A 144,179-nucleotide genomic window follows, 5' to 3' on the forward strand; every position below is an offset into this window, starting at 1 on the left:
TACTATAAACATTTGAAGATTTTCTTCCATAAGTGAGATGTTCCAACTTGTGAAAAATAGGTTGAAAAAGGTCAAATTATGTGTTCCAGTTGTATAACTAACAAGCTTGTGACCTTGAGCAATATTCAGAATCCTCCAGCAAAGAGGCTTACTCAGCTGTAAAATGAAATTGAGGTGATTACCAAGGTTCTTTCCATCTATAATAGGAAACTTTCATTAATGATCTGACCTGCAGATTTACTGTTTTCTGGAGCTTGTTATGCTCTTTACTCAATTGACACCATCCATACAAGAGAGAAAAAAATTAAAATAATTTAATTCATAGCCTAGCAGAAGTTCAAGTCATCTCCACCTAAAGATCCTATATTTTGTGCCTAAAATTTAATAAAATGATAAGAGTTTTACTAATTTTCTATGTCTAATATTTCCTCTGTCTAGAGGCAGTCCTGAGTTTGCATAGTTCCAATATGCACAGATTTCAGCTATCAGAATTTAGTTTTATAACATCCCCAATGACACAGTTCAAAGTTTAGTCACCAGGGTATATTATTTCTGAGTAAATCCGTAAGTACAAACTTCGCTGCCTGCTATTCAGTCCCAAGTCATGAGGTAAATGACTGGAATGCATCATGATCAGGGACTAAGCACATCACTTCTTTTAAAAGCTTTTGGTGTTTGGAAACCACATCTGCTATACAATCAACACACAAACATCAAGTGTATAGTTGTGCTGATTTCTTAACTCCATCCAGTGATAAACCCACATACCATTTTGCCAAAATGGATAGTCCAAAGAGAAAGTAGATCAACAAAGATGAATGTGCAGCAAAGAAAAAAGAAAGTGATAATGTTGGAAGTGCAATTCAAATAGAAAGTAAATGTAGTTTTAGAAGCAATAGCTGACTCTGCAAATGTTGGCACTGCTGCATCCTAGAGACTCTAGATATGCAACTAGCTTAGAGGAACATAGGGAAGGTGAACTTACTAACCTAAATGAGGAAAAGGATTGTGACTAAAAGAATCAAGATGTCCCGGAGGAATCGTGCTGTTAAAATACTTCACATTAGAGGAACTCTCTCAGAGATATTTCATGACATTGAAAGTGCAAAAGATAAAATTTTGGAAGCTGATTTAAACATAGAAAGGAATATGACAATCATGAAGACATAGCAAAGATGTTTCACTCTGTGTTAAGTTAAACAACGAAAAGTTAAGCTCTGTTCAAACTACTTTTGATGAATTTTTTTAGAGAAATGAAATACTTTAATCTTCAATGTTTCTGCAAATTACAGTCTACTAAATAAATATTAGCTTTATTGTTTTTAAAGTTTCTATGTTCTTCTGTAACTGAGAGTAAGAGAGTTTTTAAGGTTTTGATGAAAATTTTTAAAGGTCAGGGAACAAGCATAATTTTCCCATAGATTATAAAGATTTCTTTGTATAATTTCAGCCTGCACATTCATTTTTTGCTATCCTACAATACCATGCAAAGCATGGACAATGGCCACTATTTGTTTTCCTGGATGTCACTGAATATATACTGTAAGAATTTTCAACACTAATACTAGTACTATTTCATTATATATTATTTGGAAGGTAGAGATGGTTGATTTGACTCTTTTGCTGACTTTCAAATGATTTTAAACTTACCTATGATCTATTAACTGCACAAAGGACGAACTATATCCCTTCTAGAGGCCCACTAAGACTTAAAAGTAAAGGCGTGTATGAACACATTATAAAGGATTGAATTAGCTGGTTATCATTTGAATGGCAAAAATATTCTGAAGTTCAAAGTGCAAATGATTGGACCCTGGTATCTAAACCTCCATCTCACTTTCTCTAGCTTCTCTTAGAGACTGCCTTTTCTCAACCTCTCCCTTGCATTTATTATTGTTTCTTGCTTTTTCTTACTTTATTCCTTCCCTTGACTTTTTTCCATCTGTCTGGTCTTAGAATACAAGTCTTTCTTTCTTTATCATTATTTTATTTAACACGCATTGTGACCATCCAACCTCCAGTTATAATTTTAAAATCAGCCCAATTTAGTCATTTCTTTTACCTCCCTGCCCTCCCCACCAGACACAAAAGACTCAACGAAATAAATAATGCTGTCTCTGAATGAATGTTTTTACTTAGATATGACTTTCAGTTGATATTTCTCTTATGTTTTCATGGCACTGGAATTATGTGCATTAAATGAAACTCATTTCCCACATTAACTCTTTGATACTTAAACTACTCTCTTTACACATAGGTTAGAAAGATTTTAATTGCATGCATCGATCTAGGTCCAGTTCATCACAGCTTCCAAACCCGACAAATTTAATTGGCTTCTGGGAAAATGCACAATATTAACCCTCTAAAACAATTCATCGCTGCATTTTGGCAAGCAATTATGTTTCTAATTTGTTAATCATATGTAAAAAAAACATGAAAAAATACATATTGAAAGGCTAGTTATAAATTAAATTAAAAATATAATATATATTTATTCTAAAAAATATATATTCATTTGCTAGTGTGATTTTAAGGTGGGAATGGGGTACTCTGCATGATAGATTGGCAAAATACGTAGAATTGGCCCAGAATAATTTACATTTCATGGTCTGATACTCATGACTGTGAGCCTGATTTTGTCTGAGAAATGAAGGGACTGGATTTCATAGCATCTAAAATCCCTTCAATTTCTAAATATGTATGGTTCTCTGAACAACTTCTTTATTTAATCATGAAAATAACTTCCATTACCCAGGACTCCCACATATCACTCAAAGTAATGATGATACTGTTATTAGACCTCAAATCAAACCTAAACCAAAATTATAAAATGAAATGCTTCTACTTTATTTCCCTCCTTTAAAGAGGTCTTGTGAAAGAAAAGGCTTTTAATCTAGCAGTCTTCATTAGGCTGTGTTCTATTAGAGGAAATTGGGCCAAAATTGATCTGGGTAGTGAAATTTATCATTACACACAGAGAATGGACAATAAAATGTGATTAGCCTACATGTGCCCATCATTGCCTTTTTCAAGAGCGAGCCTTGAGCAGAAAAGCCTGGATTCAATGAATCAATAATAGTAAAAGCAAAATTGGAGAGCTGTCAAATCAACTTAATTCCTCTCTTCTGATCAAGTGGAGTCCAATCACCTTAAAGCACAATGCTAATAATCAAATTAGATTGCTTTTGACTCCTTTTATACAGAGTCAAAACACACATCTGAGTATAACATTTTATATACTCAACTTTGAAAAGCAACCTACATACCTATATATACTAGAATTAAATGCTTGTTGCATTCCCAGGATGAAGGAGATGATAAAATTACTTTTGATTATGCTCTTCAACTAAATGCAACAATTAAAATAATAAGTTTAATTCATCCATTCAACAAATATCTCATACCTAAAGATCTTTGCAAGCATCAGCATATTAATACAGTTTAACTCTTTCAATTGTATTTCTGATGCAAAAAAGCAGACAGCTTTGCTGTCTTTGCTGCCACAGAGGGCTTAAATATAGCATTTATTCAATCGTATCACATGTTTTACCACCTGGATTCTAGATATTTTCCTTATTTATGAGCTCCCTTAGAAATTTATAACATAGCATCTAGTATGCTGTATAATAATTTCCTGTGGAAAATAATTGAGGGGAATCAGAGCTCATTATTCTTTCAAATGTAAGTGTCCCACACAGTAATATTTAGTGAGTGAACAAGCGAATGAATGACTATGAAGTGATAATGCTATGTATATAGCAGTCTTAAAATTGTGAGATTGACTGGGTACAGATAAGATTGGCCTTTATGAAGAAAAGAAAGCTATTCTGAAAGGTTTCTTTAAGGAGAGACATTTCTCTTCTGGAGTATTATAAGGCATGTATACCAAGACTAGGGACTTCACTATGTCTCAATATTCACGGTGTTTTAGTTTGCTAAGCTGTTGAAAGCAAACACCATGAAATGGTTGGGCTTCACAATGGGAATTTGTCAGGTTATACTTTGGAGACGGAGGAAAATGTCCCAGTCAAGCCATCATCAAGGCAAAGACTGGCTGCCAGCGTTCCTTAACTCGTCTCCCACACGCAAGGTGTATGGCCACATCTGCTGGTCTCGCCCTTCTCTTCCAGGTTTCATTGCTTTCAGCTTCTTGCCTTTTCTTCTGGGTTCCCTGGCTTTCTCTCTTTACCTCAATTTCTTTCTCTTACATAGGAATGAAATTCCTTTAGGAAATTCATTTATAAGGATTAAGAAATTCCTTTATAAGGATTAAGACCACAATTTAACTGAAGTAGCCTCATCAAAAGGTCCTATTTATAATACGTTTACACCCACAGGAGTGGATTAGCTTTTAGGAACTTTTGATTTTCTGGGGTCCATAAAATTCCAAATCACCACATATGGCAACATTTCATTGAAGGAGATGGTCAAGAAAGCCCTCAATGGAAGCAGTTTCCAATGTGGATACTAGTAAGAGTTGGGTATCTGAGCCGGATATCACACTGTTATTTCTTCATATTGATGAAATGAGCTTACCAAGATGGTTAGAGGCCAGACTGCCTTCAGAGAGTTTCCCCCGAATTATGAGAAAAAAAGCTGATGTTACACAGTTAAAAGTATTCTTTCTCAAAAAAATATAGTTATTATTGTAGATCACTGGGCAATTTTCAGATTGGGATTTTCAATGAAGTTTGGACAAAGAACAAAGGAAATCAGTAGTTAAAGATTCAAAGTGAAGGATGAGAGGAGAAAACGAAGAGCTAAACAATAAATCTCTGGGAAGACAACATTGGATGATATACAATGAGACGATAAGAAATCAACAGTGACAGAGTATAAATGTAAGTTAAAGCCAATAAAACAATGCTAAAGAATATAAGTAGAAGGAGAGAATTCAAAAAGGGCACAAGTTAAATGACAGAACGAACAGGGAAGAAAGGGCTTTGAGAAAGTAATAAGAGAGTGATGCTGGGAGGGCACTGACAACTGTGGCATTACTTTCCCAGTAATAGCTTCTTTGTTGAAACCATCTAAAGAATAGCATTGGAATCAGATAGTACCAGAGGTCCGTGCTCCTTTTGCTTTTCCTCTTTCCCTTTTTTTTCCCTCCAAAATATGATTCACCTGAAAGGATACGAATCTGAAAGCAGTTTACCAAGCTCTTTCCCTTGATAGGTAGCATCTGTTTGGCAGCATTATTCTTAGTGTTGATTGTCCAATTGGCCAGCAGTCTTGGACCTTTCCAAGAAGCCCACGGTACAGCTAAGCTCATCTTTAAGTGTAAAGTTAGGCATAAAACAGAAAACAGAGGGAGGAAGGTGGGTTTTAGCTACAGAGTAACAGAAAATGAACAGCTGCTTTGGGTAATAATCACAACCTTGCAAAGTCTTGTCTTTAAAATGAATCAATGGTTCAGGGCTATAAAATATTGTGCAGAGTGTCAATGATATGTGCTTTTAAAGGAAACCTGGAAATATCCCTAAACAATTGCAGATGGAGCAGATGGAACTAAAAAGCAGACTGTATTATTCAGATTTATTCTGTCTGTAAATCTGGGCACTGATCTGAAACAAAGGAATGGGTTAGAAGGAGATGTAATAGCAGTATGCTCTCTTTTGTCCAGACACACACATCTATGCTGATAGGGACCAAAAGGAACCCGGCTATCAGACAGACAGTCCAAATAAAGTGAAAAATCTTGGCATGGTGAAGGCCTAGAGAAAACAGATATAATGGGGAGTGCTCCCTTCTCATAAACTAAAACACTATTAAACGATAACTGAAGTATATATAGTACTTTTCTCATTTGGAGAAAACCCTTCATGTAAATTTTGTTTATCCAACAAAACCTGGATAAACAACAGCTCTGATTAGAACTGGGTAAAGGAAGTATCACTACTGCTGCTAAGAGGTTTGAAAGGTTGCGAGACAGTAGCTAAGATTAAGTTGGCATCTGATAATGGAGCTGCCAAGGTCCGTATACTTTCAGTGTGCTTCAGACTGGCAGTCTAAAATATAAATGCTCAGGGAATTTATAGTACAATTACGTTAGTATTTAAAATTCTGTATATGCCTTTTGGGTAAAGAAAGGACCCAGAAATACATCCCTAGGGACCTTATTTCTTTAATTTTCAGTTATAAGAAAAAGTTATATAGTTTTGATATAAATTGATAATTACTCTCGAAAATGTAGGAAAACATTGGAAATAAAGAACAATATGGGTCTATAATAACATTTATTTTTATTACAATTATAAAATATAAACAATTTTAAAAAATGCATCAATCCCTAACCAAAAAAAAAGTTTTTGTGTGTGTGGGGGAGGATAGGGGTGGGGTGTGGGCTTGGAGGTGGGGTGGGGTGGGTCTAGGGAGGTAAAATCTGTAACATACTGAAAAGAAAATAAATGGTTTTCCACCATGGTTAAAAATAATTTGGGGTTGGTCCCCACCCAAGTACTCTAGATAAATCTTGGATAAATCAAATCTGACATTTAAATCACATCAGTATACCTGAAAACACTTTCAACCAGAATTCAAAATTGCTGCTTTATTTCAAGGAAAAATATCTACCCACTGCTAGTGTCATACTGGAACGAGCTTGGCTTGACCTACGAGAACCCACTGCATATCTCTTCTGTGCATCAGCTGCTTGAAACTGATCTTGGAAATAGGCAAAAAATACAATTCAGGACTTTTTTTTTTCTTTTCCCTGAGAGCCATTTATTAAACATTTCCCAGCACACCACTGTCACCACCCTCTTGGCTTTTTTATCATCCATCTTAACAGTGCCTCAGGAAGACATTAACACTTTGCCAGGGAACCTGTCAATAAAACACTGTGTCAGTGGTGAATGTTTATTTTCATTTTCAGCCTGTAGCCCCATGGTGCTTCAGGGCTTTTGTGCCTCCATTCTCACGGGCATGTTCATAGAACTGACTCTAGGTTGAAATACCAAAGCATAGGCTGATGTGGTACAGTAGAAAAAGCCCACTAAAGGAATAAAATAGCTTATCTTTCACAGACATTCTTTTACAGTTTTGACCAGGCTTTTCAAATTCCACCTCCTCTATGTAAACTTTCACAATGCCTTCAATTAATTGCTCCTTCAAGTTGGCTTGCATTTCTTTTGTGATGCTTATTTCATTCTGGCTCATAATATCAGGTTGAACCATGGAAAGTGTTATTTTGTAGGTCAAAAATGGTTGACTATCAGCAATTTCATGCAGTGCAATCTAAAAGAATTAACTGGTCAGTATTTTTTTCCTCAGCTATAATGTAAGTTTTTTGAGGGTGGTGACCATTTTTAACTCATCATTTTGTCTCCTACCTATGCAAATAACTCATATAATGATGCTCATTAGATATCAACTAAGTGAATGAGAGTCAGAAAAGACATGATTAAACAAAGAACAATTTTCAAGAACCCACTGTACTATTAATGATACTTTAATATTAATTACACTTTACTACTCTTCTATTGCCTTCTCATACATTAGAACACATTTGATATATTTGCTTATGATAATGCCAACAATGCAATTTATCAATGGCATTCATATGGTTGAATCTGGATTTACAGTGAACTCATCAGTTCTAGATTCCATGATATCCTAGGTATGATTCAGAGTCTAAATCAAAATATTTAAATGAGAAATTTTAAAAATATAATTTAATTTATGTTCTTAAGATCAGCATATCATAGAGATTAATTTATTCCAATATTTTGAGATGAATAAGCATTACTATTCTACAAATTAGCAAAACTTTACATATTACTGGTCATTTTGCTTATTACTATCAATACTACCAATATGCTTATTTTATCAAATAAAGAAAAAGCAGAATAAGATTCCTAGAAGCAAAGAGGGAAAATGATTTAACAGAACAAAATACAAAATGAATAGCAGCCTGGTGGAAGAACACGAAACAGGAAGGAGGCATAATGAATTGTGCTTGCTATCTTATAACTATTAAAAATGTGGTTTAAAGTAGATATTGACAACTTATGCTCTTGAATTAGCTGTTTACATATCAATAGGTGTAAATTGCAACAGGCCCTGTTGACTTTAATCAGAAGATCCCTATCATAGCTCTGATTGTAGCCTTGAGATGCACAAACAGGAAGGCAATTTATTCTGTCATTTCATATCATACTAGTGATACAGGGCAAGGAGTTCAACCAAGATAAGTAGAATATAAAGCATTACTTTATCTAAGACCTCTATGAAGGTGGCGAGGTCCACTGACCTGGTTAAGGGAAGGTGATAATGATTTCTAATGGTTCATTAAAGATAGAGATACATTTAAAATTGCTTTTCATTTGACAGATGATGAGTGGGAGTAACTGGAATGAACAAAGGGAGAAGCAAGAAACAAGGAAATATTGCCTCTTCTTGATTAGTAGTTATAAACCTAATCAGGGGATATTTAGATAAAATGCCTCCACTATAGTTTGGAGAACACCAGACTGGTGATTTTTCTATCCAAGTCAGTAATATCTGGTCATACAGCAAAGTCAAGCACTGGATCATAATTGAAGATGTGAGAAATGAGAAGGGAGCAATTCAATGAGATATCATAAGAAAGGAAAGAATACAAAAACTCCACTTCTTATAAGTGAAGTACGTAACTATGGTTCACAAATGCTGTGGACCACCTACTCAGTGTGGAGTTGTGAGTATGTGGAAAGCATTAAGTTATTGAAAATGTATCAGTAAATCAATTGTGTGCACTATTGCCTTGATGTCAACCTTTCATGTAGAGAGGGTATGGAGCACAATGATTAGGAAATTGGACTAAAGCCACACTGTCTGGGTTCAAATCCCTCTTCCTTGCTATGTGATTTAACCAAGATACTTAATTTCTCTGAGCCTCATTTCCTCTATCTGTAAAATAGGGGCATGAGTAATATCTCCCGCAGAATTGTTATGAGGACCAAAAACACCTAAAGCTTTATAGCACTCGGCCTATGACAAACAGTACACAAAGGTCTGCTATTATTATATTTGCATGACTAATAGCAACACTATTTCAAAAGCATTAATGTATTAGTAGTCTTTTCTCATTATGTATCTTCTTCATCAGCAGGTACAAACAGTACCATCGCTCTCATATGGGAGATACAATATTTTTCCAAACTAAAACATAATGAATCTGAGAATCTAAAAGATAGGCAATAACTGATTTTGAAGATGGTCCATTAAAAAAAAAATTACACTTTCCAGATAGGCATATAGAAAATAGTTCTGGGTCTTGCTGGTTTGAAAGGATGTATGTACTCTAGAAAAGCCATATTTTAATTCTAATCTCATTTTGTAAAGGCAGCCGTTTCTTCTAATCCCTATTCAGTATTGTATGTTTGAAACTGTAATTAGATCATCTCCCTGGAGATGTGATTTGATCAAGAGTGGCTGTTAAACTGGATTAGTTGGAGGCATGTTTCCACCCATTTAGATGGGTCTTGATTACTTTACTGTAATCCTATAAAAAAGGAAACATTTTGGAGAAAGCTGGAGATTCGGAGACAGTAGAACAACATAGCCACGAGAAGCAGAGAGTCCACCAGCCAGGAACCTTTGGAAATGAAGAGGGAAAATGCCTCCTGGGGAACTTTATGAAGGGAAGCCAGGAAAGAAAGCTAGCTGATGATGCCGTGTTTGCTGCATGCCTTTCCAGATGAGAGAGAAACCCTGACACTGTTCGCCATGTGCCTTCTTGCTTGAGAAAGAAACCCTGAACTTCATCAGCCTTCTTGAACAAAGGTATATTTCCCTGGATGCCTTTGATTGGATATTTCTATAGACTTGCTTTAATTGGGTCATTTTCTCAGCCTTAGAACTGTAAACTAGCAACTTATTAAATTCCCATTTTTAAAAGCCATTCAGTTTCTGTTATTGCATTCTGGCAGTTAGCAAACCCAAGCTCCAGGTGGGGTATCACTTAGACCCTCTGTTCCAACCCAGCTCTTGGAGCACTTGGGTCAGGACAGCCCAAAGACCAAAGGATATGTCAGGCACTGAGCTAGACATGAGTTTTATTGGGACTTATGAACCCTAAGAATATTCTTCCCGATAGTGACTGATTGGGAAATGGGTCAGAGCTGGGCAAAGGAGGCAGGGAGTGCAAGGGCTTATAAGGGTTAGGACTAGGGTATGGGAACAAAGTTTCAGCAGGGTCTTGTGGCACAGGGGTTTGGAGGTTTGTTATCAACAGTGATTCAGGGAGGGGGGTTTCAATGCCTTGTTTACAATACCATTGTGCATTCTTTCCTCCCTGAGGAGGTCTGATGATCTTTAATATCTGTCCTGGGAAGGTAGGAGGCTACGTGCAATGACCTGCTCTCAGTATGGAGGTGAATCTCAGGCCCTGGGTTCCCATACCCCATAGACCTACCATCTCCTTACTTGGTGCCTGAACACTAGACCTACAAAGAGATGGATAGTTTATCCTTGCAGAGGTTTGGTGGATGTATAACTTGTGCCAGAATAAAAACTCAAGATCTAGGGTTGTCATATGATTTTCAACTTGTCCAAATTTTAAAAATAAATATTACTAAAACAGGATAAAATGAAAGAAACCCCATACTAATTACGAAAGGCTATTATGAATATTATTGTGTTCAATCAAATCATAACTCATAAATTACCTTGTGTCATAAAAGGGTTATTTTTCCCAACACTGTGTGCCTTGTATATATGAGAAGTTCATTTATGTTTACTGAGTTGAGTTTAAAGTGAATTTTAAAATGGAAAAGCTGACAAATACTTTTTTCTTTATCGAGTTGTAACACTTGACCTATGACATTCTGAAACAAGCAAATGGCAAAAATTTATTTCAAAAACACTGAAGAAGTCTACACGAAATTAGGAGGTTGGGTTTAATTTTTGAGAGAATTTGTGCTGCTTTCTTATTGGCAAGAAAAGTAATAAAGCTACACTTGAGTCTTAAGAGAATGACCTCTTTTGGCTTATTTGAGCTCTTAATATAAGAGTCATTGAACTAGCTAATTAGTTTGGCACAATTTCAAGCTATTGGATCGTAAGAAGTGATAGAGTACAACAGAAGGCATCTCTTGGCAAGAATAACTATAACTCATCCTTTACTGGGAGGCATTCTAGTGGAAAGGACTTTTAGCAGCTTTCTGATCTCTGGCACTGATTTGAGTTAAAAAAAATGCCCATTTAATTCATCATGGAAACATTTAGCAATGTACAAGCAAAGTAAGGAGGTTGCAATGCATCATCAGAGTAAGTGAGGCAGTAGGGAAAGCTACTGTATGCTATTATCCAGCCAGTAAACATTTATGCTCAGAAAGTTTTATATCTAGACAAGTGGTATTAGCATATGGAAATGTAAGCAACTTTAGAGCCCTCCCATAAGCCTCCTCTATGAGAAAGAAAGCATATAAAAATACAAAATAGCAAAATAAGTGACTCAAATTATAACTTGCAGAACATCCTGCTCATTTTCATTCAGAATTTTGAGCTTCCTTCTGAAAGCATCATTTCCCAAATACCCTAACTATAGGAAGAGAAGGCAATTGTCAAATTCACACATATAGCCAATCTGCCTGACAGCTGTATCTATAACTGAAAAGTAATACATTGATCATCTTGGAAGGCCTGAAAATGTTTTAAAATTTATTGTGTTAAACTGTATTGCTTCACGTGCTAGAAAAGACAAATATTCATGGTGAACAGAAAATGGGTATTTTTAAAACCTGAGTTGGTCTATGGTCTATCCTTGGTGCCTATAGACCATGCCTTCATAGGTCAGAGCTTCTGTTTGCCAGGCTCAGAATAAATATATGAGGCCTCTGACCAGCACTGGGGAATTTTGCGCCTGAGTATTAAAATCTAGAATTAACCCAACCAATCTAAATTTAACTCCTTCCTAAGGGATCAAAGTCACCTCAAGTACCAGTCCTAGGAATGTTCTTGGAAGTGACTCTATCCAGGCCAAATAGTCTTCTAGGAGCCTAATGCCCCGGCTGCCTCTCCCCACCAGCCCCATAATTTCATGGTCGTTGCAGTTAATCCCATACTTCACATCCCTGTTATTTTTGGTCAATGACAAAAATCATCTAGCGTCTCCTTTGTTCTTATCTTTATCTCTGTTTGTGCAATTTCTACTTCTTCCTTCTCTCCCAAACTTTTTAAAATGATTTCTTCCAGAGCAAGGCTTAACAAACTCTCCTACAGTCTCAGCTACTTCTCTGAACTTCCCCATCATCTTCCTGTCTTAAATGTAACTTGGCTCTTCTCGAAAAAAGATCACTTCTTTAGTTCTTGCCACTGGTAGATACTTGATTATTAAAATCTATACACTTTAGGTTTGGGAGACGGTTAGCCTCCTTGTTTTTCCACACTATCCTGCTACGTGCCCTCTAGTCTCACACCACTTTTACGTAAGGAAATTTATACAGGCTACCTTTTAGTTCCCTCATCAGTTTCATGTAAGGATTGCTTCAGTCCATGATTTACAGCCTTCACCACCCCAGATCCTGACGTCAACGTGAATGTCTTCAACAGACATATGGACAGATAAATCAAAACCATGTGCTCTCTGCTCATTGATCTCATTATCTCCAAAGACATTCACTGTGCTCCTTTTTAGCCATCCATTCCCATGGCCATGCTCTGGATTTTGTTAACATCTTCCAGAATTGCTCCACATTTTTTATACTACCATCGTCTCAGTAAAGTCTCTTTTTCCCTCTAGCTCTATTACTCCTCCATTCCCAGTATTCCTGTCCTCTAAATTCATTAATATCTTCAACTGCTTTACTTTTCCCTCTCAGGCTCCAACTATTCTTGGTCAGATTTTGATTTAAATTCCAATGTTTATTTCATCTATTGTCTCACAATACACTCAACTCCCTTATCCCACTCTCACATCTACCTAGGAAATCTCAGTACTTTTCTTCACAGCTATTTCGGTATTGGAGGGAGAAAGGTATTGGAGAAAGAACGTATGAAGATCATGGGCATGTGCCACAATATAGTCAAAATATCGATTTACTTTTTGCATCATGTTTTTTAAAGTGTGAGAGGAAGAAAGAAGTTGGGGAAAGAGAGAACATGAAATTAGTTATAATTCCAAATTGGGTAAAAAGCATGTGAAGTTGTTAAAGAAATATGGGAAAAAAAAGATGATTACAAGGAGTCACAATATTCTTAGGAAAATCATGACATTTATTTTCATAAACACCTCCTTTAATACATAAATCCAAAGGACTAGGACTTGGCTTCTTGCACACATACAGAGACTCATACAACCCCCAATAAAGCATGCCCTCCAGCCTACAATAAGAGTCTATTGCCTTTTCCTACCTTCCATTTTTTCATTGAAGCCTATTAGTAGTTAGTTATTTTAGATAAATATTCATTAAATATTTTCAATGCTTAACTTGATTTTTTTCTGGCCATCAACGATAACCAACCTTGCTTCCTTGTTTAAACAGTCGATTAACTCCTCACCACATCCTGATTCAGGTTAACCTTCTTTGCATGGCTTGTATGACTTATCAAACTCTTACTCAAAAAACTGCATCAGCTATAATTCATTCTTCCCAACAATTCAGTCACAATGAACTTTTCACCATTTCCTGAGGCATGACTTACCTGTTCTTAATGGGTGCTGTGATAGACTCTTGTTTTCCAAGTCAATATAATATGCATAAATGTTATGCAATATGTTCCCTTAACATGATGAACACTTCAGTAGGGCTATGTGATTTTCAGAGTCATTGATAAAGATCTACGATGACCTTCTTCATGAAATATTTAAAAGCTAATATAGAGAAAAAGGAATTATAATCTTAACATTTTAACTCCTATCTATTTCATATTTTTAGCAGAGATTAAAGAAATATCCTTACACATGGTGGCATAAATCCAGTTCATTAAGACCATAGTTAAGGACAACCTTTTCAAAACTGGTGTTTAAGGAAATTTAGAATATCCCATTTTAAAAACGCACTACTTTCCTATGTCCCTTAATATTGACAATAAGAATAAAGGGGCCCTTAATCAATCTAGCATTGATTTGACATTTTTGGTTACATGATCTTTTTTCTCACAATACTAAAACTTTTTTAATACTTACTAATTTGAAGTATTTAATGGTAATGTTGCCAAAAATTGTCTTATGTTTCAATGTCTTGCTTTTTAAAACTGACAATAAAAGTCAACATTTTCTTAGTGACTCAATCTTATTATGAACATCAATTATTTTTCTGCTGTACTATAAAATGAGATGAAAAATGTTATTGAGCCTATAGTGCTATTTCTTAAGTTTTTTAAAATGTCCATTTTGGTAATTTGTTAATCTTTCCTTTTGATATGTGACTGCCATTCTTTGAGGTCCTGAGTATGTTTAGATTTATATCTTGCTGAAGCTGAGGCAGCCAAATCATAACAATGATACATATTTATCAAAAGTGAACTATTTATAAGATATCTCTTGACTCTTTACATGTATTAACTCAAATAATTCTCACTTGAGGTTATTTCCATTTTACATACGAGGAAATGGAGGCACAGAGGAGTTAATTTTTTTTTTTTACTTAATACCACATAGCTAGTAAGAATTTGAACCCAGGTAGACTGGATTCATAGCCTATAGTGTTAATTCTGTACTATAATGCCTCAGTAAATATGTATTGAAAACTTTATCATATGAGCAAGTATGTAAGAAATAATAGTTATATTAAAATTTTAGAAGATCAAAGATTTTCAAAAAAAAAGAAAAGAAGAGAAAACCAATATTCATCCAATTAACATATATTTATAGAGTGCCTACTATGTAGTAGGAACTGTATAGAATCTTTCAGTACAGCAGGCACTGTACATTGTTCCCACTTGCATGGAAATTATAGTGGAGTTGGTTTGAGTCAGCTATTAAAATAAGTTGAGTGTTAAAGCACAGGAACTAAAGAGAACCAAAGAACATATACCATATCCTGTTCTAAGGTCAATAGTAACACTGTTAACCTTTTGGCTTATAAAGTTAAAAATTTATCTATATCTTCATAAAATAAATATTTTACATATTCTTGACAAAGATGCTTTTATTTTAAGACCAACTTTCATGTAAGATTACTAATTAATTGTAAATGTCACAAACTTATTTCAGTTACTTTTTAGTTATATCTTCCAAGAAGTAGAATTTAAAATTCAACATATTTTATGACTTTTAGATTAACCCAAACATCTAAAAGTTAACAGGCTAACCCATGTGACTTTACCTGTGGGAACAGGACTGTTATGCCGAGCCATGGATTCTTAAGGTCACCCAGGTGAAAGCACACAGAAGTCCAAAACGAACTGAAAATTTACTACTCTAATTTCTATGTTTTCATTTATTTACTAATTATACTGTTCTGCTAAACAATCACCTGGGGGATTTTATCTGATTCCTGAGAATGTCTTGCTGGTAAGATAAAGATGTAGCTTTTAAATTATAGTTTCTGTTGTAAAAAATGTTTTATATGGGAATTTCTTTTTTCTCTCATGATTGGTATTCAAATATTAATATGATTTTAGTATGAATGGGTGCTTTGCAAGTCTCCTCATAGACTTTATGTAATTTATGAAGATGCTGAAATTGCAAGCCAAATTTTAGTATATTTGCCTTCATGAAGATGAGGATCTATGCTTGCACATAATTCTCAGTGGAAAAAATGATCAGGAAAATATTAGCAACATCTCTCTATGGGGCTTTAGTTCTTGTTTCATTTCACTGTTTCATGGACTCTTTTATTAGGTAAAATATTACCTGATGAAACTTGTCTGGTTACTTTATTTCAGGGATAGAACAGACTAAAAAATAATTGAAGATAAACCCCAAACCTTGGTTTTTTAAAATGATACAGTGAAACTATTTTATTGGAAAAATATACTACAGTATGAATGGGTTTTAAATTCATTGCAGGAATCTACCTATTTTGTTAACTATTTTTCCCCTTTAAGCTTACTAAATTCATGCAGAAAACTATTAGGAAACCTTCAGATTGTACTAAATAGGCTAAATCGACATCTTCTCACTAACCTCAAGATCAAAGGGATGATCCTTTCTAACCACCCCACCCGCACCCCCACCCTGGATCACTAGCACAAGCTTTTAAAGATAAGGAAGTGAAAACCTAGACTTATTGGGGTGATAGGGACAGGTTCATTGTAGTTCTAGTTTTCCATTAACCTGCTGCTTATTCTTTCAAAGTCTTTGTTCTCTCTTGTTCAAAGTTTATCAAGGTACAAAATAATTGATATTTCGTGTTAAAACTCCCAAGTGATGAAAGGTAAATCTTAATTTATAAATTTGTCTATCTAAATAATTTAATTAAAGTACTTTGTAATCCAATTAATAACCTAAGAGCTTGACAAAAGCAGTAAAAAACCCAAGAATTTTAAATGAAGTTTTACTTAGGAAAAATTTCAAAATATTTGCTAAAATCAAAATGTTTAGATCAATAAAAGGTGAAGAATGCAGAAATGAGAGTAAGTTTACATTTATAAAATAGTTCATTTGGAATAGTAATTTAAAGTATGCTTAATTCACTTTATAAGGATTGAATGAGGTTTTTTTCTTATTTCCGCAAAATTGCATATAATTAAATATTAAATTATTAAACATTTCTCATGTAGCAGAATTTTTAGAGTATGTTTCCTTTATTATTCATTATTAATATGCATTGAAGCTAATTTAACTTTTCCTAGGATATATTGTAAAGGAAATATTCAGGGTTGAGTCATAAGTTCAAACTCAATATGAACATTCTGTTTTGAGGGTAAAGTTGAGTGACTATCTTCTATTAAAAAAAATGACTAGTTTCATTTATCCAAATTTTGTTGCCAAATAGATCTCAAAACTTTAATTTAAAAGTATTAAAGTGCAGGGTGAAAACAAAAAAGGAAATTCATTTTAAAAAATCTGTAAAAGGAGAAAATAGAATTAAATGATCAGAAGTCAGCAATGTATGTATGTCTGCACATACGAAACCACAAAGAATGAATCATTAGCATAATTTGTTCTTACTTTGTATGTTAGACTCTTTCTCTGACTTTATCAAGAGAAATCTTCCAATATTTTAAGCTTTTGTGCCTTACTAAAAATATTTTTACCTTTGAAATATGAAGTTATAAAAACTTGAAGCACACTGTCAACATCAAAGAACTAATCATAGCACAGCATTTCTTTTTTCTACATTATCCATTATGCTTCAAAACCTTTTGGGAACTGTCTTCCTTTGTCTCAGCTATGTTTTGGTCCTCACTAAGCTAAAATTACTGGGACATGAATAGTTAGTTCTGTGCCTGGGCAAAGGGCTGGGTGGTCTATGATTTCAAGAATTAGTTATGGTTTTACCAATTAACTCTTGTGATTGTTCTATACAAATTTTATTGAAAAAACGTTCTATGTGGAAATTTTTCCTTCTGGGAGTGTGGGAACATTTTTTTTCTTTCCATATGCGGGTAAGGAGAATTTGCATTTATAGTACAAATGGTATAATTTATAAAAAAAAAAAATCTATACAAAATTTTGCTTGGGTTTTTTAATTCTCTTGTAATCATGTGATATTTAAAATAACTACACATACAAGTAATTTTCTTTACCTGAAAACATAGCAAAGATTTAAAAAAGGCAAGCTTGTGAGAAACTGATTGAAAGTAACAGAGTTTTAAAAAGATAAAAATCCTTTTAAATTGATGCCATCAGTTTTGTCAGTGTAAGGGCATAGATTTAAGGAAACCTGCTTTTCTTTTATTTATTTATGGATAGTAGTGTAATAGAATATATCAGTGTTTGCGAAGAATGGCAGCCCTGGAACTAGAATGAAGTTCTCCTATTCTTTGTTTCATAGCAAAATCTTTATATACTGTTAATGCAAATCCTTGCTATAATGTAAAATTAATACACAATTAAAGTCACAGTCAAGGAAAATAAAGAACTAGGTAATGGACAACCCCCCAATACTTCCCAATTATCAAACTCAGTTTATTATTAGCCTCTTTCTCCTCTCAATATTTTCTACCCTCTCCCTGCAGGCTTTAAGGACTCTATATATCTACCTTAATTATGCTCTCCTACAGATTACTCATAATCTTGGAAAGTAAAACTGTTTTCTCATCAAAAGCCTTATAGGCTTTCTAACAGGATTCCTTGAATCACTGATTCCATTTAGAATAGACCATATAGCTTCCAGACTAGGGAATGAAGAGAAACAGAGAAAGCAAGGGGAAAGAAAGGGAGAAATTAAATGGATCTCACACTGGGTTGAACTCCAATAGCATGACACTCCATGATGTATGTATTGTTTTAATCACTAGAGTAATTTCCATCCCCTCTCTATAACTCTCTTTCTGGAGCCCAACCTAATGATGCTGGAATATACTTCCTTTGTCAATCGCTTCAAGTAGGTGTCATGCTATAAGAAGTCTCTTGCAAAGGAATTCAGATTTGCCAGGTCTTTTTAGAATGTGTCTGCTTGAAAGAAGCCTAACCCAATAAGCTATATATTTAGAAGCAGAGAGAAATAAAAATAAACGTTTGTAAATGGGACCAAATTTGACTTTGGCATTGCCCAGATCTTTAATTTGGACTATTATAATTTCATTATTTAATGAAAATAGCAAAGGAAATAGATAAAATCCTGGGTTAATCTACAAAAGCATATCTCACATTCATTAGAAACTTAAGCCCAGATTGAATCTTTTTTGCCGCCTGTTTATTTCAGGTCTAAACAAATGTGTAAAGGCTTAAAACTATTCCAAAAATGTGTTTCAGAAATCCCAGTCACATGAAGTTATAGAATAGGTAACATAAATGAAAGATCTGTAATCAACTAGAGAACCACAAAGTAATGAATTTGAAGAAATAATTGTAACCTAATGTTTTATAGATTCCAGATGACGTGTGGTTTTTCCCCAATTTTTTGTTTACTTTTACAAAATAATTTTTATCATCCAAATCTATATTAAACTGAATCCTATTACACTAAAGCAAGTGGAATTTTAAACAGATTGCCATCTATCAAAAAAAAAATCAGCAAGCTATATAAACCAAAGAGTTATTTGTAATATTAAATTGAAATGTTTTCTGATCAAGTATGGATGGATTCCAATTTCTCAATATGTTTCTTAGGCTTTTTTTAAACTAATTAAATGATAGAAATATTATTTTACTCTAATTTCATTGTCGTTGGAAATCATGTTTTCTGGTTTGAAATACTTAAATATGCCTCAGGATGCCACAATGTCTGTTACTCATTTTCTTCTTAAAAGATTTAAGACCTAACCTAATTTTTGTGAACTATTTTAATTTATCTAATGATGTAGAGTTCCTTCAAGGCCTTCCTCTATGATTTTTCTACCTCGATAATCTCATAAAGTGCTATTTAAATGGCTCTTTACACTAATGATTCCTAAATTTAGATCCTAAGCCCAGATCTCACGTCTGAGCTCAGTCCAACTAAGTGATTGCTTACTTAACATGGTATCTCGACTATCCTGCAGACATCTCCAATTTAACCTGTCAAAGTTTACTGTTAAAACTCTTAGTCCCTCCAACTTTCTTCACCTCAGAGAATGGCATCAACAGTTTCTCAAGTTGAAATTTCATTGTCATTCTTCATTTATCTCTTTTCTTTTCCCCATCTCCATCTACAGCTCAGAGAGTTTCCACCTATGCAAATATTTCCTGAATTTGTTCTTTTTCACTGCCACTGCTTCACCTCAAATCTGGATTATAGTTGCAGCCTCCTAAATTGACTTCTTATCTTTACTGCCCCTTCCTGCCCACTGTACTGTCACCTACGTCCCCAAGAACTGTATTATTTGTCAGTGTGATCAGTCACTCAGGACAGGATAGTTTTTTTTTTTTTTTTTTATTGTACTTCAAACAAAATCCCATTTCTTTCCACTGACTACAGGGCCTTAAATAACCTACCACTTTAATCTCTTCTTGCACCATTCATTGAGCTTCTTTCTGTTACTCAAACCTCTAAACTCTTGCCTATTCCAGGGTCCTTGCACCAGTTGCTTTCTCTCCTGGAATGCTTTCGCACCCCTGTTCCCTCACATTTTGCCCTTTAGCGTTTAGTTTAAATGGTCACCCCAGAAAAACACCTCCCTTGATCACACGACCCAAAATAAAGTTATAAATCAAATTCAACCATTTGCTACCTAATCTTGGGCAAGTTCAAAAACTTCTCTGAGCATCAATTTCCCCATTTGTAAAGTGAGGTTTATCACAGTATATACTTCATTAGGTTCTTGAAAGCATTTAAGAGGTCCAAACCTGCAAAATGTTTAGAATACAGTAATTGCTATATAGTAAGCATTCAAAAAAAATGTTATTGCCTTGCTGCTTTTTCTCCTTCCTTATCTTTCATCAGTATATTCAGACACTTTTAAAAAAATGACCTTAAAAGTACGCAATGAAAAGGACTTGATATTTTACAGTTAAATCTCTGATCACCCTCCTCATTCCTACCCAACAACAAAACATCTTTGGTTAAGATTCTAGGTTAATAATCTTTTCAGATATCAGAGTTTATTACTTGGAAAGTTTTAGATAATAATAATAATAATCCAGTTCATCTAAAATGTAAAATCAATTGTATCAAATGGTAACTTGGTTTCCACCATAAACCTTTGTTTGCTATTGTTTTCTGTTTGTTTTAGAGAAGTTGTAGATTTAGAGAAATACATCCATGAAATACAGAGTTCTCATATATTACTCCATTATCAACAACTTGCGCTAGTCTGGTACATTTGTTACAACTGATGAAAGAACATACTTAGAATTATACCATTAGCTATCATCTATGATTTACTTTAGGTCTTACTGTGTGTGTCATATACTCATAGATTTTTAAAAAATCATATTTTAGCAAGATAAATACAAATTAAAATTTCTCCTAACAACCACATTCAAATATATGTTACAATAGTATTAATTATATTCCTAGTGTTATGCTCCCGTCACTACCAAGAGTTTCCATCATTTCAAATGGAAACTCTGTACAATCTAAGCATTAACCTCCTATTCATTCACTCCATGCCAGTCCTTGCTGAACTATATTCTAATTTCTGAATCTATGAGTTTATTTATTCTGATTATTTCGTATCAGTTAGATCATATATTTGTCCTTAGTACCTAGCACATTTCATTCAACATGGTGTTTCAGAACTTGATTACTTTCGTGGCTGAATGTGCAAACATTTATTTCAGTGTCTGCTTTCAATACTTTGGGGGTATATACCTAGCAGTGGGATTGCTGGGTCATATAATACTGTACTTAACTTTCTGAGGAACTGTCAAAGTATCTTCCACAGTGACTGCACCATTTTACATTCCCACCAGCGAAAAATGAGTGTTCCACTTTCTCCAGATCTTCTCCAACACTTGTAATTTAGTTTTTTTTTTTAATAGTAGTCATTCTAGTGGGTATGAAATGGAATCTCATTGTGGCTTTGATATGCATGCCCCAAATAGCTAAGGATACTGAACATCTTTTCATGTGCTTTTTTTTTTTTTTTTTTTGCCATTTGTATTCCTTCTTGGAGGAATGTCTCCTCAAGTCTTTTGTACAGTTTTTAATCGGGTTGCCTTTATATTGTTGAATTGTAGCACTGAGAGGCATAAATTGCCCTCTGAGAACTGCCTTTGCTGCACACCATAAGTTTTGGTATGCTGTTTTTCATTTTCATTTACCTCAATACATTTCCTAATTTCCCTTATGATTTCTTCTTTGACCCATTGGTTGCATAAGAATATGTTGTTCAATTTCTACATATCTGTGAACTTTCTATTTCTCCCTCCTATTGATTTCTAGCTTCATTCTTATGTGATTGGAGAAGATACATTGTATGATTTCAATATTTTAAAATTTATTAACACTTGTTTTGTGACCTAATATATGGTTTGCAAGCTGCTGGAATGCAATATACCAGAACTGGAACAGCGTTTAAAGAGGGGAATAAGTTATAAGTTTACAGTTCTAAAGAAGTGAGTGTCCAAATTAATGCACCAACAAAAAGGTTATCTTCATTCAAGAAAGGTCAATAGTTCTAGAACACCTCTGTCAGCTGGGAAGTCACGTGGCTGGCATCTGCTGGTTCCTGGCTCTTGGGATCCATTGCTTTCAGTCTCTGTTCACGTGGGGGTTTCTCACTTTGTTTCTTCAGGGCTGGCCTTCATCTCTTGGCTTCCCTTGGCTCTCTCTAGGTTCTGGCTTGCTTAACATAGCATGACCATGTCTGCGGGGCTCCAAGCATCTCCAAACGTCTGTGTCTCTTTTTCCAGTTGTCGGCATCTGTGTCAGCTCTGGGCTCTGCAGGCTCTGAGGCCTCAGTCATTTCTGTCTTTTTCTGACTCTCTCCAAAATGCTTCATCTTTTAAATGATTCCAGTAAACTAATCAAGACACACCTTGAATGGGTGGAGTCACATCTCCATCTAATCAAATGGTCACACCTACAATTGGGTATGTCACATCTCTGTGGAAATAATCTTATCAAAATTTTAAGCCTACAGTTTTGAATCAGGATTAAAAGAAATGGCTGCTCCCACAGGATTGATCAAGATTAAAACATGGCTTTTCTGGAGTACATAATACTTTCAAACCAGCGCACCTTCTTTGTCCCTCATGAAAGTTTTTGACTTAAAGTCTGATTTATCTGTTAGCTACCCCAGTTCTCTTTTGGTTACTGCTTTTATGGTGCATGTTTTTTCATCCTTTGACTTTCAAATCAAATTATGTCTTTGAATTTAAGGAGAGTCTCTTGTAAACAGCGTACAGTTATGTCGTGGGTTTTTACCCATTCTGACAATGTCTGCCTTTTATGGGAGAATTTAATCTATTTACATTTAAAGAAACTACTGAAAATTCAGGACCTCCTTCTGCCATTTTGCTATTTAGTCTTTGTTAAGTCTTATACTGTTTTTGACCCTCAGTTCTTCCATTAGGGCTCTACTATTATATTTATTCGATTATTTGTATGATTACATTTTGAGTCCCTTCTTATTTCTATGTGGGTTTTTTCTTTTTTTTTCGTTTATTTTCCTTGTGGTTACCATGGGGTTAAAATGTACAATCCTAAATATATAACAATCATGTTTGATTTGATACCCTTTATAAAATGCAATTTTATTGAGATGTATTCAAGTACCTTATAATCATCCAAAGTATACAATTGATGTTTCACGAATATCATCAAATAGTTTTGCATTCACATCACAATAGATTTTTTGAACATTTTCAGTATTCCATAGATAATAAAAATAAGAATAAAACTAAAGATAAAAGTAAAAAGGCACATCCAAAACATCCCATTATCCATACCACCCTACTCTTTAGTTTTTTGTCTTTTTTTTTCTTACTCATCTGTCTATACATTGGCTAAAGGAAGTTATCAGTCACAAGGTTTTTATAAACACATGGTCACACCATAAAAGCTATATAGTTATACAATCATCTTGAAAAATTCAGGCTAATGGATTACAGTTCAATGGATTCAGGCATTTCCCTTTAGCTACTCGAATATACCAAAAACTGAAAAGGGAAGTCTGTATGATGCATAAAAATAACCTCCAAATGACCTCTCAACCTTATTTGAAATCTCCTAGCCTCTGAAACATTCTTTTGTTTCATTTATCTTCCCCTTTTTGGTCAAGAAGTCTTTTTTAACCCCATGATGCTAGAGCCAGTTTTATCCCCATGTGTCATGTCCCACGTTGCAATACCATCTTGACTTTAATAGTACATACGTATACTGTTCCTATACCACTTCATTTGCCCCACTTTTTTTTGCTACATGTTACAAATTACATCTTTGTACTTTTTATGTCCCAAACCATAGATGTATCATTTTTTAAATACATTTGCATTTTAACACTTGTAAGAAGTAAGAAATGGAGTTACATACCTGGTAAATAAAGTACAGTAGTACTGGCATTTATAATTACCCATGTGGTTACGTTTTTAGAGGTCTTTATTTCTTCATGCTGCTGTGATCCATTGCCTAGAACTTTCTTTTCAGTCTGAAAAACTCCTTTCAGCATGGCTTGTAGGGGAAGTCCAGTGGTAATGAAGTCCTCTAGCTTTATTTATCCAGGAATATCTTGATCTCTCCCTCATTTTTGAAGGAAAGTCTCACCATATAAACAATTCTTAGTTAGCAGTTGCTTTCTCTCAGCACTTTAAGTATTTCATCCTATCGCCTTCTGTCACCAAGGTTTCTGATGAGATAACAGAATGTAATTTTATTTCTACCTCAGACATAACCCATTGCTTTTTTCTTGCAGCATTCAGAGCCCTCTCCATGTCCTTTGCATTTGACAATTTGACCATGTGTCTGGGCTAATTATACTGCAATTTTATCCTGTTTGTTTGGCTTCTTAGAAGTGCATATTCATGTCATTTGCCAAGCTTGAAAATTTTCTTTCATTATTTCTTTGAATGTTCCTTCTGTGCCTTCTCTCCCTGAGAGAACCCTATGCTACATGGTGGCCCACAGGGCTCTTCGGCTGTTTTTGCTTTTTAAAAATTCTTCTTTCTGCTCCTCAGCCTAATGCTTTTAAATTGTTTTGTTTTTGCGTTCATTGACTCTTCTACCAGCACCAATCTTCTTTCTGTTAAAGCCCTCCTGAGAAATTTTCATTTCAGTTATTGAGTCTTTAATTTTCCTTTATTTTCCTTTTTCTTTATTTTTCCTTCCTCTTCTTGAGTATATTGAAGATTACTTAAAAAAAAAATCTTTGTTCGTTATGTCCACATTCTGTTTTTCTTCATTCATGTTTTCTAGATTTTTATTTTCTTACTTTATATGGGCCATCATTTTCTGTTGTTTGCTTACCTTATAATCTTTTGTTACACACAGCATATTTTAATATTTTAAAATGCTAACTTTCAGTTTTAGTCCTTGAATTTGGACCCTGAAATTTAATCTCCAAACTGTTCCTTTCTTGAGTTTGCCTAGTTAATGTTAAGTTTTATTTTCTGATACCTGACAGTGATAGGATAGAGATTTTCCTGATCCCTAGGAGCTAACAAAACCATTTAAAAAAAATTGAAGAAACTCTTTCATGGCCTTTTCAAAGTGGCTTTCAATTGGCTGGTGCTCTCTATCAGAGTTCAGCCCTCCTATCAACAAGGTCAACCCAAAATGAATGAAAAGTACAGTGCCTTCCTTGTCTTTTCTGAACCCATGCCTTGTCCATGGGCTTTTGTTTGCTAATGGCCTGGCATTCCCCTGTTTACTGGGACCTGGATGTCCCACCTACTTCCTAGGCAGAACTTCTCCCTCTCCTGCTGCTCCCCTGCAAGACTTAAAGCAGGTGAGTCTTTGCCCCAGACCATTCAACCCACTTGTTTCTTAGATAATTTTATCTGTTTCCAAGTGGCTTTTGCCTGGAAGGCCAACTCTGGTAGGGTAGGCCAGCTGGAGATGAGCTTCCTAGATTAGTCTTTCCCATCCAGCAGGAGGTAAGGGAACTACTAGAGGAGTACCAGCTGGCTCCCAATGGTCCTGGGAAGGGGGAAAAGGAGCAGCCAGCAAGGGTACCAGGATGCTCTCCTGTGGCTGCTGGAAGTTGTGTATTTTTTATTTTGTTTTGTTTTTAATTCAGTACTTGCCCAGTAAGTACAGCCCTTTAACAGTTTTCCATAATTTTAAGGAAGGGTACTGTCCTTACAATTCCTGTGCTGCTTTTGCTCTGGTAGGTTGGAACAGTGGCTGCCCTCCGAGCCAGGCCCCCAGCAATGTGAAGAAGCTGTGCAAACACAGCGGTCAGCAATAAGACCCTACCTTCCTCCAGCCTCCAGAGCTCTGGGAATTAGGTCTTTCTATCCCACCCTGGCAAAAGCAAACTGCACCAGAGACCAGGGTCATGGACCTCACTGCTGCCTGCCACGAGGCTGGGAAACGGGCTTTGGAAGCCACTGACCACAGGGTACAATTCACAACTATTTACAGCAATTTGTTAGCCTCTTCCTCCTTCCCGCTCTATCCTGGATGTTGCACAGTGTTCTCACTGGACTTGAGAATTTCAAAATAGCTGATGCAGATAGTCCCTAGTATTTAATCATTGTTCTGGTGGAGGGGCTCATTCCTGGAGCTTCCCACTCTTTATCATAGTCTCATAATCCCCTCACTATCAGTTGTTTTAATTTTTTTTAAATTTTTTTTTGGGGTTGTTTTAAATTTTGATATTTGACTATCATATTTCTGATCTTTGCTTTTAGACTTTTTTTTTTTTTGAGGGAGCGGTGCATGGTCTGGGAATTGAACCCTGGTCTTGTGCATGGAACATGAGTATTCCACCACTGAGCCATGCGTGCACCCTTCTTTTAGATTTTAAATTTAAAATTCAAAACTAATGATGAAAGAATCAACAAAAAAATTCTATTTCACACCAAAGATTGAGAACATTTTACTTGAGGAGGTGGAAGGTACAAGTTAGTGACACTCCAAATTACCTGTTTATGATAAGTATTTTAGGTAGAATTGGCACTCAACTTGCCTTCCTGTACCTTTATCACTATCCCATTCCTAATAAAATGAGGATATCAGCAGTTTTTGGAGTCTTTAAAAAAGTAAATTTTAAGTTGAGAGTTTAAGGATGAAAGAAAGAAAAAAGGTAACAAGTAGGCAATTAAATCTGACTGAGTTTTAAAAAATATATCCATATCAAGAAATATCTAAGACTATTTCATAACTAAAGTGAAAATAAGGAAAATCAAACACGTTTCTAAATGACGTAAAATATAGAGAAACTGTCTGCTTTGTCAGAGCTAAGTATTGAACATTATATAGAATACAATGTTTTTCAGAATTTGATTGATATTGAAAGTATTACCAACAGTTTCCTATAAAATCTCTGGTCTAAAAGAATGTAAAGCTTTTGGTGTCAAAGCAAAGCTCAATTTATTTGTGAATTGAAGATTTCTAATCATCTTTGCCTGCACAATGTTTAGCTTTAATTACCTTCGAAAACACACCAACTGCACCAGCAATAATTTTATACTTATGTTGACAAGAGCTTAACTATCCTCAGAGCACCACAAAATCCATCATCTCTAATCCCAGTGGCTCTGGAAAAATAACACTAAAGAAACCTCAGCTTAATTTAAATCTGTAATAAGCCAAAGAAGGAATAATGATAACTATCCCCAGATTAGCACACATTCTGACAATTCTAAGAAAATAATTACCACAACCTTCTTATGTGGCAAGGTAATTTTTGCAAGACAGAGTTTAGGATAAAATAAAATGACAAAAAGAATTTCACTTCACAATTAATTATAATGTATCTAATGTAGCAAAATTTGTAACTGGATTTCAATGCCTCCTACCCCACCAAGTGGACTAATAGTGTTACTTTATAAAATACCTTTAAAAATAAAGTATCTCAATTACAGGCTGGCGAAGCAGAGCAAGTTTTTATAAGTAAAACACTGGTCCTTTCTAAATTTAGATATCTAGATTTTAGCCATGAACATACAGAATTCTTATATGCAATTTTAAATTTATATAACTACAGAAACCTATACAAGCAGTCAACTTTCTCTGCAGTTTATGGTTTTAGTAACAGTTGAGACTAGTTCAAATTAGACATTTCAAAAAGGAGAGCTGCTGACTACAAACAAGATATAGAAATTAATGCATGTATAAGATATTATAAAATAAGATAAAATACATACCCTATGACATTTAACAAGGTTTATCTGCCATAGATAATTTAAGACGAGTTTTTCTTTATTTCTTAGATAATTTAATTGATTAACATTTCCTAGAAACAAAAGAGAAATATTAATATAATTCAGAAATGGAAGGCCCTTTTAAGAGAAAAAAGTATAAAGTTCAAAATACCATGTAGAGGTAAAACCAAAGCTTTCAGAGTCAAAAATACCTTTGTCACATTTCTGAACCATTGACAACCCTGGTGACTGCTGACCATACTTTCCTATGTGCCAAATGCATTTAATTACGCTTAAGGAGCAGAGGTGGTATAATAAATGTTTTAAGACATGACTAGAGCGAGCCTGATTATAATAACAACAATAATCATAATTTTAATAAGAGTAAATAACAAACATCGAATACTTACTTTATGCCTGGTAATATTTTTAAGGGTTTTTATGAATTATTCCATTAAACACTCATATAAAGCATACCCTTTAATCCCTAATATTATCCCCATTTTAGAGATTGGAAACTGGTGCAGGGAGAAATTGAGCAACTTGCAGAATTCAACCAACATAAGTGGCCAAAGCAGGAACTCCAACCTAAATATCTGTCTCCAGAGCCCCCTGCTGATCAAGTTCAGTAATTCAGTAACTGTTAAATAAATATATACAACTATTTATCTATTCATCCATCCATCCATAAAAGATTTTTAGAGAAAGTGTTATCTTAAAACCACAAAAAACAGGGGTCCAGTAAATAAAAGTCTTTTAACTCAATGCGTTAGTGACTTTGAGATAACTAAGGATTTGCTTGTCTTATAGTACAATAAATTAATAAAGATTAAAAAAAATGATTGTCAGTGTTGTTACATTCTCTCTGATTGCCATGCTCCTACATCATAGGTAATAATCAAAGGTTATTATTCCATCAATCCTGAGTTCATTATATAGGAACACAGAAGAAAATAGACCAGCTTCCTGCCCACTCGTTGAGACTTTAAATGAAGAAAAAAATTCACAGTTTAAAAACATGCTATCTTCCTTTGCCAGAGAAAATACATTCAATAGGTTAGTCATGAAAGGTCATGAGCAAATGATGGTAATAGCCAGGTAAGCAGATGACAACCTTAGCAGTGTCTAGAAGTCAGTTGTCACATTTCATATCACTATTACTTCTAGATGTCTTCTACAGTAGCTTCTGATTGTACTATCACAAATCACTCCACAGAATTCAAGTGGAGTATATTTAAATAATTTAATTTAAATATTTTAAACTAATCTTATGTTTCTTTCTAATTACAAAGTTCTATATATCTAGGGCAAATAGTCTTAACTCTTGCTATTGCTTTCAAAAGGAGTGATTGATCTTCTGTGGTTTCCTACTCTCGGCTGTGAGCCTAGTAAAACTTTGCTCTTGCTGGGACTGCGGAGAAATCTGAGCAATCTGAGGATGTTTGGATATGCTTCCTACAAAATACATGGTCCTAAAAGCTTTAAAACCAGGAAGGTTGAAAAAAATCTGACTTCTGAGTATTAATTGTTCTCTGTATAGTTATAGTTGGAGATTCAAGTTCACTTTTCATGAATGAGACTACAGCTTGGAGTGGGGAGGTGGAGAAGTTCTGACCTATTCTTGAATGCACACTGTTGAGCTGGATTGCTATGCCAAACAATACAAGGTGTGGTTGTTTTCCTGGAACACAGTTGTTTCTCTGCAGATAGTTTTTTTTGAGGGAGATAGAACTTAGACCAATAGTTCTCAACCTTGGCTATACTTTAGAATCACCAGCAGAGTTTAAAGAAACACCTGTATTCAGAGTCCCAACCCAAGAAATTTTATTTATTTGGTCGAGTGGGTGAGGGAGTATTTTTAAAAGCTCACCAGGTGATTTCCTTATACAACTGGGTTAAGGGCCACTACCTTAAATTAAGTGGACTCTTAACCTCTTCCTTCTCCTCTTCCATTTTTACGCCTTCTTTTCCTTTACTTCCTCTTCTACCTCCTCTTTGTTCTTCCTATTCTGAAGCTACAAGATAAGGAATCTGGATTTCTCCTGCCTACACCACTGGGATGTGTGGTGAATTGAATTGTATATCTCAATTTGGACATGTTCTTGGTCTTGGTGTACTTTCTGGTGGGTGTGGACACACTGTACATAAGATCTTTTTGATATGTTGCTCCAGTTAACATGTGGCCCTAATAAACCAGGTTGGGCTTTAATATGGGTTACTGGATGCTACATAGGTAGAGTGAAAGTCAGATGAAGAAGGAAGCCAGGTGAGGCCGCCCTGTGCATTGCCATGCCACAGAAAACTAAGGGCCAAGCACTGCTGGTAGCTATCCCAGAGTGTCATGATCTCCTGGGAGAATGCATTATCTCCTGACACCTTGATTTTGTACTTCTCCTAGCCTCAAACCTGTGAGACAATTAGGTTCCATTATTCGAGCCAACCTATTGCAGAGTATTTGCTTTAGCAGACAAGAAACTACAGCAAGGTACATAGTCAAAAACACTTAGTTGAACTATATGCTATAAAACACTGGAGAGAAAACCTCTAGGGGAAAGTCTAATAACTCTAGGAATAGTTGTATGCAGTACCAGGTTTAAATTTTCATTTTGGCATGATAATTCCTTTCTGCTATTTCATGGCTTTAGAGTTTTGTTAAATGCTACAGAAAATTAAACTGTGTTGTAGTGAAATCAAGAAAGAAGTCTCTTGATCTGGTCTGAGATAGAGTGATACAGGGTGAAGGGCACCAGATTAAAGAAAAAAATCCAGATAACAGAAAAATAGCCCAAAGGAAGTTGAAGTAGCCTGAGTCAGAGGTTTGATGGTGGTGAAAAAAAAAAAAAAAAACATCAAAATGAATTTATAACATGTCAGCATTATTCAGACATTTTCAAAAACACTTGGCAAGCAGAACACTTGAATCATGGGATGATAGTTCAAGCTCTTGCTCTTGGGTGTAAAAAGAAGGATAATAACTAAGGTTGAAAGCTGGAGAATTTGGGATTATTTTATCTTGATTGTTTCAGTTAATTTTAGAATAGCAAACACAAATCAAAAAGAAAATAAAAAAAAAAAGAAAAATACGTCTTATCCCACCTCTCAAGGATAAACTTTGATCACACCTTGTTTTATTTTTATAAAAATTACAATTGCAATTACAATCTATGCTTTTGGTTTCTAAAGTTTCTTATTTTAAAGCTTTTTCATTTAAAATAAATTCCTTATTTAAAGCTTAACAATATAGTATACGTTCGAAACACATTAATGTATAAATAAGTTTACTATATGCTTTCAATGGCAAGCATACTTTTTAAACAATTAATTCTGAAACAAAAACAAATCTTACCATACTTTCAAGTCATAAATCAAAGGACTTATGACTTCTCCACCAGCCTCATGAAAAACTGCTTCTCGTAATTGCAGAAACTGCATTAATTTGTCTCCCCCAAAAGTTTTTATACTTTTGGAATATTAAGGAGTCCTTTTAAGGTGTTCCCTAGCTACTAAAATGATTACCTGACAGTGGGTTGGCTTAAACAATCAGAATTTATTGGCTTATTGTTCTGAGACTAGGAGAAGTCCTAAAGGCATTAGCAAGGTGATGCTTTTTCCCAGAAGATTGTGGCATTCTGGGTCTGGCTACCTGTGATCCTTGGTCCTTGGCTTTTCTGTCACATGACAATGCATATGGTGGTGGCCTTTTCTTTCCTTTCAGAATTCCACTGATTTCCAGTTTTTGGCCGTTCTACTTGGTTTCTGTCTTCATCCGACTTTTACTGTCCTTATAAAGGACTAAAATAATCCAGATTAAAGCCCAGACTGATTCATTGGGGCCACATATTAACTAAAGCAACATCTTGAAGATAATTTATTTAAAATGGTCCACATCCACCAGAATGCAGACCAAGACCAAGAGTATGTCCAAACTGGGGTACAGTTCAATCCACATCAGAGTCATAATAATGCTAAGAAATTAGGTGCTGTTTGCCTAAAATTCAGATTTAATTTGGCAACGTGAATTTTATTCATCAAATATGGTGCGGTGGCTTGAAGGTATATGTATCCCAGAAAGGCATGCTTTTACATGTAATCCATTCCTGCAGGTGTGTGGATCCGTTTTAAGTAAGATCTTTTAAGAAGGCTACTTCAATTAAAGTGTGAACCACCTCATTCAGGATGGGTCTTAAGCAAGAAGTTGAAATCAATTAAACCAAGAAGAAAAGAGAAAGACCAGCAGATGCCTCCATGAACCTTGCCATGTGGCTGAGGAACCATGGATTGCCTGCAGCCAATCTTTGGAAAGAAAGCATTGATTCCTTGATGACGCCTTGATTTGGATATTTTCTCAAACTCAACTGTAAATGAATAAATTCCCATTGTATAAGCTGAACCATTTCATGGCCTATCAATTTCAGCAGCCTAGGAAGATAAAACAGATTTTGGTACCAGGAGTGAGGTGCCGCTATTGCAGGTATCAAAAATGTGGAAACAGCTTTTGAATTGGGTAATGGGTGGAGGTTGATAGTTGTGAGATGCATAATAGAAAAGGCCTAGATTGCTTTGAAGAGACCGTTGGTAGAAATATGAATGCTAAAGTTACTTCCAATGAAATCTTGGACAAAAATGACGAATGTATCATTGCCAACTGGAAGGAAGGCAACCCTTGTGTTAAAGTGTCTGAGAACTTGGCAAAGTTGGGTTCTGATGGTAGATGGAAATGAAGATGATAAGCTCATGAGATTTCCAAACTAAATGTGAAAAGTGAAGCCTGGTTTTGCCTTGCAGGTTATAGTAAAAGGTGAGAAGAAAGGGATATGCTGAGAAATGAATTTCTGGGTACAAAGAAACAGAAATTGATGGTTTGGAAAATGCTGAATTTCTGGAAAATGAGCCCCTAGAGAATAGTGTTCCATGGGAGGGTTTGAGTGAACATGCCTCTGGTCAGCCATTGCAGTGTACGTCAGGACTGGAAATGCAGTTATGCTGGAAGGATATGGGCAAAGTTCTTTCAGTCTTATGGTTTGGACCCTTGTATACTATAGGCAAAACTGACAAACTTTTTTTGTGAGCTCTTTTAGGATCAGAACCACAGCCAGTCTGGACTAAAAGGGACAAAGAATGACTTCAAAGGCAGAACCATGGAAGCTGAGGTCTGGGCAAAAAAACATCTTGAAAGACATTTTCAAGGGCAGAGTAATTTTAAAATTACAGAAAGCAACTGCCAAGAATAAATGCTCAGAATTTTCAAATTTATGGTTTGAAATCACAGAGTGGATTTCCTGAGACATACTGTTAGAGGCATGCTGTTCAAATGACAATGTGAATTTTAAGACACATTCAAGTAAAGTGAATAGCTTTCCAAATCAGCGGTTATTGTGGCTAATGCTTCAATATAAAATATGAGGTAAGTTTTAGTTTCTGTTTTATATTCCACAGGGGAGAATGTGAACATTATTCTCTGAGTACCCATAAGCACCTGTTATTAGATGTCCTGAACAATGTGAGAGTTAAAAAAATAAGAAAGCTGTAAATGGATGCATGCCTAAAATACCATCTTCCATTATTTTTCAAGATAACTGTAGTGGAGTAATCTTTTGTAACTTTAAGTAATCTTATGTAAATTGTACCAAAATATCCACAATTAGATGGTTTCACTAATTATCTTTGTTTTACCTATTTTTAAAAGAAAGATATCAATTAATTATTTAATGCCTTATGGAATTTCTTTTAAAGTACTGCTACTTAAGTTTTCATTTATTTTTGCATAATTCTCCAACAAAAGTATGAAGTACTTGAGGACAAGAAAGATGTATTATATATTCTGTGAATTACTCATAGCATTTAGAGTAACATTGTTGATTAAAAAAAAGTTGATTCATCTCAAATAAATAATTTAATTTGTGGTTTTATAACTCAGGCATATAATATAACTTATTTTAAAACCAGTAACTACAAAATCCCTATGAGACAACAATTTTTAGAATGAAATTAATTTATCTATTAACAGCCATTTTTCAAAAAATTATAAATGCATGTCATCTTTACAGTGAAATATATTTATTCATTGCAACACAATGGAAGGCACAATTTTAGATCTGTGAGCAAGATAGAAATAGTCACCTCTTCACGTCCCTTACAGCATGTATCAGTACGTATAAGGGGAACCTGTCCCAATCAAGATGGTGGAATGAGAATCTTTAGGCCTCTGTCCACAGAAGCTTTGAATAACCAGCAAGAATTTCCAGATTTTCAAAGCTCCAGAAAACAGATGATTGTAGTGACAGGTGGAACACTTAAATAAGAAAGAGTCTACTTAAAATGTGATAGGGTTTCATGTCACCCTGTCTGGCCCCTTTACCATCTCTCATCATTGACTCACTGTAGAGGTACCAATGTTTCCAGTGTAAATCCCCATCCCCTGGTCCAGGGAAGACCAAAGACGCTTCAGGCAGATACCAGGAGCATGCTTGTCTATCCCAATCTCTCTGATAGCAGCCTGAGGGACATGCTGTACCAGAACTTGCCCTGCATGTAGAAGGTGGCTTACTGAGCTCTCCTACAGAATGCTGTGGGAGGGCAGTCAAATTTTGCTGCCTGGAACAAGAAATTGTTAGTTGTAGGACTTACAGTGCAGTACCCAGGCCATTTGGAAACTCTTTCCTAGGGAGAGGGAAAAGTGGTATCCATGCATATAAAGTAATTCCTAGGGCCAAATGTGCATATCCAAGACAAAATGGATACTCAGAATGGACCAGGGAGGCCTCTATCATTGGCCTGAAGCTAAACTCTTTGTATGGATAAGCTCTGAAGGAGAGAATTGACACAGATCAATTTTCAAAGACTGAGGTGTTTTCTTTTTATTTCCCCCCTTTTTTTGGCATTGAAGGAAAGCTCTACCTTAATAAAACCTTCTCATAACATTACTTGATAAAAACATAAGGAACAGATGCTTCAGATTCTATATTCCAAGATAACATGTTAAAATATCAAAATATCCAGATTCCACCAAAAGAATAAAAAACACAGAAAGAAACAGGCAGTGATGGTACAAACAAATAAAATTAAAGCATTAAAAATAATCTATTAGAGGATCAGGCCTGGAATATTCAGAGACTTTAAAAAATGGCCTTAATTACATTCAAAGAGGTAAAGAAAAGCATGGACAAAGAACTAAAAGAAGTCAGGAAAATGCTAGATGAATAGAAAGAAAATATCGACATAAATGGGGATTATGAAAAGGAAACAGAACTGAAGACCCAAATAACAGAAATTTAAAATTCTCTAGAGGGTTCACTCACAGTTTGTAGCTGGCAGAAGAAAGCATTGGTGAACTTGAGGATAAGACAATTGAATCATCCAGTCTGAGAGGCAGAAAGAAGAAAGAATGAAGAGAAGTAAATAGCATCTGAGGCACTTGTGGGACACCATCAAGTGTACCAATATATGCATTGTGGAGTCCCTGAAGGAGACGAAAGAGAGAAAGGAGCAGAGAATATTCAAAGAAATTGTGGGTACAAAGTCCCCAAATTTAATAAAAGACTTGACTATAACACCTACGATACTGAACATACTTCAAAGAGATAAACTTGAATTGGACCACACCATGCCATGTTATAGTTACATTATCAAATGCCAAAGATTAAAAGAATATACTGAAAGCAAGAGAGAAGCAATGTGGCACAACAAGGGAATGTCAATGAGACTTTGCCAATTTATTTTTGAAAAACTTGGAGGCAACAAGACAGATATCAAGTTCAAAGAGCAAAATATTGCCACCCAAGAATACTGTTATCCAGTAAAACTGTTTTTCAAAAATGAGGGGGGTATTAAGAAGATCCCAGATAAACAAAAGCTGAAGGAGTTTGTCACCACTAGACTAACCTACAAGAAATACTAAGCAGAGTTCTGAAGGTTGAAAGGAAAGGACATTAGACAATTGACTGAAGCTACATGAAGAAATGAAGATTTCTAATGAAGATCATGACAAGATAAATATAAATACCAGTACCATTTTACTTTTGATTTGTAACTATACTTGTAAAATCCTACAGGATTTAAATGGCAAATGTATAAAATGTAATAACAAATCAATGGTTTTGTACTCATAATGAATGCATATGTAATTTGTGACAAGAATTACATATAGCCAGGGGAATGCAGGGGTATAGGAACATAGTTTATATATGCCATTGAAGTTTAGTTTGCATCAAAGCAAACAAGATTGTTATGGATTTAGGATATTAACATTAGGATGTTAAATTTGAGCCCTATGGCAATCACAAAGAAAATATCAGAGAATATGCAAACACATAGAGTGAAAGCAGAGTAGGTTACTGGGGGTTGCAATCAGGGGTAATGGGGAGTGTTCTAGTTTGCTAGCTGCTGGAATGCAACACACCAGAGACGGATTGGCTTTTAATAAAAGGGGATTTATTTTGTTGGTTCTTCAGAGGAAAGGCAGCTAACTTTCCACTGAGGTTCTTTCTTACGTGGAAGGCACAAGATGGTCTCTGCTGGTCTTCTCTCCAGGCCCTTGGGTTCCAACAACTTTCCCCGGGGTGATTTTTTTCTCCATTGCCAAAGGCCTGGGCTGAGCTGCAAGTGCTGAGATGAGGAATGCGAAGCTGTTAGGCTGTGCTATGTTGTGTTCTCTCATTTAAGCACCAGCCAATTAAGTCAAACATCACTCATTGCAGCAGACACGCCTCCTAGCCGACTGCAGATGTAATTAGCAACAGATGAGGTTCACGTACCATTGGCTTGTGTCCGCAGCAACAGAACTAGGTATGCTCACCTGGCCAAGTTGACAGCAGAATCTAACTAACACAGGGAGTTACTGTAAAATGAGTGTAGAGTTTCTTTTGGGGGCAAAAGGAATGCCAGAGTAATGGATGGTGTGCTGGTTTGAAAATATTATGTTCCCCAGAAATGCCATGCTTTAATCCTGATTCAATCTTGTTTGAGGCAGCCATTTCTTTTAATCATAATTCAATACTGTAGGGCAGAAACTTTTGATTAGATTGTCTCCATGAAGAAGTGGCACGCCCAATGCAGATGTGACCTTTTGATTAGATGGAGATATGACTCCACCTATTCCAGGTGGGTCTTGATTAATTTACTGGGATCCTTTAAGAGAAGCAACATTTTGGAGAGAGCCAGAAATGACAGAGCCAGTAGGAACTTCAGAGCAGAGCTGACACAGATGTCAAGACTTGAAGAACAAAGCACAGATATTTGAAGATGTGTGGAGCCCAGCAGACATTGCCATGAGATATTAAGCAAGCCAGAACCTGGAGAGAGCCAAGGGAAACCAAGAGCTGAAAGCCAGCCCCAGGGGAGCAAATGGAGGAACACCCCCAGGAAGAAAGGCTGCAAGCAATGGAGCCCAGGAGCAAGGGGACAACAGATGACAGCCATGTGACTTCCCAGCTGAGGTGTTCCAGACCCATCTGCCTTTCTTGAGTGAAGGTAACCACTTGTTGGTGGCTTAATTTGGACACTTTCACTTCTCCAGAACTGTAAACTCATAACTTAATACATTCCCCTTTTTAAAAGATGCTTGGGAGAGGCTGGGATGGGAAGATTTATGTTGCATGTATGTTTCCACAATCAAAAGAAAGAAAGAAAAGGAAACAAAAGAGATAATGACAATTAAATGCCATAAGTTCATATTGGGTGGCTCTATGAAGGAAAAAAGACTCAAATTACATTATAGGGGTATAAGAAAAAAAATGGAATATAGAATGTAAGCTTTGTATCATTATTCAATTTCTTGAACTTGGTAATTGCATTTAGGGAGATTATTAGGAAGACATGTACATGGAAGTATTTTATGTTCAAGAAGTATAATGTATGCATTCTGCTCTCAAGTGTTCAGAAATTACATAGGTAGATAAATAGGGATACAGCAAAGGTGGCAAAATGTTAGAACTGGTGGATCTGGGTTTATGGGGGATGGGGGTTTCATTTTTGCAACTTCCTTGTAAGTTTGAAATTATTTCAAAATAAAAAGTTTAAAAAAATATAAACAGGATGCATGGGTAGTTCAGTGGTAGAATATGTGCCTTCCATGTGGGAGACCCGAGTTCAATTCCTGGATCATGCAACCAAAAATAAATAAATAAATTATATATATATATATATATATATATATATATATATATAAAATTAATATCAACATCTATATCTATGTGTTTCTATACATCTATTTCTCTATATATCTATAGCTATATATCTAAATCTATGCCTATATTTATATCTATCTCTCCTTCTATAAATATATATGAATTAAGGTTGCAGATGTGCCCAATGGGTAGAGAGCCCAGATGAATTTATGTTAAATCCCTGTCTTTACATTTGCTGACTCTTATACAGTTTATTATATGTAGGTGACTGGTTGATGCCTCATTTTACACAAATTCACAGCATGAAGGCCAAATAATTTTACCATTTTGTGGCAAAATTAGTTTGGAAACATAAGTGAAATAACATTAAAAATTTTTTTTTTAAAACTTGGAAATACACCGCTTATAAACCTGAGATACCTAGAACACTTTCATAAAGACATTAATTAAAGATAACTTGCATGCAAGTTTTATGAAGATCTTTCAAACTATTTCCTAGGTTTTATACATCTTTCTACACAATTTGTTTTGCATAAATGCAAAAAACTGACTGCTACTGAATGAGTAATATAAACGATAAAATATGTAGCTTCAGCATTTTTATTGCATACAGGATATCATATTTATTATATCCAACCTTAACTTATTAATAGAAATTAGGTATGCATTATCAAAGGAAAATATGATTGCAAGAAGCAAATGTTTAGAGATCATTAATACACACTGGGTAGGATCAGGAAGCTAGTAGCCTTTAATCAAATGCTCTATTTCAAATCAGGTTTCATAGCATGTAATAGTAAGAATGTATGTCGAGAAGAATTCTTGAGAGGGGAATGTATTAATAACCTTACAAATTTAATTGTATTAATAAATATTTGTAACAGCAATGGTAAGGATAGTTCAGCTCTTAACACTGACAAGTCCAACCCTTCAATAAGAACCGCACTGTTCATACAGGTATCCCAGAGAGAATTATGGTGCCTGCTGAGGAAAGTCCTTCCATTCACTGCAATCCAGGTATGTGCTGACATTTCACTTCCTTGTTGTTATATTGTTTCTCTTATAAAGGATTGAGGAGAAGAGCGCTGACAGAGCAGTGCAGCAGTGGGACAAACCTGGCCATATTTACCTCCAGCAGAACCTTTGAACTGATTTTTCTCCTAGCAGATTCCCTTTGTCTTCCCCCTTCAACCCACCCAGGATTCCCAGCTGGGTGATTGATTCTAGCTCTCTTTGTCAAAGTAAAAGATAATTTACAAAATTAAGGGGTGTGTGTGTTATGTGTTCTATTTTTGCCTTTTAACCAAAATATTCAGTCTTTAAAACAATTCCATTCTCTTCAGACACAGAAATGACAATAACATGGAATGAAAAGACAGTTTCTAGTTCCTTTGGGTCACATGTTTTAATGTCATGATCAGAAGTATCATATTTATGAGCACAACATCTTCCTGAGTGAGGTGTTTCCATTTTACACTTTTGGTTCATTCTGAGAGGAAGGCATCACCTCTCAGTTTTGCCTCCCAAAGTGCCTTACATTCTATTTGTCAAAGGAGCTTTTCTAGATCTCTTCTTCCTAGTGCCCCACTACACTCAGAGAAGAAAGAAACAATCCCTTCCCTTCTGTTTTCAAACTACACTTTAAAGTCCTCATAAATAAACAGTAGATGACAAAGTAAATCCTATGATGCCACCATACCAGTAATTGCTGCGTACAGACTTTCTCTCTGATTTTGAAAGAACCAAGCTAGTTAGAATTTAATTTGTTTCAAAAAACAAAACCCACCTTAATCATGGACATATACTAAATCCATACCTCTGTTTTCCAAGGAGATTTTATTTAGTAATTGAAATCAATCTCTTATCAAACTTTGGGTAGAAATTAAGAAGTTATTTGGGGCTAGACTGAAGCATAGTGTAGATGGGCTGGGTCACAAAATGGCAGCCCAAAGTGCTAATCAAGCCATATAAGGATACTGCTTGGTCCATATCTGGTTTTTGGAAATAGAAGGTATTTAGGTGGGGTCCATGTTCTCTAGATCTGTCCCTCAGACTGTCTGCTATAGGCACTCACATATATAAGGTCACAGCTTTTTCTCTGAAGTTATTTAAGTTTGGAATTCCAATTTTAATAATATAAGGTCCTTAGGAAAGAGGGAGGAGTATATTGACCCATTCTGGGAAGTTTTTTTCAGATTCATAAAGGCCAAAGAAGTAGAGCTAGTGAAAATTAGTTTTTTGTCTAGAAATGAAAATGCTCTGGGGCTTACCAAAATTTTCAAGATACATTGGACAAAATCTATGGATAAAAATTTTACATGATTTTTTTCAGACTTGCTGTTCAGTTATGTATAAGCACCAATTTTATCAGATCTTGTTATAAAGTACTTAAATTATAGTCACTTTTATTTCACCTCTTGAAATATTTCATATTTTCCCTTTCATTATAAAATATGAAAAATTATTTTAACAATCAAAGAGTGAGAAGGGAAGTTTAAAAAACTGTTTAGAAAATATATGAACACAAAAGTCAGACCACGGCACAAGATAGCATTAAACTAATAATAAAAATAATAATAGTGTTGCAGAAAATCTGTAGGCCCAACCTGAGGCACCCATGCTAAGCACCATGTCAGCAAACTCAAAACCTTAATACATTTCTATCCCCTGTAAATGCTTGATTCACCCAGAAAATAGAATTTAATCAGGCAGCCTAGCTATTGCCAACTCCCTATTCTTATGCCTACTAGTTTTCTCATTGCTAAGCAACCACCTGCACCAACCACATTTGAAAATGCAGTCTGCATTAACCAATGAAAATTTCCTCCCAATGTATGTCCTTGTTTTTCTTTAAAAACCTGCTTTTCAGAGGAATTTTCTATAAAAACTCTCTTTGTTCAGTGGAATTCCTCTTTACCACATGGTGATTGGAATCTCTCCAATTCATGGATTGATTCAATAAAATTCTCTGAGATCTCACAGAATTTTGCTCAAGTTTTGATTTTAACAATAGTAAGTCAACATTTACAAAAAATGCTTATCATTCTTATCCTGTTATACTGAAGCATATGAATTATCACATGTTCAATTAAAAATGTACCTAATTGAATTTATTTTGATTGATTGGAATATTAACCTGATTATATTAGTTTTATTTTCAAGTTTTTTACTTAAATAACATGGTATCTTTTTTTACCACTGCTTATGGAATAAGTAAATGAACAGGAGGGTAGAGGCCAGAAAGCAACAGAAAAAGCCAAAATCCCTTATGTTACTTGGAAACCATTTGATTTGGATTTGGCTTTCAATGACTGCTTTTACAGTAACAAAAAAAGCAGGCAATTAAGTTTGGGACTCTTGTTTGATTTGCATGTGTTAAATAATGCAGTTAAGTTATATTCTAGATATATTCTAGGTATACTGGCAATTTGTCATCAGTTCTTAGGGTTTCCACAGTCATCTATCAATAACTAATCCAGAAAGCCATTTTGAGTTAGAGCTATTCTCTTTATATGAGTCAAAAATCTAAACTGCCCTCACCTGTAACTACTCCCCTGGGACTTTATATGCTACATGAAATGTACTTTTCAACACCTTTGTCAGTTTCTCAATAAAAGTGTGTTACCGAAATAAACATCCCTGTGAATGCCTGTTCTGTCCAACATATGCAAGTGAAGATCTGTCATTTCCTCAGTTAAATGCATTCTGAAATGTTATATATGACATGTTCATAAAATAGAAATATTATCAGCAAGCAAATCAATGAACTGTTGATGAAATTGTGTCACTCCTGAGGATAAAGGCTTTCTAAATCATTATTAGTTATTTATTAAGCACATCAACAGCAAGATTCAAAAATAAATACAATCAATAACTGAATTAATTTTAGCCAAGTGTGCTTACATGCTGATAATAAAGCAAATAAGAAATAAACTGGCTTGACTAAATTTTTTCAGGGAAAAAATATTTGAAATAAGTCTAAAGGCCAGTTTGGCTTTGATGGGGGAAAGAGATGTTAGGTGTGAAATCAATAGTTTGACTGAATTTTTTACTTTTTCATCCTTACTCATCCCTGTGAATCAGAATTTAAATATTCCATCACTGGTATTTTCCTTTGACTTGAACTCAGAACATCTTGCTACATACTAGGAACTTCTGCTCCATGACCTATATTCAGTGATGTTTTTCTTGTGCAGTATAAATTAAAAATGAGGCTATCTTAAATTACTATGATAATACCTTGTAAATGTTAAGTAAAATTAACCGGCTGCTTGTACAAGGCATTGGTGGGAAGCACTTCTTTCAAAGAAATGATTTTCCAGAAAATAAACTAATTGTCTATAGGGTCTTTCTGAGGAAATAGATCAACTGAATGCATCCTACAAAACTGCAGATAAGTAACACCTGGTGATAAATCAGTTTTGGTCCTAGAGAACGCTTATCAGAAGGGATAAGCATACCACACTAATCAGTGTCCATCTGTTCCTCACTTTGCAGGACCACCTATTTAAAATGTAAAGTTAGTCTTAGCCAATCAAAACACTCACTCACTTGCTTCTGTGTTTGCCTTATAAAAGTTTTCCTGTCCACCCCCTTGGTAGAGCTCCTTTCCACAGACATTTTGTATGCTGCCCCAACCATGAATCTCAAACTGTTTGAATAAATTCCTATAATGCCTTATCTAATATTTTTTAAACACAACTTGTACTTGAAATATGTACCACTATGCAGGACATTTAAGTCACAGTGAATGGGCTGATTCTAATAAGGTTGAACTGCATGATTAATATTTGATCATCATTGAGAACTTCATTTCACAGTACAATTAAACAACCAGGTAAAGTATGCATATGTAAACGTTTTACCTCTTCTAAACCAAACATGTGGAAAATTAACTCCCAGATACTATCAAATTATATTACATATATAAGTATTCTAGACTAAAAAAATTAAAAGGTATCCATTTTTCTATCAATTTGAAAAATATCTACAGTAACTATTTACAGCAGTAGTAAAGGAAAACAAAATGGACAGTCCACTCATGGAGAACATATTTATATATATTTCTTTTTTGATAATTGAAATATAGTTAGTTTTAAAAAGCACTGCATATATCGTTTAGAATTTGGGGATAAAGGTGAGTTACAAATTATATCATTGACTGATATGAATATAAAAAGGAATTTTATGGCTGTGATGGTTAGGCTTATGTGTCAATTTGGCTAGGTGATGGTAGCCAGTTGTCTGGCCAAGAAAGTACTGGTCTATCTGTTGCTGGGAGTACATTTTGTGAACTTAAATCATCAGCATGTTAATTGCTTTGATAGCTTATTACTTCCGTACTCAGGTATCAAGTGGAGTATCTTCCACAAGGAGTGGTGTTTAATCTAATCAGTTAGGGGTTTTAAAGGAAAAGTCAGAAGAGAGAACCTCTCTCTCCACTTCAGCTAGCTAGCTTGTCCTGGGGAATTTATCAAAGGCCTTCATCCAGGTTATCAGCTCGTGGCCTACCATATAGAATTTGGGCACATGCATACCAACAGTTGCATGAGACACTTTTATAAAATATCAGGTTTACATATATCGTCTGTAAGTTTTGTTTCCCTAAAGAACCCTGACTACTGTTGGTTAGGTACTGAGAATGGGGTGGTTCTTGAGAACCAGAATCTTAAAAATGGTTTTATACAATTGGTTTTCTACTCTGATTAGATTCAAAGGCACTAATGACTCTATTTCTAATAATCAAAATGGCATTGACAGCCCATGGAATGAGTTGACAATAGAGAAATGCAAAATATCACCAAGTGATTCTGCTAATTGTATACTTACATAAGACAAGGCTCTCGGTGACAAGCTGTTGACAGCTTAAAAGAGTTTTGTGGAGTTAGAAGGTGTAATGATGTTGGACGGTTGTTCCTAGATATGCTGGATGCAGTTATAAAAGAAAGGGATGAGCTGAAAGCTTCAAATTTGCAGTTAAGCATTGAATGAAAGATGTAAAAGTTTCTATGTGTGTCCTGAAAGAAAGTCTTATCTTCTGTGACTGAAAACTTGAGATCCCTGAAAACCAGACCCAAAGTCTCATTGTGTGAGTAGCAGATTTACAATGAAATGAAATTCTCAACCTTGCAAGGTGTCTGCTGTTAAGGTGAGGGCATTTATTAGGAAGGAATTGGACCCTGAAAATTTGGATGGGGACATACAGGTTGACAATGATGGCAGTGGAAACATTGAAACCCTGGATTCTGCTGAGTCTTTGCTAGATAAACCTGCGATCATTGCTCTGAAGAAGCAGCTGCCCAATCTCCAGCCAGCCCTGAGAAAACAGCCACCCAATCTCTAAACTGCCCTGAGAAAACAGCTCCCTGAACTCCAGTCTGCCCTGAGGAGTCTGCCATCCAACCTCTACTGGAAGATTAACCCTTCAGTTACTAAACCTGTAACCACTTCCCCTGAAGAAACAGCCATCACTCCTCTGTCTGGAGATTAATTCTGTTTCACCAGATGAAATTGCAAGGGAATGAGGTAATTGGCTTGAAAGACACTTATGTTTCCTTTCATGACCCTTCACCTTACCCCTCTTTTTCTCTAGGCTTATAACTAGACTAAAATCCCACTAGGCCCCCCAAAATGAAGTACAAAGTGACCCATGAGGAGGTATGCTATACTCCAAAAAACTGAATGAGTTTTTCAGTTTCTATAGACAGAAATGAGGGGAATTTGTAGTAGAATGGGTGTGGGATAATGATGGAAGGAATATAAAACTAGATCAGTCTTTTTCTTTATTGATGTGGACAAACTAAGCAGAGATTCTTGATTCAAGATTTTGCTTAAGGGATCAGAAAGTGTGTTTACAGTTTGTTTGGGTGGTTGGCTGAAACATGGATCAAAATAGGACCGACATTTCCTTGAGGTTGAAATGCCAGAACTGCCCTGGTATAATGTAAATGAGGGGATCCAAATAGTTACAGAGATTAGAGTGTTAGAGTGAATTTATCATGGAAGACTTGTTCAAACACCCCCATAATGTACAGAGGACACACTTTTTTACAAGAACTCTGAGGAATATATTTGTGAGACTATCATCCCTGAAGCGTTTCTGTAGTTGCCTTTCTCTGTAGGTCAGATATGACTGTGGGAACTGCTGTCACTGAGCTGGAATCCTAAAATGCAATGGGGATAACTGGTTCCTAAATTGGCAGAAGCCACCTAATAGCACTTAATCACCAAGGACAATGTGGACCTTGTGGACCATAATGGAGAGCAGACTCAGCTCAAAAACGCCTTCAAAATATTATGACTTGCATAGACCTACGGCACTGGCTTCTAGATCATGGGGTACCTAGAAGCAAAAAAAGATGGGCAGTGAACTAAATTCTTGCTTGAGCTGTATAGGCAGAAGAATTCTAAGCCAAGTGAGCAAAAGTCTAATTTGAGTTACAAAAACAGTTACAGCCCTTTAATCAATTCCCAGACTTGAGACAGTTTACAGAACCAGAGTCTCCTGAATGAGTGGAAGTCCAGGTACCCTTGGGGAAGGACTGTCTTACATTGTAAAAATTTATACTGTTAATCTTCCTCCTAGTCTTCCCCAAGGAGACCTATGGGCTTTTACCAGGGCAATTGTACATGGGGAAAAAGAAAATGGTCATACATTTCAGGGGTTATTAGACACGGGCTCAGAAGTGACATTAATTCCAGGAGACCCAAACCGGCATTCTAGTCAGAGTGGAGGTTTATGGACATCAGGTGAACAATGGAGTTTTAACTCAGGTCTGTCTCACAGTGGGTCCATTCTGTAATTATTTCCTGGGTTCCAGAATGCATAACTAGAAAAGGCAAACTGAGCAACTTGTAGAATCCCCACATTGGTTCTCTGAATTGTGGAGTGAGGGCTATTATGATAGGAAAGGCCAAGTGGAAGCCACTAGTTCTGTATGTACTTAGCAAAATAGTAAATCAGAAGCAATACTGGATTCCTGAAATGTGCTGATTTGAAACCGTCACATACCCCCAGAAAAGCTATATTCTTCCAATTCAATCTAGTGGGTGCAGACCTATTGTGAGTGGAATCTATGGATTAGTTTTCTCCATGTATATGTGACCCACCCAATTGTGGGTGAAACCTTTTAAATCAGTTGTTTCCATGGAGATGGGGCTCACCCAATTCAAGAGTGGGCCTTAATCCTTTTACTGGAGTACTCTATGAAGAGAATGAAAGGCAGAAAATATAGAGAGAGCTCAGAGCCCACAGAGAGCACAAATGAAGCCAAGTGAAGAAAGCAGAGTGATAGAAAATTCCCCAGCATAGGTCAGAAGGACCCACAGGAGCTGAGGGAGCCATTTTGAAACCAACCCAGGAGAGAAGGTCACTCAGACACTGTTGTTGTACCTTCGCATGTAACAGAGAAACTGAGATACAATCGGCCTTTCTTCAGTGAAGGTTTCCTCTCATTGATACCTTAATTTGCACATTTCCATGGCCTTAAAATTGTAACTTTCTGGCATATTGTATTCTGACAGCTTTATCAAACTGACATAATGGCTTAAGCTCAAAGTCTTGGTCATGGAAAGTGTCAAGATCCAAACGCAGAGAGGGCATCCTCATGGGAGCTAGCGGCTCTTAAACTCTGCACATTTTGTGCACCAATTGAATATATTCAATGGTTTGCCCAGATGTTGCTGTAGAACAAACATGCTTCAGAGACTTGGGACAGTGAGGTAGTGTCTGCAGGACATGATCAAGAGCTGCCTGTGATCTAGAATTCTTCAATGTTAACTCGGAAAACCTATCAGAGGGAAGGTAGAAATAATTACAGAGACTGGGGACTTGAAATTTGGGACATCAGACATGATTTGAACATGATTTGGGACATTTGACATGATTTGTTCAGCTATTTTCTGGTGGTGTGATGCTGGGCAAGTAATTTGACTCTTTTGAACTTCAGTTTTTCCATCTGTAAAGTGGATTAATAATGTTTCTTTTGCTACAACATTGTGAGGATTAAAAGGTCATATATAAAGTGTACTTTGAAAGGAGGTTGTTCTCAGGTAGAGACCACAATCAGAAATGGGGGTATGAAAAAAGAAAAAAAGAAATGGGAGTATGCATGGACAACCCGAAAAGGCAGAATCAGGGAGGTAGGAGTAACAAAGTAAAAAATTAGGGGGATAGAGTTTGTAGTTTAAATTTAATTTCCATTTCATTTCTACATACTCCTCAGCTATGTTCTAGATTTGGTGCCCACCAGTACACTGAAAAAATGTTTCTGTCAAAAGTCACCTGTGACCCCTTAATCAATAAATTTAGTAAAATGTCTCTTCCTCACTCAGCAGCTCTCACCAGCGGGACTCCCTCGACTGCCTCCTTTCTAATTTTGTCTCCTGGTCTTCCTTCTCTGACTTCACCTATTATGATTCTGACTCCTTTGCTTGTCTCTTGAATGCCACAACTTATTTTCTCCAGTTTTTATTTTCTGTTCCATTCCCATTAGTCATTGCCCGATATCAAACCTTCATCAATTCTCAAATCATACAATTAAGAGTTGACATAGCATCCCTGATCTTTAAAATCACTTCAATATACTGTTGCCTGTTTAATTTTCGAAAAATATAATTCCAGTTATGTACTTTACTATTTAAAAACTTCCCCTTTAGGAATAAACTTTATAATTAATTCTTGTCTCTTTCACCTTGAACTAAAATGCTCCATCATTTGCTTAACTTTCTCTTTTCACGTTATTTTCTCACTTTCTCTAGGTGCTGACTACTCCAGCAGCAATGATCAATTCCAGGCCTTTCATAGCTCAACGCCTTTGCTTCTATTATCTCTTTCCTCAACTTGTCCTTGGCTTGTTCTATATAATTATGCCATAGCCATTCTTCAAATCTCAGCTCATATTTCCCTTCCTCTTGGAGAATCTACCTCACTCCTTCTTCCAATTAGAATCAGATTAATGACAACTGTTTATTATGCCTCCACATGCCTACATGGAAAGTTGTTGCTATCTTTATTCACTCAGCCTTAGGTTATGACCAGTCACTTATCTGCCATTATTCTGAACTGCTCCAGGTGAAGGCATGGACCTTATGTATAGGCACACAATGGCCATCATTGGTTAGGATAAAGCTAATAAGGGAAGACTGCTGAAATGCTAAATAATCTTAGTGAAGAATATGATACACCCTCACTTCTTTCTCTTACTGTTCTCCAGATAGTCCTTATTAACTCTCCTGGCTTTAGTTATTACCTATATGAGAGAATAAAAAATATATCTTGCAGTCAAAAGATCTTTCCTTAACTATATATCACGCCTGGATATTTCACAGGCTGTACAAACTCAGTCTGCCTAAATATGAACTTAGCTTCCTCCTCTTTAAACCTGACTCCTCTTCCTGAATACTTTCTCTCTCTTAGTGGTACTAATATTCACCTCTTTGCCTAATGAAGACGCTTGAAGCTGTCCTTGATCCCTTCTTTGCCTTTACTCTCTACATCCTGCATATTTTCTCTCTTAAATATTTCTCGAGATGTGTCTCTTCCACTTTGGCATAAATATACTTGGTTCAGGCCTTCATTATTTCCTGCCAAACTTCTTTTGGATCAATTATTTATAAAATTTCTAAATCATGGATGCTTTAATGCTTTAAGTAAAATGCAGATCTTAGCCTGATTCACCTCCTTTAGATTCTTTTGGAATTTCCTATTTACCTGTGGAATACAGTCTAATTCCTTCAACATATTGTAAAAGAACTTTCATGTTCTTTCTCCTTGACCTGTCTGACTTCAATTGTATTTACTCCATGACTTACATTTCTCTGCCCAGTGGCATAAACTGCACATATTCTCTATCCGGGCTCCTTTACTGTTGATGCGGTTCCCTGTTCCTAGCATGTCTTTTCTCCTCTCCACTGTATCTTCCTCTCTACTCTGACCCTTCCACTCTGCTAATGCTTTAAGTCTAGATGAGCCATTACAGTCACTGGGAAAATATTCTGCAACTTCCTGAATTTGAGTTATCTGTTCCTCCTCTCCTACTCCCAATAGCCTTACACTATTCTTCTATTTTGACTAAAATGTTTATGTTTATTCTCTGGAAAACTTTAATGGTGGGAAGCATGTCCTAGATATTTTTTAATCCATAGTGCCTCAATAAGTAGGTACTCAATAAATGAAGTAGGTATTCAATAAATGATTTTTTTTTCTTACAGGAGAAAAAAAATTGAAGGGAAGAATGAATGAGTTGCCTACGGTAACATGGTCAGTTGGCTTGTTAGAAAACTTACTCTGGACTTAGAGCAAAGCTTTATAAATCCAAATTACATGGATATTACATTGTGTTTTGAGCTTCCCAATGAATTTGGCCTGCTTTTTCTTTTTGTCCCTCGCTTATATTATTTAGTTGTCACATTCTTACTGTGTTAGTTTGCAAGCTGCCAGAATGCAATATGCAAGAACTAGAATAGCTTTCAAAATGGGAAATTCAATAAGTTACAAGTTTACAGTTCTAAGCTTATAAAATTGTCCAAACTAAGGCACCAACAAGAGGTTACCTTCACTGAAGAAAAGCCAATGGGTCAGCACCACCTTTGTCAGCTGGGTAATCACGTGGCTGGCATCTGCTGGTCTCTTGCTCCTGGCCTCCTTTGCTTTCAGCCCCTGTTCCTGTGGAGGTTTCTCACTTTGCTTCTTCAGGGTTGGCCTTCATCTCTTGGCTTCCCTTGATTCTCTCCAGGTTCTGGCTTGCTTAATATCTCAGGGTATATGTCTGCCAGGCTCCAAGCATTTCCAAACATCTGTGCCTCTGTTCTTTGAAGTTCCTGGGATTTCTGACCCTCTCCAAAATGTTTCCTCTTTTAACGGATTCCAGTAAACCAATCAAGACCCACCTAGAATGGGTGGAGTCACATCTCCATCTAATCAAAAGATCACACCCACAATTTGATGTGTCGCATCTCCATGGTGATTATCTAATCAAAATTTCCAACCTACAGTGTTGTGTCAAGATGAAAATAAATGTGTGGTCCCACAAAATTGGGTTAGGATTAAGACATGGCTTTCTGAGGTGCATATTATTTTCAAATTGGCACACCTACTCTACTTTGGCCCAATCAAAGTAAAGTTCTTCCAGAAATTGGAAGAAGCACTGCCCTTACTTCTGTAAACTTTTTCTTTTCTGACAAAAAAAGTCTCTTTTACACTAACGAGACAGGTTCAATTAACATACAAATTAAACTGGTAATATGGATAACTAGATTATTACAATTCAAAGAAGTCTAGCTATCCATCTAAAAATTGTTATTTCTATGGCTTATCACTCATCCCTTTCTAATTATTTTAGTTGAGAAATTTTCTGTATCTTATATTCTATGAAATGTTCCATTACTTCCTTCATATTTTAGTATTTTTGTTTAGAAAAATATTATATATACTCATTCATCACTAGGATATCTACATATGAGAAAACTTAATTGATGAGAAAAATTAAGTGCTTAAAATGAATAAATTCATAAACATTCAATAGCCATAATTTCTTTTTGAGTGTCTATATGTGAAAACAGCTTTGATTTACATAATTGAATTTGCCAAATCATTAGTCCATAACATAATAGCTCTTGATGTTATTCAGGGGAAATGCAACAACTAAGTTCCTAATCTTTCAAAATTAGTACAATGCTGGAAATGGTTTCTACATAATCACTAGCTAAATAAAAATGATTTATTGACAATATGTTGGAGTGGGTAACAGCTTCTGTAGGTCTTACTTTAAAACATCCAATAAATGTTTCTACTTGGTGTAGCAATTAGAACTGTGCCCTTGCAAAGTGTTGTGGCTCTAAATGTGGTATAACCCATCTCAATTATGTGACCGATAACATTCTTTCCATGAAAAGGTGAAAAGTACCAACTGTGGCCTGATTTCTGGTCTTCACTTTTGAAATATCTAAGAGTTCACTTAGGAACTATAGTTTTGACCATAGTCCTTCTATTCACTATAGTTTATGCATATCTTTCCTGGATCATCTTCAATGCTTCTCAAACTGTTGCAGAACTAGTATTTACTTTTTAAAAAATTTCTAATCTCATACAGAGGGCATTTTCCTGTAAAATATATCGAACATGAGTTGTTAGAAAACAAAAATAAAAATTCAAAGACAAATGAAAGACACAACCAATTTTTAAATTATGATACAATTCTACCAGCATCAAATTACTCTAAGTGGCTCTAAAATTTTCTAAATACACTCAATTTCTTTATTTATTTCCTCACCGATCAGTAAAGAAAGTTTTCCAAACCCCTGTGATCTCCAGATCATACTTCAAGGGCACTGAATCCACACCCAAGCGTTCAATTCATGAAGGCAGGTCTGGAAATGGGAGTATTCTGGATAGTCCTAACAGTGTAATCACAAGGGGAAATTTTCTTAGCACCTTCTATTAATAATCACTTTTCCATTTCTTTCAAGTTCTCTGAAGACAGGATACATCTCTGGCCACAATTAACCTCAGCTCCCACTTATGCAATTGTTAATTGATCCTCCCTGATAGCAATTTAATGCATTTTGTGTATTTTATTTACTTTGTTTATTTATTTATTTTTGTACTTATTTATCCATTTATTTATTTATTTTGCCACTAATGCTAGCAAGCACTTTGTTCCTGAGTCAATTCCTTAAAGGAACTATTTCCTGAATTTCCCTAAACTTGCTTTCCAACATCTGTGGTAGTTTGGAGCTCTAGGTACTCTAGAAAAATATGCTCTTAACCTTAATCCATTTCTGAGGGTGTGAGCACATTATAAGTAGGACATTTTGATGAGGTTACTTTAGTTAAGGTGTGGCCCACCTCAATTAAGATGGGCATTAATCCTGTTACTGGAATCCTTTATAAGTAGAATGAAATTCAGACACAGAGAGAGAAAGAGCCACAGGAAGAAAAAGCTGAACATCAGTGGAACTCAAAAAAGAAGGGAGAGACTAGGAGACACACCCATGAACCTTGCCACCTGACAAGCTAAGGATCAAGAACTGCCACCAGCAGCTAGCCTCACAATGTCACAATTATTGGATAGAAGGCACCACCTTGATTTGGAATTTTTTCCCTGCCTCAAACTGTGAGCCAATAAATGTCCATTGTTTAACCTGGCCCATTTTAGGGTATTTGCTTGAGCAGCCTAGGAAACTAAAACAGCATCTAAGCATTAGTCTTTTTTAAAAATACATATTAGGTTCTGCTCTAGGGCCTGCCTATACTGGTGAGCCATTACACAGAAAAACTGGATAACCCAACACAAGTGCAAAGGCAGAAAGAGAAGCCACAGTAGAGTGAAAACACAAAGAAAGAATCATGTTAAACTCTGGACAATGTAACCAAATGTCCATTAGCTGAGTATGTACAGCATAGGATGAGGCAATTCTCATTGGCTAACAGTGTACAGAGAAATATGCTGCCGTAATGTGACATTATATATGAATATATATGTAAATACATATGCAAAGCTCTTCCATGGACTATGTTTATACATGCATATATAAACATATACACTCTTGCATGTATACACATGGTCCTTAACTTCCCCCTGTTACCGAACCTAAGGCGAAAGAATACGCCTAGCACAGAGTTAGGCATGAATTTATTAGGAATTATGGACATGAGAAGATATTCCACAGTTAGTACTCTGCAAAGGGGTGAGAGGAGTGGAAGGGCTTATAGGGTGAGGACAAGGGTGTGAGAACAGAGTTTCAGCAGGGTTTTGTGACACAGGGATTTGAAGGCTTGTTATTAACAGCAATTAAGAGAAGAGAGTTTCAATGCCTTGTTTATGATACCATTTATACATTCTTTCTCTCACGAAGAGGTCTGATGACTTTGAATATCTTTCCTGGTCAGGTAGGCAGCTCTGTGCAATGACCTGCTTTCAGTATGGAGGGAATCCTGCGCCCTGGATCACCACACACCCCTCCTGGTAAAATTTTTCAGAGATAAAGGGTATACAATAAATCATTTCAAATGTGAACTGCATATCTCAAGCCTAGATCACTTCTCTGAGCTCTAGACTTGAGTTTTCAAATGCAAAGTACATTTGATGCCTCCCTTGGATGTTTCTGGGGGAGCTCAAACTCTGCATGTCCAAAATTAAACTCAAATCCAATCCCTTCTATTGTACCCTATCTCAGAGAATGGATCTGCTCTAGGAATTTGTCTTGTGAAAATTTATATTATGATTTTTATGAGAGTATCAGTATTAATACAGAATAACTAAAGAAACAACTTAAGATCTAGTCAATGAGATATTATTCAACTTTTTAAAATGAATCAGATTGATTTTTATATCCTGACACAGAAAGAAAAGATTCAAGATACTTTGACAAGTTAAAAAGGTTGTCTCAACACAGTAAGTAAAATATGATAAAATTTCTTACAGTAGTACTATAAATGGTCTATGTTAGTATGTCTGTCAATAAAAACTTTGGAAGCACACACCCAAAAGGGTTTACAGTGGCATTTTCTGGGTACTGGAATTGTAACCAAGAAATTAGGATTTAAGGGATGATTTTGATTGCTGTAGCATTATATAGATATTCCTTTTTGCTTTCTGTTATATTAGAATAGAAAGAGGGACATACATGAAATCTTTACATTGTAATCCAGCTGCCTTGATCTCTAGTAATGATTGTATAGCCTTTATCTTGTGCCCTTGTGACTGTAAAAACATTATGACTACCTTTACTTGTACACATTTATCCAGGTTTTCTATTTTAGAGTCTTTTCTATTTTAGAGTCACAAGTCTTTACTTGTGATCACTAAAGACAGCCCCTAATGTTCAGTAATGAAGGATCTTGGGTCAGCCCACGTCCTTGATAACTGAAACCAGATCTAACCAAAGTGGGCCTGCCTGACATGCAAAATAGCTGAGACTTTACTTAGAAGTCACCTATACCTCATTATAATCACACCCGTCATCATATTAAGGCCGCCATTTTCTTACATATGTTCTGTGACTAAACATGCAATCAATTTGTGCATGCTCAATAATTAAATCCTTTCTAATTACATCATCTGGAGCCATTGTGCTCATTATCCTAAAACCTGCCCATCTTTCAATGTTACAAAATTATCAGAGTTACTGAAGTTCAGAGAGACAGATTTGAGGGCTGTTAGGCCATCCGATCTCCTGCTGCATGCCTAGCAATCAACTTTTTCTCTCTTTGAAACCCCAGTCAGTGTCTCGGGAATGACTTGCGTACACGGGCAAAAGAATCCACCATCTTTGTCCAGTAACAAGATCATAAAAATGTTTACTTTTTACCTTTTGTGTTTCCCTAAGATATGCTTTATTAGGAAGCATGTATTCCTATTTTAAAATAAAAGAAGTTTTTTTTTGTTAATAAAGGAAAAATGTACAGGACGAAGTGGTCAGGTGAGAGAGACAGTAAAAAGAAGAGGAACTTTAGATAGGAGACCTTAAAGGGAAGGAAAAAAGAAACCCAAGGTGATGCTTGATTGGTACTTAATTTGTTCATCCCCCAAAGAAGAGAACCAATTAAAGACCTACCAGGACAATTGCAGTGCTGTTAACTTTTAATTTTACATTAAATGAGAGTCAAGCAATTATTTCAAATGATAAAGTTAGAAGGAGTTTAAATGATAATTCTTTTTCACTTCAGACTTGACTGATTTCCTAATGCCCTCAGGCACAGGAGCCAAATCTGTAAATTCAAGGCTGCCACAATGTCTCAGCTCTGAAGTTTTCAGTGAGTGAAATTAGGAATGATGTATCATTAATCACTAGATGGAAATCTTTAAAAATTAAAAAAAAAAAAATTCCAAAATAAGTTCATAAGCCTTACAATTACCAATAAATTAAGCAGCTCTTCTGATTCTGCTTAATCATTTCCTACTGCCAATATCTTCTGTGTCATCAATTTAGAGCTGTGTCTTCATTTTTTTTTTTGGCCAGTTTTAACTGAAGTTTAAAAGTAATTCTTTCAAAATAAGGGAAGGCAATATATTTGGTGAAAAATGAGATTGATAATATCATGCATGGTGGTTTTTTTTGGGAAAACCCTTTGAAATGTAAAAGGTAAGGGCACTGATTATGCTTCAGGGAAAAATGAAATAATTGAGATGTTTTGATGGGATCACAAAATATCAAATGTTTTCAGACCATTTGAAAAAAATGACACTTAAAAATAAACATAAAACCTTTAGCTATTGACAGCCCCAGTGGAATTCTGAATATGATCAGGGATGTAATAGTAATGGAACTCACAAAACAAGGAGCTCAAGATGTATATTTTTAGTCACAAGAATTTCTTGTTAAAACTGTTGAACTCAATAAAGTCACTGCCAATTTTTTTGCATTCCACTTTACTAGATTTTGTTGCTTGTTCTTAGCTGTTGTTGCTTGGGTCATGTAAAATTGAGCTGGGTACACGGAAGAGTTGTTTAATAATCAAAACAACATGTATCAAAACAGACATATCAAAACTTCATATACCCAAAGCAAGAATAGTATGCCATCATTAAACAGAAAATTTCTAAGAAATTATTCTGTTCATTCTTGAAGCAAATCTTTTCTATAAAAATATACTAGTGTCATACTTACTGTCATGGTTAGGGACATGTGTCAACTTGGCCAAGTTGTGGTAGCTGTTTATCTGATTGGGCAAGTACTGGCCTGTCTGTTGCAATGAGGACATTTCATAGGATTAGGTCATGATCACGTCAGCTACATCCACAGCTGATTCCATTTGTAATCAGCCAAAGGGGAGTGTCTTCTACAATTAGTGATGCTAAATCTAATCACGGGAAGCCTTTTAAGGAGGACTCAGAGGAGACAGGCTCCATTCCTGCTTGGGCTGGTGAGCCTCTCCTGTGGAGTTCATCCAGGCCATCCATTGGAGTCATCGGCTTCACAGCTTGCCCTGTGGATTTTGGACTATGCGTTCCTGCGGTCACGTGAGACACTTTTATAAATTTTATATTTGCAAGTGTTCCCTGTTGATTCTATTTCTCTAGAGAACCCTAACTAATACACTTACTATGTTTATTTTGTTAACAACTTTATGTTCAAATAATTGGATCAATCATAATTCCTGATTCACAACACGCTATTATAATTGATCTGTGGCCCTCTTCTTTTTCTCTTTCCTTCCTTCCTCCATTTCTGCTTCCTCCTTCCTTTCCTCTCTCTCTCTTTCTTTCATCAATTCTTAGTAATATAAGAACATCAATGAACACATACCCTAACTCAAAAAGCAGAACATTACCAAACACGTGATGCTCTTCCCTACCTCATCCCTTTGTGTCCTGCCTCCAAGGTAACCAACATCCTGAATCTTATCATCATTCCTTTTTTTGAGGGAAAATTATTTATCACATATATGGACATTACAAAATAATCAAAATTTTCAAAAATAAAAACTAGGAGGTCTTGTTTATTCTTGATTATTTTTTATTTAACTTTATATTAAGGTTAAATCGTTGCTTGTTTATGGTTAGCTCTAATCCTTGTATTTCTTGGCTGTATAATATTTCATTATTGACTATGCTACAATTTACCTCTTTGTTCTCCTGCTATTGGAATTTTGGTTATTTTCCTGGTCAAAACCAGACATTCCACTCTTGGAAATATTATCAGGAGAAATTCTTGCACGTCTGCACCAGGATCTATGTATAGGGATGTTCACAGCCATAGCATTTATAGTAATAAAAATAAACATCTTGCTTTTGCATTCTAAACAAAGGAATTTGGTTATCCCAACTGTCCAAGATTCTCTTGTTATAATCTCATGGGTTTGTCATGCCATCAAATGGATGTTAAAGAACCTTTAGTTTTGTTTGGACTTTAAGTTTTTTTTTATTTTTAAAAAAACTGTATTCAAGAAAATTTACTCTGAACATGTCTACTGTTTTCCACATATACCACTAACGCCACTACTACCATCATCCAAAATGGACACCTAGTAATTCTTTAGCTCTTTGCCATGTATTAATCCTTAGCATACCACTTCTCATTAATGATATTTTCCTTTTTATGTGATTATTTTCTATCTTTCCAATTGAACAGGGGCTTTGCAGTCCTGAGGCATTACTGTATCACTGGTACACAGAAAGGTGCCTTGTCCACAAGAGTGACTCCTAAGTGTTGGCTGAATGAAGAAGACATGACTTTGCAGCGTTGGTGTATCAGAGTGACTGAACACCAAGCTTCAGTATGTCTGGAAGTTGTTTACTATTTTTGGATTATGAATGCAATGATGAAAACACATTCTGTAGCAGTATTTTTGAACTCCATTGAATGTAAGTTTCTTACCTTCAAGTTTGCATTAAAGCGCAACAGGACATATTTTTGTCACTATATAAAGTACCTCTCTAACATGTAACATTTCTTTTATCCTCTACCAAGAAAATAATAACTTTCTTTTCTTTTTTGCTGGAAAATGTAAAACTCTGACCAAAAAATTGGATGTCTATCTATTTCAGAGGCCCCCTGGTGACTATTGGGGCCCTAATTAGCGATGGCTTTCTAAAGTGAGAGGTAATTGCTGACACACATAATGCAAAGAGTTCAGCGAGCAAAACGAGCAGTAATGAATATTCACTTTGCAGCTTGCCAGACAGAGTGCTTATCTTACAGAAAGTTGAGGAACTATCCTGAATATGGCAGATAAATGAGATTCCCTTCCTGACCCTCACTTCCATCAGTGCTTGAGCAGTATCACTTATAATGCTTCAGTTTGGGAGGATTGCCTCTAAAAGTCAAAGATTTATGGTGAGTGAAAAATGTCCATATTAAAAAGGTAAGAGGAGATCCAGATGCTATCCACTTTTGACCACTATAATTAATAGCTAAATCTTCACTGGTAACTAATTGAATGGAGGTCAGTGTGTTGCCATGGTAATGTCCTAGCCAAGCAATTTTACCCATTTTCCAGTCTGCTGCCCCTTTGCATAACTAAAGTTATAAAATGCTTTAATTGCAAGATTTGCAAATGATGCAACATCTGGGCTCAAATTTACATATAAAGGGAGAAATTTAATGGGAGTTATTAGCATATCTGTGCGAACTCCTCAATTTTTATATTTAATTATGAAACCGGCAATTGCACTGATGAACTCTATGTATTAATAGAAAAAAGCAGTATAGTTGGAAATAAAAATCAATAAGCAAAAAAAAAAAAAAAAAGACTAAATATGCAATGCCCACCATATCATTTAAGAAATATGATTTCAAAAGTAGCAAATCTTTACTTTGGCTTTCAAGTCATTTGAGAAACTTGGTAAATGGCAGAATTCATCAAACACTTAAAAATCATCTTTGTTTTCATGACTTTATGTATTAATATTGTCTCTTTAAATATGTACAGAGCATGTGAAATGGGTTGATTGTGTTTCCCACTCTCAGACTCCCTCAAGATAAGTTGAAGTTCACTTCCTCAGTATCTCAGAATATGGCCTTATTTGGAAATAAGTTTGTTATAAGTAGGACTAGGTGAGTGAAAATAACATACTGGAGTAGGGTGGACCTTCATTCAATATGACTGCTGACCTCAGAAGAAGAGGTCATCTTGACACAGACCTGGAAACAGAGAAAGAGAGGAGAGCCCCCTGTAACAACTGAGGAATGACATGAGATTGGGGGCAAATCACTTTGAGAAGTCAGGAAACATGCATGGAACTGATTTTTCCCTACAGACTTTAGAGGAAGCATGGCTCTGTTGACATCTTGATTATAGACTTCTGGCTTCCAGAACTCTGAGACAATAACTTTCTTTTATTTTAAACACCCAGTCTGTGGTACATTGTTATAGCAGCCCTAGGAAACTAAGTATGCTTTAGAAAATTCAGCAAGAAATATATTGAATATCAAATATAATGTAGTTATCTCACCCTTGTAACAAAGATGTAATGAGATTTTAATTTAAAGATATATGAGAAATCCTATGACAGCATTATATCAAGATAAGAGAATAAACTATATGGGTTTTATAAGTTAACTAAAGTAAACAAAATAACAGATATATGATATTTCTATAATAATATCCTAAGAGATGAAAGTAGGATATATGGATCTATAAATTAAGGTTGTGTTATTTGTGTTTTATGTAAAAAAAAAAAAAAAAAAAACCAAAAACACAGAGACAACAAAACAAAAGAAAAACTGGTATCATTAGAATCAGAGCTTATCCTGTCTATTGGGTCCAAAAGGAGCTCTCATAAGGAAATTGACAAAATTCGTAACAGTGTAAACTGTCCAGAATATATTTTCCATCAACATGATGGTTATAAAGCTAGATCCCAGGTGCAGAAAAATACTTGAAACCGGGAAGAACAGTGCTAGAACATAGTGCTAGAATTAAAAAAAAAAAACAAAAATGGCCTTCATGCTTCACTATTTTTTTCAAATGGTACTATTTCTTATTTTACAAGCATCATTGCACTTTCTAGGAGAATTTTATGCCTCAGGCATATTTTTTTCTACCCAAACAATGACTTTCAACTGTATTTTCCAGAATGCTGACACAGCTAGTTATCTGGGATTTCATACCTCTGAAAACTTTAAAGTTTACAAAAAGGTTGGTTTTATAAGAAACACATAATTCCTGCAAATAAAGAAGAATAAAAAGCTTTAAATATGAAGATACAAATTTAGCATCTCTATTTTATATTCCTAAATTGCATTAAATGTATTTTTTCATAAATATCAAATACTTTATTTAAAAATTTAATAAAGCAAAAAAAAAAAAAAACTCACATAAACTTAAGGTATACAGTATAGCAGAAGGATAAAGGCACAGGAGCTTGTGCCCAAAGAACTGGGTTCAAATCTCAGCTCTCCTCTCATAAACTGAGTGAGATCAGTAAGTTGTACCATATCCAAGCACAGCTTCTGTATCTATGAGCTGGTTACTAGCTCTCTTGTCATAGAAATTTAACAATGCACATAAAGTCATTAGCAAGATGACTGGCATATAATAACCCACAGATAATAGCACATAATCTAATTTTAATTATCCATCTAATTTGTGGGTATAGCCACTACCTCTGATAGAGTGTGATTGAAATTGGCCTGAGGAAGATAAAATCATGACTGTCTGGTAATTATGAGTCAGCCTATGGTCTCCTAATGAAAGCATAGTCTTTTACTAATAGCCAATTTGTTGGCAATGAAGCTGATTCGAAGTCCCACCTCCATCCGTATATTTTCACTGCTGTTCTGAATTTCCTTACAGCGAGTATCACCCTTCACCCTGTACAACAAAGGGATTCTACAATTCTCCCTCCAGAAAAGGCTGTAACTGGACCCAGCAGAGAGGAGGATATACTTGGTTGAGATCAAACAACAGTTTGAGAGGGCGATAATAAAGTATAAGTGAGTGGAGGAAAAAGATAAGTAATTGGAAGATCAAAGAGCTGTAAACATCTAGGTGGTCCAATGGTAGCTTGAAACCACAAAACAAGGAAAAAAAAAAGTCCTTGATGCAGCTATCACTGAAATTAAAAGCAGGAGTGGGAAAGGAATTAGATTAATAAAGGGTTCTAAAGAAAAACTATCACAGCATGTTTCTTACCTCAAGCGACACAAACTTTTACCTTTAATTATTCAAGTAATTTTCCACATTCTCATAATTTCTCAATACTTTAAAAAAATTCTCTGATTCACTTATAGTCAACATTATGGCAGGAGGGTCACTCTTTAAATATACATTGAGTCGCTACTCACATCTCTCATTTAACATGCACGGAGACTCAGGTTTTGAGAAATTTAGACAATTCACTCAGTAAATGCAAGTAAGTATTTTTGGATTTGTGAATCCTTGAGTATACAAAGGCACATAAGATCAAGTTCCTACTCTCTGAGATTTACAGTTTTCTAAAAGCTAGGCACATGATCTTGACTTGGCCAACTGAATCCCACCTCATGCATAGTGTGGCGGTTCAAGGATGGGCATTCAACTCTAGGTTTTTGCAGAATTGCTTGGAAAGTAGAGCTCTCTTCCTTCAATAGCTAAGAACCAGAAACCTGAAGCTGCTGGGGGACATTTTTGCCAGTGTGCATAAAAATCCTTCATAAAGGGGCCAGAGAAGCTGAGCTAAGAGTTGGAGAGACGCGGATTCATGAAGTTTGGGTGCTTCAATTTGCATCTATGCCTGAAACCATTAGGCTTCTTGATTGCAAATTATCTGAACCTACAACCTTTTCCTCCTCTTCCTCCCCCCCCCTTTTTTTTTTGCTTAAGCAATTTGAGGTGAATTTCTGTTTCTTGCAAGTTAGGTTTCTTGTCTAATAAAATTGATTTAAAAGTTTTAAGGGTGGAAATATGTAGACAATCACAAATTAGTTTTATCTAAGAAAGGCTTTTTAACAGATACATTTATGATCAAGTTAATGCATGTGTTTTATTTCACTTTAGTCATTACTGAAGTCTTAAATTTTAATCCTTTCTGTATTTTCTTCAAATATAAAATGATTTCTAAGTAGTCCCCAAATAATATTTCTCCAATTGATCATGCTATGAAATTTCTTATGCTATATCTGAACATCTCTTAGAGCTTTAGAAAGTTTGCAATTTTGGTAGTTATTTCTATTTCAGAATTCAGCTTAGACATAGCTTAAAGCCACTATGGTAAGCCCCTGTATGTTTGTGGTAAAAATAGTACTTTTGTGAGCAAAATGTGATGGCTTGGAAATAACTGCAACCTGCTTATACCCTCATATCGCAAAGCTGTTAGGTACTTCAACCTGTTAATTATCTGCAAACAGAGCTTAGAATCACTTCGCTAGGAATAGAAACATTTTTTCTTCAGGAAGGAATAAGGAAGGACAGAAGAGAGAGAGTGAAAGAGAATGAATGAATGAATGAATTGTAGTCCCCTGGTTAGCATTCAGTTTTTTAAAAAACTCAGTTTGCAAGAGTACAAACTCATATGGTACAACTATAAAGCAAAGCCGGAGAAGGAAAACTTGAAAATAATTTAGTGTTTAGCTCTGAAAGGGAAGGGAATTGAAGGGAAGGCGTGTTTCTGAGATAATGCAATGTTCTATTAAACAGGGTGAGGCACAAATAGGCATTCGTTGTATGTAAGTATACTTTATACCCCAAACATCCAAACATATATTTAATAGAATTTTTTTTTGCTTTCAGCTTTCATCGCTTTTTCCTTTCCCCTTTTCTCCTTATTTTCACTGTCATTATTTTCTCACTATTATTAATTTTATTATTAGTTTAAGGCTATCTAGTATAGTGATCTGACTTTTTTGTTCATATATTTTCTAGACAGTTTTTGAAACTTCACTTCTCACTCCTTGATTGTCAAAAATTTTCATATCTTATAATGAAAGATAGAAAACATTAAACATTTCATGAGATGAAATAAAAGTGACTATAATTCAAATAAATATTTTATTACAGGACCTGACAAAAATTTTAAAAACCTCAATTTTCTTTGGAATACATTTAAGTTTCTCTAAGGATGAGATTGTATGGAAAGGGATTGATGGGTAGAAAGTTTGAAATATAGTGGTTAATGTATATTGGTGTGCAGATTAGATTAAATGTAAAGTAGCCACCTGAAATATTTTTATTCCTTCAAGGAAATATTGAAATTTAAATTATAAATTATCCAAAGGAAATCAATGGCATAATATATGATCTGACAAGTAATAAGCCTTAAATTTGTTTTGGTTGTTTATATTACTGTATTTGTATTAATGGGTTTTAAACAGTTTGTCAATATGGTATTGTAAGAACAATATTTTTTCTAATTTTATTTGTTCTCTTTTTTCCTTCATGAAACAATGAAAACTTGAAATCTGAGCCCTATTTATTCATTACCAACTGATTTTTCTTCTGTTTCAAAAATAATTTTCAAGCACAGGTCATTGATTTGATATTAGTCAACATGAGTACTTCCCAAGTAACTTGCATTCCAAACATAGATTGTTAAACATCTCTTTATATAAAAACGTTCTTCAATGACCAGCGAATATCACCGCACAAAAACTCTCATCCCCTTCTACAACCAAATAAACCTTTAAACATAAAGGAAATATTTTAGCTTTCTAACTTTGATTATTGGAAGCTTATCCCATACCTGTATGTTTTAAAGGAAAGACTGAGTGCAGTTTGAGTTATAAACCAATTATTTCAGGAATGTGTATAGTTGACATTTTGACTTGTCAAAAAACAAAAGCAGATACAAAAAGAAACGCCTTCTTTTGTGCTATGTTTTGGAGCTGGAGTCTTTCAGAGTATAGTTTCTTGGTGATCGAATAAATTATGGTTATTCTTAAATCATTGGCATAGATAGCAGTCTATGTAGTACTAAACTATTGGATATAATGGCATGCTAAGGGTCCAGAGAAATGTAGCATCTGAAGAAGGCTAATCTACTGCAAATAATTGAAAGAACAGATGAATTTATTGAATGGCAAACAAAGCAAAATCTTCAAATATTTTCTAGAAATTGAGCCAAATTGTTCTGCTTCCAAAATTCTTTTATGGCAAAATGCTGAGAATACCAATCTTTGTCATCATTTTCCTACTTAAGTGGATTTGAAATCAGGTCAATATCTGCAAGGCACCCCATTTCTTTTTGATGTAGAGCATCATTAAATACCCACAAGATTACGGAATATCAGAGTTGAAAGTAGCATAAAAGATTTTATACATCTTTATTTTGCAACAAATATTAATGAAAATGCAAGCTTTAATTTTGCAAATAAGATTTTTTAAACATTTTAACTTTTGAACTTTATAAAAAAAGTGACATAATGTGTTCCATTTAATGTTCTTTAATGCCATTTACTGCCATTTTATAAGATTTTTATTTAATTTTAGTCCTCAACTTTTACTTTGAAAAATTTCAAACTCACAGAAAAGTTGCAAGAGTACAGTACATACCATATACTCTTCACCAAGTGTTAACACTTTGCCTCATTTGCTTTTTCAATCTCTCTTTGTATATATAATAATGATGGTTTATTTGTTTATTGAAATATTTGTGAATTAATTACAGATATCATGTCAGTTTACCTTAATATGGCAGCATTCTCCTGTATCACAATAATCACACAAAATTTAATACTGATATATTATTATCTAATACACAGCTACATTTGTTTATCAGATATTCACATAATATCCTTTAGCATTCTGAAAAAGTATGCATTGCATTTAGTTGTCATTTCACTTTTGTCTCCTTAAATATTAAACCTTTGTCTGTATTTCACTCTCTTTTACCTAATCAAAATATCAACTTTAAAAATATTTTATTTAAAATTTTTTATTTGATTTTAGATTTACAGGTAAATATATACTTTAAAATATTTCTGAAGTTTTATTGTTTGAAATGGCTCAGAAATTTTCATTATTTAATTTGGATTGCAAAAACTTATCTTGGTTTCCTTTTTTTTCTTAATTAAAAGGGTCATTTACTTTAAGAACCATGATTTATATAAATAATCAACTAATTGCACTAATACTCCAAATCACGCTATCACAATAATGTCAGAATTTAAAAATATATTAACTTCAGATATGTTTTTAATATGAGTATATTTAACCCTCCCTAATATAATTGTTTTTTCTATGACTTGCTTTGTTTTAACCCAGAGCTCTCCATGGTGCTAGTGTCATAAATATGTCAGTAAAGAAATAAATTCTTATCCACAAAGCCAATTCTGAAAATTTTATGAATAAAGAAGATTTTTATTCCATACTTCTATCATGGCCTACAGTAAAATATTTTACTTTTTTTTTTTTTTCATGGGCAGGTACCGGGAAACGAACCCAGGTCTCTGGCATGGCAGGTGAGAACTCTGCCTGCTGAGCCACTGTGGCCCAGTAAAATACTTTAAACAGTGCAGATTTGGGGAATATTCCTTCCCCAAATTTCTCTCCCTCTGACAATTGCCACATCTCTCCCTATTTTATACTCATCATCTCCTCCTCACTGCTCTATTTCTCGAGTCTCTGAACTAGACAAAGCCACCGGTCTCTCCTCCCACACATCAGATTACCAAAATCCTGCCCCTTGCATATTCCATTGAAAAAGCAAAAATCCAACCACCACATCTAAAATAATACATAGCCTCACCATCATATCTTTGATCATCCTAAAATTTGTCCCAACTCATGCATCTAGTTAAGAATCTAGTTTAGAATGTTTTTGATAGATTTTTTTTCATTTTATCCATTTTCAAAATTATTCTTTACCCGAGTTTGTAAACTGTATGTCTCAGATGCAGACTCATCTTTCTATGCTGTGCTTTGTATTGTGGAGGCTGGGACTCAGCAGGCCACATTTCTGCTTGCTAAATTCTGCCCATAGGGGGCACTAAAGGGGAGACTGGAGAAGAAAGAAGGAACTTGCTTTTTTAGGTTTCTTGGAAGCTTCCTCACACAGAAGCCATGCTTCACTGTAGCAGCAGCTGAATCCAGTTTGCATTTTTCCACTATTCTTGCAGATCTAACTATATCATGGCTCCTTTCAGAGCCACTAGCACAAACTTTGTAACTTCCCCTACTCAGAGGTATGGATCCCAGCCCCGTCTAACCCTTACTCAGGGTCAGAAGACTGCAGAGACACCAAAACCAGTTAAGCAGTGCCCCCCACCTCTGAGTTCCAGCTTTTACAAGTTTCTGAGTTTTTATAACTCAAGCCTTCTCTGTGTTCTTCCAGCCATAGGAGTGGTATGATTTATTAAGTTGCTAACTCTGTGGTATCATAGAGTTCTTTCTCATCTTTTCAGTTCTCTAGTCAACAACTTACACCTAGTTAACAATTTTATTTATATTAAAGTCTTTCTGTTCAAATAATTGCCATGATTAATGTATCTTAATTGTATCCAGACTTATGCAACTGTCTTTATAGTCAAGCCATAACTTACAGGGTGGCCCTTTAGTAGTAATAAAGAAGTCAAGAAAGCTACTGAATGTGTATTGATGTGTCAAATGCATATCATGGACCAGGCTTAATGTTCTTTTCAAGGTTGACTGTAACAAGATAAGAGCTAATATTTATTCAGCATTTACTGTGTGCCAGGTATTGTGCAAAATGCTTTCCTTGCATATTCATGCTTAATCCTTATAGCATTACCATAAGGTAGATAATATTTATTATTCATATTTTATGACCAAGAAATCTGAGGCTTATAGAAGTTAAGTAGCTTATTGGTCTGCGGTTCCAGAGCTGGTAAGTGGAGTTATTGGGATTCTAATCAGGCTCTTTGACTTCAGAGTCTGTGCTTTTAATCAGAAGCTGTAGCAACAGGGTCAAAGCAATGCACTATCTATACTTCAAAATCTGAAAATCTTAAGTTTCTACAAGTATTTCTCCAATAATCTTCTCTCCCATCAGTACTGTCCTTCTTTTGTGATTATTCCACAAACCAGAAATTCTGTCCTTTAGCGTTTTCCTTTCTGGTCGGCAATTCAGGCTTCCCCCAGACTACCCCCATATCCATGAAAAGTCCTGTTTTATAGCTCCACTTTACCTTGATAAGTGAATTCACACAAACACTGAATGAATCATATCACACTCGCCCTTAAAAACATTCAAGGGAATCTGGTTACCTTAGAAATCAGCTCCAAAGTTCTGATTGCAGCATTACAGATCCTCTGTGACCTGGGCCCAAATCACATTTCTCTCTCCCAAGCACTGTGCCGTCTACTTATCAAACCATTGTAAATACAGGGAGAGCATCGTGTCTTTTTCTGTTCTTTTCCTCCCTAGGTACACAGTACATGGTTTGTGAATAAATGTAGGAATGAATAAAATCCAATACTGTAGTAATTACCAAATGGAATTCTGAGCCTTTTTCTGTTCCCATGAATTTCTCTGAGTTCTTGTCTTCCCTGAATTGCAATCTCTCCTTATCTACAAAGTCAAACTGCCTCACTCCTATACCCATTCATTTAATCCACAAATTTACTGAATGCCTTTAATTGGTCTAATTCTTCAAGATCAATCTCTAATTCTGTAATGCTGCATCTTCCGTGAAGCCTATCCTGAAATCCCCAGATAACACTGCCTTCTCTCAATCTCTCTCTCTCTCTGTCTAACCTGATAGCTCATTATATATTTCCCTTATAGCCCTTTTTTCTCATTTTCATACTGAGTGGAAAAAATCTTAAATATAAGGACCATGTCTCGCTCCTCTTTAATTTCCCCAATGTGTCTTGTTTTTTTGGAGACATCCTTTCATTTATTTGAATCTAATTTTCTTTAGAGAAGCCTGTAAGGTCAGCTGAGCCTGTTACTAAATTCCATGTACACTGTGGACTTCAGAAGAAAATAACCTTATCTCTGTTTCAGCCCACCTATAATAAAAAAGGTTAAATTTCTAAAGGGAAGTACTATGGGGATTATGAGCTTTTTGAAATCCTCCCACATACTTTAATAAAAGAGGCAGGTTTGGGATTTTAAAATAGCAGCAGATATAGTTCATGACCACAGAACAGAACTATTTGAATTTAAAATAAATTATCAACTCATTGGAAAGATTTCTAAATAAGAACTGACTGTGGTCTTTGGTTATTATTTCCACCTATTCACTGAGAAGCAATGGAGCAAAGAGCTTGCAAACAAAGGTTCTGCAGACAGACATATCTGATTTTTGAATTCTTGCTGGCATTTCCTGGCACCTTGACCTTGGAATATTATTAAATCTCTTGAATCTACAATGTCTTCATAAAAGAAACAAGAAAATACTAGCCACCTTTTCATAGGATTTTCATGATCAAGATATGTTCATAAAATGTTGAGCAGAATTTTTGACACATAGTAAGTGGACAATTAGCATAGGCTTTTAAGATTAACTCTCCCAGCATATCCCAGTTCAATCAAAACTCCCCCATGCAACTATGAATGTGGCTAATGGCACATAAGATATAGGAATCCTGTTCCAAAACAGTATTGAATGGAAAGTGTAGAGAAACAGGAATCTATCACATTTGTTTGGGGGAGGAGGTGGAGATGGCCTGTGTGGCTACTGAAATTATTAACTATCATGAAGATTTCAATTTAGTCCTAGAGGAAGGTCTGTTCAAGTGGAAATACAGGTCAGTGATCAGGGGAAGGCAGAAATATATTCATGCAGCTGGTGACACTTCGTGGGTGGCTAAAGCTGTTAAAATGCATGGAAGGCTGGGCCCACTGCAAAAAAAAAAAGAGGGCCCAAGTAAGAAAATCAAGGGTGACCAAGATGGGTGGGGCTCATCAAAATGCAGATCTAGTTTTAATAAGCCTCAGTTATTTGGTTTACAGGCAAATGATTTTCCTTTTTCTTATTTTCTTTTGTCATACTTGTCAGGAATTGAATGTAATGGTTTTCATGCCATTTGCCAATGGTCTGTGGATAGTTTCGGGTCACACATAGCAGGGTTTTCCAGCCTAAATTTAAGGGGTTATGATTATGGTTTCCATAGCCTTGGTAAGCATGAGCTACCAGGATGGGGACTGCCATTATTGACCTTAATGGAATAGAACAGAAGAAAAGTGTTGTTAGCCAAAGATAAGGTGAGTAGTGTCACATGTAGTTTTTAATATTTAATGAATCTATATGGGTATAATCCATTATGTGACAATTTAATTATATGACAAAAAATTTGATAGATAATATTGTGGTGGGACATCTAATTCATTATTTAACAAAGAAATCAATACTTTCATAAATCATAGTTCTCTGCAGATGTACTTTTTTTTTTTTTTCTCTCCAAGTGTGTAAAATACCCTCATTCAGATTCCACAGGCAATTTATTTTCTGGTCAGGACAAGTTTGAATGGAAGTTTAATTGGGCCCAGGACAGATATAAATTCTATTTACTTATTTATTTAAGCCATTAAATGGAAATGCTCTCACAACAAGTACTTCTTAGGAAGCCTTTAACGTATCCAGATTGCATTTTCTTACAGAAAGTAGTAGTAACTGTACATTATGTATTGAGTTATAACATAGTACAAAATGATAACACCAACATTTTTGCATGGCCCTCCTTTTCCTAGTTTAAGTTCAATGTATATGAAGATTAAGTTTTTGTTGTCCAATATTTTTTTAAACAATTTTAGGCTTATAAATATTGCAGATGACTATATATTTATTATACATGTGCTTACATCATTGTTTGGATGTCATATTATCACAGAATAAAATTATTTATTTCTCTCTAGATTTATTTCTCTCTAGATTTGGAATCTAGGAGCTATTCCTATTCCCATTTAACTTAAATCCGAACCTTATTTTACAACTATCATAATGTGCATTCACATAATTCTCATTTATTCAGTTTGAAATTTAATATTTATGCTCCTTTTAGCTGAATTGCTATACATTGCCTATTTATATTCTAAAACACAAATAATGTTGAAGAGTGGAAATAATCACATAATACAGTTTTCTTTGGGGGGGATTATGAGGTGCAAGGGTAGTTGAATGGTGGAATTCTCGCCTGCCATGCAGGAGACCTGGGTTCGATTGATTCCTGGTCCATGCACTTCCCAAACAAATGAAAAACCAAATAAGCAAAAACGCAACAAATGGTGCTGCAATAAGGTGATACTTATCTGGAAAAAGAATGAAATATAATCCTACCATACAGCATACCAAAAAAAAGATAATACAGTTTTATTTAAGTTATTTCTGGTTGCTGATCATATGTGAGTTCAGTGGTCAAGATTCTTGCATTTCTCAAAAGAATTACCAGTTTAAAAAACCACTTTCCAATGATCAGAATGACCTATTTTATACAGAAGGCTAAACTGCTAATTATCTATAACAAATGCAGAACCATAGCACATACACGTAAAGCCTTCTTTGAGGCAATAAATGCATTATTTGCAATTTTTGGTCTCATTTTAGCAACCATATTGCATTAGTAACTGTCTGTCATTATGTATGTTATTATTAATGATTTTTTTTTTGGTCAGGGAGTCTCAGAAATGAAGAATAAAAGCCTTGTTGAAGATTTTAACCTCTTATATGCAAATACACCCATTTAGTTTCTCTTAAAGATTCTACTTCATAGTTCATGGTTTGACATTTGGTTGAAAATTGCTGTTAAGAAAGTGGTTTTTTAAATATGACAACATTGATAAATATATTTCCTTTTCCAGGGTTATATCTTTTTTTAAAAATAATATTGTAGTACTATAACCAGTGTCAAAGCAGAATCAAAAGCAACAATAAATATTTCTGAGCTAGCCTAGCCTCAGACCACATTGAGGCTAAGATCTCAAACTCTGAAACCACTCTGCCTGGATTTAAATCCTGCCTCTGCACCTTTCCAAGCAGGTGACTTTGGACAAGTTTCCGAATCTCTTTGCTTTCCTCCCCTACAAAATAAAAGTAATAATAGTACCCTCTTACAACGTTTTCACGAGGACTAACACATTTTTTTAACTTTTAATTTTGAAATAATTTTAGAATTACAGGAAAGTTGCGAACACAGTACAAAAAGTTCACATAACCCTAAACCAACCTCCTGTAATGATAAAAACTCACATAACCACAATGATCAAAACAAGAAATTAAAATTAGCCTAATACTATTAACTAAACCACAGAGACCTTATTAGAATATCACCAATTTTACCTCTATATCTTTTTCTAGTCCAGGATGCAATCCAGAATCTCACATGCATTTGTTCTTATATCTCCCTGGTCTACTCCAGATTCTCCATCTTTTCTTCTCTTGGATGACCTTGGCACCTTTGATTAGAGATGGTCAGCTATTCCGAAAACTATCTCTCAATTTGTTTTTATCTGATGTTTTCTCCATGATTATACTGAATTTATGCATTTTTAAGAAGACTTCCAGAAATGATATTGTGTATCATATTAGGGTACATGATGCTGATATGTGTTACTACTGGTGATGGTAACCTTGATTATTTGGTTAAGGTGATATATTTTGGGTTTCTCCACAATAGTTTCTAGTTCTCTCTTTGCAATAGATTAATACCTTGGGGAAGATACATTGAGACTGCAAATATCCTGTTTCTCTTCAAATTTTCACCCTTGGTTTTATTATTCATCAGTGAAATTTGTCTGCAACAGTTACTACTGAGGTTTCGCCTAATGGCGATTTTGAATTTCCCTCATTTCTTCGACATTTATTTATTGGAATATTTTTTCAAAGAAGAGTTTGGTAGTTTTCACTTACAAACATTCAGATTCAACTATTTATATACAATAGCCTCATAGATACTATTTTATTCTACAGGGTATGATTCAATACTGTTATTTAATTGCTGCTCAAGTTATCCTAGCTTTGGGCATTTGGCACTCCTTCAGGTTGGCTTTGTACCTTTCGAATTTGTCCCAATTCTTTTTTTTTTTCCTTTTTGCATGAGCAGGCTCTGGGAATCAAATGTGGGTCTCCAGCTCAGCAGGCAAGAATTCTTGCCACTGAGCCACCATTGCACCACCTATCCCAATTCTTTTTTTGCACACTTCCTTATTCTCTGGCACCACAAGACGTTCCAGGCTCATCTTATATTTTCCTGCCCCAGTCCGAGAATCAATCACTTCTCCAATAAGTCCTGATCCCTTTCATTGGTAATTTTTTTTTAGAAGCCAAGAGTTGTTGGGCTTTAGGCATGCCCAGATATATTGTTTTAGGCCCTTATAATGAACAGCTAGTATATAGACCTTCCGCTAATAAATGCATGTCTACTTTTGTTTCTCTTTCTGCATAGCTATAGGTATATTGCAAACAAAACAAATAGCTCTGATTTATAAACATAAAGTAGTTATGGCATTGCTAAACCATATCCTTGTGAGAAACAGATTTACTTTCTAGAGTACAGTATTTTTGTACACGTTTTTTAGTCTTTAATTTACATTATGCAGCTAAAATACTGTTATCCAAAGTTAGTGTTTAAGTTTCCTGACTGCTAAAACAAATCCCATACAGTGGATTGTCTTAACAACAGAAATTTGTTTACTTATGGTTCCAGAGGTTAGAAGGCTTTCTTTCTCTTGGTGTCAGTATCTTTTGACTGGACTGGCAATTCTTTTGGGTTCTGTCATGGTTAGGGACAGGGGTCAACTTGGCCAAGTTGTGGTACCTGTTCATCTGATTGGGCAAGCGCTGGCCTGTCTGTGGCAATGAGGACATTTCAAAGGATCAGGTCATGATCACGTCAGCTGCATCCACAGCTGATTCCATTTGTAATCAGCCAAAGGGGAGTGTCTTCTGCAATTAGTGATGCTAAATGCAATCATGGGAAGCCTTTTAAGGAGGACTCAGAGGAGACAGGTTCCATTCCTGCTTTGGCTGGTGAGCCTCTCCTGTGGAGTTTATCCAGGCCATCCATCGGAGTCATCGGCTTCGCAGCCTGCCCTGTGGATTTTGGACTCTGCGTTCCTACGGTCACGTGAGACACTTTCATAAATTTTATATTTGCAAGTGTTCCCTGTTGATTCTGTTTCTCTAGAGAACCCTAACTAATACATCTTGGTACCAGGAGTGGTTCTTAAGGAACAGAATCTTAAAAATGGGTTTTTATGAATGGTTTTCTACTCTGACTGGACTCAGAGACACTAAGGACTCTGATTCCCATAATCAGAATGACACTCCCAATCCATGGACTGAGTTGGCAAAGGAGATAGTCAAAATATCATCATTCGATTCTCCTAATGCTTCGCTTGTATGAAGCCAGACTCTGGGGAATAATGCTTTTGACACCTTTACAGAGTTTTGTAGAAATAAGAGTTATAGAGATGTTGGTTGGTTGTTGTTAGATACACTGTCTACATTAAAGGGTGAAAGGGATGGGCTTAAGGCTTCAAAAGAGAAGCTTAAGCGCCGTCTGAAAGATGTAGAGGTTTCTATGAGTATCCTGAAGGAAAATCTTATTTCCTGTAGCTGGAGACTTGAGATCTCTGAAAATCAGACTCAGAATCTTATTGTTAGAGTAGCAACTTTACAACATAAACTGAAATCTCAGTCTTGCATGGTGTCTGCCGTTAAAGTGAGGGCATTGATTGGAAAGGAGTGGGACCCTGAAAAATGGGATGGTGACATATGGATTGATAATGATGTTGGGGGCGAGGTTGAAACCCTAGACCATGCTGAGCCTTCTCTAGATAACCCTGTAATAGTCTGCCCTGAGGACATAGCCGTCCCACCTCCAGCCTGCCTTGAGGAATTGGCCACCCAACCTCCTCCTGCAGGGATTAGCCCTAGAGTTATTAATCCTGTTTCACCAGATGAAACTGCAAATGAAAGCCCTGAAGCAAATGGCTTGGAAGATATTTCTAATTCTTTTCATGACCCACCCCCACCACCCCTCCTTTCTTCTAGACCTATAACTAGACTAAAGTCCCAACAGGTCCCAAAAGGTGAGGTACAAAGTATCACACATGAGGAGGTATGTTATACTCCAAAAGAACTGTGTGAGTTTTCCAATTTATATAGACAGAAATCAGGGGAATATATGTGGCAATGGATTTTAAGAGTGTGGGAAAATGGTGGGAGGAATATAAGGCTAGATCAGGCTGAATTTATTGATATGGGCCCACTAAGCAGAGATTCTGCATTCAATGTTATAGCTCGAGCAGTTAGAAAAGGTGTTAACAGCTTGTTTGGGTGGTTGGTTGAAACATGGATCAAAAGGTGGCCAACATTACCTGAGGTTGAAATGCCAGAACTGCCCTGGTATAATGTAGACGAGGGGATCCAGAGGCTTAGAGAGATTGGGATGTTAGAGTGGATTTATCATGCAAAGCCTGCTCTTACACCCCAGGAATGCCCAGAGGATGCACCTTTTACCAGAACAGTGAGAAATAAATTTGTGAGACTAGCACCATCATCCCTCAAGAGCTCTGTGGTTGCACTTCTCTGTAGGTCAGATATTACTGTAGGAACTGCTGTCACTGAGCTGGAGTCCTTAAACACAATGGGGATGACAGGATCCTGAGTTGGCAGAAGCCAGGTGGCAGCACTTAATCACCAAAGACAGGGTAGGCACGGCTATTATAATAGACAACAAACTCAAAGGAGGCATCAAAATTATATGACACGCAGAGATTTGTGGCATTGGCTAGTAAATCATGGGGTGCCTAGAAATACAATAGAAGGGCAGCCTACTAAATTCTTGTTGGAGCTGTATAAACAAAAGAGTTCTAGGTCAAGGGAACAGAAGTCTAACCTGAATTACAAAAACACAGAGTCACGGCCCCTTAACCAATTTCCAGACTTGAAACAGTTTACAGACCCTGAGCCCCTTGAATGAAGGGGAGGCCAGGTCCCTATGGGGGAGAAAACTGTTACACTGCCACAAATTTATACTGTTAACCTTCCTCTATGTCTTCCCCAAGGAGACTGACGGCCTTTTACCAGGGTAACTGTGCATTGGGGAAAAGGAAATGATCAGATATTTCGGGGATTATTAGACGCTGGTTCAGAAGTGACATTAATTCCAGGGGACCCAAAACGTCACTCTGGACCACCAGTCAGAGTGGGGGCTTATGGAGGCCAGTTGATCAATGGAGTTTTAGCTCAGGTCTGTCTTACAGTGGGTCCAGTGGACCCCTGGACCCATCCTGTAGTTATTTCCCCAGTTCCGGAATGTATAATTGGCATAGACATACTGAGCAACTGGCAGAATCCCCACGTTGGTTCTCTAGCTCTTGCAGTGAGGGCTATTATGGTGGGAAAGGCCAAGTGGAAGCCACTAGAACTGCCCCTACCCAGCAAAATAGTAAATCAAAAGCAATACCGTATTCCTGGAGGATTGCAGAGATTACTGCCACTCTTAAGGTCTTGAAAGATGCAGGGGTGGTGATTCCCACCACATCCCGATTCAACTCTCCTATTTGGCCTGTGCCGAAAATAGATGGGTCTTGGAGAATGACAGTGGATTATCATAAACTCAATCAGGTGGTAACTCCAATTGCAGCTGCTGTTCCAGATGTAGTATCATTGCTTGAGCAAATCAATACATCCCCTGGTACCTGGTATGCAGCTATTGATCTGGCAAATGCTTTTTTCTCAATAACTATTAGTAAGGACCACCAGAAACAGTTTGCTTTCAGCTGGCAAGATCAGCAATATACTTTCACTGTCCTACCTCAGGGGTATATCAACTCTCCAGCCCTATGTCATAATCTTGTTCGCAGAGACCTTGATCATTTCTCCTTCCCACAAGACATCACACTGGTCCATTATATTGATGATATTATATTGATTGGACCTAGTGAGCAAGAAGTAGCAACTACTCTAGATTTACTAGTAAGGCATTTGCGTGTCAGAGGATGGGAGATAAATCCAACAAAAATACAGGGGCCTTCCACCTCAGTAAAATTTTTAGGTGTCCAGTGGTGTGGGGCATGTCGAGATATCCCTTCTAAGGTGAAGGATAAATTGCTGCATCTGGCCCCTCCCACAACCAAAAAAGAGGCACAACGCCTGGTTGGTCTTTTTGGATTTTGGTGACAACATATTCCTCATTTGGGTGTGCTACTCCGGCCCATTTATCGAGTGACCAGAAAAGCTGCTAATTATTGAGTGGGGACCTGAACAAGAGGAGGCTCTGCGACAGGTCCAGGTTGCTGTGCAAGCTGCTCTGCCACTTGGGCCGTATGATCCAGCAGATCCAATGGTGCTGGAAGTGTCAGTGGCAAATAGAGATGCTGTCTGGAGCCTTTGGCAGGCCCCTGTAGGAGAATCACAATGCAGACCCTTAGGATTTTGGAGCAAAGCCTTACCATCTGCTGCAGATAACTACTCTCCTTTTGAGAAACAGCTTTTGGCCTGCTACTGGGCCTTAGTAGAGACTGATCGCTTAACCATGGACCACCAAGTTACCATGAGACCTGAGTTGCCTATCATGACTTGGGTGTTATCTGACCCACCAAGCCATAAAGTTGGGCATGCACAGCAGCACCCTATTGTAAAGCAGAAATGGTATACACAAGATAGAGCCAGAGCAGGTCCTGAAGGCACAAGTAAGTTACATGAAGAAGTGGCACAAATGCCCATGGTTTCCACTCCTGCTGCCACATTACCTTCTCTTTCCCAGACCAGAGCTATGGCCTCTTGGGGAGTTCCTTACAGTGAATTGACTGAGGAAGAGAAGACTCGGGCCTGGTTTACAGATGGTTCAGCATGATATGCAGGTACCACCAGAAAGTGGACAGCTGCAGCATTACAACCCCTTTCTGGGGTGTCCTTGAAGGACAGTGGTGAGGGGAAATCCTCCCAGTGGGCAGAACTTCGAGCAGTACACCTGGTTGTTCATTTTGCTTGGAAGGAAAAATGGCCAGAGGTGCATTTGTATACTGACTCATGGGCTGTTGCTAATGGTTTGGCTGGATGGTCAGGGACTTGGAAAGGCCATAATTGGAAAATTGGTGACAAAGAGGTCTGGGGAAGAAGTATGTGGATAGACCTTTCTGAGTGGGCTAAAAACATGAAGATATTTGTGTCCCATGTGAATGCACACCAGAGGGTGACTTCAGTAGAGAAAAATTTTAATAATCAAGTGGATAAGATGACCCGTTCTATGGATACCAGTCAGCCTCTTTCCCCAGCAACTCCTGTTATTGCCCAGTGGGCTCATGAACAAAGCGGTCATGGTGGTAGATATGGAGGTTATGCATGGGCTCAGCAACATGGACTTCCACTCACCAAGGCTGACCTGGCTACAGCCACTGCTGAGTACCCAATCTGCCAGCAGCAGAGACCCACACTTAGCCCCTGATATGGTACCATTCCCTGAGGTGACCAGCCAGCTACATGGTGGCAGGTTGATTACATTGGACCACTCCCTTCATGGAAGGGGCAGCGATTTGTTCTAACTGGAATAGACACATACTCTGGATATGGGTTTGCTTTCCCTGCACGCAATGCTTCTGCCAAAACTACTATCTGTGGGCTTACAGAATGCCTTATCCATCGTCATGGTATTCCACATAGCATTGCTTCGGATCAAGGAACACACTTCACAGCAAATGAAGTGCGGGAATGGGCACATGCTCATGGAATTCTCTGGTCTTACCATGTTCCCCATCATCCAGAAGCAGCTGGATTGATAGAACGGTGGAATGGCCTTTTGAAAACTCAATTACGGTGCCAACTAGGTGGCAAAAACTTGAAAGGCTGGGGTAATGTTCTCCAGGAAGCTGTGTATGCTCTGAATCAGTGTCCGCTGTATGGTGCTGTGTCTCCCATAGCCAGGATCCATGGGTCCAGGAACCAAGGGGTGGAAATGGATGTGGTGCCACTCACTATTACTCCTAGTGATCCACTAGGAAAATTTTTGCTTCCTGTCCCTGCTACCTGAGTTCTGCTGGTCTACAGGTTTTAGTTCCAGAACGGGGTGTGCTTTCTCCAGGAGAAACAACAGTGATACCACTGAACTGGAAGTTAAGATTGCCACCTGGTCACTTCGGGCTACTTATGCCTCTGGATCAACATACCAAGAAGGGGATTACATTATTGTCTGGAGTAATTGACCCTGACTATCAGAAGGAAGTAGGACTGCAACTACATAATGGAGGTAAAGAAGAATTTTCTTGGAATATAGGAGATCCCCTGGGGCGTCTATTAGTACTACCATGCCCTGTGATTAAAATCAATGGAAAACTGCAACAACACAATCCAGGCAGGACCACTAATGGCTCTGAGACTTCAGGAATGAAGGTTTGGGTCACCCCACCAGGCAAAGAACCATGGCCAGCTGAAGTGCTTGCTGAGGGGAAAGGGAACATGGAATGGGTAGTGGAAGAAGGTAGTGATAAATATGAACTTCGACCACGTGATCAGTTACAGAAACGAGGACTGTAATGCTGTTTTGTTTGTGTTATACTATTTAAGTTATAAGATATCAAGTTTAAGAATGAATGTTGCCCAAGGATTTGCACCCTATTCTGGAGAGATTTAATGTGTTTCCAGTTATATGCAGGACAGTTGAGTATTGTCAGGTAAAAGAAAAAAATGTGTGCTTATTTGTTTTCATTTGGAAATTAAGTATGGTCTAAGGTGATATATATATATATCACTTCCAGCTTCTGTATGATCCCTGTAGCTTCCTCAATGTATGAATTTCGTTCTGTTATAAAAGCTCCTGTAATCCAGATTAGAATTCAAACTGATTCAGTTGGCTACCTCTTCACATTTTAAAAAGGTCCTATTTTCAATCCGTCCACACCCACACGAATGGATTAAGATTCAGAACATGTTCTTCTGGGGTATATAACTTCAAGCCACCACAGTTCAGTAGGTTAGTTCTTTTCTCCCAATGCCTTCAGTGAAGGATTTAATGAATTTAAGTGCTTGGAAGATTATCTGGATAACGATAGGCACTATATATTTATGTTATTGTTATTTATGTGACCTAATTTTCTAGAAGTTTTAAATATGTTAGGGAAATTTCTCTTTGATTCAATGTGGGTGGTATGCTGATGGACTGTATTAGGTTTCTATGGATGCCATATCACCATAAATCTAGCGGTTTAAGATCACAGAAATTTATTATTTTCCAGTTCTTTAGGTCAGAAGCCTTACATGAATTTTAGCTTACATGGAGCTAAAATAAAGATGTAGCCCTGCTGCATTGCTTTCTGGAGGCTCCAGAGAAGAATACATTTCCTTGCCTTTTCCAGCTTTTACAGGTCTCTCATATTCCTTGGGGACCCTCTTAGATCTTCAAAGTCAGTAATACCCTATGGAGTCTTTCTCCCATGGCATCACTTTGACCCTCAGTCTTCTACCTTCCTCTTCCACCTTTGAGGATACTTATAATTACATAGGCCCACCCATATAATCCAGAATATCTCAAAATCAACTGCTTAGTAACCTTAATTTTCCTTTTCTTTATAACCTAACATATTCACAGATTATGGGTATTAGGAGATGGACATTTTTGCAGGGATATTATGCTGCCTACCACATGGACTAAGAGTAAAATTTATACCTGTTGGTCTCAGTGTGAATCTCAGTACATGGGCATTATGCATTAGATTTAAATGATTTATGCTCCACCATTCATTCTCTTCCCCATTCTCCCTAAGCCTTCTTTCTCCTTACAATAATTTGTTTTCTAAGTTTGGTATGATATTAGTTTTACGTAAAGTTGGATACCCTTGTTTGAGAAATCCAACATGAGATAAACCAGTCATGTTTTAGACTCTATATGAATTCAAGAAGCATATTTAAGATGGTAGTTGAAATCCTGTGGGTTGTTGAAGTACCATTAAACTCAAAATGAAGACAAGTTAAAAAAAGGAGGGACATAATATGGTATATGATTTATTAAAGTAATTCTTTATTTTCTGCGTGGGCAGGCACTAGGAATTGAACCCAGGTCTCTGGCATGGCAAGCGAGAACTCTGCCTGCTGAGCCACCATGGCCCACCCTATTAAAGTAATTCTTAATCCATTCTGCAGTGCTTGGTAAATTAGGCAGTGATTGTGTCAAATAACAATTGTTCGTCGCTATCTATTTTCAAGGCTAGAGGAAAGGAAACCAAAGAATTTGCCATGTCCTGAAGCTGAAATACAAAAATGAGAACTCCTCGTAAGTTAAATATATAAACCAAGCATAATAAATGTGATAAAATGATAATAGAGAGAAAAAAATCATTCAAACTGATAATAAGTGAAAGGAGAAGCTGTCTTTATCACATCCATGAGATTCACATACATGAACTGCTACTGGGGATAAAATTGACACAAATGGATTTAAATATTTTTATTCAAAAGTAAATATTCCCATTACTTTCTTTATTCTGTTAAAAGGAAAAAGAGATTTTAATATGGTATTCATGAATCAGAGCTAATGGGAAATATGAAGAAACGTTTTGTATTCTTTTGAAATATTAACTAATTTTTTTCACTGAAATTATTGTGCCCTTCCAATATTTTAAATATTCATGTTAAGAAATGGAATGAGCAACAGTATGATCAGATAATCAAATAACAATCTTATCAAGGCTAATGATAGTTCTGTCTCTTTCATGAATCATCAGTAATTCCTTCCACATAGTCACAAAAGCATTCGAATATATTAATGTGGGTCTCCCAGTTATGGGAGAATGTCAGGAGGTTATTTAAGCAAGACTCATTTGAATAAAGTGAAAAATTTAAGGCTGGAAATACCTAAAATAAGGTGTCCTTATACAACCAAACATATATATAATATATATATATTCCAACTGCCCTTGTGAATACTCCTCTTGAATTCACCTACAGTCCGAAGCACTATCAGTTTATCTCATATTGAATGTGTTAATCTGGTGATATTTATGCCATTAAGACTATAAAAATGGAAATTAAGTCAGTTTTATTCAATTAAACTCGCTTTTTTGCTATTAATAAACATCTCTCCATAATATTGTACAAATATTCAAAAGCACATCAAGAAACTGTGTTAATACGGATTCTACATTAATATGACTGATCACTTATTTTGTACTCTGAATTTTCAATGCATGTCTCTTTTATGAGTATAAAACGTAGACTTTTCTAGGTTAGTCCACAGCTAGCAGATAATACATGAAACTTTTAAAAAACACTTTAACATGGAATATGACTCCATAAGAACCAAATTATTTTGTATTATCACTCATAGACTCTTTTTTTCTAGCATTTCTAAAGCTCATCTTATACTGAGTTATAAAAAATAATGTGTGCCTACAATAGCAGAATGTTCTTTTTCACATTTTAAAAAATAAATTAATACAGGCATATGAAAAAAATTAAAATTGTACTGAAATTATAAATTTTAAATTAAAAGCCCCCACCCTTTCTCCCATAAGCCTCTCTTCCTGTTTCAGCCATTTGGTGGGAGTATAAGCAAGTATATATTTTAAGGTTTGAATTCTAAGGCTTTATATGAAAAGAAATGCAGGTTCACAAAGACTTTGAAAGGGTTTAATTTTCAAAGAGTGTAAGTATCAAAGATCCCCTTCCATCGTCCCCACAGTCCAGGCCAGTCTTGCTCAAATTTGAAGGCTCCTGAGGCTCCTCAAAATCCTCCCGGGTTTACCTCTTGCTGGCCATCTCCTCCTGCTAGTTACTTCCGAAGTTGTAGCTAACAAGGTAGCTTCCTCTACCCTTGCAGCTCTGCTGTGGACAAAGTGCCCTGGAGGGTTTAAAATAACTGCATGCACCCTAGAGCCTCCCATCCACCTCACAGTATGATGAAGGCATTTTTGTATGCCCTACCTGTATTTGCTTACAAATCTCCAAACTTCATTGGGTATCATCCTGGTTGTTTCACCTTGAAGTCACTACCACTATTTCCCCCACAGCTGGCCTCCCATCACTCTATCCCTCCTGCTTCTACCCCCTCCCACCTTTCCCCCACCCCAACCTGGCTAACATCAACACTAATCTTTTTGAGACTCCTGAAAATCTTAAATCATCCTGTTGTCATCTCACCCGGAGGCAACCTGTGTCTTCCGCCCCTGTCACTGCTCCTACAATATACAAACAACACAGGGACGGCACAACTCTGACGTTGTCTGGTAGCTGTGTCATTGGGTCCTGCAAGCTGCTTTTAGGAATGTTTCCTAACTTTTAACTAAGTTTTCCAGAACTTTACTCAACAACTATGCCTGACTAGGAAACACTTTCAAAGACCATATGCACCATATTGTCTCTCTTGGGATTCCAGTGCCCTTGTGTGTCTTTGAATCTTAGTATCTGGATTCTGATAAGCTTAGACTGTTGTCTGAAGTCAGGGTTGAATCCTCCCCATTCACAATGATGCTGCTCCTTACTGCCACAGCATGCCATCTGCACTGACAGCCTTTGGCTCTGTAAGCTTCTCTTGAATAAGTGCCCTTCGCTTTGTAGGGTATTTTGGGCCTGTGAGTTTGTCCCATATCACTTCTTGTGACTTCCTATACTGGTGGCTCAATAAAAAAAAGTAAACATGACAAGCAGAGGCTAATTTTGTTCACCCACATGTGATATAAATATCATGTTTTCTATCACTACTTTTATATTAAAGAGATTTAACCTTCCTTACCTCCCGATATCTAGGAATGATGCATAGATTTTCCTCATTTTTCATTGCCATTACTGTTTTTTTCTCATTTTTAGTAGGGAAAAATGAGGGTAAATAATTAATACATGAAATTATATATAGTGGTTATTTTTATAATAAAAAAGCATCATTTGACACTATTAAACTCATAATATATGTTCAAATGATTAAGCAGATAACTAAGTTTCAAATATATCTCCTCCAAATCATCAACATAATGCTTCAAGTCCCTATTGGCCATTAGCAGATTCAGACCAATAGACTTGCCTGATATTCGGCTAACTGTCCGCTTCTGTGGGATCCAGAGTGACCCTCTGCTTCTATGATCTGGAAAACTTTCCTAAGCCAGAGTTGATGTTCTAGGCAAACATCAGAAGCTTGATAAAATGGACAATTCATTGAACCCTAAAATTTGAACATTTTAGAAGCCAAATTGAGTCATATAACCCCTTGTTTAAAACTTTTGAGAAAATGTCTTCATTCTCTTTCATCTGAGTATTTAAAAACCTGAGTTTTACTAAAGACAGAATGTCAAAGTTTGCAGTTTATAGGATGATTGGCCCAAAATATCTGAGGTAAATACTGGAGATAGAGATAGGAAGGTCAAAGGTAATGGAAGAAGAAGCGTAACGCAAACTAGTGGAGCTGGTGTAAGAAAGAGGTGAGCACTTGCAAGTACCTTTACTTTTCAGATATTGTGGTAGGCTCTTCATGCATATTAGGTCATTCAATTCTCTCAGCAGTCTTATAATTAAGCATTATTAATCCTATCATAGACTAGCTAGACCAGAGTATAGTAAACAACAGCACGGATGTGAACAAAATGCAAATAAACCGTTGAGAAGTCTTGGGTTATACGAACAAAATTCTAGTCGATTTAGGCAAGAAAAATATTTATGTGAAAGAAAGGGTAATCCACAGTATTAGAGAAGTTGAAGAAGCAAACTCAGAAAGGTCAGGAACCAGATAGCACTGGCATTTAGGTAGCGGAAGCCTTCCAACAGAGAGTAAATGACTTACCTAAAGTCACAATAGCGGCAAAACCAAAAATACGAACTTTGATCACAATGCAGAGAAAGTGTTGTGGGATTTTTTTTTTTTTGATAATTATCTCTTTAATTAATGAATCTCATTTAAAGATGATTTTTTAAGACCAATATCTGTACAAATACATGCAATGGTAGACAATCTATGATATGTGTTAATTGTCCCTCAGGAATGCTTGTTAAGCAAAGTGGATAAGAACTGAGGCTATTGGCACTAAAAGCAAAAACCCAGCTCTGCTAATTACCAGTTGGTTGTCCTTGGCCAAAGTACTCTGCCTCCGTTTCTTATCTATAAACTGAGGATAATAATCATATCCAACTCATAGGCTTGTTGTGCAAATTAAACAAAGTATCCCATGAAAAGCATTTAGGACAGGGTCTGGCATATCCTAATTGACATTGCTTATATCTCATGGGGGGGTCAATTGAATCATGTATCCAATTAGACATAACCTTGGTCTTGACCCTCATTCCTGTGGGTGAGAATCCATTGTAAATAGGATCTCATGAAGATGTCATTTTTAGTTAACGTGTGACCCCAACTCAATGAGATTGTTCCTTAATCAGGATTACTGGAGTCTTCTGTAAGTAGAAACTCAGACATAGTGAGAGAAAGCCACAGGGAGGAGTTGGAAGCTGGACGTCAATGGAACACTGCAGAGAATGGAGAGGGCATCATCTTGAGATGAGAAAGACAAGGAATCCATGGGTTAGCTGCTCATGAAAATTTACCAATCTTTGGAGGAAGGAAGCCTGCTGGCCTCTGAAACTGTGAGGCAGTAAATTCCTGTTGTCAAAGCAGCCTATAGTGTGGATTTTTGTCGTGGGGTCTGGGGAAACTGAGAGATGAGGGAGAAGGTGCTTGGAATGGCATTTTTAGGGCAGTAGTCAATTTATTGCAGCCATATTTCCATATTCCAATTTGCCTGCTTAGTACGTCATCCCTACAAGGAATCCTTCCAAACTATAAGCACACTCATGTCCCTCATCCCTTTCCTTTTTCTCCCCCTTTTCTTTGCCTTTATCCTTGTTAATTTTTTCCCTTTGTGAATAAGGAAGAAGTGAGCCAGACCTTTCCAATAGCCATTTCTTTCCCATTTATTTCTCATTCATGTCCTCTCCAATTTTTACCCATAATCAAAAGTTACTCTTCTAGCCCAGACTCACAATGTATGCACAAAGTCAACATCAGCAGAGGATCTTCAAATCTACCAGGTATGACTAGATTTGCTTGATCTCATGTATGAAGGTAGTGTAATAAATAATCTAATAACATATTTGTTTTAATTGCCATGCATCTTACAGCTAAATCATCTTTCTTGTGCATTTTGGTACAATAAATAATATCAAAAACCGAAACTGGTATTGAAACATTTACCATATTTTGGTTTTATTAGATTCAAGTTATATAACCATTAAGTTCTTACCTTGAAAACTACATGTTTAATGAAAATTATAATAATCCTGTAAACATGTTATGGCATCACATTATGTGGGCCAAGTTAGTAACATTCATCTGAGAGGTGCAATGTCATAATACATTTTTCCTTTGCCCTTTCAAAAAGTTGAAAAATGTATTTAATACAATCTGTTCATCTAGAGATTTGATAAACACACTTTTCGCTGTACTATTATAACAACAATGGCTGCTGTAGCAATTTAGAATAAAATTTAAAATTTGAAAAGATGGGTCATTCATTTATGTCACTATTTTTTTATTTTTTAGCTACAAAAAATCAACACACACATGTATATGGCTTTATAGGATACATTTTTTTTTTTGCATGGGCAGGCATCTGTAATTGAACCCTGGTCTCTGGCATGGCAGGCAAAAACTATGCCATTGCACCACCATCTCCCACCCTATAGGATGCATTAAAAAAAAAAAAGGTTATATTAGAGAAGTTGTGGATTTGCAGAACATTCATGCATAAAACACAGGATTCTCATTTACCACCCTATCACCAACAACTTGTACTGGTATGGAACATTTGTGATTATAGTACATTATTACAATTGTACTATTCACAAAAGTCCATGGTTTAACTTTATGTTCACTGTTTGTGTAGTGCAATTCATGGATATTATGGTTGGGTTCATGTGTCAACTTGGCCAAGTGATGCTGCCCAGTTTTCTAGTCAGGTAAGCACTGGCCTAGCTGTTACTGCAAGGACATTCTGCCTGGTGGTTTATTGAATCATGAGCACACTGATTGCATCCATTACTGATTACATCTGCCTAGGGGAGTGCCTTATGCAATTAGTGATGTTTAATCTAATCAGTTGAAGGCTTTAAAGAGTCCTTCTCTATGCTTCAGCCATCCAGCCTTCCCTGGGGGATTCATTGAAGACCTTCACTGGAACTATCAGACTTCAGCCTGCCCTGTGGAATTTGACTTATGCATCCCTATAGCTGTGTGAGACACTTTTTTAAAATCTAATATTTACAGATATCTCCTGTTGCTTCTGCTTCCCTAGAGACAGATTAAAAAATATTAAAAAAAATTTTTCTTCTGTTACTAAATATACAATCTTCGCATGTACTTGAGTAGAATATGTATTCTCTTTTTGTTGGATGTTATGTACACTTGATTTAGAGTATCATTCAAGTCTTGTAGTTTCTTCTTGATCTTCTGACTAGATGTTCTACCCACTGCTGAGAGTGGTGTATTAAAGTCTCATACTATTAATGTAGAACTGTCAATTTCTCCGTTCATATCTGTCAGTATTTGTTTCATATATTTTGGGTCTCTGATATTAGGTGCATATGTTTATAATTGTTACATTTTCCTGTTGAATTGTCCCCTTTATCAGTATATAATGACCATCTTTGTCCTATAAAGTCCATTTTATATGATATTAGTATAGCTATCCCAGCTCTCTCTCTATATATATTTTCCATCCTTTCACCCTAAACCTACATGTGTCTTTGACTTTACTTCAAGGCGAATCTTTTGCATAGCATATAGTTGAGTCATGTTTTTTTAATCCATTCTGTCAATCTCTGCCTTTTGACTGAGGAGTTTAATCCATTTAGATTTAAAATTGCTACTGATAATCTGGAACTTTCTTCTGCCATTTTGCTATAGTCCTTTCAAGTCATATCTTTACAGTTCCTCACTTTTCTAAATGCCTGTTTTTATATTTATTTGTTTTTGCTTTCTTTGTGCATATTTTACCATATTGGGTGCCTTCTCATTTCTACCTGTATATATTTTTTTTGTCTATTTTCCTTGTAGTTACCATGGGGTTAAAATTTAACATCCTAAATATATAATGATCATATTTGGTTTAATACCAACTTAATGTCAATAAGCATGCACGTATACTTTTTCTATACTGTTCTGACTTCAACCATTTTTTTAAACTTGTTACTATTTATATCTTGGTGCATTGTATGTCTAAAAACATAGATTTGTCATTACTTTTTATGCATTTGCATTTTAGCACTTGTAGGGAGTAAGAAGCGGAGTTCCATAACAAAAAATACAATGCAATAATACTGGCATTTGTAATTATCCAAATGATTGCCTTTACTGCATGTCTTTATTTATACCACTTTGAACCATGATCTAGTGTCCTTTCCTTTCAATTGGGAGAAGTACTTTTAGCATTGCTTCTGGTGATGAATTCCCTCAGCTTTTGTTTATCTGAGAATGTCTTAATATCTCCCTCATTTTTGAAAGAAATTCTCACCAGATATAAAATTACTGACTGGCAGTTTTTTTCTTTCTGCATTTTAAGTATTTCAACCTACCACCTTCTTGCTTCCATGATTTCTGATGTGAAATCAGTACTCAATCTAACTGGGACATCCTTGTATGTAACATGTTGACTTTCTCTTTAAGCTTTCAGAACTCTATTCTTGTCTTTTGCATCTGATAGGGTAGTTAATATATGAGGGGGTATATTTTTCTTCATGTTTATCCTGTTGCTATTCTCTGGGTTTCTTGGATGTGCATATTCACTTCTGCTGCTAAGTTTGGGAAATTTTCTGTCATTATTCCTTTTAATATTACTTCTGTTCCTTTCATTCTTTCTCGTCCTTCTGGGATTCCCATAATACACCTGACAGTGTCCCAGAGGTGTCTTAGGCTATTTTTGCTTTTAATATTTCTTTTATCTTTCTTCTCCTCAGCCTGACTCATTTCAAGTGTCTTGTCTTCAAGTTCACTGGGTCTTCTTCAGCCAACTTCAATCCACTCTTAAAACCCTCCTGGGTATTCGTCATTTCAGTGATTGTGATCTTCAACTCAACATTGCTTCCTTCTTAAAATTTATATCTCTTAGACTTTCATATTGCTCTTTCATTGTTTTCCTTTTATCCACTAGTTCTTCCTTTGTATTTTCTTTCATCTCCTTGAGTGCTTTAAAGATCATTGTTCAAAAGGTTTTATTCAGTATGCCCATATTCTCATCTTCTTCATTATTTTCTGTTTTTATCCTCTTCTTTTGGATGGGACATCATTTCCTGTTTCCTTATTTTTTTCTTTGTTTTGTACTCTTTTGTTGCAGACTGTTTGTTTTAATATTTTAAAGTATTAACTCTGGGATTTATTCCTCGAGATGTCTGTTTCTTGGTACTGTAACCAGCTGATGATAAAGACATAGATTTTTTTGTGAGCTTCAGCCTTCCTATCAGGAAGGTCAGCCCAAGGCAAACACACTGTGCAGGGTTTTCGCTCTCTTTCTGAGCCTCTCTATCTTGTTCAGGCTTTTATTTGCTAGCTATTTTGAAGTCCCTCTACATATAGGGGTTTGGTTGCTCCTTTTGTTTCCCAGGAGTTAGACCTCCCTTTCCTGGGTGTTTGCAACCAGCTGGCCTCTGTCACAGTCTGTCTGCCTCTACAGCTTTTTACACTCTTTTCATTGTCTTAAACTGCATTTACCTGGAGGACAAATTCTCAGAGGAGGGTCACACAGGTGGACTTTTCCAGGTCAGTTTTTCCCAGCAATAACTGGGCCAGGGATCTGCGAAAAGAGCACAGACCTGCTTCAAAGTGTCCTGGGGAAGGGATCAGGAAGCACACAAAGAACTCCAATGCTTCCCCAAAGCTGAACTTTCCTGGCCTGCCCAGAAAACACAGTCTTTCAATTAACTGGTCTCACTGCCCTGAGGAAGTGCAGCATCTTTCAGTCACCACTGCCACCACAGGGAAAGCTGAAGCAATGGTGGCAACTGCCTCTGTCTGGGTAATTGAAACCAGCCCTCACAGCCAGGCCCCAAGTGAGAGCCACATTTGTTCATTAACAGCCATGATCAGTGATCATCTGTGTCCACCCTGTTCTTGGGAAAGAAGATGATTATGTCCCTTTCTGTCACCAGTGAGCTAGACAGGGCTGGACCTCATAGTTTTATCTGGTGAAAAAGGACCAATCTCTCTGGACAGAGGAGTGAGGGCTGCTTCCTCAGGGGATGTGATTGCAGGTTTAGTAGGCACTGAAAGGTTAAGTTCTTCAGGTGGAGGTTGGATGGCAGACTCCTCAGGACAGACTGGAGATTGGGTGGCTATTTCCTCAGGGCAGACCATTGCAGGTTTATCTATCAAGGACTTAGCAGAATCTAGGCTTTCAATGTCCCCACTGCTATCATTATCAACCATTAGTTTATCTTATAAATCTGCTACCTGCACAAAAGTAGCCTGCCATGAGAGAGGGGGGATGGGTGCCTGTAGCCACTGTGCAGAGAAAGCAATTTACTCTTCTTACTAGAATTTATCAGGTTCTTCCTTCCACTATTCCCTGGATGTTGCACAGTGTTCTTCAGGCCTCTGGAGTTTCAAAATAGTTCTTTCAGAACATTTCCGCCTCTTTAATAATTGTTTTGGTGGAAGAAACAAAGTAGGGATGGCTCCCTATTCCACCATCTTCCCATAATCTTCCTAGATGCATTTTTATATATACATTACATGAAAACCTAAAAAATTTATCACATGAGAAATCAACCCTTGTGTTTATTTCTAGTTACTATAGGTCATGTTTAGGTTCATGTGTCAGCTTGGCTGGATAGGTTATGGTGCCCAGCTGTCTGGTCAAGCAAGCGCTGGCAAAACTGCCAGTGTGAGGGCATTTGGTGGACTTAGATCATCAGTATGTTGATTGTATCTATGGCCGATTACATCTCCAATCAACTAAGGGGAGTGCCTCCTGCAATGAGAAGCATTTAATTCAATCAGTCGATGTCTTTAAAAGGAGAAATGATGACTTCAGCAATCAGGAGAGAGAATTTTCACCTCTACTTCAGCCAGCCAGTCAGCCTCTTCTGGGGAATTCATCAAAAACCTTCATCAAAATCCCCACCTTGGGCAGGCCATGGTGGCTCAACAGGCAGAGTTCTTGCCTGCCATGCCACCGGAGACCCGGGTTTGATTCCTGGTGCCTGCCCAAACAAACAAACAAACAAACAAACAAAAAGTAGCCTGCCCTATGGTGTTTGGATTCACGCATACCCACAATTGTGTAAGATGCTTTTAAAAAAATCTCATATTTACAGATAGCTCCTGCTGGTTCTATTTCCCTGACTGTTACATCTTTGGTACCAGGAATAGTTCCTGAGAACAAGATTCTTATAAACGGTTTTTGCAATGGGTTTTCTACTCTTACTAGATTTAAAGGCATTAATGAATGTGTTTCCAATAATAATGATGGTACTTATAGTCCATGACATGAGTTGGGAATGGAAAAATGCAAAATATCTCCATTTGATTCTGCTGATTATACACGTATACAAGACAAGGCTCTGGTGAGAGTGTTTTTGATACCTTAACAGAGTTTTGTAGAGTTAGAAGGTAAATGAAATGTTGGCTGGTTGTTCCTAGATACGCTGGATATAGTTATAAAAGAAAGGGATGAGCTGAAGGCTTCAAATTTGCAAGTTAAGCATCAAATGAAAGATGTAAAAGTTTTTACGTGTGCCCTGAAAGAAAATCTTTTCTTTGACTGAAAACCTGAGATCTGTGAAAACCAGACCCAGAGTCTCTTTGTGCAGGTAGCAGATTTATAAGATAAACTAATGGTTGATAATGATGGCAGTGGGGACATTGAAAGCCTAGATTCTGCTAAGTCTTTGATAGATAAACCTGCAATGGTCTGCCCTGAGGAAATAGCCACCCAATCTCCAGTCTGTCCTGGGGAGTCTGCCATCCAACCTCCACCTGAAGAACTTAACCTTTCAGTGCCTACTGAACCTGCAATCACATCCCCTGAGGAAGCAGCCCTCACTCCTCTGTCCGGAAAGATTAATCCTGTTTCACCAGATAAAATGGCAACAGAATGCCTTGAGGTAAATGACTTGAAAGACACTTCTAATTCTTCTCATGACTCACTCCACTACCCCTCTTTTCTTCCAGGCATATAACTAAAATCCCAATAAGTCTCAAAAGGTGAGATAAAAAGTGTGACACATGATGAGGTATGCTATACTCCAAAAGAGCTACATAGGTTTTCCAATTTATATAGACAAATCAGGGGACTATATGTGGGAATGGATATTCATGGCCTGGGATAATGATATAAAGCTGAATCAGGCTGAATTTATTGATATGGGTGCACTAGGCAGAGATTCTGGATTCAGTGTTGCAGTTTGAAGGATTAGAGGGTATAAACAGTTTGTTTGGGTGGCTGGCTGGAACATGGATCAAAAGGTGGCTGACAGGCATGGAGGTCAAAGATGGCTGAATTGGATAGGTCAGGTTCACCCCTACTCCAAGGAACAGCTAGAAAAGTGACTGAAAAATGACTGGGACAGCAATTCCAGGGTGTTTCTACACCATGTAGGGAAGCCCTGGTTGAAAAAGCTAAAGAACTGAGACACAGAGAACTGGGGGCCATCCAGCTAGTGCAAATAGCCTAACATGCCTTTTCCAAACAGAAGCTCAGATCCCTCAGGAGTTCATGAACAGGGTGATGTGCATTAGGACATAAATCAAACCACACTCCTTGCACATGATACACCCACATGTACTGCCCCGCCCTGTGACCCGCCACTGCCCCCACACCCCAAGCACCTGAACCCTGTAACCCACCCCATCCTTGTGCATCCTCATCACCCACCCCTGCCCCATGTGCAAGCCTTCCCTAGCTTGACCCACCTCTCACACACAAGCCCATGGTCTTGGCCTGCCCAGCCCGAGACCCATGCACCTGTGCCCAGCCCCTTGACCCCAACCTCCTCCTCCCTGCCCCCTGCAGCTGTTCACTTGCACATCTGGGCTGCAGGCACTCACCTTCATACCCATGCCACACCCACCCCAGCCCATACAATCCTCCAACCTTGCCCCATGTCCCCTGAACTCTGAGTGTGCATACATCAGTGTCCAGCTCCCACGACCCATACATGCATACATCCCCGCCATAGCCCCCAGCTCTGGGCAAGGGCTGACCTGTGTATCCAGGCCACACCTACCCCAGCCTATGCAGGATCAATCCCACCCTGCTGTCCTTGAGCTCTGCTCAGTCACGCACGAGGGCCCTACCCTCCAGACCCTCCCACACCAGGGCCCTGTCCCCCAGAATTGTGCATGTGGGCATCCTCCCCACTGGAAGCTGATGCATTTGTGCACCGACCTCTTACCCCTGCACCCTAGCCCCCTTTCCCTGCGTATGTACACCTGCCTGCCCCACCCCAGAGCACAAGCACCCTGCTCCCACACCTGGCAGGGGCTCATGTGAACATCTGTGCTGCATAGCCCCCACCCTGCACACACATGCACCATAGCCCCAAACCCTGCACCTGTGCCAGGGCCCCACCTATGTAACATCACCTGCCCCTGACCCACATTCTACAATCTCCACGTAATCTGTGCCCCACCCCTGCACACTCGCACATCTACCCAGCCTCCCTGGACCTCTCCCCCTGCACAAGGACACACCTATCCCCTGCCCTTTCTGTGCCGCATACCCCACACCCTGATACCCAGGACCCCCATGTTCTATGCACCCACCCATATCCATCCCATACACTAATCTCTATATATTTGCATGGCCCCCCATCTGCCTCTTGTGTCCTACAACTGTGTCCCTCATGCTGCACCATGGCCTATCTGAACTTCACCCTGTCCTCATAGCCCCTGCATAACACCTCGACAACCCACGGCATGCACTCCACACTCACAGGCTCCAGCATAGCATCCCTGACCCATGCCTATACCTGTACTTTACTGTTTTGCCCTGTCCCATCCCTGCATCCTGCTCCACACCCAACCCCCAAATCCAAAGCTTTAGACTGCTGAAGGAAATCAACTTCCAAAGTAACCATATCAAGATGTTTATATGCCTCTAAGGCAACAGAAGATCATTAAACATATTAAGATGTAGCTAGAGATAGCCCAGCCTAACGACCAAATTAAAAACACCAGAGGAGACACAGACTTTGGAACAACCAATCAAAGATGTTCATATAAGTCTACTAAATAAAATCAATGGGTGGGCTAATGACATGAAGGAGATCAAGAAGACACTAGGAGAATAAAGAGGAATTTGAAAGAACAAATAGAAAAAAAGCAGATATCACAGAGGTTAATACAGCAACAGGTTTGAAGAGACAGAAGAGAGAATAAATGAACTAGAGGACAGGACAACTGAATTTTGAACACATAAAGAGCAAATGGTAAAAATGATGGAAAATTTGAATTAGATTTCAGGGAAATGATGGACAAAGCAAAGCATGCAAAATATGAATCATTCACGTCCCCCAGAAGGAGAAGAGAAGAGTAAAGGACTAGGAAGATTAATTGAGGATATAATGGGGAAAACTTCTTAGCCCTTATAAAAGACATAAATATGCAAATCAAAGAAGCCCAACTTACTCCAAAGAGAATACATCCAAATAGCCCTACCCCAAGTCACATACTAATCAGTCTGTCAAATGTTGAAGAGAAGCAAAAAATCTTGAAAGTGGCAAGAGGAAAACAATTTACTACAGATAAGGGAAAACACATAAGACTGAGTTTGAACTACACAACTGGCACTATGGAGGTGAAAAAGCAGTGGTATGATATACTTAAGATCCTGAAAGAGAAGCACTTCCAGGTAAGAATTCTGTACCCAGCCAAATTGTCCTTGAAAAGTGAGGGAGACATTAAAATTTCCACAGACAAACCAATGCTGAGAGAATCTATCAATAAGAGAATGGCCCTACAAGAAATACCAAAGGGAATTCTACCAGCTGAAAAAAAAAATACAGGAGATGGAGGTAGGGAAGAGGGCACAAAATTGAAGAGTACCAGTAAAGGTAACTTAAAGAATGAAAAGAGAAAGATGGAAGAGAATATATAGATCTGAGCAAACAAACAAAAATAGAACTAAAGGATAAGATGGTGGATTCAAGAAATGTCTTTAAAGTGATACCTTTGTATGTTAACAGACTAAATTTATCAATTAAAAATACAGATTGGCAGAATGGAATGAGAAATATAATCCAGCTATAGGATGCTTACAAAAGACTCATCTTAGATACAAGGATACAAATAGATTGAAAATGAAAGGATGGAAAAAGATGTTCCAAAATAAAAAAGATGTAACCCAAATAAAGTAGGAGTAGCTATACTAACATCAGACAAAATAGACTTTAAATGTAAAAATATTGTAAGAGACAAAGAAGGATACTATATATTAGTAAAAGAGATAATTAAACAAGAAGAAATAGCAATCATAAATGTCTATGCTCCCAATCAAGGAGCTCCAAAGTACATAAAACAAACAATGGCAAAACTGAAGGGGGCAATACATGTTTCAATATTAATAGTAGGAGACTTCAATACAATCATTCTCCTCTACAGAGAGAACAACCAGACAGAGGATCAACAAAGAAAGAGAGAACTTAAACAATTTGATAAATGAATTAGACCTAACATATATATATGTTATATGATATATGATATGATATGATATAATATATATATCATTATACTCCCAAACACCAGGATATACATTCTACTCTAGTGATCATGGAACATTCTGTAGGATAGATGTGATTTTGGGGCACAAACCACGTTTTAAGAAATTTACAACCATTGAAATTATTCAGACCACTTTCCCTGATCACAGTGGAATAAAGCTGGAAATAAATAACCACCTATAAATGAGAACTTTCATAAATATATGGAGTTTTAATATTATACTTTTAAACAACCAGTAAGTCAAAGAAGAACTTTCTAGAGAAATCAGTAGCTATTTGGAGATGAATGAAAATGAGAATACAACATATCAGAACTTAAATGATATAATGAGAGGAAAATTTACCAAAATGCATATATTAAAAAAGAAGAAAGATAAAAAATCCAGGACTTAACTGCTTACCTGGAGGAACTTGAGAAAGAACAGCAAAGTAACCCCAAAGCAAATAGAAGAAGACAAATTACAAAGATTAAAGCAAAGTTAAATGAACGGGAGAACAATAGAAAGAATCAATGAAAACAAAAGTTGGTTCCTTGAGAAAATCAGTAAAGTTGATGGGCCACTAGCTATGCTGACAAAGAAAAAATGAGAGAGGATGCAAATAAACAAAATTAGAAATGAGAAGGGGGTCATTACCACAGATCCTAAAGAAATAAAAAAAAATCAAAAGAGGATGCTATGAACAGCCATATGGTAACAAACGAGACAACTTAGATATAATGGACAAATTCCTGGAAACACACAAACAAGCTACACTAACTCAAGAATAAATAGAAGATCTTAACCAAAAAATTACAAGTAAAGGGATTCAATCAATCATCAAAATCTTTCTACGAAGAAAAGTCCAGCGCCAGATGATTTCACAGGGGAATTTATCAGACATTCCAAAAAGAACTAACACTAATCCTGCTCAAACTTTTCCAAAAGAGTGAGGAACAAGGAACAGTATCTAACTTATATTACGAAGCTAACATCAATTTAATACCAAAAACTGGGTAAAGATGCTGTAAGAAAGAAAAACTAAAGGCCAATCTCCCTAATGAACATAAATGCAAAAATTCTCAACAGAATAATAGCAAATTGAATTCAACAACACATTGAAAGAGTCATACACCACTACCAAGTGGGGTTTATACCAAGAATGCAAAGATGGTTCAACACAAGAAAATCAATTAATGTAATACAACACATTAACAAACTGAAAGGGAAAAATCACATGATCATCTTGATCGGTGCTGAAAAAGCATTCAACAAAATTCAACATTCTTTTCTGATTAGAACACTTCAAAAGGTAGGAATCAAATGTAAATTCCTCAATTAGATAAAGGGTATATATGAAAAACTCATAGCCAGCATCATACTCAATGATGAGAGATTGACAACTTTCTCCCTAAGATCAGTAATGAGACAAGGATGCCCTCAGTCATCACTGTTATTCAGTATTGTACTAGAAATTCTAGCTAGAGCAATCAGCAGGAAAAAGAAGTAAAAGGCATCCAAATTGCAAAGGAGGAAGTAAAACTTTCGCTATTTGCAGATGACACGATACTATACTTGGAAAATCCTAAGAAATCTACAACAAAGTTACTTGAATTAATAAACAAATTCAGCAAGGTAGTAGGATATAAAATTAATGTGAAAAAATCATTAATGTTTCAATACACAAGAAATGACCTAACTGAGGAGTCAAGTAAGTAAAAATTTCATTCAAAATAACAACTAAAAGAATCAACTATCTAGGAATGAACTTAGCTAGGGATGTAAAGGACTTGTACACAGAAAACTACATAACATTGCTAAAAGAAATCAAAGATGATCTAAATAGGTGTAAAGACATTCCTTGCTCATGGATAGGAAGGCTACATGTAGTTAAGATGTCAGTTCTACCCAAATTGATCTACAGATTCAATGCAGTGTCAATAAAAATTCCAACAACCTACTTTGAAGACCTGGAAAATCTAATAATCAAATTCACCTGGAAGGGAACAAGACCCCAAATACCTAAAGGCATCCTAAAAAAGAACAAGTAGGAGGATCAACATTTCCTCATTTTAAAACTTATAAAGCCACCGTGGTCAAATCAGCATGGTACTGGCACAAAGATACAAGTGTTGACCAATGGAATCAAAGTGAGAGGGCAGAAATAGACCACCAAATCTACAGTCAACTGATCTTCAACAAGGCCTCCAAATCCAGTGAGCTGGGACAACATAGTCCTTTCAATAAATGGGCATGCAAGAACTGGATAGCAATAGCCAAAAAATAAAAGAGGACCCTTACCTTACTCCTTATACAAAAATTAATTCAAATTGGATCAAATAACTAAATATAAGAGGCAGTGCCATAAAGCTCCTAGAAGAAAATGTAGGGGAACATCTTCAAGATCTAGTAATAGGAGGTAGCTTCCTGAATCTTTCACCCATAGCAAAAGCAACAAAAGAAAAAATAAATAGGAACTCCTCAAAATCAAATGCTTTTGTACCTCAAAGACTTTGCCAAAAAAGGTGAAGAGGCAGACAACTCAATGGGAGAAAATATTTGGAAATCACACATCGGATAAAGGTTTGATATCCTGTATAGATAAAGAAATCATACAACTCAGCAACAAAATAACAAACATCCCAATTATAAAATGTGCCAAAGATATGAATAGGCATTTTTCTGAAGAGCAAATACAGATAGCTAATAAGCTCACAAAGAGATGCTCATTTTCATTAGCTATAAGGGAGATGCAGATTAAGACTACAATGAGATACCACCTCACACCTGTAAGAATGGCTGCTATTAAATAAACAGGAAACTGCAAATGTTGGAGAGGATGTGGAGAAACTGGGACACTTACGCACTATTGCTGGGAATGTATAATGATATAGCTGCTATGGAAAACAGTCTGGTGATTTCTTAGAAAACTAAATATCGAGTTGCCCAATGACCTGGCAATACCGCTACTCAGTATATTCCCAGAAGAGCTGAGAGTAGGGAGACAGACATGTGCACACCAATGTTCATAATAGTTTTATTCATAATTGCCAAAAGATGGAAAAATTCAAGTGTCTGTTAACAGAGTGGATTAAAAAAATGTGGTGTATACATATGAAGGATGATTCTACAGCAGTAAGATGTCCTGAACCACATGACCAGATGGATGAGCCTTGAGGACATACTGCTGAGTGAAATAAGCCAGACACAAAAGGAGAGATACTGTGATTCCACTTTTATAACCATGGTAAAAGTAAAATCAGAGGCTAATAATGCAGGATATAGGGGACCTAGATACATGGAAACTAGAGATGGATGAATGGTAGCTAATGAGGTTGAAATTAAATGTAAGGGAATAGATAGAAGTGAAGGCTATCCATTAGTGGGTCCCCAAGTAATATTACCATATTGAAGGTGAGTATGATTGAAAGGGGTTGTATAGACCCATGTGTCCCACCAATCAACACTACAAATATAAATAAGTTCTTGTATTAACTACTGCAAAGGTATGAATCTTGTACAAAGAGTGTATAATTTCAGGGTACAGGGGGAAAACTGATTTTGCACGCTTTGAGCTACGTTTAACAGGAAAACATCAACAGTATCACAACAATATCAGGAGTATACAATAGAGGGAGGAACAAGGGTTAAGGGGAGGTTTGGATTTTCTACTTTGTGAGAGTGTGTTTATTGGTTATCTTTCTCTTGGAAACAATGAAATAATCTAAAATTGAGATCCACAATGCCATCCTGACTAAAAGGGGGAAATGAAATGTAACAAATAAGGTATCAGTGGCTGAGAGATTTCAAATAGAGTCATTATATAAGAGTCTATAAAGGTTCCATGGACTGGGGTAACTTTCCAGAAATCTACAACCTCTAGATGGGTCCCTGGGCCAAATACATCTTGAAATGCAGAGAGGCCAACCTTTCCATAACATCAACTAGTTCCATTGCCTATCCTGTATTATCGATGGCCCCTTCCAACTAAAAAGATCTGACTCACAGGGTCCTATGGTGTTGGCTAGCAGATCATGGGGTACCTAGATGTGCCAGTTTGAAAGGATATATGTACCCTAGAAAAGCTATGTTTTAATCCAAATCCCATTTTGTAAAGGCAGCCATTTCCTCTAATCCCTATTCACTACTGTATTTCAATCATCTCCCTGGAGATGTGACTCAATCAAGAGTGGTTGCTAAACTGGACTACGTGGAAATGTGTCTCCACCCATTTGGGTGGGTCTTGATTACTTTACTGAAATCCTATAAAAGAGAGATTCGGAGAAGGCAGAGAAGAACAACATAGCCACGAGAAAGTCATAACAGAGAATGACACAGAACCACGAAGCAGAGAGTCTACCAGCCAGTGGCTTTTGGAGATGAAGAAGGAAAATGTCTCCCAGGGAGCTGGAGAGCAAGCTAGCAGATATGTCCTTTCAGCCAAGAGAGAGAGAAACCCTGACCATGTTTGCTGTGTGCCTTTCCACTTGAGAGAGAAACCCTGAACTTCACCGGCCTTCTTGAATCAAGGTATTGTTCCCTGGATGCCTTAGATTCGGCATTTCTATAGAGTTGTTTTAACTGGGACATTTTCTCAGCCTTAGAACTGTAAACTAGCAACTTATTAAATTCTCCTTTATAAAAGCCATTCTGTTTCTGGTATATTGCATTCTGGCAGCTAGCAAGCTAGAACACTAGATATAAAATAAATGGACAGTCTACTAAACTCTTACCTGATAAGCAGAAGAGATCTGGATCAAGTGAGCAAAAGCCTAACTTAAATTACAAAAACAAAGAGTCATGGCCCCTTAATCAATTGCCAGACTTGATTATGTTTACAGACTTAGAGCCCCTTGAATGAGGGGAAAGCCAGGTCCTCTTGGGGAAGGATGCTGCTATAGTGCCAAAAGTTTACACGTTAATCTTCCTCCCAGGAGACCTATGGCCTTTTACCAGGTCCTGAAGGTACAGACACATTACATGAGAAAAACAGGATGGTCAGACATTTCAGGGATCATTAGACACTGGATCAGAAGTGACATCAATTCCAGGAGACACAAAATGTCACTTTGGTCCATCAGTCAGAGTACGGGCTTGTCATGGAGGTCAAGTGATTGATGAAGTTTTAACTTAGATATGTCTCACAGTGGTTCCAGTGAATGAATCCCTGGACCCATTCTGTGGTTATTTCCTCAGTTCCAGAATGCATGATTAGAATAGACATATTCAGCAACTGCCAGAACCAACACAATTGTTCCCTAAATTATGGAGTGAGGGCTATTAAGATAGGAAATGCCAAATGGAAGACACTAGAGCTGTCCTTGTCTAAAAAATTGTAAATCAAAAGCAATACTAGATGCCTGGAGGAATTTTAGAGATTAGTGCTACCATGAAGGACTTGAGGGATGTAAGGGTTGTGATTCCCACCACATCTCCATGCAACTCTCCTATTTGGCCTATGCAGAAAACAGATGGGCTTGGAGGACAACAGCGGATTACTGTAAACTTAACCAAGTGGTAACTCCAATTGCAGCTGCTCTTTCAGTTGTACTATTATCACTTGAACAAATCAACACATCTTTTTTTCTCAATAGCTGTTAGCAAAGACCACTAGAAACAGTTTGTTTTCAGCTGGAAGGCCAGTAGTATAACTTAACTGTCCTACTTCAGGGGTATATCAACTCTCCAGCTCTATGTCATAAACCTGTCTGCAAGGACCTTGATTACTTCTCCCTCCACAGGACATCATTGATCTGCTCTGTTATACTGATGATATGTTGATTGGACCCAGGGAGCAAGGAGTAGCAACTGCTAATTTTTGATAAGGCAGCTGCATGTTAGAGGATGGGAGATGAAACCAACAAAAATACTGGGGCCATCCACCTCAGTGAAATTTCTGGGTGTACAGAGGTGTGAAGTATGTCGAGCTTATCCTTCACCTTCAAAGGTGAAGGATAAGCTGTTGCATCTGGCCACTTCTGTGACCAAAAAAGAGGCAAAATACTGAGTTAGCCTATTTGGAGTTTGGCGACAATATATTCCTCATCTGAGTGTACTACTCTCATCCATTTGCTGAGTGACAAGAAAAATTTCTTGTTATGAATGGGGATCAGAAAAAGAGGATGCTTTGTGACATGTCCAGGCTGCTATAAAAGCTGCTATGCCACTGGAGCCATATGATCCAGCAGATTCACTGGTGTTGGAAGTGTCAGTGGCAAATAGGGATGCTGTCTGGAGCCTTTGGCAGGCCCCTATAAGAGAATCACAATGCAGGCCCTTGGGGATTTGGAGTAAAGCCTTGTAATCCTCCACAGATAACTACTCTTTCTGAGAAACAGCTTTCAGCCTGCTATAGGCCTAAGTAGAGACTGAATGCTTAACCATGGGCCAACAAGTTGCCATGAGACCTGAGATGTTTATTATGAGCTGTGTGTTGCCTGACTCAACAAATCAAATTTGGTGAGCCCAGCAGCACTCCATCATAAAATGAATGGCATGTATGAGATAGGGCTCCCACAGTTTCTGAAGGCACAAATACATTGCATGAGGAAGTGGTCCAATGCCCACATGGCCTTCATTCCTGCCACATTACCTTCTCTTTCTCAGACCAAAGCTATGGCATCTTGCGGAGTTCTGTATAATCAGTTGACTGAGGAAGAGAAAACTTGGATTTGGTTTACAGATGATTCTGCATGCCACCTGAAAGTGTATAGTTACAGCACTACAGGCCCTTTCTGGGATGTCCCTGGAGGACAGTGGTGAGTGGAAATCCTCCCAGTGGGTAGAACCTCAAGTAGTGAAAATTGGTGACAAAGAGGGCTGGGGAAGAGGTATGTGGACAGACCTTTCTGTATGGGCAAAAAGCATGAAGATTTTTTTTTTTGCATGGTGAATGCTTATCAGAGGGTGATTACAACAGAGGAAGGTGTTAATAATCAAGTGGATAAGATAACCCATTCTGTGGATACCAGTCAGCCTCTTTCTCATCTACTCATGTCATTGTCCAATGGGCTCATGAACAAGTGGTCATGGTGGTAGAGATGGAGATTATGCATGGGCTCAGCAACATGGACTTCCACTCACCAAGACTGACCTGGCTATGGCTACTCTCAAGTGCCCAATCTGCTAGTAGAAGAGGCCCATACTCAGTTCCCAATATGGCACCATTCCCCAAAGTGATCAGCCTGCTAGGTGGTGGCAGGTTGATCATATTGAATCTCTTCCATCATGGAAGGGGCAGTGATTTGTTCTAACTGGAATAGACACATACTCTGGATATGGGTTTTCCTTCCCTGCATGCAATGCTTCTGCCAACCCTAACTTCCATGGACTTACAGAATGCCTTATCCACTGTCACGGTATTCCACACAGCATTGCTTCTGATCAAAGAACTCACTTCACAACAAGTAAAGTGAGGGAATGGGCTCATCCTCACAGAATTTTCTGGTCTTACCAAGTTCCCCATCATCCTGAAGCAGCTGGAGTGATAGAATAGTGGAGTGGCCTTTTGAGGACTCTATCATGGTGCCAACTAGGTGGCAATACCTTGCCCCAACACCTTGGGATCATGTTCTCCAGGAGGCTGTGTATGCTCTGAATTAGTGTCCATACTATGGTGTTTTTTCTCCCATATCCAAGTTTCACAGGTCCAGGAATCAAGGGGTGAAAATGGGAGTGACACCGCTCATTATTAACCCTAGTGATCCACTAGAAAAAAATTTGCCTCCTGTTCCTGCAACCTTAAATTCTACTGCTCGAAGATCTTTGTTCCAAAAGGGTGGGTGCTTCCACCAGGACACACAACAATGATTACATGAAACTGGAAGTTAAGACTGCCAGTTGGCCACTTTGGGTTTTTCATACCTCTGAATCAACAGGCAAAGATGGGGATTCCTGTTTTGCCTAGAGTGATTGATCTTGAATATCAAGGGGAAATAGGACTGAAACTACACAATGGAGTAAAGAAGAGTTTTCCTGGATGCATAAGATCCCCTAGGGCTTCTCTCAATACTATCAGGGCCAGTGATTAAAGTCAATGGAAAAATGGCAATAATTCAGTCATTCTGCAATGATCCAGAAACTTTAGAAACGATGGTTTAGGTCACCCACCAAGCAAAGAACCATGGCTAGCTGAGGTGCTTGCTGAGCGTAATGGGAACATAGAATGGGTAGTAGAAGAAGGTAGTGATAAATATGATCTACAGCCATGTGACCAGTTACTGAAATGAGGACTGTAATGGTATTAATATTTCCCCCTTGTTTTGGTATGAGTATGTTTGCATTTATTCATAAAGCAAATATCTGGTTTCTTTCCTATATCACATAAGTTGTATTGTTCATGTCATAGTATTTAAATTATAGGATATCAAGTTAAAGAGTAAATATTACCCAAGGACTTGCACTCTAATCTGGAGAGATTTAATGCTTTCCAGTTGTAGGCAGGACAGTGAATATTTTTAGGTGAAAACTATGTCTATTATTGCTTTTTATTTAGAGATTAAGTATAGTTTGAGATCATGCGTACAGCTGCAAAGTTGACAAGAGGTGGATTAGGATAGTTAGGTGCATCTACATCTACAGTCAACTAAGGGGAGCATCTTTGGCAATGAGAGATGCTTAATCCAATCAGTTGAAAAGAAGAAGTGATGACTTCAGCAATCAGAAGAGAGAATTTTCATCTTTACTGCAGTCAGCTAGCCTCTCCTGGGGATTTCATAGAAAACCTTCACCAGAGTTCTCAGCTTGCAGCTGCCCTATAGAATTTGGACTCATACATCCCTCACAGTTATATAAAATATTTTCATAAAATCTCATATTTATAGATATCTCCTATTGGCTTTGTCTCCCTAGAGAACCGTGACTAATACACTATACTATATAAATTAAAATGGTCTTTAAATGATCTGGATCTCAAATTAACAATGACACTCAATGTAAGTATGAGTCTTCTCTTGGTATAGTATTTTCATCTTCTAGTTTTCATTTATTTTGAAGATTTCCTATTATTTTCCGGATTTACTTCTGTCTTAGTTTGTTAGCTGCTGAAATGCAATATACCAGAAATGGAGCAACTTTTAAAAAGGGGAATTTAATAAGTTGCTAACTTACAGTTTTCAGGCTGTGAAATTGTCCAAATTAAAACAAGTCTGTAGAAATGTTCAGTCTAAGGCATCCAGGAAAAGATACCTCCGTTCAAGAAGGCCAATGAAGTTGAGCATTTCTCTCTCAGCTGGAAGGGCACATGGTGAATACGATGGCATCTGCTGACTTTCTTTGCAGGCCTCTTGCTTTGTGAAGCTCTCAGGGAGGCATTTTCCTTCTTCATTTCCAAAGGTCACTGGCGGGTGGACTCTGTGGTTCCCTCGTCCTTCTGTCATGGTTCAGTAGCTCTCTCCTCATTCTCAGAAGGGACCTCTCCAAACTGTCTCTTCTTTTATAAGATTCCAGTAAACTAATTAAGACCCACATAGAATGGGTGGAGACACGTCTCCATCTAATCGAGTTTAATACCCCTACAATTGATTGAGTCTTATCTCTGTGGAGATAACCTAATCAAGTTTCCAACCTACAGTACTGAATAGGGATTAGAAGAAACCATTGCTCTCACAAGACTGATAAGGATTAAAACATGGCTTTTCTAGGGTACAGAAATCCTTTCAAACTGGCACAACTTTCTTGATTATATGTTTTACAGTAAAGATTCTGTTCCAACTTATCTCACGGTGATGCAAACTCTTTCAGGCACCATTCATTAAACTCAGGTAGTCCCAAATGCCAGAGAAATGCATTGACAGGTAAGGCCCAAGGCACTTCCTTGATGTACTTGAACAGGTTATTGCACAGTAGTGAGGTGATGTGTAACATCCAGTGGCGACAAAGGTATTGAATCTATCATTTCCTTCCCAAGGTCTATTTGCCAACTGCTCAACCAGGGCTTATAGATAGCCTCATTTGCAGATGAGGATATTATAGGATTTTACTGAGGTTAAGTGACTTCTCCAATGTCACACTGCAAGTTAGTGACAATTCACATTTATAGGTCATAGTCCTACTTTACAATTCATTGCTAAGATCCCTGAATGATTCCAATTTCCAAACCAGAGAAAAAGGGTTTATTATCAACAACTCACAGAGAGTGACACAATTAAAATATGTCCAATAAATGAATGGATATTTAATATGTGAGTAAATAGATTTTATTTCGATGGATTTGCTAAACCATTTCCAGATAACTGAATACCTTACTATTTGTACAAGTCATCCCTATGCTATTTTAGTCCCAAATGTCTTGGTGGAGTGAAAATTATTTTTGTCCTGAAAAAAAAAAAATATTTTTATCCCGGCTGCCTGATTGGCTAACAGCTACTTCTCAGCATAACTTCTCACCAGCACACACACATATATATATACACAGAAGTAAAAAGAAGACTATATAACTCATAACCTGCCAGTAAGTGGAGTTACTCCTTTGCTCCCCCTGGGTGGACTAGGGAGGTAGAACTACTTACCAACAGAACTAAACAGCTAGCTAAATTAAGCAATAACTGTGTCTTGCCCAAAGCCACGTAGCCAGCAACTAATTAGAGACATCTGACACCCTCACCATGCTTCATATCTGTGCACAGGGGTTTTCTATGCATTTTTTTCTTTTCTAGCTTTACATACTCTCCTTTTACAAAAAAATCCTGTCTGATCTCTTAGGGATCCAGGTTTCTTATCTGTCTTATGTTTACAATAAAACTTAGTTTCTGCTTCTCTAATAGGTATATTCAGTCCTTAGACTCCACTTCCTTTCATTCACCCCCAAACACTGGAAACCTGATGTGTTCTGTGCTCTTGGAATTCAACATTCCTCTTTTTTCACCAATGAACTGGAGAGTGAGAACTCTGTTGCTATGGTCCAAACAAGAATGTTGGTATCAGAGGCTGTTTCATTTTAATACCAAACAAGTATAATAATAGTTTTCTTTTACTAAAATATGTGGTTTGTGTCTAGTTTAAGCTGAGGATTGTTACATAAACAACTGTTTTATTACTTGGATTCTGAAATTCATTTTAATCATTAATATTATTCTTTAGAATATATTTGAATTTAGATGTACTATTTCCTTCAAGAATAATGAAATATATTTACAGTATATACTTTTTTCTCCATTATATTTATTATTCTACATTATTTGCAATAATTAGGGAAATAAAAAATTTACATTAAAGCTACAAAAGAAACTAGTAACTCTCTGCTGAAACAAAAATCCTGTTAAATTTAACCATGCTCACACACATACTCTGTCAACATATATTCTCTGGGTTGATGTTGCTGAATTTTAGTTCATTATATTCTAAATTTTGATATTTATCAAAGAGAAATGATTTCTAGATTTAGAAGTTTCCCATTTGTTCCTGCTCTCCATCTCTGGATGTCAAAAGAAATTACTAAATTTAATCACTAAATTTTATCTCTTCATTCTCAAGATGAAGAAATACATGGTACAAGGGAGCAGAAATAGAAAGGGAGATTTAGACACAGATATTCTTCCTGCACTCATATTATCATGGTTTTCAAAAAAAGATATTTATTATTTTATTTTATTTTTATATATCTTACACCTGAAGAAATTTATGATCAGCATCTTTAATCACTCCGAAGATGCATTTATTCACAATTTACCTAAGACTAAGGGATGAAAATTCAGCTTCATGAAACAAACTTATTATATTTGGGTGGTCCTGGAGAAGGATTATGTGGATTTCGGATGGACTTATCCTAACCTCCTCCACCCACAGTGACCACCACTGTATCACTGCCTCAATCAGGCTTGCTAGTTATTGGCACCTGTCAATTTCACTTAGTTCCAGCTCTTTCCAAAGGTATGATGTTGGTTTCAAGGGAATTGGAGGACAAAAGGTATAGTCACTGTAACTCTACTGCCTCATACATAAATCACCCTCAGTGATGTCAACTTTGTATACGTGCAACATATTTGGAGTGATGCGTACAAGGATAGATGTTCTAGAACAAAGGCTTCTCCTACACAAATATCTTCTAACAGTTTTGGTGGATTTGTAATTAACTGAATTTCAAAAATTCCTAAAACAAACATTGTCTTGTCTTTTATATTTAGAGGAAATCCTATGAGATTCCAAACTGGAAAATTAAAAAGGAAACAAAACAACAAAAATGTCAGAAATTTCTCAATGTGAGCCAGTAAAATATAAGTGTTCCATCTGAAAGCAAACAATTTTTGACTAGCTTTCTACAATGTATAAAGAAATAAAAAACATCTTAGATGGAATTAGATACAGCAACTCTTTAAACCCATAAGGAAAAAAGTTATGTTCATAAAGGCATAAAATGATATAGTAGGTAAGGTCTGATTTGTTTCTTGAAAATTGAATTGGAAAAAGACAAATGTTTTCATCTTAACAGTTGACAAGGACTAGCTGAGCACTGAAAAAGGCACAAGAGTTATCCCTAGTGGGTAAAAAGTATAATGTATATATGTAATATATCTCAAAGCAGACACACTTATTCTGGTTGGACTCATTTTAAGTCTTGATAATCACTTCAGGTTGATTTCAAAAACAAAAAGCCTTATTTCTTCTCATCCATTTTAATACACTTAAGCTATATACCTTTTCTTCTATCCCAAAGAGCTTAACAAACTGTCATTGTCATAATATATTCAAAATAACTAACTTAAAGTCTTCAGTGATTCCTGTCATTTTTTGATATCCATTTATGTTTCCAGACTTAGTTTTATAATTACAGAGAGAATTCACATATGTATTGAACAAGGGAAAATATCCCTTACCACACAAGAATTTATTTCATGTTCAGAGACACCATTTTTTACACTCCCACTGCAGAAATAATTAATACTGGCAAACAAGTGAGTGTCCCCCGAGATATACTTAATTTATACCCTGAACTCTTATTACATTTCACTTCCCTTCCAAATGTAGTCTTTTACAATGTTTGTTGTACTTTAACATTTTTCTTATCAATTTTTGAAAAATCAAATAAAACGATCCTTCAAGAAAATTGAAGCTTAGAAAGTGTAAATTTTATTAGTTATGCATAAGAATTCTTTGCTATGTATTAACATTTAAAGGGATTAGAGAGTCGTTTTATCTTCTTATACATTGGCACTGCTGGCATATAACAGTTTATGTGAGTAATTCCCTAGCAGCCATCATCTGCATGCTAAAGCCCGTTGCTTTCATACATGAATAATATGCCTAACTAAGGGCATGGCTAAGCAGTTATCTTTATCCTTTACCTCATGAATGTTTGGGATGCTTTTGCTCTCTCTGGAACTGCTAGACACAATCCATTTAGATTTTTTTCCTTGAGGTGAACTACAAAGCTCAAATGAAGATTTCATACTTCAATAACTGAAACCCAAATGTAGAGGGTTAGGTTTCAGTGTAGATGGTGTGAAATTAAATCCTATAAGTGAGATACTTAACTCAAAAGAGGAATGTAAACTAAGGATGATGAAGGAAATATCAACCAAATTGTACTTACCAATGCATTTTAATTTGGAAAAACTAAGAAACCTTTTTAACACTGATAAAATGGGTATTTTTCATGAAATACATTAACTACCTCTAATTCAGCTCCCTGCAATAGAAACATATTAAATTGTCCATTAAAAAGCTAAGTGAAAATAAGTTAAGAAAGAGAATGAATTATTTCCAAAGCTGGATAATCAGTAGATGTGTTGTTTTTGTTATTATTTAAGCTGTGTATGTCATGTATTAATGCCATTTGACTTGGCAGGGACATTGGACATGTTCACTGTTCCCTGTATGAAATACTTTCTTTGTTTCTCCTACTTTTCTTGGTATTTCCTGATCCCTCCTTGGCAGTCTCATATGCTGGACCTATTTAATTTCTCTAACCCATAATCTGTGCTTTGTCATCTATCTTCCCTTACTGGGTAGTATCAATGAGACTCAACCTCCATTTATGCTCTTTGCACAGGGGACTCCCTAGTTTATATCTCCAACCCAAATCACATCCCAGAACTCCAGATTCTTCTGCTCACATCTTAACTTAAATGGCTCATGGTTATATCAAACTCATCATGTCCAATGCTGATTCTGGATCCTCCCATAGACACCTACTCCTGTGACAGTGTTATCCACTCAATAAATGACAATCCCATCCTTTCTGTTTTCAGAATAGATGCCTTGGAATCATTCCATTCTTAAACTCTCTTTTGCTCTCCGATCTATCATCAAACTATATTGCCTCTCTTGGAAACTATACGCAAAGTACTTATTTCTATTATACCCACATGGGATTATTGCTATAATCCATCTTTCACCTGGATCATTTCACTGGGTCAATTGTGTACTTTGACCTTTGTCCTTCAGAGTTTTCAAAATACAAAAGGCAGATGAATTGTTCAAAGAGAATCACATTTTCATATTGCTCAAAATCCTCCAATGGCCTCCATTGCTACATTAAGAACCAATGTTCTTATAGTGGCTTACAAATTCCTACCCCATCTGACCTCCTTCCTCACCATAATAGCACAGTTCCTGCTAAAGTAACATCCCTTTATTTATTCTTTGCCAGCCCTGCTGACTCCCTTGCTGTGCCTCAGACTTACCAAGCATATTGATGCCTCGGAGCCTTTGCTCTGTCCTTTACCCAAATATCTGTATGATTCCTCCATTACCTGCTTCTGCATCTGCTCAAATCTCATCTCATCAGTGAGGACTTTCCTAACCAACCTCTTTAGAAGCTCTTCTCCCTCCCATCAAATCTTTCATGCCTCCTTTGCCTTTACTTTTTCTCCATCACTCTTACTACCATTTGACTGAATGTCTTCTATCTATTGTTTTGTTACTTTTTGCCTCCCACACTACTCGCCCCAAGAGAAGAGGGATTTCTGACTGTGTTGTTTACTGCAGTAACTCTGGTGCCTAGAACAGAACTTCAAGCAATATCTGAATAAGTTATCTAATACATATATTCCATATACTTGTGTCACTACTTTCAGCAATTCTGGGTATATATCAAGTACTGCTATTGTTGGGTCATAGGGCAACTTGATATTTAGTTTCTCAAGGAGCCACCAAACTGTCTACATTCCACATGCTTGTTAGATGTATATTTCACAAAACAGATTTTAAAGAGAGAAGGCAATATAAGTAAAAGAAATAGAGAATGAAGAAAGCTGTGGATTCTACACAGAAACTAATTGGAAAGCTTGATTACCTCTTTTAAATAAGTATTAAATTCCATTACAAACCAGCTGTTTTGGTATCATGTGGACCAACTAGGATATCCAAAATTAATAGACTACTTTATGTTACTCTACTAGAGAAGAAATGAGGCAAGGAGGTAGATTAAGGTAGCTGCATTAAATGGATTATGACAGAATATAAATGCAACCTTGTGATTTAAAGGTATAACTTTAGAAGTTTTTTAGTATTGCATTGTTAACTTGAAAAATATTCCACTTCACAGTATTTATTGTTATTTGACTTGGTAGTTGTACTAGGAAGCATGTGTCTCTTAAAATTTATTTTCCATTCATTATACTTTTCTATAAAGACATTTGCAATGCTTTCTGGATTGTGGCACTTTTAAGTGCCCATTCTATGGCTGGCATGTAGGAATATCCAGGCATATAAATAAAGATAAAAGAAAAGCTGGCCGCATAGGCCCATTGGAGAATAAAGTACAATGATGCGACTTGGTGCAGTTGATTGGATACACCCATTCACGACTTCAACCTGAAGGGAGTAAGTTGGAAAACAAGAACCACTTGCCATGTTCTATTATTGGCTCTAAGACTAAATTAATAAATATACAGTAAATGGAAACAGTTCCTATATCCTAAATTCTTTATTACAGTTTATAACACCTAAAATCAAAATCTTAAATAGTTTCATGTAATGGGTGAAATGAATAAAATAGCAACTCTTTCTTGAGCATTCTTAGTCCTTCTCAGGAGAGAATATAATCACTTTTTTTCCTTTAATGGAGAAAAGAAAGAAGACTATGCCTTGCGATTCTCTGTATAATCAACAGTTCACCACGTGGTCCTGGGTATTAAGTGCTCCATGAATAATTACTGACTAATTAATAAAGTATATTAGTTATGATCAATGTACTCATTACAAATTAAGAACTGAGAGGCCCTATCATCAAGGAAAGAACAAGAATTTCAGAGCATCCAGCCCTAGTTGTATGACCTTGAAAGTTTATTTAATTGTCCTGTGCTTTAGTTTTCTTTCCCTTAAAATGGAGATAACGACACCTACTTTGCAGGGCCGAGTCAATACGCCACAGTAGAAACTCAATTCGAATGCTAACTAGTGTTTATATTGTTACAGATTTCAGGATAATTGGAGTTTTAGAGGAACAAACATAATTGTGTCTGTCTGAGGCTGCAGAGTGTGTCATATCTAATTACCTGGAAACATACCTTATAGCACAGATTGGACAAAATATGTGGGGCAGCTGTGAATCCTTATGTGAGGCCAAAATTGCTGATATACTTTAGTAAATACTGAGGGACTTGGACCTGAATGTTTGTGTCTGTACTAGCACATAAAACATGTAACAGAATGCAAATTATTTAACGGTAATTTAGCCATAATTTGCAGAGCAATGTCTATTTCCACCAAGGTTAGTCTAATTAGAATCAATGAGACTCATTAAATCCCCCAAACCCATCTAGTGCACCAATGCCTCAGCCGACAAAAATAAACTAGAGCACATGGGTGAGATTTCTCTTCTGTTATTGCCTATCTTCCAGGAGATGGTCCTGCAGCGTCTCTCTAGCATTTGCACCCCTCCCCCCAATGCACTGCAATGGGTGGTTAAAAATGTTCTAATTAATGCACATATTGCAAAAGTATTTAAGCCTGAATTTTTATTGTTCAGTCACAAATATACAGGAACACAGCAGAAAAGACCTTAACTGTATTTTATGCCTGAAGGATTTCAGATAGTACATGGATTGATGCTTCACTGGTTTTTCAGTGAAGAGAGTTAGCAGAACTAGAGGATTGTGAGAAAGAATTATGATTTTCAAGGATCCATGGAACATGACAGTAATGCACAGAGGGGGAAAATCTGGGGCAGGCTCTCAGCATCAGTGAATCCTGTCATAGGGTCTCAGTCCCCTTCAATGCCTGGCTGCCTGGGGTTCAAAGGTAGGATTTACTTTCCTGACAGGTGTCTGGAATATATGGAGTTTCTCAGAGCTGACTTTTGGGAATAAGAATCATGCCATAAGCCAAGTAAGGATCTATAAGTAGAAACTTGACAGGTGGACACGATAAAAGATTCTAGGCAAAGGAACAATGTGTGCAAAGTTCTCAGATGATTGAAAGAGAATGACACATTTTGGGAACTGTCAGTGGCCCAAAAGCTGGAGTAGGAAGAGCATTAAAAAGGGGAGGGGGATGCTGAAACTAGGAAGATATTCTGGGACCAGATAAGGAGGATCTTGTATGCCAGTCTGTGAAGTTTGACACTGTATATACCCCAAGAAAATGTGTTCTTAATGTTAATCCATTCTTGTGGGTGTGGACACACTGTAAGTATGATCTTTTGGTAAGTAGACTTTTAAAATGTGAACCATCTCATTGATGATGGGTCTTAATCATTTTACTGTAATCCTTTATATGAGAATGAAGTTCAGACAGAGAGGGAAAAAACCATGGAAGCAAGGAGCTGGAAGCAATGAAACCCAGCAGAGAAGGGAAAGATCTGGAGACACTGCCATGTGCTTTGCCAAGTGACAAAGAAATCTAGGATCACCAACAGCCAGTCTTCAGAAAGAAGGTATCGTCTTGATGATGCCTTGATTGGGACATTTTCACCACCTCAGAACTGTAAGCTTGTATGCTAGTAAATTCTATTAAAAGCTAACCCATTTTATGGCATCTGCTTTTGGCAGCTTAGTAAACTAAAACACAAGCCAACTTGCTGCCATGGTTTTAGGAGCATGTGACTCTGTTGTAGATACAGTAATGGATGATAGAGATAGGACCATTGAGTAGATTTCACACAAGGACCTTTCTTTGCTCTGTCGAGTAGAATGCAAGATCAGAGGATAAAGGGAACAGACATGCATATTACTCCCCTAGGGCTGCTTTAAAAACTTCCAAAAACTGGGTGATTTAAACAACATAAATCTCCTCTCATAGTTCTGGATGCCAGAAGCTCAAAATTCAGTAGAGCTGCTCTTCCTCCAGGGGCTCCAGGGGAGAATACTTGCTTCTTCTCACTTCTGGTGGCTGTTAACATTCCTAGGTATTCCTTGGCTGTATCACCCCAATCTCTGCCTCTGTGGTGACATTACCTCTTCTTCTCTCTGTCTCAGATCTCCCTGTCTTTCTCTTACTAGGACGCTTGCTAATGTATTTCAGGTCCAGCCAGATAATATAGAGATGATCTCATTTTGAGATCACTAATTAATTGTACCTGTAAAGAACCCTTCTCCAAATAAGGTCCGATTTGATTTATAGGTTCTGGGGTCAGAGTATGAACAGATCTTTTTGGGGGTCACCAGTGAACCCTCTACAACTTTAAGGAGGTTAAAATTAATAGTTTGAATAGTAGTAAAATAATAAAGAAAGCAGGGAGGGGGGTTCTAACCAGAAACAAAGAAGCAGGTATGGAGGACACAGCCTGTAGTAGTGTCAACTGACATACTGGCATGATGAGCTAGGCATTATCTTGGCATGTCACTGCCACTAACACTTTTTATGGTACTCATCATGCATTGCTGCCAAACTCTGTATATTTCTGCTTAGACACTTTTATAATCCAGATTTACAGTGATCTTCCTAACAAAATCCCTCTGAATTAAAAGGGATTTTGTAAATCTAAATACTTACATATCACCTCCTACTTTTCAGGCTCTGTTGTTCCAAGTGCTTTACCAATATTAGCTCATTTAATCCTCACAGCAACCCATGTGAAGTGAGTACTATTATCATCATTTTACAGGTAAGGAACTTGGGGCTCAGAGAGGTTAAGGAATTTTTCCAAATTTCCATATTAATAGGTGGTGAAGTTAGTATTTGAACTCAGACAATTCCATCCATTAGTTCTTAACCATTAACTTGTACATGAGGACATACATAATGGCATTAAAAAATATCCATATTACTAGGAAATTTCTGCACTAGGCACAATCCTTGGTTCTACCACTCTCATTACGTGATGCTTGCAGAGATTTGGGTAAAACTAATTAAGGTACTTAGAATGCAAAGTGGAATGCAATTATGTATTGAATGCACAGGCTTGTGAACACTTCACAAACCAAACAATATCAGAAGCTTCTACTTTTGAGAACTTATATACCTATCCAAGAAGCGTTTTGTTTTACAGATACCAAATTCCTACGATGTAGTATAAATAAGTTTCATACATTTACAACATAATATGTTGCAAAACCTCTAACACATATAACACTATAATGAAAAATTAAAGAAAAAGATCAGCCTAAGTAATTTTCTTCTTTAAGCAAATGATAAATTAAAAAATGTGTGTGTGTCTGTGCGAAAGTGGGATTTCTTCCTGGCACAATGAGTAATAAAACTTTTCTCGTTCTCCCCCACTCAGTGACCTTTCATGGCTTAAAAATGACAGCAAAATCACTTAAGAATACAAGTGATTTTACCCTTTTCATTCTTATACATAATGTCTCCAATGTATATATTTAAAAATAAATATAAAATATGAAACCACTTATATTTAGTATTTGCCTCTATAGTACATATATATCACTCCAATAGTTTAGGTAGAGGGTGACTGTTTTATTTTATTTCTATTATAAATACATACCCAAGTCTAGTATTTTGTTACTTTCTATGTATAATATACAATTAGGACTTGGTCCCTAAGTAAATAATTGGTTCCTACATAAATAAATTAAATAAGCCATAACTTTTTGTCACTGATCATTTTCAAAGGTAAATATGAAAAATATAAAAATTAGCATTAGATACTTAAAATATATATTTTACTAGCTTTACCCTTACTTTTATGTTCCTATGCTAAACAAGGAGCTAGAATAATCTCAGTTGTGTAAAATCCAGCAACTACTAACTCTTAATATAGTTCTGATAAGAGATAAATCCTCAAACCAACTTTTTTTAACTCTTCAATAAAATTTTTATTCAAAAATCATTTTTCATTATCCATAGAAAGTGCAAATGATGCAAGTTGAACACACTCAAGATTAATTTTTATTTGAGAGGTGTAAAATTTGTCGCTCTTCCTATTCCCAGGCAAATATCCATAGCATACATAAATGTTTTATGAGAATAAACAACATATTAAAGAAATGCTTATGGAAAAATCTTATTTAGTCATATCGTATGCAAATAGCTATGACATTTGATGGGACAAAGAAATATCACTGACATTATTCAATGCTGAGATTTTAAGATATAACATGCCATTGTTACTTCTTTCATATACATAAGTTCACTCAGCATCATTTATAGTTTTCTCTACATGGTGGTTACAATTTTATGCACAGAAATATTTAAATGGTCAATTTCCTCAACTGCAAATTTGCTTTGTATGTGCAAATCTTCAGGAGAGCCCCTCTGATAGTGATTTTTATTATTATTTAATTCGTATGAGTTATGCCTGGATTGCGGTAAGATAAATTCTTGAGAGTAACATTAGGGCTGCCATTTAAATCAGAAAAAGTTCTGTTCTTCAGAGTAAATAACCAGTGAAAGCTCAAAAGTGATGTTGGGTGCCAGGCATGGGCTTTGAGTTCACCTCGGCTGACTGATTTAACAATTTTGAATTATATTACCCAGGAGGGTTGTGATGTTATGAATCTATCCTCCTCAGTAGGCTTTGCAGTTGAAACCCCTGTCTAATGGTGTGTGCTAATACATAATGATAATGTCCTTCACTGAGGCTCTCTCTAATGGTGTGTGTTACTTTATAATGATAATGTGTTGGAGTTAGACAATAACTTTAATATCCCTACACTATTCAGGAGAATATACTCCAAATATTACAGGCTCGTGAATGACCTCAAATAATGGCTTACTCAAATTGGGAGATAGAAAGCGCATAAAATGAAGAAGAAACAAAAACCCGATATCTCTTTTTAAATTCCCTACTCAGTAAGAGGAGAAATTACCCCCGTGGCAATTCATTAGAATACACAGAGGTAATTTGGAGAACTAGAGGAAGGTTGTTTTTATTTATTTATTTTTTTCTTTCCATTTTCTCTCACTCTCTCTTTAACATGGATGCTCAGGGGTTTATGATTACTTCCTCTCCAAGTGGCCCTTGAAAATGATTCTGTTTTAGTAGAACAGATGTTAAGGGAATCACTGTTCTGAATAGCCCCTGGGGATGTACATGCTTTTATTTTTCTTGTAGGTTCTCCCGCCATCCTATTCAGCTAAAATAGTAACATCACAAACGTAAAAACAAATTAATGCTATTTTATGCCAAAGTATTTAGGACTTTATTTGCTTTGGATAAGTTGTCTAATAAAAGCATCCACATCTTTACTTTTTATCAGGGTAATTCAAATATAATGATAGAGATGCAAGAGCCTCATATTCAAGGAGAGACGTTCTACTATTTTAAAAGAACACACATGTGAGAAAGCAAAATACCTGTTTTCTCCCCACTGAAGAATTATGTCACAGGTGAGTATGAAGAATCAGATATTAAAATATTAAAAGCTATAAAAAATGCTAGAAGCCACATGCATTTTATAGGGTACGGAAAGGTACAGTAACTATTTTTATATGCATCTATTCAAGTTCTCATTTCCTGACTTTTTCAGTTTTATTTTTCTTTTGCAGAAAGTCACAAGACTTCAACAAATTAAATTGTGCTTGTGAAAATTCCTTGTAAATAATGAAACTTTAGTGCAATAAGTCATAATGACAAAATAATAGCAGCTTCAATTTATTTATCATTTTCAATGTGTGATGCATGGAATAATACCAATACATTAATTATCCCACTTAGTCCTCCATGCCCCCAATCCTGTGTTATAGATATGAATTCTTCCCCCTATTCTAGGGGATTGGTAAAGTTAGTACCGTGCCCAAAGTCAAATTGATTGCGTGTGGTACAAAAATAGCTAGAAGGCTGCCCTGCCTGTCTCTGGATTGTGGGTTGGGCCCTTATTCTGACAGGGAATCAGGTAACTTATCTTTCCAGTAAGTTTTCTAAGCTGTCTTTGAGGCTATTTTCGCCAAGCTCATTGATGTTAAATAGTTTGCAGATCTTTCATTCTTTACTAATAAACCAAATTCATAGTCAAGGGCTTCATCAGTAGAGTGGGAAAAGGACTGAACATACCAAAAGAAGTTCTCTAACTTGGCCAACTAGTTCGTAGAGTAACTATCTTCATAGTCATCCTTTACCACTGCCAGTTTTTACTCATTATTGAATTATAATTAAAGGAAGAATAAACATACCTGATGAGGTCGACTGAGCTCTCTCAATACCATTGTAGCAATAAACAGCACACAACTAATCCATAGAAAATTAGAAAACCTGAACAAAGTCTTTTGTCTAGATATAAAGTTAACTAAGATAATAAGTTTTAAATGGCATGTAAAATTTAATGCAGGGAGCTCCCATTGGTGAAAAATCACATGTAAAAGTCCTTAGATGCATGCAGCAAATGGTTAATTCAGCAAGCTTGAGGTATTCAAATCCTGCATGTTCCAAAGAAAGGACTGACTCTCGGCCAACTCCTGTGAGATGACATGTAAGGCCCTGGAATATCCTGCCTATAAGAGTATCTTTTTATACCTGGGGCCTTGGGCTGTTTCACATTTTGACTATTGGTGTGTGTGGGGTGGGGTGGGGTGGGGTGGGCAGCTCTAGATTAATTGCTAAGGTCAGCCACATGAGTGCTCCTTATCCATGCAAATGACCCTTAATAAAATCTTTGGATATCAAGACTTGAGTGTGCTTCTCTGGTTGGCAATACTTTGTTTATGTTGCCACATACCTATGCTGTGAGAGTTAAGCATTACCCGTCCTACCCCACTGGGAAAAGAAAACTGGAAGCCTGTGCCTGGTTTCTCCTAGACTCTGCCCTACAGGCCTTTTTTGCCTTTGCTGAGTTTTATCTTTATTCTGTTGCTCCAATACACCATAACTGTGAGTAGAAGAGCTTTTCTGAGTTCTATGAGAATTTCTAGTGAATTGTCAAATCAAAGTTGATCTTAGAGAACCCTAGCAAAAATGCTAAGAGTACACCAATGGAACCAGAAAGTGAAGAGACCATGATAAAGCAGACAAGATATTTTTACCTTTTTGAGAGAACTGACTTATCAGAAGGCAGATTTCGAGAGCTGACACTCAACGCTTTCACTCCCTTGAAATTTTATAGCTTCTAAACAGGCTCACCATTTGAAATTTCCCAAGATCTAGGTATTGATTATGATTACAGAGTATATACAGAAAAAGAAGAAAGGTTGGATTTAAGAAAGCAATAAGGAAATGGATTTGTTCATATTGTATTTTTTAACCTATATTAATCAATTTCAAATTACATTCTTAGAAGTTATTTTTAAAGACATTTAACTATATTATTGAAAATAGGGTGTATTAGTTTCTGTGGTCATGTACATCCTCAGAGAGAAATTCAGTGTTAAGAGACCTGAAATCTAGCTTATCAACTTCACATCTTCAAACTGGAGTGATTAAAAATGGACTGAACTATTCAGGACTCGGATGACCAATCTTAGACCAAACTCTGCCACTACCTAGTTTTGTCAATTTGGCAAGTCATTTATATTCTGAACTTCTGATTCCTCATCCCAAATTAGGGATACTGAATTGCATATACTATATGTTTTGGGACTCAAAAATAATGACATATGTAAACCTGCTTGCACACTGCAAAACAAAATGCAAATTCATTGAATTATTATTTTTATAAAAGTAAAAGTAAAAAAATATTTGTTCTGTTTAACTGGGTTATTGTACTGGGTTATTGTGAGATCTGAGATAGGAAGTCATTTAGAATTATTAAAAGCATGCACACACACATTGACATATATGTATATTTAAATACACTGATTGAATTCCATTTACTCCAAAACCTTTTAACCACATCTGGATAGAATCTCAAAGCCTTTATACTTCTCTAGGGTTATAACATTCTTCAGAACAAATGCTATCCTGATAATCCCTTTCATACCTAGAACCTCATGTCACTCTCGGAGAATGCCTGAAAAGTTGTTTGTTGAAAGGAACAATTACCTTGATTAAACAATTTGGCCTTAATGTCCAAGTGGAACCTATAAATTAATGTGTATTAATAACTAGCACCCTAATTTAGAGCAGAAATTCTCAACCCCAGCTTTCTATTTATAATTGTTTAAGGGTTTTAAAGAAGAGCTCAATTGGTTAAAAAATACAAACAAACAAAAGAGCACTCCATATGAGTTGATTCTGAATCTCTGGGAATGAGAAACAAAAGATCAGCATTAAGAAGAAATCTCTCAGTGAATCCTTATATGTGGAGAGATCAAAGAACCATTGTTCTTATGTCAAAATTTTGATTTACACAATTTGCATTTGTGCAGATGTTGAATGTCTAAATAAGAGATTTATATTAAATGTATAGAAGTACAGTTTAATTTGAGTCATAACCTTGCCAACAAGTAGAAATTGTTTCTGAAAATTGCCAGGTCTGGTGATTAGGAGCTGAGGAAATGCGCCTTCTTTAACATTTACCAGCAAGCGAAGTATGATAGTTCCTAACTATGTCACCCCGATTTGTTTCCAATTATTTATGCACAGACATAAACAAGCCATTATTTAGTACAGTTAATAACCCATGACAAGTTTCCTTAAAATAAATGGGGTCTCAAAATTCAATTTTATTTATTAGCCAATTTGAATTTTTTTCCTAGGCATTTATCCATCAAACATGGCACTGTTATTGCACATGCATTATGCAGCATGTCAAATTAAACCATTGTTGATAAAACAAACATTAGCTATTGAAATGATCCAAATGCCAACTTGAAATGCAGTGTTGTAGCTAATAAATATGCCTAACTTCTAGTGCAGAAAGAGTGGGCAAATATGATAATTTGGTTTCTTCGCCTGTATTTCATAAAAATTAAAAAAAAAAAACAACAACTCACAAAGAACAGTGGTCTTGTCTTCTATTTAGTACAAGAACAGTGGTCTTGTCTTCTATTTAGTGCCAGTACTTGCTGGCACAAGTAACTGATAAGGGTAACAAGTATTATGAGAGGCACTAACAAGCCTCATTTCATTTCTTTATCTAAAAACACCTTATTAGCATTTTAGTCACATGAGAAGGCCTTTCCAGTGCTCTACTTGATTTTATTTCTGTAGCTTTTATTTCCTAAGATAAGGTAAATGGATAAAAGCCCCATAATTTTATCACTTACAAAGTAAAGAATATGTTTTTTATTTGTAAACTACTTGAACTTAGGCTGATAAACATATTTTAGGTCTCCAAGCTTTGGTGTTAGTCCTGGATTCCAATGGCAAAGATATGTAGAGGTGACTTGATGATCTGTCCAAACCTTAAAATGAACCAACATTGCTACTAGAGCACTGTTTAGAATTCCTACAAACTATTCTATATAGTTAGCATTTATACACACCCATTCACACCACCTGCCAGTGGAACCATTTTTGAAAGAACATATCATACTGTGATACTGTGTACTGTGAAGAAACCAGAAAGCAAATGATATGCCCTCATTTCAAAATTTTCAATAATTACATGTAGTCTTAGAAGAAACATGAATACAAATTTGTAAGTCAGCAAGTTTCAGAAAATAAAATAGAAGATACTTATTTCAATTTTCCTTCAACTTTTATAAAGTGCATTCTTAATCTACGCTAATCCTTTAAAGCAATGAATATTTAGGAGTAACTGCTATGAATTAGGCATTTTATATCTAATTTTCTTTCCTTCTTTCTCCCTCCCACTCTCTCCCCCCACCCTCACGTCTCTCTCCCTCTCCTTCTCCCTTCCTTTCTTCCAACAAATTCATATTATAATCTATGGGATACAGGTGATGCTCCAGGTCCAAGGGAGAACATGGTGAACAGTGCAGCTTCAGTCTCTGTGTTTAAGGAACTTGCTCTCTAGCCATGAAAACAGACTTGTAAAAAGCCATTTACAATGACAAGTATATTAATAATGAATGCCCAACAATGGGAGAAAGAGAGTGGTTTGAGGACATGCTAGGAAACATTGACTGCAAACAGGGAAATAGCAAACTAGGTTTTCCTAAAGAAAGTAATATTTAAACTGAAATGATCAGATTTAGTATTATTATCGGGCAAACCTTGCAGAAGGGAGGGTGGGAGGGGGAGGGAGAGGCTGTGTTTCACACCCATGAAAGCAACTGGAAAGGGCTGGAAGAAAGGTAAAAGTGTGTCTGCTCTAGGAATGATACAATGAATATGAATAGTGCTTAGAGTTAGGAGTGAGATTCTCAACCTCACCCTATGAACATTTCAGGTTTTGCTGTGGGGGATTGTTGTGTATATCACAGGCTGTTTAGCGGCGTCCCTAGTCCCTACCAGCCAGACATCACTAGCACACCCCTCGCCCAGTTGTGGCATGTATTGCCAAACGTCTCAGAGGTGGTGGGGGAGAGATTAGCGGGGGTGGAAAATCTTCTACCACAGCTTATTTCCATCCCACCCATCCATATTCTACCTGAAGCTGTTTGCCAAGACTGAGTTTTCCATAACACTATCCTCCTCTTCCTGCTCAAGTTAAGTTATGGGAAGGTTAACGGAAGGGGGACAAGGCAGGAGGTTGAGGAAGTACACAGAAACTGTATTATGAAGCGGCTTCTAAAACATGTTGAGAAATTTGGATTTTATCCAGAAGATTCTAGAATTCTATGGAGTATTGTAAGCAGAGATGTTTTCTTTAAAGGGAATTCCTTTGACACTTCTATAGATATGCAAGGAAATTGAAGGAGCAGGAAATAGCTGGAAGCAACAGCGATGGTTAGAAGAAGAGGTTAATAATTTTAGTGAGAAATACTGAGGGCAGGAGCTGAGCTTTGCAGAATAGATGGAAAGAAAAGTTTGGTTTTTGGTAGATAGCATCAATAGTTGTTTATCACAAATGTTTTGTACATTTTGAGAGAGTGAGAGATGAGATGATTATCAATTTTGCTGGGCAATGCCATTCACAAATTCTGAGAAATAAGTTTTTCTCTGTAAATGCTAGAAGCTCAATGTGGGAGACAGAATTTGAAATAATATAGACCTTCCAATCACGGGTGGCATGGGACAAAGTGTGAAAAAAAAAGGAGCATTTTTAATGGATCATGCTTTCTCTGAAAGGATAATGAACATTTATGAAAATATACTTTAATTTCAAGAATTACTATTTTAGAAAATGATTGAATAAAGCTTTGTGAATAAATGTCTATTTTAGTGTAAATATTATTTTTTATTTCATAAGACAAAGTAAATATTTATCATAGAAAACTAAACATTGGGGTAAATTCCCAAGAAAAACATTTTTTTAACGTAAAGCATGAAAATGCCAAATAAAATTAAAATGGAGTGGGTGGGCCACAGCGACTCACCTGTCATGCTGGAGACCCGGGTTTTGATTCCACGCAAAAAATAAAAATAAAAAAATAAAAATGGAGAATTAATTTTTAGTAATTTATAGATTATCAATGATTTAGTTGGTTTTAAATTATAGTTAAAATGTAAACGAAGCTATATTTGGTCCATGTTTAACTTTGTATGTAAACTCGTGGAACTACGTTTATAATGAATATAGGAAATAATTTATAATACACATCATAACGATCCTTATTTTTTCAATGAATATATTTTAAATTGGTATTTATTTTCTTTAATGTTAGAAAAAAGTCCGGTTTAACAGTATAGGCTCTCACCAAAAATTAGGAGATATAATATAAAATCTGTCTTTATATAGAAACAAAACACTTTAATCTTCTGTTCTTCCTTCTGCTCTCCCTCCCATCTTTTCCTTTATCTTATATGTGTGTGTTTGTGTATGTATTAGCTTAAAAAACAAACAAACAAAAGAAGAGACATCAAGCCACAGAGATAGAGACAAAACAAGTAGTTAATATTACTGCAATAGTAGAAGAAGCCACTATTGCTTTCCTCAAGGTATTTCTGACTTTGACTTTGTTTTAGATGATGTGCCATTTGAGACATAACTCTCTGTTCCCTGGAGAGTTTTGAAATAATTACATTTAGGTTACCCTTTTTTATCAAGAGGCTGAAGATGATATCAATCTATTTCTATTCCTCAGAGCTTATAAACCTTCAGTGGAATCGTGGATGCTTTATAGCAAATATCATAGAGAAAACACACACCATAAAAATGCTCCTCTATTAATCTCTGGAGTATTCGGTTTTGGCTTGATCATAGTTCTTGCAATCATATTACAGTGTATTCACTGTGTGGATTTTAGTTTATGAAAACTGAGCCACAGTGTGTCAGGGGATGTGGTTGTTCTACAGATTGAGAGCAAAATTAGGTCATACAACATGAAGTAGTCATTATCAACCTATGTACAGAGGTAAAAAGAGCACCTTTATTTTTTTAAAGAAATTCAAGAAGCCCCTTTATTTTTCCAATAGAATGGGACATCTTTCCTTTTCCAGAAAATTTATAATCTGCCATAAGCACATAATTTATAGAGCATACATACAATGCATCCTTATGATTAAATGATTGCTTGGAAAGAATCTTAGAAGGTATGTAGGCTAAACTCCCTCCAAATAACCCACAGCAGCCTTGGAAGAAAATGATTCTGTTTATACGAAGCCTCCATTCTACTACTGGGCAGTTCTGCGTGAGATAACACTCTTTGTAGCAAACTCAACTGAAATCTTCCACTTTGTATTTTCTACTAAACTTCCCCTAGCAAACAAGAAGGGGAAAATCTACTTCTTAATTCATAGTCTTTTAAAGATTTGAGAATAAATGGTATATATTCCATATATTCTATGCTAAATATCCCTAAATTCTCCAGCTCTCATCTTTAGCTTCCTTCTCTGAGTAATCTATTATTTGTCTTTCCCTTTAATGTGTGATCTTCTGCTCTGCCCACCATATTCTCCTATGGGAAAGTTCTGTGTATTCGAACATCCAATCATGCACAACTTGTATGCAACTAGAAATTCTAGAATTTTTTGTGTGACTAATAAATTATTTGACACTTCCATGAAAGGTTTTAAATTCTTTCCAGTTCAATTTCTTCTTGACTGTGATGCTTGTTTTCACAAATCAAGATTTTTTTTAAATATAGGGAGCTTATCAGAATCACATATATCAGATTTGAATGCTAAATCTCAGTGGAGAATTACACTAACAATTTGGTTTAATCTACATATCTGATATACTTATTTTAAAAATACTTTTACTGAGAAACCTTCACACATATACATGCCATATGTGGCATACAATCAGTGGCTCACAACATCATCACATAGTTGTGTATTCATCACCATGATTGTTTTTTAGAATATTTGCATCACTCCAGAAATAAAAAGAAAAAAGAAAAAACTCCTATATCCCATATTCCATACCCATCCCTCTCATTGACCACTAGTATTTCTATCTACCCAATTTATTTTACCCGTTGTCCTCCCTTATTATTTATTTATTTATCCTGATTTTTTTACTCATCTGTCCAAACCCTGGATAAAAGCAGCATCAGCCATAAGGTTTTCACAATCACACAGTCATATTGTAGAAGTAATATCTTTATACAATTTTCTTTAAGAATCAAGGCTACTGGAACATAGCTCAACAGTTTCAGGTACTTCCCTCCAGCCACTGCTATATACCATAAACTATAATGGGAATATCTATATAATGCATAAGAATAACCTCCAGGATAACCTCTCTACTCTGTTGGAAATCTCTCAGCCACTGAAACTTTTTTTTTCTCATTTATTTCTTCCCCTTTTTGGTCGAGAAGACTTTCTCAGTCCCTTGATGCCAGGTTCTGAATCATCCCAGGACCTCCATCCCACATTGCCATGGAGATTTACACCCCTGTGAGTCAGGCCCCATACAAGGGGGGAGGGCAATGAGTTCACCTGCTGAATTGGCTTAGACAGACTGTATATCTGAGCAGCAAAAGAGGTGCTCCGGGGTGACTGTTAGGTCCAATTTTAAGTAGGTTTAGCCTATCCATGCAGGAATAGGTTTCATAGGGTTGAACCCCAAGATCAAGGGCTTGGCCTATTGATTTGGTTGTCCCCACTGCTAGTGAGAATATCAGAAATTCTCCAAATAGGGAAGTTAAATGTTTCCTCTTTTCTCTCCAGTCCCACAAGGGGACTTTTCAAATACTCTTTATTCACTGCCCAAATTACTCTGGGATATATCAGGGCATCACACTAATCTGGGCAAACCAACAAAATCTCATGCCCTAGTCAAGATTCCATGTGCTTATGGTGTTCAACTCAACTGACCATTTAAGTTAAATTAGGAAATGTACTACCCAAAATATAAATTTTGCACCAAATACACATCTCTCTCTTTGGTCTGACACAGAAGTTGAAGTTTTAAAATATATACAATGTCATCCTTTACCCTGTATTCTGATTTACCTCAGTGCTATCCAAATCAGCTTCTTTCATATCTCTACTAAAAGTCTGATCACTTTTTCAACTTTTTAAAACAGTTCCTGTATGGGGTTCTGCTGACTTTCATAGCTTCAGTGCTCTAACTCAGAGTGTCAGGTGTCACACAAATAACTGAAGATTCTGGGAATGACCAGGTTATAAACAAACAGCTTAAAATCTCAGAATTTAGAAATAACAGTTACACTTCCTAAATATATGTGACTGCTGTAAGAACTTACAATCTAGGACCCTTTCCAATGGGCTCCAACCTGATAACCCATGCTTTTAACTTCAGTCCACGGAGTTTTTATATTATAGTTAGTTCATACGATTCAGATATGATTACATTTGTCTTTTTGTTCCTGATATTTAATTCATATTCTTCTTAGCTGTCATCTGAAACTTTGATTAAAATGTTGAAGATGATAAAAATATAGAACTTGTGAAATTACTCTGATTTGCCAGTATTGAAAATCTTAAGTTTGACATAGCTTGTCTTTCTCAAACCTATGCTGGCTCTTCCTATTCAATTTTTGCTTGTATGGATGTAAAAGCTATCTATTTGATGATTTATAATTTTTATAGGGAATTAGGGATGTGCTTCTTGGTCTGTGATTTTCAGAATTATCCATCCACCCCTTCAGTAAGCAGGCCAGTTCTCTGTGCAGCACTGTATTAATTATAAATTCTTTTTTGTAGAATGGATACAAAAATAAGATTTCTTTTAAAATTACTGCCTTTACAAGGTACTGAAATTGCCCTGCATTTGAGTAGGATAATTACATTAAAGATTAACTGCAATAGGCTGACCCAGATTCAGTTATCAAAGTTCTCCTTTATAAAAATATTTAGCATAAAATTAAATTTAAGTTATGATGTCTGGTTTTAGAAGGAATGGATATCTAAAAATATTCATAGAGAAAATCGCCATTTGGCCATCTCATAAGATTACAGTTTGTTCAATGAGAATTAAGGTATAATGTTTAATAAAAAGAAAGCCTTTAGCAGGTCATGACACTTCTAAAGCATAATTATTCACATACTGCTTTTTAAGTGGAAAAATTTTATCTCTCTGGCCTTATTCAAAATGTTATTTGTATTATGGACATAAAGAAATTCATTTTTGCCTTATCTTCCTCAGCCTTCATATTTACACCAATGAGTCCTTTGCTTAGCAGTAACACCTTTATGACATAGTAAGCAGATTCAGGCAGATGTGATGAGCCACAGAACTTAGCGTCTACGTGTAACATCAATTTATTATTATGTCATGCCCTTTTTCACAGGCAATCAGCTTTATTTTAATGCTGAGAGATCACTGTGGATGTCAGAAGCCAATGTGAGTTTCCTCTCTCTGTGAGCAACTGTTAATTATTATGTGGACTAAGACCTTCTGTGCAATTTGTCAAAGACTCCAAGACATGCTATGCATGACCCTACTTAATTTTGACCAGAAACAATAAGGCAAATTGAGACTTTAAAAATGCATGGGAGGCCTGCAGTGACCACCTGTAGTAGAGCAATGCTGATAAAAGCCCCTATTCCTCTCTAAACATACACTTCCAGGCACCTTGAGAAGCACGTGAGTTGGGTAACATGAAACGAATGCTGTTCCATCTAGATGGAATAACTGAGTTCGTCCAAAGAAACAGACCAAGAATCTCTATAAAGAACACTCACAACCAGCATATCAGTTTCCAGAAAATTAATTTTGGAAAATAAGTATAGGGAACCTTTTTGGCCTTATTTCTTCATTCATCAGATGACTTAAGGTCAATGTTGCTTGTAATTTTTAGTTTTAAAATTTCACAGATATGTAGCTATCGGTCTAACATTTGTTTTTATGTTAGATTTTTTGTTCAATTATACTTTGAAATTCTTCAGGAATTGGACAAATTGCATCAATAAAAAGAAAAGGACACGTTTCTGCTCTTATGTGGTAAACAGAGAGTGTGCTTCTCACCTGGTTGGTAAAGCTTTTAGTTTGGTAAATCAAAGCTTAGAGAGTTAGAGAGGAAATGGAAGAGGAAGAAGTATGAGGACAAATGACCTAATTTAACCTATAACATTTTCAGTTTTCAAAAGATAGAGATGAATTATGAGGAAAATTTTAGTAAACTGTTTTTAAAAATTATTGTAGGGCAGGCCACGGTGGCTCAGCAGGCAGGGCTCTTGCCTGCCATGCCAGAGACCTGGGTTCGATTCCTGGTGCCTGCCCATGCAAAAAAAAAAAAAGAGAATTATTGTGGAAGTATTTTTTAAAATATACTTTTAAATCTACATATATCTAATGCATAGGCCTTACATGGACAGTAATTTGAGGTTATTTCAATGTCTACTGTCATTTGGACATGAAAAAGATAATTGAATTAGACAGTTTTTCTTATTTGCTGGATTCCAAACAGCTTACGACCTTTCTTGACTGTTGCTCGGTCACAGAGACTAAAATATTTTAAAAGATTATGGAACACTAATTGACAAGAGCAGTTTTGAAAAATAGGGGATTCCTGAATTATTATATTGTCATTTCATTTTAGACATGGTAATTTACCCTCACATTTTTATCTAGCTGGATATGATTGGGTTTCTTCAATTTTATATCTACAGTCTATCAATAAAAAGTAAACCTCACAATTAACTTTAAAAAGTGACTAAGACATTTTTAATTAAAATATTTATTGATAATTATAGGTTCACATGCCATTGTTTAGAATAATAGAGAGATCCTGTGTACCCTTTACACAGTTCCCCCAATGCCAGCATCTTACAAGATTACTGTATGATGTTACATTTATGCAATTCATCCAACTTATTCTGAGTTCCCTACTTTTACCTGTACTCATTAGTGTGCACACACGTGGAAGTGCTTAGTTCTATACAATTTTACCACGTGTAGGTTTATTTACCCATCACAAAATCAAGATGTAGAACATTTCCATTGTCACAAGATTCCTTGACTTGATTTTTTATAGCCACATATTTCCTGCCTCCTTGAACCCATCCTTAGCTACTGGCAACCACTAATCTGACCCTCATTTCTAAAATTTTGTTATTTCAAATATGTTAGCTACATGGAATCACAAAGTATATAACCTTTTGGGCTTGGCTTTTTTCACTCAACATAGTTCCTGGGATATTCATTTAAGTTGTTATCAATAGTTTCTCTTCGTCGCTGAGTAGTATTCCATGGTAGGTGTACACCACATTCTGCTTAATCATTCACATATTGAAGGATATCTGGGAAGTTTCCAGTTTTTAATCCATTAGAAACAAAGCTACTATAAGCATTCATTCTCAGGTTTTGGTGTAAATATAATTTTTCCATTTCTGGGATAGTTGCTCAAGAGGGCAACTGCTGGGCTATAGGATCATATGGTAATTGCATGTTTAGTTCTATAGAAAAATGCAAACCTGTTTTATAGAGTAACAATCATTTTACATTCTCAGCAGTAATGTGCGAGCGATCCAGCTTCTCTGCATCCTCACTAGTAACTGCTGTTGTCTATTTTTCATTTCAGCCATGCTGATAAGTGTGTGGTGAGATCTCCTCATGGTTTTCATCCTCTTTCCATGGGCTTTCACAGAGCAAAATTTTTAACTTTCGGTATGGTCCAATTGATCAGTTTTCCCTTTTATGAATTGTACTTTTTGCATGAATTCTGAAGAACTCTTTGCCTATTTCTAGATCCAGAAAATTCCTAGTGTATATATTTTAAAGTTTTGTAGCTTTACATTTTCCATTTAAGTCCATGAAGCATTTTGACTTATAGTTTGTATAAGGTGTGACATTTAGGTGTAATTTTAGATGACATTTAGATATTAAATCGGTTATTATCATTATTATTTTTATTATAAATACCCAATTGCTCCAGTACTGTTGAATGGCTAGAATGTTTTAATATAAATTTTAATATAAATATTTAATTCCATTAATGATAGTACTGTTAATGTCAAGACCAAATGGAAAAGAGCTTTAAGTTCATTGTTTTTATTCAAAGCAATTCATTTTGTATGATCTGTCAATCAAGCCATAAAAAGAACCTTATTATACAGTATTTGGCATAATAAGGATAACTGTTAAAACCAAATGCCTCTCTTTTGTCCGCCGGCTCGCCGCGCGGTGCCCACGCCCCGCAGCAGCGGACCCGCCCGCCCTCCTCTCCCCTCTTCCGCCTTCACCGGCTCCTCCGCCACCAGCCTCGACAGCCTTGCCACCCTCACCTTTCCTCCTCCAGAACAGCTACTGGGGGAGTGGAGATAATACAGAGCAGCTCCCGGAGCCACTAGGGAGATCAAAGGGACGGCGTACCCCATCCTGGAATGGCTGACTATCTGGGAGAACCAGCTCCGGTGAGATCACTAAGGGGCACGGGCTTTCCTGGGTGGGACGGCAAGCGACCAGAGTCCCCCCCTTCCACCTTCCCAGGCCAGCTGGTAGAATTGGACAGGCGGTCCCCTTAGGCTGCGGCAGCTGGTGCCCCCACCACGCGAGGCCCCCCGGACCAACTGAGAGAGTTGGGTCGGAAATCCCCAGACTGCGGAGAACAGTGACCGGGGGATCCCTTCCAAACACATGACTCCCCCGTCCGGCTGGGAACAGTGCACTCTCCCGGAATGCGACAGCTGGCGCCCTCCCGCCACGTTTGGCAACCCAGGCCGATTAGCTAATTCGGCTGGACGCTCTCCCGTGCTGCGGCGGCCGGCGACCCTCCCCGCATTCGGAACCCCAGGCCGGCTGGCACTCTTCCAAGACGCTTCGGCTGCTGAACCTCCCCTACGGTGAGAATTTTCCAGAGTTAAAGGACCCACAGCAACTTTCACTGGTGGAACCCGTAGACAAACGTGTGCCACGAGCGCCACCTACTGGGCAGGATAAGAAAAACAGAACCCAGAGATTGCACAGAAAAATCTTTCAACCTGTGGGGTCGAACACCCAGGGAAATCTGACTAAATGCCCAGACGCCAGCAGAAGATAACAGATCACGCTCAGAAAATTGAACATATGGCCCAGTCAAACGAACAAACCAATAGTTCAAATGAGATACAGGAGCTGAAACAACTAATGCTGAATATACGAACAGAAATGGAAAACCTCTTCAAAAATGAAATTGATAAATTGAGGGAGGACATGAAGAAGACATGGGCTGAACATAAAGAAGAAATAGAAAAACTGAAAAAACAAATCACAGAACTTATGGAAGTGAAAGATAAAGTAGAAAAGATGGAAAAAACAATGGATACCTACAATGACAGATTTAAAGAGACAGAAGATAGAATTAGTGATTTGGAGGATGAAACATCTGAATTCCAAAAAGAAACAGAAACTATCCGGAAAAGAATGGAAAAATTTGAACAAGGTATCAGGGAACTCAAAGACAATGTGAACCATACAAATATATGTATAGTGGGTGTCCCAGAAGGAGAAGAGAAGGGAAAAGGAGGAGAAAAACTAATGGAAGAAATTATCACTGAAAATTTCCCAACTCTTATGAAAGACCTAAAATTACAGATCCAAGAAGTGCAGCGCACCCCAAAGAGATTAGACACAAATAGGCATTCCCCAAGACACTTACTAGTTAGAATGTCAGAGGTCAAAGAGAAAGAGAGGATCTTGAAAGCAGCGAGAGAGAAGTGATCCATCACATACAAGGGAAACCCAATAAGACTATGTGTAGATTTCTCAGCAGAAACCATGGAAGCTAGAAGACAGTGGGATGATATATTTAAGTTACTAAAAGAGAAAAACTGCCAGCCAAGACTCCTATATCCAGCAAAATTGTCCTTCAAAAATGAGGGAGAAATTAAAACATTCTCAGACAAAAAGTGACTGAGAGAATTTGTGACCAAGAGACCAGCTCTGCAAGAAATACTAAAGGGAGCACTAGAGTCAGATACAAAAAGACAGAAGAGAGAGGCATGGAGAAAAGTGTAGAAAGAAGGAAAGTCAGATATGATATATATAATACAAAAGGCAAAATGGTAGAGGAAAATATTATCCAAACAGTAATAACTCTAAATGTTAATGGACTGAATTCCCCAATCAAAAGACATAGACTGGCAGAATGGATTTAAAAACAGGATCCTTCTATATGCTGTCTACAGGAAACACATCTTAGACCCAAAGATAAATATAGGTTGAAAGTGAAAGGTTGGGAAAAGATATTTCATGCAAATAACAACCAGAAAAGAGCAGGAGTGGCTATACTAATATCCAACAAATTAGACTTCAAATGTAAAACACTTAAAAGAGACAAAGAAGGACACTATGTACTATTAAAAGGAACAATTAAGCAAGAAGACACAACAATCATAAATATTTATGCACTGAACCAGAATGCCCCAAAATACGTGAGGAATACAGTGCAAACACTAAAAAGGGAAATAGACACATATACCATAATAGTTGGAGACTTCAATTCACCACTCTCATCAATGGACAGAACATCTAGACAGAGGATCAATAAAGAAATAGAGAATCTGAATATTACTATAAATGAGCTTGACTTAACAGACATTTATAGGACATTACATCCCACAACAGCAGGATACACCTTTTTTTCAAGTGCACATGGATCATTCTCAAAGATAGACCATATGCTGGATCACAAAGCAAGTCTTAACAGATTTAAAAGATTGAAATCATTCACAACACTTTCTCGGATCATAAAGGAATGAAGTTGGAAATCAATAATAGGCGGAGTGCCAGAAAATTCATAAATACATGGAGGCTCAACAACACACTCTTAAACAACAAGTGGGTCAAAGAAGAAATTGCAAGAGAAATTAGTAAATACCTAGAGGCAAATGAAAATGAAGACACAACATATCAAAACTTATGGGACACAGCAAAGGCAGTGCTAAGAGGGAAATTTATTGCCCTAAATGCCTTTATCAGAAAAGAAGAAAAGGCAAAAATGCAGGAATTAACTGTCCACTTGGAAGAACTGGAGAAAGAACAGCAAACTAATCCCAAAGCAAGCAAAAGGAAAGAAATAAAAAAGATTAGAGCAGAAATAAATGAAATTGAAAACATGAAAATAATAGAGAAAATCAATAAGACCAGAAGTTGGTTCTACGAGAAAATCAACAAGATTGATGGGCCCTTAGCAAGAATGACAAAAAGAAGAAGAGAGAGGATGCAAATAAATAAGATTAGAAATGGAAGAGGAGACATAACTACTGACCTCACAGAAATAAAGGAGGTAATAACAGGATACTATGAACAACTTTACGCTAATAAATACAACAATTTAGATGAAATGGACGGGTTCCTGGAAAGACATGAACAAACAACTTTGACTCAAGAAGAAATAGACGACCTCAACAAACCAATCACAAGTAAAGAGATTGAATTAGTTATTCAAAAGCTCCCTAAAAAGAAAAGTCCAGGACCAGACGGCTTCACATGTGAATTCTATCAAACATTCCAGAAAGAATTAGTACCTACTCTCCTCAAACTCTTCAACATATTCGAAGTGGAGGGAAAACTACCTAATTCATTCTATGAAGCCAACATCACCCTCATACCAAAACCAGGCAAAGATATTACAAAAAAAAGAAAACTACAGACCAATCTCTCTAATGAATACAGATGCAAAAATCCTCAATAAAATTCTAGCAAATCGTATCCAACAACACATTAAAAGAATTATACATCATGACCAAGTAGGATTCATCCCAGGTATGCAAGGATGGTTCAACATAAGAAAATCAATTAATGTAATATACCATATCAACAAATCAAAGCAGAAAAATCACATGATCATCTCAATTGATGCAGAGAAGGCATTTGACAAGATTCAACATCCTTTCCTGCTGAAAACACTTCAAAAGATAGGAATACAAGGGAACTTCCTTAAAATGATAGAGGGAATATATGAAAAACCCACAGCTAATATCATCCTCAATGGGGAAAAATTGAAAACTTTCCCCCTAAGATCAGGAACAAGACAAGGATGTCCACTATCACCACTATTATTCAACATTGTGTTGGAAGTTCTAGCCAGAGCAATTAGGCAAGAAAAAGAAATACAAGGCATCAAAATTGGAAAGGAAGAAGTAAAACTATCACTGTTTGCAGACGATATGATACTATACATAGAAAACCCAGAAAAATCCACAACAAAATTACTAGAGCTAATAAATGAGTACAGCAAAGTAGCAGGCTACAAGATCAACATTCAAAAATCTGTAACTTTTCTATACACTAGTAATGAACAAGCTGAGGCAGAAATCAAGAAATGAATCCCATTTACAATCGCCACTAAAAGAATAAAACCCTAGGAATAAATTTAACTAAAGAGACAAAAAACCTATATAAAGAAAACTACAAAAAAACTGCTAAAAGAAATCACAGAAGACCTAAATAGATGGAAGGGCATACCGTGTTCATGGATTGGAAGACTAAATATAATTAAGATGTCAATCCTACCTAAACTCATCTACAGATTCAATGCAATACCAATCAAAATCCCAACAACTTATTTTTCAGAATTAGAAAAACCAATAAGCAAATTTATCTGGAAGGGCAGGTTGCCCTGAATTGCTAAAAACATCTTGAGGAAAAAAAACGAAGCTGGAGTTCTAGCGATGCCGGACTTTAAGGCATATTATGAAGCCACAGTGGTCAAAACAGCATGGTATTGGCATAAAGATAGATATATCGACCAATGGAATCGAATAGAGTGCTCAGATATAGACCCTCTCATCTATGAACATTTGATCTTTGATAAGGCAGTCAAGCCAACTCACCTGGGACAGAACAGTCTCTTCAATAAATGGTGCCTAGAGAACTGGATATCCATAAGTAAAAGAATGAAAGAAGACCCATATCTCACACCTTATACAAAAATTAACTCAAAATGGATCAAAGATCTAAACATTAGGTCTAAGACCATAAAACAGTTAGAGGAAAATGTAGGGAGATATCTTACGAATCTTACAACTGGAGGTGGTTTTATGGACCTTAAACCTAAAGCAAGAGCACTGAAGAAAGAAATAAATAAATGGGAGCTCCTCAAAATTAAACACTTTTGTGCATCAAAGAACTTCATCAAGAAAGTAGAAAGACAGCCTACACAATGGGAGACAATATTTGGAAACGACATATCAGATAAAGGTCTAGTATCCAGAATTTATAAAGAGATTGTTCAACTCAACAACAAAAAGACAGCCAACCCAATTACAAAATGGGAAAAAGACTTGAACAGACACCTCTCAGAAGAGGAAATACAAATGGCCAAGAGGCACATGAAGAGATGCTCAATGTCCCTGGCCATTAGAGAAATGCAAATCAAAACCACAATGAGATATCATCTCACACCCACCAGAATGGCCATTATCAACAAAACAGAAAATGACAAGTGCTGGAGAGGATGCGGAGAAAGAGGCACACTTATCCACTGTTGGTGGGAATGTCAAATGGTGCATCCACTGTGGAAGGCAGTTTGGCGGTTCCTCAAAAAGCTGAAAATAGAATTGCCATACGACCCAACAATACCATTGCTAGGTATCTACTCAAAGGACTTAAGGGCAAAGACACAAATGGACATTTGCACACCAATGTTTATAGCAGCGTTATTTACAATTGCAAAGAGATGGAAACAGCCAAAATGTCCATCAACAGAAGAATGGCTAAACAAACTGTGGTATATACATACGATGGAATATTATGCAGCTTTAAGACAAGATAAACTTATGAACCATGTAATAACATGGATGGACCTAGAGAATATTATGCTGAGTGAATCCAGCCAAAAACTAAAGGACAAATACTGTATGGTCCCACTGATGTGAACGGACATTCGAGAATAAACTTGAAATATGTCATTGGTAACAGAGTTCAGCAGGAGTTAGAAACAGGGTAAGACAATGGGTAATTGAAGCTGAAGGGATACAGACTGTGCAACGGGACTAGATACAAAAACTCAAAAATGGACAGCACAATAATACCTAATTGTAAAGTAATCACGTTAAAACACTGAATGAAGCTGCATCTGAGCTATAGGGTTTTTTTTGTTTTTGTTTGCTTGTTTGTTTGTTTGTTTGTTGTTGTTGTTTTTTACTATTATTACTACTTTTATTTCTTTTCTTTATATTAACATTTTATATCTTTTTCTGTTGTGTTGCTAGTTCCTCTAAACCGATGCAAATGTACTAAGAAACGATGATCATGCATCTATGTGATGATGTTAAGAATTACTGAGTGCATATGTAGAACGGTATGATTTCTAAATGTTGTGTTAATTTCTTTTTTTTTTTTCTTTCCGTTAATAAAAAAAAAAAACAAAAAAAAACAAATGCCTCCTACAACATACTTATTAATGGGTCATCTTTTCTCAGAGAATGGTCAAGCAGTTTATAGCTCCTCTGTTACCAAAGGTAGCAGTCTGTTGACTGCCTAGTTTTAATCAATGGGGGTATGGTAACAGTTTGGTTTGTGTTCCATCTGTGTTTTCTCAGCTTGAGACAGAGGTATTTTTACCTGCATTTTGCAAATGATGATGCCAAAGCACAGACAGTTGAAAGACTCATCCCATATTTGTCTAGTGAGTAATGTCAGAGCTGGTTCTACCTGGTACTAAAGACCAAAAGTATTTCCCCTGCTCAAACTACCTCTCACTGGATTCTCAGTTGTCTTTTCTAATTTATAGATGTGCTGCTCTCCATTATTAGCCTAACTATATTCTTTAACATATCTTTTCACTTATTACTTGTGGTGACATTGGTACCATTAGTTGTCACTACACAGTAACACATTCTAAGCATTGTCTATATTTTTCTAAAGATTATTGATGATGGAATACTCCATAAGGATATTAAACTTCTACTGTACTAAAAGAAGAGTTTAAAAACAAATACCAGGTCTTCTTGTCCCAATTCTTAGGTATACAGGTGCCTTCTCTTTATAAACATTCATTACGACAGGGCATTATTGTTCTCGTAGCTTAATCTTGTTCAACAGCGCTTCTCTTTTATTCTTGAAATGCTTTCAAGAAATAAACATTTTTTGCCAGAGCCTATGCTTTGGTTCAGAAGGCGGGCTTTTGCATATTTCAGCAGCCAGCAGGCTAATGCTCATTACCAACCTGGGCTACCACCTGTATTATAAAACACAATTAGTGCCTTTGTGACTTTATGTATTAAGCACTCAGAGATGAATGGAATACATGACTCGGAGACATATGGAAGGATGGTTGGCACTGAATTACTGAATTTCAAATGGATTTTCAAAACTTTGAGGGTATGGTTCCAGAGATATAAGTGAGTTGTGTTTCTTTGGACTCCTACATTCTCTTTGGATTCATATTTGGAACTCTCACATTCATAAAAAGGTAGAGATAATATTACAAGGAATCATATACCATCAATCTTGGCCTTTATGCGTAATAAATGAATTTTATTTAAATAGACTTGCCTAACATTCCATACATAATACGTAATTGTTGTTCAAGTTTTGTATATTTTGTCAAACTTTTATTAACAAAATATTATATAATTGTATACTGTTATTACGCGTTTTCTTTGATTTAGTTTTCACCATTCTTGGCTCCCTCCTTATTAGAAATCACACAGGTTAGAGTCACATTGATATGAAGGTAAGTCTTGAAATGGACACTTTCATTTTATATATTATAAAACAAATGTACTTTTGGCAAAAAGTTTATATGCACAGGAGAGAATATATAAAATATATATATTAATACCCCTTTTCTGTGCACATATTCCATTCTAAACCCTTTCCCATACAGTTTGTCGCATCTCTCCAGACATTTTCTAGGTATATACCAAAATGTATTTATAAGTTTTTGCCCACAAAAATGGTATAATATTATAATTATTAGTCTGTGACTATTTTTTCCATTTTAAAATCTCTCTGGCACTCTTTAGCTGTGAACCCATGGCATTAATCTAGGTTCTTTGAATTTGTTTATTCCTTTGTAAAAGTGAGTTAGCAACGTCCCCACTGAAGCAAAGTTGGGAATTACGTCTGTTCATTCAGAAAATAAATTTCTTTCATTTATTCATTCATTCAGCTCCAATTCTGCTTCAAGCTCCGTTTTGCCCTTATGGAGATTATGTTCTAATGGAGGAGAGAAAGAGAATAATAATAACCCAAGTAAACAACTTAAGAACTATGAAGAAAAGGAAAACAAAATAGAGGAGCAGAGAATGACCAGTGGAATGGTGGATGATATGATTTTTCTTTCTTTTTTTTTTTGGCATGGGAAGCAAAGGGAATCAAATCTGGGTCTCCAGCATGGCAGGTGAGAACTCTGTCTGCTGAGCCACTGTGGCCCATCCAGATGATGATATTTTGGATAGGCTCCTTTAAGAATTATGTTAAATATGGAAGTAATTCTAATATAGTTTATAATGACTTAGGCATAGAGGCTGTCACTCCATTAATATTTATTTCTTTCCACCTTCTTTTGCTTTTTTCTATTCTTTCCTGAAAACTCAGAGAGAAGATGGCAGTTTAAATCCAAAGGATGGCCTATAATTTCACTGTCAGTCCCAAACTGTTTCCAATGTTTTGGTTCATTTCAGGTTTTGAGAGAAAGGCATTCGGCTAGGATTAGGGAGAAATCAGATTTTAATTTGATCCTGTTCTCTACTAACTCTGCAACCTCAGAAAAGTTTATCATTGCCTCTGATCCCTGGTTTACTATTCTGGGAAATGAGCACAAGATGCTAAGTACCAGATGTATCAGGATTCCTCCCCACCCTAATCTTAAACGGTTCAAAAGGATCAAACTATGCTAGGGTTTTACTAAAGACTTCAGGTAAAATTTTTACCACACATTTTCTACTACATAATTTGCTACTTTCCTAAAAATATTTGTTTTATTTCTTCTCTTCCTCTTCTTTATAAATAATTATGCTTATTTTAATGAAAAGCTAAGTAGATTAATCTCTGAGCTCTATTCCTTTTACTTATTTTTATGCATTTAAAACATTATAGCATTCGCTATATGCTTACTTTCAAAACAAATTTGAAATAGCATGTAAAATATCTCTAAAATATAGAAAGCAAACAAACTGTCATGAATGCAAGAACAGTCAAAAGAGAATGACTCAACTATACTTTTAAGTCCTCTACTTCATATTTACATCTGTAAAACTTTGTATTTTTTTTAGTCTTGCTTCTGACAAAACAAATGACAAAGTGTATTAGCTCATTATAATATCCAAATACATGCTTTAATTCTGAAAAATTATGATGACCCACTTAATTTCTAAAAACCATTAGCAAGCTAACATGCTCATCATTAGCTCTTGCCATATATAATTTACATGTTAGACTCATCCACTTCAAGGTTATTAACAGCATATTCAGTTATATGATCAAATTATTTAGAATGTAAGAATCATCTTTTTCCAATTTCCTAGAGATGCCATCAGGATTCTGACACCTTAAATATAGCTATTCCAGAAGTGCCCTCATACTGGAAGTGATGGCCTCATTTCTTAGGCATGCTTGGAAGATGCTGTGTCCTTCTCCAGCTCATTAGTCGATCTTGATAATCTATCAGTGATTAAAGTCAACAGCTTTGGACTTATAACTGGGATTTAGGACAGTCTTACTGTCTCAAAAAAAAAAAAAAAAGGCTATTGATTAATAGCCATTGTTCTGTTTTTAAAAAAGTAACTATTATTCATGCATGTTTACAGCATCTGAAGAGAAGTGACACATATGAATTTCACAGTAAAGATTTGTTGAAATGTGACCAGTGGTTTCACAGGTTACAGTTTTTACATGTGATTACATGTGATTGTGATATAATTATTTCTAAACTGGACATTTCATAGTGACTTTGCTGTTTGCCAAGAGTGTTTGCAATGCTGGGCATGATGCCTGATTTTAGATATTTAATAAATATTTTTGAGGGGATTAGAGAGTGTACATAAAATTGTTTCAACATCGTTTTTTTTTTCCCCTCTGAAATTGTCACTTTGCCTAGAGATTTTTTTAATACTGAGGAACTTGTGACTATGACAGTGCTCCCATGATTATGCTGTTATATGGCAAAAAAGGATTTTTAAAAAATGTTATTAAGTTTCTAAATCAGTTGAATTTAAGAAAGGGAGATTATCCTGGGTAAGCCAAACCTAATCAGTGAGTTCTTGAGAGGGGTTGGCTGTTATGGTGGAAGAGATTTGAAGCTTGAGGAGGATTTGATGAGAGAGACCTTCCCCGTTGCTGGCACTGGAATAGAGGAGGCCACATGGCAAGGAATGTGGGCAGCCTCTAGGAGTTGAGAGTTACCCTTTGCTGAGAGCCATGAAGACAATGGAACCCCAGTACTATAACTACAGGGAACTGAATTCTAGCAACTACTTGGATGAGCCTGGAAGCTGTGCTTGGACTTCTGACCTGCAGAACTGTAAGGTAATAACTCGGTATTGCTTTAAGTCACTAAATTTATGGTAATTTGTTAAACAGTAATAGGAAACAAATAAAGAATAGTAAAATGGCTGGAAGCATTTTTCTTGGTATATTGATAACATTTATTATATGACATTGATCTTGTTTTATCCCAAGGTGATAAACTGAGAATTATATTCGAGCTATAAAATCATCTTAAGATTGCCTTTAACAAGATTTCAGTATGAACAGGATAGTGATATGTAAGAATGAAATCTTTTTATCAACACTGATATTTTTGCATGTAGGTCTGAGTTTGCTAGTGAAGACCTTAGAGCAAGGTCACTAGCTTCAGAAACTTGGTCTCTTAGACTTTATGGGGAACTGGTTAAAAAGCGCAAATTATCTCTACTGAGAAAACAATGTGAAACTGATATACCTGAAAATCCTATTCGATATCTGAAGGATGTGTTTATTATTCTATCTTGCGAAGCACATACTGATTTTATCTAGTAGAAAGGAAGGAAAACTATCTAAAGTATACAGGTACTTTCACAATGTTTATACTCAGTTTTTTAAAAACAGAGATATTCTCATTTTTAAAAATCTATTCCTTAAGAAATGTGACATCTTCCCGCAAAAGATATTTATGGTTTATCTAAAACTATTGTTCATCACTTTTTCCATGTATAAATGCAAACACATAGCACTATTGTTATATACCAAACTCTGTGTAAAAAGAATTGGGTAGGTAAATCCTTATATTATATGGCTTGGTACTTTGATGAATACCCTGAAATCTAGACCACTTCCATTTCCAGAATATGTTCATGTGTGCACCATCAAATAGCAAAAGTAAAATAAAAAATAAAAATTATATTAATATATAACTGATAAACATTTTTCTACATTATTTGGTTGGAGAAAATGTTCTCAATTATTTTGCCTGTAATATGCTGAAATATTCATACTGGTTACCTTCTTATTTCTGAAATAAATGAATTGATAGCTTGACTCAAGGAAAAGAAAAGCAGAACTGATGGACTAAAATGCAAGGATTACTCTACAGTAGGGTTTCTTAATCTGTGATCCACAGACACTCAAGAAGTTTACAGATGGAATTCAGGGTGTCTAGTGATATTGAATTGCAAAATTATATACCTGTTTCACTAAATTTTATAAAATTTTCAGATTCTATAAGAATCTATAAAAATTTAAATTCTATAAAAGTGGACAACAAGCAATACCTATTAAAATACCTATGGCTTAGAACTATTAGCAATACCTATGGCTTAGAAATAACAGATATTTACATATTATATCACAATTGGTACAGATACCTCAAAAATATTTTAGGCTTGTCATTATTTTGAAATTGTGGTATTTATTAAAGTTGACACCAGATCTTGTCATTTTATGCATTAAGAAAGCACATGTGCACATACAATAATTTGATAACTATATTTTGATATAATTAGGGTCATAAGGTATTTTATATATTTAAAAACATAATTTTGAGAAGGCGTCCATAAGCTTCACCAGACTTCCAAAGTTGTTGATGGCCCACACAAATAAAAGTATTAACAACCCTCATTCAATGGGTGTCGTTTCTTGGATTATCATTGTTATGATGTTTTAGTAAGAGGGCTGCAATTTCCATAAAAATCACTAAAAGTCTATATTCCTTGGGCATATAAATATGATGCAAACTTTTATCTTCAAAAGTTAAAGTTCTTTCTTGAATCAACTCAAACATTTTACCTTGTCATTTAGTTGATGTGTTGCTGTCTGAAATGTAGATTGATGGTTGACAGCATTGATGTCATTAATTATGCATGCCAATTTAGAGAACACAATTAAACTGAGGCAGTATGGGTAATTTAAATAATTATACGTATAAATAGTATTATTAGTCTTGTCAAACTCTGCACCTATACTAAATGTCAGCATTTAATATCAACAAAGGGTGTTAAAGATTCAGGATTTTGCATCAATATGGTTGGGAGACTGATTTCAAGTTCAATCACTTGTTAAAATAACATCAGCATACATTTGCTGACAACTTTTGTTATTGACTTTTATCTGAAGTTTGAATAGGAATATAAACTCTTTATAATTTTGGTCATCTCTATTAAGCTTAGCAGTACATATAGACTGAAAAAAAACCAATCATTTATAACATAAGGGAGCTTACTATTTATACTTTCATGTAGTTTTATCAATATAATGGCATTTTGCTATATATATAAACAAATGTACACATACACACAATATAAGCATAACACACATTTAAATATATAATACCAGTTGCAAACCTATATACTTTTTCATTGTCTGCTAAATAACCTTTATTATTACTCATCTGAGATCTTGCTCTCTATCTAAATGTAGATAAGGAATTCTTTAGTCACACTGCATTTATTTTCACCTATAACTAAATGTGTTTTAGAGGCTTCTCAGTATGAGCTATCACTGTGATTAGCAGTGAATCATAAGTTTCAGTCTTGGTGCTATACTCCTGGGTGTACAGGTTGTGTTGTTGGCTGGATCTGGGTTTAATTCTGAAAATCTTGCCTTATTGATAGACCATTCTTAAAGATGGTAGCACTTTTAAAACTAATCAGCTGATGAAAAAATGTCCTAGAGTATTTGGGTAGCATTGTATTTTTGCCGGAAATATCTAGGTACATGATGATAACTTCTACTTTAATATCAGATTTTCCCCCATTAGAGGGATAATAGAGAACACTCTTTTTTCTTTTTTTTTTTAAGAAATTCTTATGTATGTCTACTCATGCACTGCCGGGCTCCAAACAGTTGTACTAAGTGTTTAGAAGGATGTTGTTAAAATCAAATTTCCTTTACTAATGTTGAAATAGCTGTTCAAGAGAGTACTTTTTTTGAAAGAATAGAATTTAGAATTTACCTAAATGTTTGAAACTGAACTAAGATAATTTGGAACTCCAACAATTGTCAGTTTTACTCTGTTCATCATGATTAATTTAAAGTAAATCACCAGAAGGGCAATAAATAATTTACTTCCTAAGCGACATTATATGTTCTCTTGGATAGAAAGAAAGAAAAGCACTTTCAAATTAGATGACTTGGTAAAAATATGTCATTAGCAATTTTAATCCATTTGATACAGAATGTCAATTTGCATTTTCAACTGAACATATTTTTACATATAATGTCTCTATGCTATTTATAATATTTCCCAAGATTTAGTTAAATCAGAGTAATCGCTATACAAATTTCCTCATTAAATATTATGTTCTTCTTATGCTTTTCAACAAAGAAGTGTTATATATTTTTCATATGAAAATAATTGTAGAAGCAGCTATAAATGTTATTTTTATTTTATCTGTTCTCTAGGAGACTTTAAAGTATACTAATGAGAATATTAAAATTCTGAATCCTACTGAACAAATTAAAGGGCTATTCGAAATGTAGAAATAAATCCATCAATGGGAATTTATTAGATTCTTCCCTTATTGGCAGCATTGAATTATGCCCATCAGGGATTTTCTACAGTTGGTAATGACACTTTTCATGATTCAGTTATACATTGTTGCAAACTTGGATATAGTTGGGTTTCCAACTGAGTGATAAGGATATAAAGCTTTATAGAATGTTGAGATGAGAACTACCATATGTAATTTTAAAGTTGACCTCAGAGATGAGTAAACTTTGAAGAGATAATGGCATGACTGTAAAAAAAATGGCTTTATTGAATTCATTGCTGTCTGTTAAAATGTTTAGGAGAAGGAGAACTGAAGATATGTTGAAGTCCCTGCTAATGAGCAGCTGCTATTTTTCTAAGCAAAGTGGCTTTACCTCATGGAATACTCACTGAGGGATGGTTTTGATTATGCATATTTTACAGATATGGGGAAAGAGGACTGTTCCATTTAATGCCGCAAAGTTGAACTTGATACCTGGGAGGCTACCATGTGGCAAAACCCATGCTTTTTCTACTAGATCTTTTTGCCTTGGCAGGACTACAGAATATTTTAGACTGGGCTAATGAGTTTGGATTTTATCTTGTCACGAGCAAAGGCATTTTCATTATTAGGGAAATAATCACTCATCAGGGTTTCCTCCAGTTACTCAAATGTAGTGACCAATTATTACCTTTAGAGAAAGTTTACAACAGAAAAATATTCTAATGGTTTCAGCATCATGTACTCAGAATTCAGTATACATGGTGACACAGCACTTTTTAAAATACAATTTTGCAAAAAAAAAAAAAAATGAATCCCTTCAATGGTAAGGGAAATTTTACTATTTTCACATACACAAAAAGCACAAATTTGCCAAATCAAACACATGATTTTATTAGATGAGGCACTACATACAAATTATGAAGAAGCCTATTATTCAAAGGAAATCAGGAATGCCCCCCAGCATACTTATGTCTGTAGTTTAGAAGCACCTTTCTTCCATTTTCCTTAGTCTTGTCCTTTCCAGCTCTAGGGCTGGTGTCACCCAACCTCTATGGGTGAAATTCATCTAAGATCATCTCTTACCTAGCTGAAATTCATTTTTACCTCTTTCTTAGAATTTAAGGTAATACCTTTTTATAGAAGATGAAGACTCAATTTTAATCAGTGCTTATTTTGGGCAAAATAATGGTTTTCCCAAAAATAGCCACATCATAATGCCCCAAACTTGGGTTATGTTATGTTACATGGCTGAGAGGAATAAAAGTTGCAGGTGGAATTAAGTTTGCTAAGCAGAAGAATTTAACACAAAAAGATTATCCAGTATTATCCACATGGGCTTTTAAATCAAGATGACAGAGGCCTAAGATTCAGAAACAAAAATATGGCATCCTGGGAAAAAGAGACTGTACCCTTTTGTGACCTTCTACGTAGAAGGGGATCACAAGTCGAGGAATGAAGGCAGCTTCTAGAGAATGGAAAAGTCAAGGAAATGGATTCTTCTCTAGGGTCTCTGGAGGGGAACACAGTCCTGCTGTTATCTTGATTTTAGTCAATGAGACCCATTTTGCACTTCTGGCTTCCAGAACTATAAAATAACTTGCCTTTAAAGCGATTAAGTTGAATTAACTAGTTGCAGCAAAAATAGGAAACACACAACAGAACACAGAGATAATCTCTTATAATATTTCTTTTGCTCTCTGACAAATTTGGAAATGGATGGTGGAAATTCTCTGTACAATATTTTGAGGCATTGGAAACAGATGATGCCAAATGTTAAAGGTATCAAATACATGGTCTGCCAGTGTCAGTGGTGTCATCAACAGCAGGGATTCCAGTGACCTCATCTCTCTGGGCACAGTTTCCTCATCTCTGAATAAGAATAAAATTGGCTACTCCTGCAGGTTACTATGGTCTAACTGGGATAATATATGTTAATTTCTACGACGGGGGGAATTCAGAAAATTCCAACACTG

The sequence above is a fragment of the Tamandua tetradactyla genome, chromosome 10 (assembly GCF_023851605.1).
Source record: "Tamandua tetradactyla isolate mTamTet1 chromosome 10, mTamTet1.pri, whole genome shotgun sequence".
NCBI lineage: Eukaryota > Metazoa > Chordata > Mammalia > Pilosa > Myrmecophagidae > Tamandua > Tamandua tetradactyla.